The sequence below is a fragment of the Heptranchias perlo genome, chromosome 13 (genome assembly GCF_035084215.1).
Source record: "Heptranchias perlo isolate sHepPer1 chromosome 13, sHepPer1.hap1, whole genome shotgun sequence".
Taxonomy (NCBI): domain Eukaryota; kingdom Metazoa; phylum Chordata; class Chondrichthyes; order Hexanchiformes; family Hexanchidae; genus Heptranchias; species Heptranchias perlo.
Genome location: NC_090337.1, coordinates 3,769,289 through 3,893,505, shown reverse-complemented (window position 1 = coordinate 3,893,505; position 124,217 = coordinate 3,769,289). Strand labels below are relative to the sequence as shown.

Genomic DNA, 124,217 nt, shown 5'->3' with positions numbered 1-124,217 from the left:
GCATTATGCAAACAACTTTGCCTCATATTATAGTGGTGCGTTATTCCAATGGCAAACTTACTGATTGGTGTAGGTGTAGCGTTTACGTATAGAAATATAACTGTCAATGCTGTACATCTGCTCTGATGAAGGAACCACAACCGAAACATGATGCCCTGCATTTTCTAATTCTAGATGCTGAATGAGGGGCGGAGTATTTCCGACATTTCCTATACCTAATTTGGAGAACGATTTCGAATGCACTGCCTGAAAGGGCGGTAGAAGTGGTTTCAAAGAGTAACTTCCAAAAGGGCAGTGGATATATATTTAAAAAGAAAACATTTGTAGGGTTACGGGGAAAGAGCAGGGGAGTAGGTCAGATTGGATAGCTCGTTCAAAGAACCTGCACAGCCACGATTGGTCGAATGGCCTCCGTTCTCTAATTCTATAAGATAAGTATTAAACTGGACATAATAGAAGCAGTTAGAGTGAAGCTAACTGCAGCTAACAGTTTGTTAAGTTTCCATTGAATAATTTTTTATTAGTATATTATATGAAAATATAATTATTTGTTGCCTTATTTCCTTAGTGGCATCTTTTATTTCTCTAAATCAGTGTTCCAAACCGAGGTCATAAATGATTTCCATCATTGAGCAATTAAATCCTCATGCTATTAAGCATGCACGTCCATATAGCGTGTGTACATTCATAATGTTTTAGTATTATGCTGAGATCAATATTAGATTCATCTGTGGTGATACATGATTCACCCCATGTATCAGTACGTAATTCCTAATTGACTTCACTGAGACATTATGCATGATACGATACATTACCTTTCATTTTACTGTCCAACATTTGCGCTTAATTACGTACCTTGTTTTATTTACAAACTGTGGTTAAGGCCCATGGCTCATAGTGAAAGATGCCAATAAGACTGAAAAAAAGCAACAGAGACGAAAATTGGACCAAAAATGGGCATGTGACAGAATTAGGGCTAATAGCCGACCATTCCGGACCAGTGCTTCCTGTTCGTTTATTCTGCAGTGGGAACACCGAAATGGAGAATCATCGGAGAAATATCTGACAATCTAGCTCTCCCTTAATACTGTACTGAAATATCAGCCTGGATTATGTGCTTCAAATCCGTAGTGGGGATTGAAATCACAAACTTTTGACTCAGAAATAAAAACTCATTGAGGTACGCTGACACTTAAGTGTTTCTAGAAACTATAATTTGAGATAATGTTCATATTCACTTGGAAATGTATAAGTTAATTAAGAATAGATAGCACGAATTTATAAAACATAGGTCACATCTTACCAATTTAATAGAGTTCTTTGGGAAGTAATGGAAAATCAGTATAGCAAATGCAATGGATCTATTGTGTATGCGTTTTCAAAAGGCGTGTAATAGGGCACCTCATAGAGGCTTGTTGCTGTTCAAGGAAATGTAACTACATGCATAGGAAATGTTAGTGCAAGGTGCACTTAGTGATTTTAACCTGGAGGAGATCAGAGAGGCAGAGTGGGACTTGACCACTAGGCAATTTTATGGTGTAGATAATGAAGTTTCTGGGGGTAGAGGGAGCCAATGTAACTTGGCACGGAATGATGGGATTCTGAGAATTTGGGGTAGAGTTGGTATATCTTGCACCTGTTTTTCGGGTGTACAACGGGTGCAACGCAAACCAATTAAACAGTAGGGCAGCCTGTATCCAATCTGCAGCAGTTGATCCCATTGCTAAGTTGTGGGGCCCTTTGTTTAGGCATCTCAGGCGGAAGCCTAAAACAGGCATTAGGGGGGAAAACTTGGATAAGGGTCCGTTTCGGGCGGGAGTAGCGCGATGTGCTAGTACCCCATGCTCCATGGACCCTATGCAGCAGGACGCAAGTTTGGACCCACCCCAGGACTGACCTGCAATCAGCCTTCCCTTCCAGGCCTTGCACATGGAATCAATGCAATTCGCACTTTTCACCACCAGAGAGAGCTCAATCTCTTAAAGGGAGGATGTTTCTTCGAACTCTCTTAAATGTAGCTGGTACCCGTTATTTGCTGAAAATAACAGTCTACTGTCTGCACGGAGTCTGAACGGAGATTAGACATCACACACGTAAAACACAGATGCAGGTCCCATCCCTATGTTTACACACTGATGAGTTATGTTAAAACATTGAATAAAGGTTGCACACTGCTAAATCCCACATCCCACAATCTGCACGCCAGACCTAACAAATCTGCTGATCTGAGTTGGTAGCAGGCCTGCGAGAGTGCATGCACCACGGTTCTCTGCTGATGCACTAGAGACCTTGGGTGCAAGCGGTGGACAGATAGAGGGACATCCTATCTCCACAGGGGACAAGAGGCCCTCCAGACATATACTCAAAAGGCAGTGGGAGGCAGCGTGGGAAAAGTCAATGCCAGGAGCACAGCATCATGAACATGGATGCAGTGCAGGAAGAAGTTCAATGCTTTGACATGAGTGGTCAAGGTGAGTGAAGTCAACTGTCAAGTGGCGTCTCCTACCAACTGCACCACGCACTGCACCCCCCATCAACCACATACCAACAAATTATTTCCATCAGTACTCAACTCTTCCAATCAGATGCTTCCCCTCACCCTTACACATTGCCACTGTTTGATGCCACCCACCAACAACTCACAGGCCACACACACTGGCAGCTATTCAACCATGACAGGCACATCACACAGACACACGTCCCACATTCTTGCAGGAGAAGGTGCCGCATATCAAGAGGCAGCAAGTGGCAGTGGCACTTAGCCCTTCGAGCCTGTTCTACCATTCAATGAGATCATGGTGGACCTGTGACCTAACTCCATATACCTGTCTTAGCCCCATATCCGTTAATACCCTCGGTTCACAGAAATCTATCAATCTTAGATTTAACATTAACAATTGAGCTTGCATCAACTGCCATTTGCGGAAGAGAATTGCAAACATCTCCCACCATTTGTGTGGAGAAGCATTTCCTAATTTCACTCCTGCACGTCCTGGCTCTAAATGTTAGGCTATGTCCCCACGTCCTCGTATTTAAGTCTAGGAGACCTCCAAAAACAGTTACAAATGTCTCGGCAGCCAAAAGCAATAATCCAGCCACTAACCTGTAAATCATGTATGGTCCCTTTAAATAGCACTGGTGGTGGGAGGGGGTGGTGGTCCTCCAGGCACTCCAAGACATGTTCAGATGGTCGGCGTTGAGACTGTGCGTTGAGTCCTAAAATGGTGCATATCACTTTAAATCAGCATTGCACTCTGATTGAAGCCATTTTCTCCCTACTTTACATGATTCCAGCGTTATTTATCTGTGCCTGCGCAAACTCCAAAACCAAGATAGTGTCAGGCTCACGTCACGCAGGAAACGTGCATGCGCAGCCAAGGCGCCATCTTGGAACTTCAAGAGGCTGCGTAGCGCCGAAATAACAGATGCTAGAAGGCCCAATTTGTAGCACTTACTGTTGGACACGCATAGGTGGACAGTGGTTCAGCAGATGATGAACCTGAGCAGCATTGTGGCACTGTAGAGCATGGGACTAGCCAAATTGTGAGAGTCGGGTGAAGTGCAAGATTAAGAGAGTTGCAATATCGGGGAATCCTATAATCGGGTATAGCTAGCCTTTTTAGAGTCCTGATCATTAGTCACAAATGGCATGTTGCCTCCCTGCTGCCAGGGCGAACGATATAATAGAATAGCTGGAAAAATGTTGAAAAAGGGAGGGAGAGCAGCCATAAGTTATTGTCCGTGTTGTAATCAATGGCATGGATAGAATACGTTCAAGATCTTGCATAGTGAAATTAAGCAGATAGAGCGAAAAATAAAAATATGTAAGAGTGGAATTCTCTAGATTATTTCACATGCACAAATCTTTGAAGGTGACCGGACAAGTTGATAAGGGTGTTAAAAAGAATACGGGATCCTGGGCTTTATAAATAGAGGCATAGAGGACAAAAGCAAAGATGCTGTGTGAAACCTTTATTATTTCCTGTTTGGGCCTCAGCTGGAGCATTATATCCAGTTCTGGGCACCACAAGTTAAGAATGATGTTTAAGCCTTGGAAAGAGTGCAGAGGAGCTCTACTAGACTGGTACCAGGGAGGAGGGTCTTCAGTTAAGTGCAGAGACTAAAGAAGCTGGGATTATTCTCCTTAGAGCAGAGAAGATTAAAGGGAGATTTAATGGATGTGTTCAAAATTATGAGGAGGTTTGATATAGGAAATAGGGAGAAATTGTTGCAACTGACAGGAGGATCGGTAATCAGAGGACAGAGATTTAAGGTAATTGGGAACAGAACCAAAGAGGAGATGAGGAGATTTTTTTTTATATGGTAAGTTGTTATGATCTGGAACGTGCTGCCTGAAAGGGTGGCGGAAGCAGATTTAACAGTAACTTTCAAAAGGGAATTGGATATATACTTGAAAAGGATACATTTGCAGAAGAAAGAGCAGGGGAGTGTGACAAATTGAATAGCAATTTCAAAGAACAAGCACAAGCACGATGAGCCGATTGGCCTCCTACTGTGGTAGCTTTTATGACTCTATGATTCTATGATTTCCTGCTCCTGATTAAGAACAAGGGCATCAAGGATGGTAATCTTTGATTGCCTCCTTTGCAATGCAGTAGACAGGGTAAGAAAAGGAAGATTTGGAACCTCAATGTGGCTCTGCCATCGAAACATTTGCAGAAGAAAGAGCAGGGGAGTGTGAAGATTTGAATAGCAATTTCAAAGAACTAGCACAGGCAAGATGGGCCGATTGGCCTCCTACTGTGGTAGGTTTTTGACTCTATGATTCTATGATCCTGCTCCTGATTCAAAACAAGGGCGTCAAGGATGGTAATCTTTGACTGCCTCCTTTGCAATGCAGACCAAACTTTTACCAAGGAAGGTAAGGGATATCAAAGCCAATTCGAAGAACTTTAACAGTTATATTAGGAGAAAGAGCGTGGTCAGGAGCAGCTTTGGCCCCTTAAAAACTGAAAGTGGGGATATTGTCATTGACAATGGGGAAATGGCGGACATGTTGAATAATTACTTTGCATCAGTATTTACAGTAGAAAAAGAGGATAGCATGCTGGAAATCCCAAGAAAACTAATATTGAATCGGGGACAGGGACTCAATAAAATGAACACAAGTTAAACAACAGTAATAAAGAAAATAATAGCACTAAAGAGTGACAAATCCCCAGGATGAGATGCTTTCATCCCAGGGCATTACAGGAAGTAGGAGGTCACATTGCAGATGCCCTAACTATAATCTTTCAAAGTTCTCTAGATTCAGGAACCGTCCCTTTAGATTGGAAAATTGCACATGTCACTCCGCTTTTTAAGAAAGGAGAGAGAGGGAAGCAGAGGACAGAGATTTAAGGTAATTGGGAACAGAACCAAAGAGGAGATTAGGAGAATTTTTTTATATGGTAAGTTGTTATGATCTGGAACGTGCTGCCTGAAAGGGTGGCGGAAGCAGATTTAACAGTAACTTTCAAAAGGGAATTGGATATATACTTGAAAAGGATACATTTGCAGAAGAAAGAGCAGGGGAGTGTGACAAATTGAATAGCAATTTCAAAGAACAAGCACAAGCACGATGAGCCGATTGGCCTCCTACTGTGGTAGCTTTTATGACTCTATGATTCTATGATTTCCTGCTCCTGATTAAGAACAAGGGCATCAAGGATGGTAATCTTTGATTGCCTCCTTTGCAATGCAGTAGACAGGGTAAGAAAAGGAAGATTTGGAACCTCAATGTGGCTCTGCCATCGAAACATTTGCAGAAGAAAGAGCAGGGGAGTGTGAAGATTTGAATAGCAATTTCAAAGAACTAGCACAGGCAAGATGGGCCGATTGGCCTCCTACTGTGGTAGGTTTTTGACTCTATGATTCTATGATCCTGCTCCTGATTCAAAACAAGGGCGTCAAGGATGGTAATCTTTGACTGCCTCCTTTGCAATGCAGACCAAACTTTTACCAAGGAAGGTAAGGGATATCAAAGCCAATTCGAAGAACTTTAACAGTTATATTAGGAGAAAGAGCGTGGTCAGGAGCAGCGTTGGCCCCTTAAAAACTGAAAGTGGGGATATTGTCATTGACAATGGGGAAATGGCGGACATGTTGAATAATTACTTTGCATCAGTATTTACAGTAGAAAAAGAGGATAGCATGCTGGAAATCCCAAGAAAACTAATATTGAATCGGGGACAGGGACTCAATAAAATGAACACAAGTTAAACAACAGTAATAAAGAAAATAATAGCACTAAAGAGTGACAAATCCCCAGGATGAGATGCTTTCCATCCCAGGGCATTACAGGAAGTAGGAGGTCACATTGCAGATGCCCTAACTATAATCTTTCAAAGTTCTCTAGATTCAGGAACCGTCCCTTTAGATTGGAAAATTGCACATGTCACTCCGCTTTTTAAGAAAGGAGAGAGAGGGAAGCAGGGAATTATAGATCAGTTAGCCTAACATCTATTGTGGGGAAAATGCTGGAGTCCATAATTAAGGATAGGGCAACTGAACACCTCGAAAATTTTCAGTTAATCAGAGAGAGCCAGCATAGATTTGTGAAAGGTCGGTCTACCTGACAAACCTGACTGAATTTTTTGAAGAGATGACTAAAGTAGTGAACAGGGGAATGTTAATGGATGTTATTTATATGGACTTCCATAAGGCATTTGATGAAGTCCCACATAAGAGAATATTAGCTAAGATAGAAGCCCATGGAATCGAGGGAAAAGTACGGACTTGGTTAGGAAGTTGGCTGAGCGAAAGGCGACAGAGAGTAGGGATAATGGATAGGTAATCATATTGGCAGGATGTGACTAGTGGAGTCCCGCAGGGATCTGTCTTGGGGCCTCAATTATTCACAATATTTATTCACGACTTAGATGAAGACATAGAAAGGCTCATATCTAAGTTTACCAATGATGCAAAGATTGGTGGCATTGCAAGCAGTTTAGACGAAAACATAAAATTACAAAGCGGTATTGATAGGCTAGGTGAATGGGCAAAATTGTGGCAAATGGAATTCAATGTAAGCAAATGTGAGGTCATCCACTTTGGACCAAAAAAAATGATAGAACAGGGTACTTTCTAAATGGTAAAAAGTTAAAAACAGTGCATGTCCAAAGAGACTTAGGGGTTCAGGTACATAGATCATTGAAGTGTCATGAACAGGTGCAGAAAATAATCAATAAGGCGAATGGAATGCTGACCTTTATATCTAGAGGACGAGAGTATAAAGGGGCAGAAGTTATGCTGCAGCAATACAAAACCCTGGTTAGACCATACCTGGAGTACTGTGAGCAGATCTGGGCACCGCATCTTCAGAAGGACATGTTGGCCTTGGAGGGAGTGCAGCATGGGTTTACTAGAATGATACCCGGACTTCAAGGGTTAAGTTACGAGGAAAGATTACACAAATTGGGGTTGTATTCTTTAGAGATTAGGAGGTTAAGGGGTGATCTGATCGAAGTTTATAAGATATTAAGGGGAACAGATAGGGTAGATAGAGAGAAACTATTTCCACTGGTTGGGATTCTAGGAATGGGGGCACAGTCTGAAAATTAGAGCCAGACCTTTCAGGAGTGAGATTAGAAAATACTTCTACATACAAAGGGTGGAAGAAGTTTGGAACTCTCTTCTGCAAACGGCAATTGATGCTAGTTCAATTACTAATTTTAAATCTAAGATAGATAGCTTTTTGCCAACCAAAGCTATTAAGGGATATGGGCCAATGTCAGTAATATGGATTTAGATCACAGATCAGCCATGATTTTATCAAATAGCGGATCGGGCTCGAAGGGCTGAATGGCCTACTCCTGTTCCTATGATCATATCTACCGCCGCATCAGTCTACCCTCAATTATCAGCAATGTGGGGGGATTAGGCTGGGTGGCTAATTTCTCAGCTGGCACGGAAACAATGGGCCGAATGGCCTCCTTCTATGTCGTAAATTTTCTATGATTCTATGATTCTATGAGGTGATCTCATTTAAATATCAAAGGGGAATTGACAGGGTAGCGACTGAGACATTGTTTCCCCTGGCGAGAGAGTCTAGAACAAGGGGGCATATAGTTGCAGGATAACGGATCGGCCATTTGAGACTGAGATGAGGAGAAATTTCTTCACGCAGAGGGTTGTGAATCTTTGGAATTGTCCACCCAGAGGACTGTGGATGCTGAATCGTTGAATATGTTCAAGGCTGAGATGGATAGATTTATGGATTCTAGGGAATTCAAGGGAAATGGGGGCAGGGCAGGAAAGTGGATTTGACGTCGAAGATCAACCATGATCTGATTGATCGGTGGAGCAGACTCGAGAGGCCATATGGCCTACTCCTGCTCCTATTTCTTATGTTCTTATGTTAGAATCATAGAATCATAGAAGTTTACAACACGGAAACAGGCCCTTCGGCCCAACATGTCCTTATCGCCCAGTTTATACCACGAAGCGAGTCCCAATTGCCTGCACTTGGCCCATATCCCTCTATACCCATCTTACCCATGTAACTGTCCAAATGCTTTTTAAAAGACAAAATTGTACCCGCCTATACTACTGCCTCTGGCAGCTCGTTCCAGACACTCACCACCCTTTGAGTGAAAAAATTGCCCCTCTGGACCCCTTTGTATCTCTGCCCTCTCACCTTAAATCTATGCCCCCTCGTTATAGACTCCCCTACCTTTGGGAAAAGATTTTGACTATCTACCATATCGATGCCCCTCATTATTTTATAGACTTCTTTAAGATCACCCCTAAACCTCCTACTCTCCAGGGAAAAAAGTCTCAGTCCATCCAACCTCTCCCTATAAGTCAAACCATCAAGTCCCGGTAGCATCCTAGTAAATCTTTTCTGCACTCTTTCTCGTTTAATAATATCCTTTCTATAATAGGGTGACCAGAACTTTACACAATATTCCAAGTGTGGCCTTACTAATGTCTTGTACAACTTCAACAAGACATCCCAACTCCTGTATTCAATGTTCTGACCAATGAAACCAAGCATGCTGAATGCCTTCTTCACCACCCTATCCACCTGTGACTCCACTTTCAAGGATCTATGAACCTGTACTCCTCGATCTCTTTGTTCTATAACTCTCCCCAACGCCCTACCATTAATGGAGTAGGTCCTGGCCCGATTCGATCTACCAAAATGCATCACCTCACATTTATCTAAATTAAACTCCATCTGCCATTCATCGGCCCACTGGCCCAATTTATCAAGATCCCGTTGCAATCCTAGATAACCTTCTTCACTGTCCACAATGCCACCAATCTTGGTGTCATCTGCAAACTTACTAACCATGCCTCCTAAATTCTCATCCAAATCATTAATATAAATAACAAACAACAGCGGAACCAGCACCGATCCCTGAGGCACACCGCTGGTCACATGCCTCCAGTTTGAAAAACAACCCTCTACAACCACCCTCTGTCTTCTGTCGTCAATTCAATTTTGTATCCAATTGGCTACTTCACCTTGGATCCCGTGAGATTTAACCTTATATAACAACCTACCATGCGGTACCTTGTCAAAGGCTTTGCTAAAGTCCATGTAGACCACGTCGACTGCACAGCCCTCATCTATCTTCTTGGTTACCCCTTCAAAAAACTCAATCAAATTCGTGAGACATGATTTTCCTCTCACGAAACCATGCTGACTGTTCCTAATCAGTCCCTGCCTCTCCAAATGCCTGTAGACCCTGTCTCTCAGAATACCCTCCAACAACTTACCCACTACAGATGTCAGCCTCACCGGTCTGTAGTTCCCAGGCTTTTCCCTGCCGCCCTTCTTAAACAAAGGCACAACATTTGCTACCCTCCAATCTTCAGGCACCTCACCTGTAGCTATCGATGATTCAAATATCTCTGCTAGGGGACCCGCAATTTCCTCCCTAACCTCCCATAACGTCCTGGGATACATTTCATCAGGTCCCGGAGATTTACCTACCTTGATGCGCATTAAGACTTCCAGCACCTCCCTCTCTGTAATATGTACACTCCTCAAGACATCACTATTTATTTCCCCAAGTTCCCGAACATCCATGCCTTTCTCAGCCGTAAATACCGATGTGAAATATTCATTTAGGATCTCACCCATCTCTTGTGGTTCCGCACATAGATGACCTTGTTGATCCTTAAGAGGCCCTACTATCTCCCTAGTTACTCTTTTGCCCTTTATGTATTTGTAGAAGCTCTTTGGATTCTCCTTTGCCTTATCTGCCAAAGCAATCTCATGTCCCCTTTTTGCCCTCCTGATTTCTCTCTTAACTCTACTCCGGCAATCTCTATACTCTTCAAGGGATCCACTTGATCCCAGCTGCCTATGCATGTCATATGCCTCCTTCTTCTCTTTGACTAGGGCCTCAATCTCCCGAGTCATCCAAGGTTCCCTACTTCTACCAGCCTTGCCCTTCAATTTATAAGGAATGTGCTTACCCTGAACCCTGGTTAACACACTTTTGAAAACCTCCCACTTACCAGACGTCCCTTTGCCTGCCAACAGACTCTCCCAATCAACTTCTGAAAGTTCCTGTCTAATACCATCAAAATTGGCCTTTCCCCAATTTAGAATTTAAACTTTTGGGCCAGACCTATCATTCTCCATAGCTATCTTAAAACTAATGGAATTATGATCACTGGTCCCAAAGTGATCCCTCACCAACACTTCTGTCACCTGCCCTTCCTTATTTCCCAAGGGGAGGTCAAGTTTTGCCCCCTCTCTAGTCGGGCTATCCACATACTGAATGAGAAATTCCTCCTGAATACACTCAACACATTTCTCTCCATCCAAGCCCCTAATGCTATGGCTGTCCCAGTCAATGTTGGGAAAGTTAAAGTCCCCTACTATTACCACCCTATTTTTCTTGCAGCTGTCTGTAATCTCCTTACATATTTGCTCCTCAATTTCCCGTTGACTATTTGGGGGTCTGTAGTACAATCCTATCAAAGTGATCTCTCCCTTCTTATTTTTCAGTTCTACCCATACAGACTCAGTGGGCGAACCCTCTGATATATCCCCTCTCACTACTGCCGTGATGTACTCCCTAATCAAGAACGCAACTCCCCCTCCTCTCTTACCTCCTGCTCTATCTTTCCTATAGCATCTGTACACTGGAACATTGAGCTGCCATTCCTGCCCCTCACTTATGTTCACCTCATACCTCCTCCCCAAGCGAACTCCCACTTTCCTTCCTCCCGATCATCAGGGGAGGTGGTTAGATTCTCGCTTGTTGGAGATTATCATTGCCTGGCACGTGTCTGGCATGAATGTCGCTTGTCACTCGTCAGCCCAAGCCTGGATGTTGTCCCGGTCTTGCTGCATGCGGGCACGGACTGCTTCATTATCTGAGGGGTCAAGCCCAGTCGACCCTGCAAGGTCCTCCTCACTAACATCTGGGGACTTGTGCCAAAATTGGGAGAGCTGTCCCACAGACTAGTCAAGCAACAGCCTGACATAGCCATACTCACAGAATCATACCTTTCAGAAAATGTCCCAGACTCTTCCAACACCATTCCTGGGTATGTCCTGTCCCACCGGTAGGACAGACCCACCAGTGGTGGCGGTACAGTGATATACAGTCAGGAGGGAGTGGCCCTGGGAGTCCTCAACATTGACTCTGGACCCCATGAAATCTCATGGCATCAGGTCAAACATGGGCAAGGAATCCTCCTGCTGATTACCACCTACCGTCCTCCCTCAGCTGATGAATCAGTCCTCCTCCATGTTGAGCACCACTTGGAGGAAGCACTGAGGGTAGCAAGGGCACAAAATGTACTCTGGGTGGGGGACTTCAATGTCCATCACCAAGAGTGGCTCGGTAGCACCACTACTGACCGAGCTGGCCGAGTCCTGAAGGACATAGCTGCCAGACTGGGCCTGCGGCAGGTGGTGAGCGAACCAACACGAGGGAAAAACTTACTTGACCTCGTCCTCCCCAATCTACCTGTCACAAATGCATCTGTCCATGAGAGTATTGGTAGGAGTGACCACCGCACAGTCCTCGTGGAGACGAAGTCCCGTCTTCGCACTGAGGACACCATCCAACGTGTTGTGTGGCACTACCACCGTACTAAATGGGATAGATTCAGAACAGATCTGGCAGCTAAAAACTGGGCATCCATGAGGCACTGTGGGCCATCAGCAGCAGCAGAATTGTATTCCAGCACAACCAGTAACCTCATGGCCCGGCATATTCCTCACTCTACCATTACCAACAAGCCAGGGGTTCAACCCTGGTTCAATGAGGAGTGTCGAAAAGCATGCCAGGAGCAGCACCAGGCGTACCTAAAAATGAGGTGCCAAACTGGTGAAGCTACAACTCATGCATGCTAAACAGCAGAAGCAGCATGCTATGGACAGAGCTAAGCGATTCCACAACCAACGGATCAGATCAAAGCTCTGCAGTCCTGCCACATCCAGTCGTGAATGGTGGTGGACAATTAAACAACTAACGGGAGGAGGAGGCTCTGTAAACATCCCCATCCTCAACGATGGCGGAGTCCAGCACGTGAGTGCAAAAGACAAGGCTGAAGCATTTGCAACCATCTTCAGCCAGAAGTGCCGAGTGGATGATCCATCTCGGCCTCCTCCCGAAATCCCCACCATCACAGAAGCCAGTCTTCAGCCAATTCGATTCACTCCACGTGATATCAAGAAACGGCTGAGTGCACTGGATACAGCAAAGGCTATGGGCCCCGACAACATCCCAGCTGTAGTGCTGAAGACTTGTGCTCCAGAACGAGCTGCCCCTCTAGCCAAGCTGTTCCAGTACAGCAACAACACTGGCATCTAACCGACAACGTGGAAAATTGCCCAGGTATGTCCTGTCCACAAAAAGCAGGACAAATCCAATCCGGCCAATTACCACCCCATCAGTCAACTCTCAATCATCAGCAAAGTGATGGAAGGTGTCATCGACAGTGCTATCAAGCGGCACTTACTCACCAATAACCTGCTCACCGATGCTCAATTTGGGTTCCGCAAGGACCACTCGGCTCCAGACCTCATTACAGCCTTGGTCCAAACATGGACAAAAGAGCTGAATTCCAGAGGTGAGGTGAGAGTGACTGCCCTTGACATCAAGGCAGCATTTGACCGAGTGTGGCACCAAGGAGCCCTCGTAAAATTGAAATCAATGGGAATCAGGGGGAAAACTCTCCAGTGGCTGGAGTCATACCTAGCATTAAGGAAGATGGTAGTGGTTGTTGGAGGCCAATCATCGCAGCCCCTGGGCATTGCTGCAGGATTTCCTCAAGCTGTGTCCTTGGCCCAACCATCTTCAGCTGCTTCATCGATGACCTTCCCTCCATCATAAGGTCAGAAATGGGGATGTTCGCTGATGATTGCACAGTGTTCAGTTCCATTCGCAACCCCTCAGATAATGAAGCAGTCCGAGCCCGCATGCAGCAAGACCTGGACAACATCCAGGCTTGGGCTCATAAGTGGCAAGTAACATTCGCGCCAGATCAGTGCCTGGCAATGACCATCTCCAAAAAGAGAGAGTCTAACCACCTCCCCTTGACATTCAACGGCATTACCATCGCCGAATCCCCCACCATCAACATCCTGGGGGTCACTATTGACCAGGAACTGAACTGGACCAGCCATATAAATACTGTGGCTACGAGAGCAGGTCAGAGGCTGGGTATTCTGCGGCGAGTGGCTCACCCCATGACTCCCCAAAGCCTTTCCACCATCTACAAGGCACAAGTCAGGAGTGTGATGGAATACTCTCCACTTGATTGGATGAGTGCAGCTCCAACAACACTCAAGAAGCTCGACACCATCCAAGATAAAGCAGCCCGCTTGATTGGCATCCCATCCACCACCTTAAACATTCACTCCCTTCACCACCGGCGCACAGTGACTGCAGTGTGTAAAATCCACAGGATGCACTGCAGCAACTCGCCAAGGCTTCTTCGACAGCACCTCCAAAACCCGCGACCTCTACCACCTAGAAGGACAAGAGCAGCAGACACATGGGAACAACACCACCTCCACGTTCCCCTCCAAGTCACACACCATCCCGACTTGGAAATATATCGCCGTTCCTTCATCGTCGCTGGGTCACAATCCTGGAACTCCCTTCCTAACAGCAGAGTGGGAGAACCGTCACCACACGGACTGCAGCGGTTCAAGAAGGCGGCTCACCACCACCTTCTCAAGGGCAATTTGGGATGGGCAATAAATGCCGGCCTCGCCAGCGACGCCCACATCCCACGAACGAATAAAAAAAAGGTTGCGGATGGAACTGAACATTGTGCAATCATCACCGAACATCCCCATTTCTGAACTTGTGATGGAGGGAAGGTCAGTGATGAAACAGCTGAAGATGGTTGGGCCAATTGCACTGCCCTGAGGAACTCCTTCAGCAACATCCTGGGGCTGAGATGATTGGCTTCCAACAACCACTCTATCTTCCTTTGTGCTAGGTATGACTCCAGCCACTGAAGAGTTTTACCCCTGATTCCCATTGACTTCAATTTTACTCGGGCTCCTTGGTGCCACACTCGGTCAAAAGCTGCCTTGATATCAAGGACAGTCACTCTCACCTCACCTCTGGAATTCAGCACTTTGGTCCATGTTTGGACAAAGGCTGTAATGAGGTCTGGGGCCGAGTGGCCCTGGCGGAATCCAAATTGAGCAACGGTCCGCAGGTTATTGGTGAGTAAGTGCTTGATAGCACTGTCGACGACACCTTCCCCCTTTCCCCCATTTGGTCCATAGCCCTGCAGGTCACGGCTCATGAGGTGCACATCCAGGTATTTTTTTCAATGAGTTGAGGGTTTATGCCTCTACCACCCTCTCAGGCAGTGAGTTCCAGACCCCCACTACTGTCTGGGTGAAAACAAATGTCCTCATTTCGGCTTTAATCCTTCTACCAATCACTTATAATCTATGCCCCCAGGTTATTGACCCCTCTGCTAAGGGAAATCGGTCCTCCCTATCCACTCTAACTGGGCCCCTCATAATTTTGTACACCTCAGTCAAATCACCCCTCAGCCTCCTCTGTTCTAAGGAAAACAGCCCCAGCCTATCCAATCTTTCATCATAGCTAAAATTCTCCAGTACTGGCAACATCCTCGTAAATCTCCTCTGCACCTTCTCTTGAGCTATTATATCCTCATGTAATGTGGTGACCAGAACTGTCCACAGTACTCAAGCTGTGGCCTCACCAGTGTTTTATACAGTTCCAGCATAACATCCCTGCTTTTATATTCGATGCCTCGGCTAATAAAGGAAAGCATTCCATATGCCTTCTTGACCACCTTATCTACCTGTCCTGCTCCCTTCAGGGGTCTGTGGACATGCACTCCAAGGTCCCTCACTTCCTCTACACCTCGCAATATCCTCCCATTTATTGTGTATTCCCTTGCTTTGTTTGCTCTCCCCAAATGCATTACCTCACACTTCTCCGGATTGAACTCAATTTGACACTTTTCTGTCCATCTGACCAGTCCATTGATATCTTCCTGCAGTCTACAGCTTTCCTCCTCACTATCAACCGCACAGCCTATCCTTGTGTCATCCGCTAATTTTTTAATCATGCCCCTTGCGTTTAAGTCCAAATTGTTAATGTATACCACAAAAAGCAAAAGACATTGTACCGAGCCCTGTGGCACCCCACTGAAACAGCCTTCCAGTCGCAAAAACACCCATCCACCATTACCCGTTGCTTCCTGCCACTGAGCTAATATTGGATCCAATTTGCCACATTCCCTTGGATCCCATGGGCCTTTACTTTGTTGACCAATTTGCCATGTGGGACATTGTCGAAAGCCTTGCTAAAATCCATGTAGACTATATCAATTGCGCTAGCCTCATCGATCCTCCTTGTCAGCTCCTCGAAAAATTCAATCAATTAGTCAGACATGACCACCCCTTAACAAATCCGCGTTGACTGTCCTTGATTAGTCCGTGCCTTTCTAAGTGACAGTTTATCCTGTCCCTCATTTATATCCTGTCCCCATCTCTCATTCTTCTAAACTCCAGAGAGTATAGGCCCATGCTACTTAATCTCTCTTCGTAGGACAACCCTCTCATCGCAGGAATTAATTGAATGAACCTTTGTTTCACTGCCTCCAAGGCAAGTATATCTTTCCTTAGATAAGGAGACCAAAACTCTACGCAGAACTCGAGGTGAAGTCTCACTGAAGCCCTGTGCAACTGTAACACGCCTTTTCTTCGAAGATTGTTGATATGTAATCCCTGCAGACATATAATTTTAAATGAAAGATGCACATTTTATGTTACATTCGCATCACCAAATATAATTGTCTACATGCTGTTCAGTGGCACATCTTACCATTCCAAAACCAAAGGGAGCCAAAACCCTCGAAATTGCAATAGACTGAGATCATCCTGTATCTCCCACGATGATAGGTACCGATGGACACGACCCGTCCTCCCGGTTCAGTAATTTGAGGGCTGCTTTAAGGCCTTCAGAGTGCTATGACAAATGTCAAAGATCGTGTAACCTAAAGTTATGTTGGGAAGCAGACCCGGGTTCCTGTTTATTTCACCTATTGCAAAAATCATACTTTGGGCCCAGTGCAATCCTCGTTCTCGAAACCTATGGAACACTCACCGAAAAAATGTCAAACTTTTTGTGACATAGAATTACATAGAATGTACAGCACAGAAACAGGCCATTCTGCCCTACAGTTCCACGCCGGTATTTATGCTCCATACCAGCCTCCACACTCCTTACATCATCTAACCCTATCAGCGTATACTTCATGTTTTTACCTACCTTCCCTTAAATGCCTCAACTACTCCTTGTGGTAGCGAGTTCTACATTCTGACAAATCTCTGGGTAAAGAAGTTTCTCCTGAATTCTCAATTGGATTTATTAGTGACTAAATTATATTTATGGGCCTTAGTTTTGGTCTCACCCGCATGGAAACATCTTCTCTCCATCTACCCTATCAGACCCTTTGATAATCGTAAAGACCTCTATCAGGTCACGCCTCAGTCAGCTCTTTTCTATCGAAAAGTGCCCCAGCCTGCTCAAACTTTCCTGATAGGTATAACCTCTCAGTGCTTCTATCATCCTAGTAAATCTTTTTTGCACCTTCCCCAGTACCTCTATAATCCTTTTTTTATAAAATGGAGACTAGAACTGTTCACAGACCAGTGATTAAACCAGGGACCTTCCAAGTCTCTGTGCCTCAGCGCCAGCATCAGGAAGCTGAGCTTTGGAACTTTTGTGATCCAACCAAGGTTCTATATAAGTTTAAAATAAGTTATCTGCTTTTAAATTCCATCCCTATAAAAATGAACCCCAGTACTTTGCTGCTTTTTATGACCTTATTAACCTGTGTCACTACTTTTAGTGATTTGTGTATCTGTACCCCCAGATCTCTCTGCTCCTCTACCCCATTTGGACTCTTATTTTCCAAGATGTATGTAGCCCCTTTAATCTTTCCACCAAAATGTAATACCTCACACTTATTTATATTGAAATTCATTTGCTAATTGCACACCGATTCTGCAAGTTTACTAATGTCTTCATGTATTTTCTTGCAGTCCTCCTCATTGTTAACTTTGCTCGCAATGGTCTGTAAATTTTGAAATTGTACTTCCGATTCCCGAGTCCAAATTGCTTATGTAAATAGTGACCAACACTGATCCTTGTGGAACACCACTTCGCATCTTTTGCCAGTCTGAGTAACTACCTTTAACCCCTTCGTTCTGTTTTCTATTTTGCAGCCAACTTGCTGTCTATTCTACTATTTGTCTCCGACTCATAACTGATCGAGCTACTATAATGTGGTGCTGAAGCCAAGTATGTCAATTACAGTATAACCCAACCAAAGCGGGGTGATGCCTTCTTTCTCAAGCAATAGATGCCCAGAGCAGACTATTTCATGAATATACAGCGCTCCCTCTTGGCAGCTACAGTGACAGTTATAGCCAGAGCATAACACTGAGTGAAGAGCAGTGTTTGCCACTCCGCACCTGCCTCGGCACATTGAGATAATATGAAGGCACCTTTAGAAAAAAGTGAATAGATATATCAATAACAAGGCATCACCTGACTCTATCTTTACTTCCTCCTGTGAGACTACAGACTGATAATACCAAAATAAAAGGAATCTTACAACACCAGGTCAGGTGACGAAGGAGAAAGCCTCCGAAAGCTTGTGATTTTCAAATAAAACTGTTGGACTATAACTTGGTGTTGTAAGATTCCTTACATTTGTCCACCCCAGTCCATCACCGGCATCGCCACATCATCAATACCAAAATAGGCAGCACATAATCACAACAAGGGTGAAACAAACTTATCATTTAACCCTAGCCCTATTGGACTGGCTTAAGTGTGAGTTATACGTGGACGTACGTAGCAGTTACACTGAAACAGGCAACTTGACCCAACCATTCCATGTTGACGTTTAGCCTCCACACCAGCAAATAGTTCGAATCACATTTACCGGTCTTACACCCCATACCCCTTCAAACTCTTTGCCTTCATCCACCTATCCAGTCTAATCTTGAATGCTGACATCGTTTCTACCCCAGCCACTAACCCTCATGTGTTTATCTAGCTTCCCCTTAAATGTATCTGTGCTAGTCGCCTCAACTACTCCTTGTGGTAGTGAGTTTCACATTCTAACCACTCTCTGGTAAATCAGTTTCTCCTGAATTCCCTAATAGAGTTATTAGTGTCTATCTTTCTAGAGAAAAGAGCGCCAGTGTGTTCAATCTTTCCTGATAGTTATAACCTCTCAGTTCTGGTATCATCCTAGTAAATCTTTTTTGCACCTTCTGCCTCGATATCCTTTTTATAATATGGAGACCAGAACTGTTCACATTACTCCAAGTGTGGTCTAACCAAGCTCCTATTTTACCATAACTTCTCTGTTTTTCAATTCTATCCCTCTAGAAATGAATCCCAGTGTTTGGTTTGCCTTTTTATGGCCTTATTAACCTGCGTTGCTACTTTCAGTGATTTGTCTATCTGTACCCCCAGACCCCTTTGCTCCTCTATCCCATTTAGACTCTTATTATCCAAGCTACATGTGGCCCCTTTAATGTTCCTACCAAAATGTAATACCTCGCCTTTATATATATTGAAATTCATTTGCCAATTACACGCCCATTCTGCAAGTTTATTAATGTCTTCCTGTATTTTGTTGCATTCTTCCTTGGTATTAACTGCTACGGTACTGAATTGGCCCTTATCAAAGTCACAATGGCTTCCTATGTGGCTGTGATGATGGTAAACTATACCTCCTTATCCGTCTCGATCTGTCTGCAGCCGTTGACCACACCACCCTCCTCTAATGCTTCTCCTCTGTCGTCCAGCTGTATGGGACTGCACTCGCATGGTTCCATTCATATCTATTTGGTTTCAGCTAGTGAATCACCTGCAATGGCTTCTCTACCTGCTCCCGCAACATAGCCTCTGGAGTCCCCAAGGAGCTATCCTTGGAACCTTTCATTTTCTCATCTAGGCGCTGCCCTTCGGCGACATCATCCAAAAACACATCAGATTCCATATGTACGCTGACAGCACCCAGCCCTACCTCACAACCACCTCCGTCGACCCCTCCACTGTCTCTAAATTGTCATATTGCTCGTCCGACATCCAGTACTGGATCAGCAAAAATGTCCTGCAACTAAATATTGGGAAGACCGAAGCCATTGTCTTTAGTCCCTGCTGAAAACTCAGTTCCATAGCCACCGACTCCATTCCACTTCCTGGCCACTGTATGAGGCTGAACCAGACTTTTGCAACCCTGGAGTCCTAATTGACCCTGAGTTAGCTTTCGACCACATATCCACTCCATCACCAAGACCGCCTACTTCCACCTCCGTAACTTTGCTCTTCTCCGCCCCTGCCTCAGCTTATCTGCTGCTGAAACCCTCATCCTTGAATTTGTTACCTCAAGACTGGACTATTCCAATTATCTCCTTGCTCACCTCTCATCTTCCACCCTCAATAAACTTGAGCTCATCCAAAACATTGATGTCCGTATCCCAACTCGCACTAAGTCCCGTTCGCACATCACCCCTGTGCTCACTGACCTACATTGGCTCCCGGTCTGTGAACACCTCGATTTTAAAATTACAATCCTTGTTTTCAATTCCCTCCATGGCCTCAGCCCTCCCTATCTCTGTCGTCTCCTGCAGCCCTCCAACCCTCCGAGATTTCTGCACTCCTCCATTTCTGGCCCCATGTGCATCCCGGATTTTAATCGCTCCACCATTGTCGGACCTGCGTTCAGCTATCTAGGTCCTAAGCTGTGGAATTGCCTCCCTAAACTCTCCACCTCTCTATCCCTCTCCCCCTTTAAGACGGTAATTCTTAAAACCTACCTCTTTTGGCCAAGCTTTTGGTCATCTGTCTTAATACCTCCTTATGTGGCTCAATTTAAAATTTTGTGTTGTTTTTTTCGTTCATGGGAAGTGGGCGTCGCTGGCTTGGCCGGCATTTATTGCCCATCCCTACTTGCCCTTGAGAAGGTGGTGGTGAGCCGCCTTCTTGAGCCATAGGACGCTTTACTTCATTAAAGGCGCTATTTAAATGCAAGTTGTTGTTGTTTGTTGTTGTGTACTCTTCTTCATAGAGCCAGTGGGATCTTTTAAGTCTAGCTGAATCATGGAAACATCAAAAGGGACCTAATTTCAAGGCATTATCCGAAGGGTAACGCCTGCAACATTATAACACTCGACGAATATTACACTAAAAAGCAAGGCTATTCGCATTTTGCAGTTCTCGAATGAATAAAGAAAGTGTATTTACTCTGGTTAGGTACTCTGGTAAGAGAGCGAGGAAAGAAGTTAGGAGAACAATCCTTAGGCAGAGGGTTGTTGGAGTACAGAATGGTTTGCCACAAGGATTGGTTGAGGCAAATACATTTGTAAGGGAAAAAATGAATAAATTATTGGAGTAGAGGAAGATACTTGGCTGTAGGGAGAGCGAGGTAGCGAGTTTCGCTTTTGATTGGTCCAGGAAGGAACCGGCACAGACATGATAGAACGAATGAACTGTGTGGCAAACTGCAATGATTTTATGGTCTCAGGATTTTTTAAAGAATATATTAACAATCCAAATTCTTAATGCATCATTGGAAAAGAAGAACTTAAAATGGTTAATAACTGATCAGGAGGGCAAAGAAGAAAATATGATCTCAACAAATCTTTGTAACATACCTGACCGGTAAAAGAATGGTTTAACACCACGGTGAGACTCAGCACAGATTTTCCATCTCCACAGGTGCCAATATGACGAGAAAGGGGGCTCGCAAAGTCCAGCCTATCTACTGTTTTGATTGTTTGCCATGTGCTGATGGTGAGATTAACATCTGAACTGGTAGGTAACACTGATCAATTTGGCTACCAAATCTGTAAGATTCAAATTACAGTATTGCCTCATACTGAAATGGAATATATGAAATTTATGCTCAAACGTCACTGTTTTTCCACAGATTCCACAGAATATATCAAATGCCCGACAGACTATTGTTCAAATGACTGAAGAGATCAATGCATTCTGAAATAAATTCAGTTCCTTTCCTTTCAAGACAGTATGGGCATAACCCTCACGGCGATTTCACTGTTTGGAGCTTGTATCACAGCAGCTGTTGCAGCTGTTTTCTTATATTTCATAAACACTCCCAATATAAGGGCCAACAATTCGGAACTAAGTTTCCTTCTGCTAATCTCGTTAATACTGTACTTTCTGTGCTCCATTGCATTCATTGGTCAGCCATCACCATGGTCATGTATGGTGCGTCACACTGTGTTCGGAGTTAGCTTTGTTCTGTGTATTTCCTGTATTTTTATTAAAACGCTGGTAGTCCTGATGGCTTCTAAAGCAACGCTGCCGGCCAGTAATGTGATGAAATGGTTTGGATCCACACAACAAAGATCAATTATCTTTCTCTGTACATTAATCCAAATTATAATATGTGTGATCTGGTTAATGACATCTCCTCCACTCCCAGAAAAAAAAACACAAAGTATCAAAGTGCAAAGATTATCCTTGAGTGTGATGTGGGTTCCGCAGTTGCTTTCTGCTGTGTGTTAGGTTATATCGGGCTCTTAGCTTGTATGCGTTTATTTATAGCTTTCTTGGCCCGAGCAAGTTCAATGAAGCTAAATTTATCACCTTCAGCGTGCTCATCTTTTTTGCAGTTTGGGTAATTTTTATCCCCGTTTATGTGAGCACGTCTGGAAAATACACCGTCGCTGTGGAAATATTTGCAATTTTATCATCGGGTGTTGAGTTGCATCTTCGCTGCAAAATGTTATATTATCTTGTTAAGACCAGAAGAAAACACGAGAAAACAGCTGATGGGAAAAACAGACATAAATTGAATCAGTTAAAGAAGTCATGTGAATTCAGAAAGATTATTTCACGATAGAAGAAACGTTAAGATATATTTATTTGCATAGTTTCGTGCTTCACATGAGGAAATATTAATTATTGACTTTTGTAACAATCTGTTATGATCATAAAAATATAGCCAGAAGTTCATATGAAAATGTAGAAATGTCTCCTAAATGGTTTGAAATACATTTTAATGTCACCTCCACGAAATGCTTCCTCATATTAAATAGAAAGCATGGAAAGGAAATTTTAAAAAACTATATCGGCAATCTAACCCACTCTTTCATGCACAGTCTAACCTTACGAGGGCTTTACCACACTTACTTTCATTTACTGAGAGAATAATTCTTCAAAATCTTTTCATAATCCTCAAAATAATTAGGAGAAAGATGAAATTTGAGCCCAGCTCTCTAACATCCTACCTCAATTATTCAACGCAAGCCGATTAGAGCCTATGGGTGATTTTTAAGTGCCCCAGATTCATGGAAACAATAATGACTGATCACCTTTGTCAATATTTATCCGTATGGTATGCATCCTTATAACCCCCAGTCCTATTCGTAATCAGGTATTCATTCTGTCCTTTTATCTGAGTTAGACTTTCCCTTCAGGAGCCGGGCCAGGCGCTTGGATGAATTTGTTGAAAAATCGAAGAGCAGCTGCTCATGACTTACTATCCATTCACGAAAAATTATCAATAGCTTGTGCGCCATTTTACCACAAAGGCTTTCAACCCGCCAATATCTTCAGCCCAGTGCAGAGGAGAAAAATCTTCTCCATAGAATGGTGGAATCACGAAATGTTAACGCCTAGTAGGAGGACTTTGGACTCATGGGCCCTACACCGGCCCTCTGAAGGAAGTTGCTTACTTAGTCTCATTCCCCGGCCTATCTCCAGACCCTTTTATTCTTTCTTTTTCAAACATTTATCAAATTCCTTATTTAAAACTCTTATGAATTCTGCTTCTACCCTTGTTTCTGGGAAGATGTTCCATGTTCCAACAACCCTCTGAGTAAAAAAATGATTCTACCCTCTCCCTTTAATCTTTTGGTGATGATTTTACGTTGATGTCATCTATTCAGCAATTCAGCCGGCAGTAATTTTCTGGTTTGTCAAAACCTCTGATAATTTTGAACACTTCTATCAGAACATCTCTTAGACTCCCGTGTTCTAGTGAGAACAACCCCAGTTTCTCTAATCTCATCTCATCAGTTAAAGCCTCTCATCTGTAATAACAGTTCTTTAGCGTTTTTCCAAATTCTTCGACCGCTTGCATAAATTGGACGTCTGAAATTGGACATAATCGCTTGGAATATCCGCCGGGCTTATCCGATCTCTCGCCTTACTATGGTGGAAGACCGGAGGAACCCTTGTAGAAACGGCGTAAACAGCAGTGAAAATTGCACCCCGATATTCTAATACAGTGATTTGCAAAAGTTTTCCATTATTTCTTTGCATTTGTGTCTATATAACTAATACAAACCTGGAAACCTGTATTTATTTTCCCCTCTTCATCTATATTGCCTCCCACTTTTAAAGATTCGTGTTTCTGACCCCTAAGCCTCTTTGCTCTTCTACTCAATGAAATGATAACACGGGATACGTTATAGTAGATCAGAAAAAACAGAATATTATATTTTTTCTCTTTATTTGTGGGATTGTGTCCATACTCGGACACTAAACCAGTATGTATATATCTCTTGTTTGTCCGGTGGTATTGTACCGGGAAATTATAGAAAAACTACTGTCAGCCTGACATCTTGTGAGTTGATATCCACTGGGAACCCCAGTGAAATTGTGCTTGCCAATGAGCATTCCCATTTGATCTTGCTTTATTCTCCAAGTTGCCAATGTGCCACCTGCGCTAAATTCAATTAAGCCATTCAATCCTTTCATGTACTGGAGGCAATGGAAGTATTGTCTACCAGAATTAATTTAATTCGTAGATAATATAACAGAAATAAATCTGTAAGATAATTTCCTACTAATCTTTCTTTTAAATATCCCTGTCTTATGGACACAATTTATATTTTATTCTAGAGATTTGACATATCCACACCCAAATGAATGTGTACATACCCGAAATACGACACTGTAAATGGCTCTCTCCTCTGCTACTGTCCCCTCCTTTTCAAAATCGCTTTCATCAAACATCCTCAAAAACCCACCTCGACCCCGCTGTCCTTGCAAACTACTTCCCCATCTCCAACCTTCCTTTCCTCTCCAAAGTCCCTGATTGTATTGTCACCTCTCAAATTTTTTCCCATCTTTCTGAGCACTCCATGTTTGAATATCTCTAATTCGGTTTTTGCCCCTGCCACAGCGCTGAAACAGCCCTAATCAAAGTTACAAACGACATCCTCTGTGAATGAAACTGTGGCTGTGATGCACTATCGCTGCTCGTCTTTCTCGGCGTCTCTGCAACTTTTGACATGGTCAATCAGACCATAGTTCTCCAATGCTTCTCCTTCATTGTCCAGGTAAGTGGTTGGTTCCACTCTTATATCGAATGGTGGCCTGAGCATCGCCATCAATGGCTTATTTTTTCACCCCAGCACCATTACTTCTGGAATACCCTAAGGTTCTTCCCTTGGTCCCCAATTCCTCGTCTACATGCTGCCTTTGGTGACATCATCCAAAGACATGGCGTCAGGTTCCACAAGTACATTGATAACATCCAGCTCTATGTCTCCTCCACTGCTTTTGTATTGACAGACTGCTTGTTGGACATTACATCCAGGATGAGTCACAGTTTCCTCCAATTAAAAACTGGGAAGACCAAAGCCGTGATCTTTGACCCTTATAAATTTCGTACCCTTGCGACTGATTCCATCCCTTACCCTGGCCAACCTCGGCGTTCTATTTGACCCTGAGCTTCCGACCCCGTATCCTCTCCGTTACAAATACCGCCTGCTCCCATCTCCGTAATATCACCCGTCTCCAACCTGCCTCAGCCCATCTGTTGCAGAAGCATTCATTCATGCCTTTGTCACATCCAGACTCGACTATTCCAATGATTTCCTAGCCAGCTTTCCATCCTCCAAGCTTGAGAAACTTCACCGCATCCAAAAGGTACAAAATGCAGCTCCCTCCCCTTCCATTCATGTACAGCAAAATGTTATGGTTACCATAGCGCAGTGGTTATGTTATTGGACTACGATCTTATATGTCTGGACTAAAAATCCAAAGAACATGAATTCAAATCCCACTACGGCAGTTTGAGAATTTGAATTCAGTTTTAAAAAGCTGGTATCGTAAGAGTGACCATGAAGCTGTCAGATTGTGGTAAAAGCCTAAATGGTTCACTAATGTCCTTTAGGGAAGGAAACATGCCGCCCTTACCCGGTCTGAGCCGAAATGTGGCTCCAGTCCCGCATCAGCGTGGATTACTCTTAACTGCCCTTTGCAGTAGCCTATCCAGACATTTAGTTGTACGAGGGCTACCAGGAATGGCCAATAAATATGGCCTTGCCAGCGACGCCCACATCTCAAAAACGAATAAGAAGAATCAATCTAGGAAGAGAAATCAGGAGGACCAACTAAACCAACATCAGTCACCCGATCGAACCATGGCCTACCATTTTGACCTACTAAGACTACCAACCAATGCAGGTAGAAGTCCCAGCTCAACTGAAACTCAATGGCTACAACCAAACAAGTTGTCGGGAGCTTCAAATATGCATTCCCCCATTGCACGCACAGCTGTCTCAGCAAGACCAATATTTTCTACCCCAAGCCCCTTACAATCTGTATAACTACACCACAGAATGCGTGTTGATATAATGACGAGTTGAAACTAATAAATCCTGTGTTTGAAAAGTGTGCTACGCAACAAGTGCACCCGTTCATTAAAATGATGGTCATCGCTTACACGCAATTTTTTTAAAAAATCAACCGCAGCAAATGAGCGGCGTTGATTGTTCGGAAGTCCCACGTTTTGAAACCAAAGATATATCTAATCAAACCATCCTATGTGTGCTGTGTATTGCAGGTGTTATGTTTCGCAGAACAGAAAGAGACGAAAGTAGTTAATAACGCACAAGTAACTTGGCTTTGTGGTAGTCATAAAATATTTAATTTAATTAAACAATATCGTGTCATAAACATATTGCCTCAAGCATTCCAATAACGTGACGTCGGATTTTCCTTCACAACAAAATTAGTTTTGTTTACGAGGTGAAATAAACCCTCTTGCGATAATCCGATGGGACTGTGATGACTGTTAAATATCCTTGTGGCCGGGTTGCGCACGGTTAGTCTTGAGTGAATCGTCTTTCAGGCAAAGACTTGAATATTGACTTCCGTGATCTCGACAAAAAAAAATCTTCAATTTTATGATGAAACGTTATTCCATTTGCAGCATTTTGTTTCTATACTTACTCAAGACGTTGGCTTCAGCATTTCAGCCTATCTGCAAACTGCGGGAGAGGTTTAATCACGGAGTGTTTAAGGATGGAGACATTGTATTGGGTGGTTTATTCACTATACATTTAAGCGCTACCGTGCACCATGGCCCTTTTCGGTCTAAACCTCAGTCAATTCGCTGCCTGGAGTAAGTAACTATTATGATTAATATCATCAAACTTTTGAAAATATTGGGGTCTAGGTTTGGAATTCCAATGTGTCAGTGAACATGGTAAAAGTTTTATTTGTGAAATATCTTCCAAATAATTCTTAATGGTGAGAGATTAGGAACTGTGGAGGGGCAAAGGGATTTAGATAACTATGTATACAAATCACTAAAACCTAGGGCACAGATACAAAAAGTAATCAAAACGGCGAATGGAATGTCTGGCCCTTATCTCAAGGGGATTGGCAAAATTAGGAAATGATGCTTCAGTTGTACAGAGCCAACTGGAGTTCTGGGCACTGCACCTCAGGAGGGGGCTTTAGAGGGGTTACACCGCAGATTCACCAGAATGATATTGAGGCTTAAATGTTTAAATTATGAGGACAGGTTACATTTGGCTTGTATTCCCTTGAATTTAGAAGGTTGAGGGGTGATATGATCGAGGTATTTAAAATTATTAAGTGATTTGGTGGGGTAGATACGGAATAAACTATTTCCTCTCGTGGGGGAATCCAGAAAAAAGGGAGCATACTCTTAAAATTGGAGCTAAGACATTCAGGAATGAAATCAGGAAGAGCTTTTGCACACAAAGTATAGTGGAAATTTGGAACTCGCTCCCTCAAAAGGCTGTGGATGCTGGGGGTCAATTGAAATTTTCAAGACCTAGATCGATAGATTGTGTTGAGTAAGAGTATCAGGGGATATGGAGAAAAGGCGGGTAAATAGATTTGAGCTACAGATCACCCATGATCTAATTTAATGGTGGAACTGTGTCGAGTGGCTGAATGGCCTTCTCCTATTCCTATGTTCCTACGCAAATCGAGGATTATCATCTTCCATTGCCTTGCATAAAACAGCATCTGCAACGGCATGTGGGGCTTGATAGAGGCAAAGAAGCAAGGAGTTCTGACAGTGAACAAGCATGCATCCCGGTAGCTCACTTTAGAAATAAACGGGGGGAAATAGAAAATGCTGTTAATACAGGGCTATCGGCATTTGGAAGAAGAAAGGCAAGTAAGCCTTTGAAGTAGGCATTCATTCGAACCCATAAGAAAGGAAGAAAATTCCGCGGTGAAAAAAGACATCGACACCGACACCCATGCAAAATCGATGGGTAAGAAGGTTACAAGTAAAGCGGAAGGCTAATCAATCTTTGCATTTTCAGATTTTATTGTATTCCAGCATTTTCTCTGATTAATTGAAGATCTTATACAGTTGTGTACGCATGACTCTATGTATTTATTTTTACATTGTTTCCTGGTCTTTATGTTGTCAGTTGCACCTACTTATTGCGTTTATCTTTATTCTCTATTATCTCGTAATTTCGTTTTTTCTTTCATTCTTTTAATTCTGTATTTGCTCTTTCTGGGCGAATGTGTAATCGGCAGTAACTCAATACACAGATCAGAATAATTTTAAGGTTGGGTCTCACCAGTTGAATTTTAACATCACGAGTCGCCAGTTCAAATCTTCAAAATACTATAACTTCCTTTCACATGGCGCCATATGTTTCTCAGTGCTTATTGATTGGATTATTTTAAAACAAGATCTTACTCTAATCAATCAGATAGAAACATGGAAATCGTAAATCTCCAAATTTACGGAAACATAGAGGTGCTTCCAAGACAAACTAATTCACTTGTCAGCAATAAAGTCCGCCCAAGTATCAAAATGATTTTAATTTCATGGCAAGACCTGATCAATTTGTCAAGTTGAACAAACACCTATTTTAAGTAGCATCGTTAAGAATTTTGCATTTTTTATATTCAATCTCACAATGTGGGCATCACTGTCAAGGCTGGCATTTATTGGCCATCCCTTGTTGCCCTTGAGAAGGTGGTGGTGGGCCTTCTGCTTGAACCGCTGCAGTCCATGTGGTGAAGGTGCTCCCACAGTGCTGTTAGGTAGGAAGTTCCATTATTTTGACTCAGCGACGATATCAGTCCTGTCCAAATCAATATGTCGGCGTGTGTTTGCATAGGTTCAATCAAAGAGGATTGCGCTGGGCACAAACGATGGTTTTTGCAATCCGAGAAATAAATAGAAGCCCAGAGTTGCTTCCCAATATAACTCTGGGTTACAAGATGTTCGACAGCTGTGGTACGCAATCTGAAGCGCTGAAGGGAGCTCTTAAACTATTGAACCAGGACGACGAAACAGCTCCCAATTACACTTGTGCTGCATTTCCATCCGTACCTATTATTGTGGGAGTCGCTGCATCATCGCAATCCATCGCAGTTTCAAGAGTTGTGGCACCTTTCCATATTGGCATGGTAAGATTCGTCAAATAACTTGATGTAGCCAATTGTTGTCCATGTTGCACATTCTGCATGCAACCGATGCGCCATTCTTATCTCCAGGGATTAACTGTAAACATTAAGGCAAAAAATAGGCAATGACTGGATGCAGTTGCAATTCTACATAATCATCAATGGATTAGACATGTTTAAAACAGGTTGAATCATTCTATTCAATTACGAAATGCTCAACAAATCCCCCAGATGTCAAACCATTGTGCAAAGACCAAAAGAATTGATTTAACACAAAAAATTGCATTGATTATCCTAAGGGAAATTGGAGAAACATTTGAAGCAATGAGGAAAACATTGCATTTCGATAGCGTCTTTAGCGTCCTCAGGCCGCTCCAAAACGCTTAGCAGCCAATGAATTACGTTTATTTTAAGTGTAGTTGTTATCAAGTATTAAACGCGCAGTGCAAGGTCTCATAAACAGCAGTGAGATTAATGACCAGCTGATCTGTTTTTAGTGATGTTGGTTGAGGTATAAATATTGATCAGCAAATCGATAGAACTCCCTTTGGAATAGTGAGATGCGATCTTTTACATCTACCTGAACAGGCAGTCCAGAGTCTCATCTGAACCACTGTAACTACGACGATCAGCATTCCCTCAGTACTGCACTGAACTGTCAGCGTTTATGTAAGTAGGTAAGTGTGAAGCAAATAAAGATACATGGATATGGGAGAAAGTGGGGCAACGGGATTAGCTTTGAATTCGAGCAAAAGAGCAGGTGCAGACACGTTAGGCCAAATGGCCTTCTTCAATAAACTTATATGGTTCTATATAATCTCCTCATGTAGTTACCAACATGTCACGGATTATATTTCAATTAAATTGATGGTTACAATTGCCAGAATATTTTTATTCATGAATTTTATTTTCTAAAGATTTCATGAAACTCTGCTTTGTACGACTGATCCGATTACCCGAAGTGATGTCGAATTGTACAGGTTAATTATATGTTGTGGGTTCAAATTCCGCCGTGACAAATTTTAAAATTGAATTCATAAGATGCAGAACTTTGTGGACAAGCACCAGAAGAGTTACCATGAAACTTGTCGGATGGTCGTTAAAACCCAACTGGGCTATTAATGTCCTTCAGGCTGGGACCTACCTGGTCACCCCTACCTGGTCTGGTCTACATGTGACGTCAGTCCCATTCTATGTAGTTCCTTCTTAATGCTTTCTGGGTAACTAGGGATACGCAGTGAATACTCCCTTGTGAGCGGTACCCAAATCCCAAGAACACGTAAAAATTTGTATATTCGGTATTTCAATTTGTTAAACTACGTATGTTCGCTTGTATTACTTTATTCTTTTTCCAATTAAACCAATTTTTTCTAATCCATTTATCAGTTGTCAGCACTTGTGCCATCTCTATCTGCAATTTAAAATGACAGAGATGAATAGATTTAGATAAACAACACATGCAGCCAAACTGTGTAGTACAGTGATAATCCTGCCTCCCTTGATCGACAAGTGGGACAGGACAAATCATGATTTTAATATTACTTCAAAAAAAAAGACTGAAGACAGTTAAGTGTGAGTTCTTCTGCAGAAATATGTGAAAGTTGCCCTCTTGTAAATTAAGCTTTTCCGTCCTTCAGATGAGATATTAATACCAAGGTTGCGATTGCTTGTTCCAGTGGTTCTCGTGGGTGTTACCAATCTCACTGCACAATTGGAACAGAATTCTCCGGTTGTCCTGAACAACTTTCAACTAACACTAAAAACACAAACCGGTTAACAGGCCAATGGTTCCATTGGGTGATTGGATGTTGCTGGCGCTTCACGCCTGTTGCATTTTCCTGCCTAGCAATAGTCACTGCAGTTACAAAGTAACTGAGTGAAGCCTTTGAGAGGCTTGGACATGAAAAGTCGCTAATTATATGCAAATATCATTTTACTTGTTCAGACCGTGAATGTAGCTGTTAATCTTGGTGTTATACCTATCAGGTATGCTAAATTATTACCAAAACATTTTCTGTGCATTGACTTCCTTTACAGGTCAGTTACTTTTCTTCCTGCACCTGTCTGAGTGATAAACGCGAGTTCCCAACTTTCTTCAGGACAGTTCCCAGTGACGCCGTTCAAATCAAAGCGTTGGTCAGACTGGTGCGGCATTTTAAATGGATTTGGGTTGGGATTGTAGCAGAAGATAGTGACTATGGTCGATTTGGGATGTTGTCCTTTATTGAAGAAATGTCGAAGTTTGAAACATGCATCGCCTTTATTGAGTTTCTCTCCCATGCACGCACTAGAACTAAATTGCTTCAGGTTATAGACACCATTAAAAAGTCATCTGTTAAGTTGATCATAATATTTTCTGCGGAGCGCGATACGTTGTCCTTGTTAACAGAGCTCAGACTGCAGAACATTACTGACATCCAGCTGATAGCGAGTGAAGCCTGGGTCACAGCAGTTCAACTGTGGACAGCGGAAACTCGGGAAATTTTGTCTGGAACAATCTGGTTTGGAATCAGGAAAGCGGAAATTCCCGGACTGAGAGAATTTCTGGTAAAACTCCGCCCTTCAACAGCACCAGACAATCCGTTTGTAAAAGAACTTTGGGAAGACGTTTTTAACTGTAGCGTAAAAATCTCGAATCAGACGGTGAAACAAAACACATCAGCGTTTCCTTACAACCCGTGCACAGGCGCAGAGAGTTTGGAGACCATTGAGACTACATATACCGATGTGTCCCAGTTAAGAGTTTCGTACAACGTGTACAAAGCGGTGTACGCTGTAGCTCACGCCCTTCATAATTTACAATCTTGTGAAAATGGGAAAGGCCCATTTTCAAACAAAACATGTGGGCAAAAGTTCAACATTCTACCGTGGCAGGTGAGGAAACACTTTCGCCTCCAAAACACGAAATAAAAATGAATTGTGTATTTTAGGAAACAAAAATGTATTATATCAACACAATCATTCCTTGAAAACAAACTGTAGAAGCTAATTCTGCAAATATTTTTTCTCCTGATGTGAAATCTCCCCTTCCCATTGGATATGACTAATCCGAATTGCTGCTATTGTCCATTCTGTGAGATTTTTTCGAAGTTGTTTAGCATTTACTTGTTTTGTCGTGTTTAAAGCTTTTACACTACCTGAGGGAGGTACGTTTCACCAACCAGTTTGGAGAGGAAGTAAGTTTTGATAACAACGGAGATCCCATCGCTTCCTACGACCTCATAAACTGGCATAAAGGCGCTGATGGGTCGGTTGACCTTGTTAAAGTTGGTTATTATGATGCAACGTTATCGGGAGGAGATGAACTGGCGTTGGATGAAAATAGAATCGTTTGGCATGGACCCGAAAACAGGGTAATCACATTTTGTACTGATTATAACATCCGATGCTTTCTCGTCTTGTTTTTCCACAATATTTTGCCGAGTGTGTATCATAGTAGTATCATAGTACCATACAGCATAAAAAGAGGCCATTGGGCCCATCATGCCTGTGCAGGCTCTTCGAAAGAGCTATCCAATTAGAGCCACTCGCCGGCTCTTTCCCCATAGCCCAGTAAATCTTTCCCCTTCGAGTATTTATACAATTCCCTTTTGAAAGTAATTATTGAATGTGCTTCCATCACCCTTTCAGGTAGTATATTCCAGATCATAACAACTATGGGCACAATAAATGTTCCCTCTTATCGCCTCTGGTTCTTTTGGCTATCACCTTAAATCTATGCCCTCTGACTACGGACGCTTCTGCACTGGAAACAATTTATCCTTATTTACTCTATCAAAACTGTTCGTCACTTTTTACACCTCTTTCAAATCTCCTCTTAACCTTCTATGCTCTAAGGAGAACAACCCCAGATTCTCCAATCTCTCCACATAACTGAAGACCCTCATTCCTGGTACAATCCAGTAAATTTCTTCTGCACCCTGTCGAAGGCCTTGATATCCTTCCTAAAGTTTGATGCCCATAACTGAACACAATGCTCCAGCTCAGACATAACTAGTGTGTTATAAAGGTAAGGCATAACTTCCTTGCTTTTATACTCTATGCATTTATTAAAAATGCCCAGGAAACCATATGCTTTTTGTAACAGCGTCCTCATCTTGTCCTACCACCATCAAAGATTTGTGTACATACACGCCCAGGTCTCTCTGTTACTGTTCCCCTTTAAAACTGTACCATTTAGTTTATATTGTCTCTCCTCATTCTTCCTACCAAAATGTATCACTTCAAATGCATCATTTTAAAGAGGAGATGTTTGGGTACAGTCTGTGTACATTCCCACGAGGGAGAAAGGTAGGGCAATTAAAGCCATTGCTCCCTGGATGACAAAAGAGATAGACAATAAGATGAAGCGCAAAAAAGGGACGTATGACAGATGTCAGGTTGATAGCACAAGTGAGAATCAGGCTGAATATAGAAAGTTCAGAGGGGAAATGTAAAGGAAATAAGAGGGGCAAAGAGATTATGGGAATAGGCTGGCAGCCAAGGGAATCCAAAAGTCTTCTACAGGCGTATAAATAGTAAACTGGTAGTAAGAGGAGGGATGGGGCCGGTTAGGGACCAAAAAAAGAGATCTACTCATGGCGGCAGAGGGCATAGCTGAGGTACTAAATTACTACATTGCATCTGTCTTTACCAAGGAAGAAGATGCTGCCAGAGTCTCAGTAAAGAAAGATATGGTTGAGATACTGGATGGGCTAAATTAATAAAGAAGAGCTACTGCAAAGGCTAGCTGTACTTAAAGTAGATAAGTCACCCGTCCGGATGGGATGCATCCTAGGTTGCCAAGGGAAGTAAAGATGGAAATTGCAGAGGTACTGGCCATACTGTTACAAGCATCCTTAGGTATGGAGATGGTGTCAGAGGACTGGAGAACTGCAAATGTTACAACCTTGTTCAAAAAAGGGTATAAGGATAAACCCAGCAACTATAGGCCAGAGTGTTTAACTTCGGTGGTGGGGAAACTTTTAGAAACGATAATCTAGGCCAGAATTAACAGTCACTTTGACGAGTGTGGATTCATTAGGGAAAGCCAGCACGGATTTATTAAACTCATAGAGATTTTTGATGAGGTAAAGAGAGGGTAGATGAGGGCAATGCAGTTAATGTGGTGTAATATGGACTTTCAAAAGGTGTTTGATAAAGTATCGCAGCGTAGGCTTGTCATCAAGATTGCAGCCCATGGAATAAAGGGGCAGTAGCAACATGGATACAAAATTGACTAAGTGACAGGAAACAGAGTAGTGATGAGCGGTTGTTTCTCGGACTGGAGGGAGGTGGAGAGTGGTGTTCCCCACGGGTCGGTTCTGGGACCATTGCTTTTCTTGATATATATTAATGACTTGGACTTCGGTGTACAGGGCACAATTTTAAAATTTGCAGATGACACGAAACTTGGAAGGGTAGTAAACAGTGAGGAGGATAGTGATAGACTTCAAGAGGATATACTCAGGCTGGTGACATGGGCAGATTACATTTAACGTAGAAAAATGCGAAGTGATACATTTCAATAGGAAGAACGAGGAGCTGCAATATAAACTAGAGGGCACAACTCTAAAAGGGGTACAGGAACAGACAGATCTGGGGGTAAATGTGCACAAATAGTTGAAGGTGGCAGGGCAGGTTGAGAAAGCGGTTAAAAAAGCATACGAGATCCTGGGTTCTATAAATAGAGACACAGAGTACAAAAGTATGGAAGTCATGATGAACCTTTATAAAACACAGGTTCGGCCACAACTGGAGTGTTGTTTCCAATTCTGGGCACCGCACTTTGGAAAGATGTGAAGGCCTTAGAGAAGGTGCAGAAGAGATTTACTAGAATGATTCCAGGGATGAGGGACTTTAGTTACGTGGATAGACTGGAGAAGCTAGGGCTGTTCTCCTTGGAACAGAGAAGATTGCGAGGAGATTTGATAGAGGTATTCAAAATCATGAAGGCTCTGGACAGAGTAGATCGAGAGAAACTGTTCCCATTGGTGGGAGGGTCAAGAACCAGAGGGCATCGATTTAAGGTGATTGACAAAAGAACCAAAGGTGACATGAGGAAAAACTTTATTACACAGCGAGAGGTTAGGATTTGGAATGCACTGACTGAGGGGGCATGTCTTCAAAAGGGAACTGGATAAGTACTTAAAAGTAAAAAAATGTGCAGGGCTGCGGGGATGGGGCGGGGGATTGGGACTAGCTGGATTGCTCTTGCATAGAGCTGGCGTGGACTCAAATTGTCTGCCCATTTCACCAGTCTGTCTATGTCCTCCTGAAGTCTGTTACTATTCTGCACATTTTTTGCTACATTTCCGAATTTTGTTTCATCTGTAAAGTTTGAAATTATACCCTGTATACACAAGTCCTGTTCGTTAATATATATCAAAAAGATCAGTGTTCCTAATACTGACCCCTGAGGAACACCACTATATACTTCACTCCAGTCTGAAAAACAAACGTTCCCCAGTTGTCTCTGCTTCCTATCCCCGAGCCAATTTTGTATCCACGCTGCCACTGTCACTTTAATCCCATGGACTTTAATTTTGCGAACTAGTCTATTAAGTGGCACTTTATTAAAATGCCTTTTGAAAGTCCATATACATAACATCAACCGCACTACCCTCATCAACCCTTTCTGTCACTTCATCAAAGAGCTCAATCAAATTAGTCAAACTCCATTTTCCTTTAACAAATCCGTTCTGACTTTCTTTTATTAGCCCATACTTTTCCAAGTGCCAATTAATTTTGTCCCAGATTATTGTCTGTAACAGTTTCCCCACTACCAATGTTACACTGATTAAATAAGAACATAAGAAATAGGAGCAGGAGGAGGCCAATCGGCCCCTCAAGCCTGCTCCGCCATTCAATAAGATCATGGCTGATCTGATCCTAACCTCAAATCTAAATTCATGTCCAATTTCCTGCCCGCTCCCCGTAACCCCTAATTCCCTTTACTTCTAGGAAACTGTCTATTTCTGTTTTAAATTTATTTAATGATGTAGCTTCCACAGCTTCCTGGGGCAGCAAATTCCACAGACCTACTACCCTCCGAGTGCAGAAGTTTCTCCTCATCTCAGTTTTGAAACAGCAGCCCCTTATTCTAAGATTATGCCCCCTAGTTCTAGTTTCACCCATCCTTGGGAACATCCTTACTGCATCCACCCGATCAAGCCCCTTCACAATCTTATATGTTTCAATAAGATCGCCTCTCATTCTTCTGAACTCCAATGAGTTGCCGGATTTATCCTTCCTATTTTTTCAACAGGGGTGTAACATTTGCAATCCTCCAGTCTTGTGGCACTGCCCCATATCTAAGGAGGATTGGAAGATTGTGGCCAGAGCCTCCGTTATTTCTACCCTTACTTCTCTCAGTAACTTCAGATGCATCCCATCTGGACCGGGTGACTTTTCGATTTTGGGTACAACTAATGTCTTAAGCACATCCTCTTTATCTGTTTTTATCCGATCCAATATTGCTACTACCTCCTCTTTTACTGCTACATTGGCAGTATCTTCTTCTCTGGTGAAGACCGATGTGAAGTATTAATTTAGCGATACCATCTGCCTCCACGAGAATGTTTCCTTTTCTCCCTAATCGGCCTCAACTTTCCTTCGACCACCCTTTTACTATTTATAAGTTGATAAAAGACTTTTGGGTTCCGTTTTATGTTAGCCTCTAATCTATTCTCATACTTTCTTTTTGCTCCTCTTATTCCTACTTTAGATCTCCTCTGTACTTTCTGTATTTAGCTTGGTTCTCTACCATATTATGAACCTTTACACGTGTCATAAGCCTCCTTATTACGTTTCATTTTAATCTTTATATCTTTAATTATCCAGGGAGCTCTAGCTTTGGATGTCATTCCTTTGTTCCTCGTGGGAATGTGTCTACTCTGTGCCTGAATCATCTCCTCCTTCCAGACCTCCCCTTGTTCAATTCCTGTTTTGCCTACCAATTTTTGATACCAATCCACCTGGGCAAGATCCCTTTGTAACTCACTGAAATTCGCCATCCTCCAGTTAAGTATTTTCACATTTAATTATCCCTTGTCCTTTTCCATAACTATTCGAAACCTAATGATATTATGATCACTGTTCCCCAAATGTTCCTCCAATGAAACATGCTCCACTTGCCCCACTTCATTCCCCTGAGCTAGATCCACCACTGTTTCCTCCTTTGTTAGGCTCAAACACGCCGATCAAGAAAGCGCTCTTGTACAAATTTCAGGAAATCCATCCTCTCATTGCCTTTTACATTCTTACTATCCCAGTCTGTACTGGGATAAGTAAAGTCCCCCATTATCACTACTCGATAGCTCTTGCATCTTTCTGTAATTTGCCTGTAAATTTGCTCCTCTATCTCCTTCCCACTATTTGGTGGCCTGCGATACACACCCAGTAGCGAAATAGCTCCCTTATTGTTCCTTAATTCTAACCAAATGGATTCTGTCTTTGACCCCTCAACTACATCATCCCTTTCCCGTGTTATAATAGTTTGTTTGATCAATACTGCCAGCCCCCTCTCCCCTCCTTTCTACCCTTCCCTATCTTCCCTAAATACCTTGTAACCAGGGATATTAAGTACCCAACACTCCACTTCTTTGAGCCAAGTCTCTGTTATTGCCATTATATCATAGTCCCATGTGATGACTTGTGCCTTCAGTTCACCAATCTTATTTAGCATCCTATGTGCATTTGTCTCTCCCAATACTTTTGCACCTTGTTTATCTGTTCTAATGTTTCATTCTAGTGCCTGCCCTCCTGCCAAATTAGTTTAAACCCGACCAACAGCACTAGTTAACCTGCCCGTGTGGACATTAGTTCCAGTTCTGTTGAGGTGCAACCCGTCTGGCTTGTACAGCTCCCTTCTGCCCCAGAACTGGTCCCAATGCCCCAAGAATCTGAAGCCTTCCTTCCTGCGCCACTTCTCCAGACACATATTAACCTGTCTTATCCTACTATTACTATATTCACTAACGTGAGGCACTGGGAATAATCCAGGGATTACTACTTTTGAGGTCCTGCTTTTTAACTTCCTCCCCAGCTCCTGAAGCTCTGCCTGAAGGACCGCAGCCCCTTTCCTTCTATGTCATTGGTTCCCACATAGACCACGACTCCTGGTTGTTCTGCTCCCACCCCCGAAAATATTCTGCACCCTCTCACTGATACCCTTTACCCTGGCACAAGGTAGCAGCACACCATGCGGGACATAGAAACAGCAACATAGAAAATAGGAGCAGAAGTAAGCCATTCGGCCCTTCAAGCCTTCTCCACCATTCAGTATGATCATGGCTAATCCATTATCTCAGTACCAGATTCCCGTTCTCTCCCTATACCCCTTGATGACTTTTTTGTATAGATTCACGTCGACGATTGCTGAAAGGCCTGTCAATCTCCCTGGCTATCGAATCCCCGATAACAAGTATATTTCTACACCTTCTTGTACCCTCGTTGCAGCCGTATCTCCCACAGTGCCATGGATTTTCTCCTGACTGCAGTCCCTGGAGGTGTCATCACCCTCATTGGTTTCAACCTCGCGATCCTGGGATTCAAGGGTTGTCCTGTGAGGAGAGATTGAGTGCAATGGGCCTGTATTCCCTGGTGTTTAGGCGAATGAGAGGTGATTATTGAATCATAGAATCATAGAAAATTTACGACAAAGAAGGAGGCCATTCGCCCCATCGTGTCCATGCCGGCTGAGAAACGAGTCACCCAGCCTAATCCCACTTTCCCGCTTTTGGTCCGTAGCCCTGGAGGTCAAGGCTCTTCAGGTGCACATTCAGGTATTTTTTTTAATGAGTTGAAGGTTTCTGCCTCTACCACCCTCTCGGGCAATGAGTTTCAGACCCCCACCACCCTCTGGGTGAAAAAATATTTCCTCATTTCCGCTCTAATCCTTCTACCAATCACTTATAATCTATGCCTCCGGTTATTGACCCCACCGATATGGGAAAGAGGTCCTTCCTATCCACTCTATCTAGGCCCCTCATATTTTGTACACCTCAATCAAATCATCCCTCTGCCTCCTCTGTTCCAAGGAAAACAACCCCAGCCTATCCAATCTGTCATCATAGCTAAAATTCTCCAGTACTGGCAACATCCTCGTAAATCTCCTCTGCACCCTCTCTAGTTCAACTACATCCTAACATGGTGGCCAGTACTCAAGTTCTGGCCTCACTAGTGTTGTTTACAGTTCCAGCATAACATCCCTGCTTTTATATTCTAAGCCTCGGCTAATAAAGGAAAGCATTCCTTATGCCTTCTTAACCACTTTATCTACCTGTCCTGCTACCTTCAGGGATCTGTGGACATGCACTCCAAGGTCCCTCACTTCCTCGACACCTCGCAGTAACGATTTATTGTGTATTCCCTTGCTTTGTTTGCTCTCCCCAAATGCATTACCTCACACTTCTCCGGATTGAACTCCATTTGACACTTTTCTGTCCATCTGACCAGTCCATTGATATCTTCCTGCAGTCCACAGCTTTCCTCCTCACTATCAACCGCACAGCCTATCCTTGTGTCATCCGCTAATTTTTTAATCATGCCCCTTGCGTTTAAGTCCAAATTGATAATGTATACCACAAAAAGCAAAAGACATTGTACCGAGCCCTGTGGCACCCCACTGAAACAGCCTTCCAGTCGCAAAAACACCCATCGACCATTACCCGTTGCTTCCTGCCACTGAGCTAATATTGGATCCAATTTGCCACATTCCCTTGGATCCCATGGGCCTTTACTTCGTTGACCAATTTGCCATGTGGGACCTTGTCAAAAGCCTTGCTAAAATCCATTGAACTCCATTTGCCACTTTTCTGCCCACCTGGCCAGTCCATTGATATCTTCCTACAGTCTACAGCTTTCTTCCTCACTATCAACCACACGGCCAATTTTTCAGCTTTGTGTCATCCGCAAATCATCCCCCACCCACACCAACGATATTCCTTTCCATTAAAATCTTAACAGACAGGGACCGATTTTGATTTTGGGCAACTGACCGGGGGAGTGCACGAGCCGGCCGGACCTTTCCGGCCGCAAAGAGGCCGTTGCGAATTTGATGCCGGACTCATTTAAATCTGTCAGGCGAGTTGCGGGGCTCCAAACCGGGGTCCCAGTGCAGCTCGTCCGATTTTATCCTCAAAATCTGGTCGAGGCGCCTGCTGTAAGGTAATTCGTGTGGTGGGTGTGATCGCGGAGGGTGACAATCCCGAAGTGGCAGCAGCCAATATTTTTGTGGCCCTGGAGGAGCACCATAATAATGCAACACTAAACTGTGGGTGGCTCGTTCGGTGCCATCAGCCGTGGAACTGATTGGAGTCTGCAAGGCGCAGACTTGGAAGTGTGCCAGTTCGGCCCATTTGCAAACGGAACCGGCCACATCACAGCTGTTAACAGGGCGGTGTCGCTACTGACCCAATTTTGAGGCCATCACTATTAGCGCCACAGTGTTTTAAGTGGATCAACGAATTCAACACGATTTTTTTATTTCCACAGGCACCAGTATCAGTGTGTAGTGTTAGCTGTCCTCCGGGAAGAAGAAAGGGTGCTCGAAAAGGCCAGCCTATCTGCTGCTTTGATTGTTTACCATGTTCTGACGGAGAGATCAGTAATTATACAGGTATATATCCTTAATCCAATTACTTTCTGTTGTTGCACGAAGCCTGTAAGACCTAAGATGCAGCACTGCGTCATACTTTTAATCAATAGCAATAATAGTTAATTATTTCAACATGTGCTCAAATGTCCTTCCTCTTCCAAAGATTCCATAGAGTGTATCAAATGCCCTACAGACTACTGGTCCAATGATCGAGGAGATCAATGCATTCTGAAAAAAATTGAGTTCCTCTCCTTTCAAGACAGCATGGGGAAAACACTCACAGCGATTTCACTGTTTGGAGCTTGTATCACAGGAGCTGTTGCAGCTGTTTTCTTATATTTCATAAACACTCCCATTGTAAGGGCCAACAATTCGGAACTCAGTTTCCTTCTGCTAATCTCATTAATACTGTGCTTTCTGTGCTCCATCGCATTCATTGGTCAGCCATCACCATGGTCATGTATGGTGCGTCACACTGTTTTCGGAGTTAGCTTTGTTCTGTGTATTTCCTGTATTCTTAGTAAAACTCTGGTAGTCCTGATGGCATTTAAAGCAACGCCTCCGGCCAGTAATGTGATGAAATGGTTTGGACCCACACAACAAAGATCAATTGTCTTTCTCTGTACGTTGATCCAATTTATAATATGTGTGATCTGGTTGGTGACATCTCCCCCGCTCCCAGCAAAAAACACCAAGTATCAAAATGCAAAGATTATCCTTGAGTGTGATGTGGGTTCCACAGTTGCTTTCTGCTGTGTGTTAGGTTACATCGGGCTCTTAGCTTGTATGTGTTTAATTTTAGCTTTCTTGGCCCGAGCGTTACCGGACAAGTTCAATGAAGCTAAATTTATCACCTTCAGCATGTTCATCTTTTTTGCAGTTTGGGTAACATTTATCCCCGCTTATGTGAGCACTCCCGGAAAATACACGGTCGCTGTGGAAATATTTGCAATTTTAGCATCGAGCTTTGGGCTGTTGTGCTGTATCTTCGCTCCAAAATGCTACATTATCTTGTTAAAACCAGAAGAGAACTCGAGAAAACACCTGATGGGTAAAAATATGCAAACTTAACACGTGGAAGGAGATTTATACACGCGGCAATTTGACCTTGTGAGAAAGGACAGATCATGTTGAATTATTTTGTAATTGTGGCTTTCACAGAAATAGCGGTCACTGTTCATTTCCATTGCAATCTGTTCTGATAAGAACGATATGATTAAAAGTGCATTTAATAGGTGGATAAAAGTAAGAAATGTTCTTTAGTTTATATACCACTGATGACCACTAAACCTTTATCGTGAGCTTTTGAATGTTCGCCTGTTGGCAATGTTTGCATTTTGGAATATTATCAATAAATGAAGCTAAATAGTCAAATGGTTCCAATCATAAACAAAACAGAACAACATATAAGCCAAATTCATACTTTGCTCAAGTGTAGGAAGATATAATGGAAGGGTCAGTGTCCCATATTCCTGACTTTCCTTTGCTGCATTGTTTCAATCCCTCTCCTGTTCCCATACAATGTCTCCATCTTTGATTTGCTACGCTTCTCCAAAAGCAGTTAGTGTGTTGATAAATACTTCTCTTTCTCCCCTCATTGCTTTGTTTTTGGTTACTTGAGTTAAAGGAGTTTCTCTGTATATCAATAAGAACATAGCACATGAGAGATAGGAGCAAGAGTAGGCCATTCAGCCCTTCGAGCCTGCTCCACCATTCAATGAGATCATGGCTGATTTGATTCAGGCATCATATCCACTTTCCGGTCTGTTCCCCATATCCGTTGACTCCCTTGCTGATCAAAAAAATTTCGAACTCAGCCTGAGTCAATGACTCGAACTTGTGCATGAAAATGTTACAACTACAACTCATCCGCTTCATCCTGGATCACAATGTCTTCACCTTCGATAACCAGTTCTTTACCCAAACACACGGAACAGCCATGGGGACCAAATTCGCACCCCAATACGCCAACATTTTCATGCACAAGTTCGAGCAGGACTTCTTCACTGCACAAGACCTCCAACCAACACTATACACCAGATACATCGACGACATTTTCTTTCTATGGACCCACGGCAAGGAATCACTAAAGAGACTACACGATAACATCAACAAGTTCCATCCCACCATCAAGCTCACCATGGACTACTCCTCAGAATCAGTTTCTTTCTTGGACACACGAATCTCCATCAAAGACGGGCACCTCAGCACCTCACTCTACCGCAAGCCCACGGACAACCTCACGATGCTCCACTTTTCCAGCTTCCACCCTAACCACGTCAAAGAGGCCATCCCCTATGGACAGGCCCTGCGAATACACAGGGTCTGCTCAGACGAGGAGGAACGCGATGGACACCTACAGACGCTGAAAGACGCCCTAGTAAGAACGGGATATGACGCTCGACTCATCGATCGACAGTTCCGACGGGCCACAGCAAAAAATCGCATAGACCTCCTCAGGAGACTAACACAGGACGCAACCAACAGAGTACCCTTTGTCGTCCAGTACTTCCCCGGAGCGGAGAAACTATGCCATGTTCTCCGCAGCCTTCAACATGTCATCAATGAGGACAAACACCTCGCTATGGCCATCCCCACACCTCCACTACTCGCCTTTAAACAGCCACCCAACCTCAAACAGACCATCGTTCGCAGCAAATTACCTAGCTTTCAAGAGAACAGCGTCCACGACGCCACACAACCCTGCCACGGTAACCTCTGCAAGACATGCCAGATCATCGACACAGATACCACCATCACACGAGAGGACACCACCCACCAGGTGCATGGTTCATACTCCTGTGACTCGGCCAACGTTGTCTACCTCATACGTTGCAGGAAAGGATGCCCCAGAGCATGGTACATTGGCGAGACCATGCAGACGCTGCGACAACGGATGAACGGACACCGCGCAACAATCGCCAAACAGGAGGGTTCCCTCCCAGTCGGGGAACACTTCAGCAGTCATGGACATTCATCCACCGACCTTCGGGTAAGCGTACTCCAAGGCGGCCTTCGAGACACACGACAACGCAAAATCGTCGAGCAGAAATTGATAGCCAAGTTCCGCACCCATGAGGACGGCCTCAACCGGGATCTTGGGTTCATGTCACGCTACACGTTACCCCACCAGCGAACAAATGTTATCTGTTTTTAATATAATGGGTCATTTGCTGGCTCTCTCTGCCTTCCGGATGTTTCTGCCTCTCTCTGTGTTTTTTTTCTCTGTTTTTTTTCCCTGTTTGTTTTTTTGTTGAATGTGTATTCGGGGGTTCTGCAGGTGACACCTCTCTGTCTGAACACGGTGATTGCCTTGGCAACGGGCAGTTGCAGGGGCAGTCTGTAAACACCATGTATTGTTCTATATGTATAAATGCGTAGGCTTCAAGGAGCTCTTGAAACATTTGCCTGAGGAAGGAGAAAATCTCCGAAAGCTTGTGAATTTAAAATAAAATTGCTGGACTATAACTTGGTGTTGTAAAATTGTTTACAATTGTCAACCCCAGTCCATCACCGGCATCTCCACATCAAGATAAAGAATCACTGGATTGGGGGTAATATTCTGGCGTGGGTGGAGGATTGGTTATCTAACAGGAAGCAGAGAGTTGGGATAAATGGTTCATTCTCGGACTGGCAACCAGTAGCCAGTGGTGTTCCGCAGGGGTCGGTGCTGGGTCCCCAACTCTTTACAATCTATATTAACGATTTGGAGGAGGGGACTGAGTGCAACATATCAAAGTTTGCAGATGATACAAAGATGGGAGGAAAAGTTGAGAGTGAGGAGGACATAATAAACCTACAAGGGGATATAGACAGGCTGGGTGAGTGGGCGGAGATTTGGCAGATGCAATACAATATTGAAAAATGTGAGGTTATGCACTTTGGCAGGAAAAATCAGAGAGCAAGTTATTATCTTAATGGCGAGAAACTGGAAAGTACTGCAGTACAAAGGGATCTGGGGGTCCTAGTGCAAGAAAATCAAAAAGTTAGTATGCAGGTGCAGCAGGTGATCGAGAAGGCCAACGGAATGTTGGCTTTTATTGCTAGGGGGATAGAATATAAAAACAGGGAGGTATTGCTGCAGTTATATAAGGTATTGGTGAGACCACACCTGGAATACTGCATACAGTTTTGGTGTCCATACTTAAGAAAAGACATACTTGCTCTCGAGGAAGTACAAAGAAGGTTCACTCGGTTAATCCCGGGGATGAGGGGGTGCACATATGAGGAGAGGTTGAGTAGATTGGGACTCTACTCATTGGAGTTCAGAAGAATGAGAGGCGATCTTATTGAAACATATAAGATTGTGAAGGGGCTTGATCGGGTGGATGCAGTAAGGATGTTCCCAAGGATGGGTGAAACTAGAACTAGGGGGCATAATCTTAGAATAAGGGGCTGCTCTTTGAAAACTGAGATGAGGAGAATCTTCTTCACTCAGAGGGTAGTAGGTCTGTGGAATTTGCTGCACCAGGAAGCTGTGGAAGCTACATCATTAGATAAATTTAAAACAGAAATCGACAGTTTCCTAGAAGAAAAGGGAATTATGGGTTACGGGGAGCGGGCAGGAAATTGGACATGAATTTAGATTTGAGGTTAGGATCAGATCAGCCATAATCTTACTGAGTGGCGGAGCAGGCTCGAGGGGCCGATTGGCCTACTCCTGCTCCTATTTCTTATGTTCTTATGTTCTTATAACAAAGTAAGGGAGCGTTTTCGATATTGCTAGCCCAATGGAAAAAGAGCATATTAAGCAAAGATACCAGGCTATTAAAAAAATAATGGATATGGGACAAGTTCAATTAAATTATCCTTATGTCGAGTTGTACTTTAGCTTTTGTAAAGAATCATAGAATCATAGAAAGATTACAGCACGGAAAGAGGCCATTCAGCCCACCGAGTCAGCACCGGTTCGATGCAAGAGCAATCCAGCTGGTCCCACTCCCCCGCCCTATCCCTGTAACCCTGCATTTTCTTTCCTTCTAAGTACTTATCCAGTTCGCTTTTGAAGGCCATGATTGTATTTGCTTCCGCCACATCCCCGGGCAGTATATTCCAGATCGTAATCAAGTGCAGAGTAAAAACGTTTTTCCTCACTTCACCTTTGGTTCTTTTGCCAAACGCCTTAAATCTACATCCTCTGGTCCTTGAACTTCTGCCAATGGAAACAGTTTCTTTCCATCTACTCTGTCTAGACCCTTCATAATTTTGAATACCTCTATCATATCTCCTAGCAACCGTCTCTGCTCCAAAGTGTACAACCTCAGCTTCTCCAGTCTATCCCCGTAAGTAAAGCCCCTCATCCCTGGAATCATTCTAGTAAATCTCTTCTGCACTTCCTCTAAGGCCTTCATATCTTTCCTAAAGTGCAGTGCCCAGAACTGGACACAATACTCCAGTTGTGACCGAAACAGTGTTAAATAAAGGTTTATTATGACTTCCTTACTTTTGTACTCTATGCTTCTATTTATAAAGCCCAGGATCCCGTATGCTTTTTTAACTGCTTTCTCAACCTGCCCTGCCTCCTTCAACTATTTGTGTACATATACCCACAGACCTCTCTGTTCCTGTATCCGTTTTAGAATTGTGGCCCTTTAGTTTATATTGCCTCTCCTCGTTCTTCCTGCCGAAATGTATCACTTCGCATTTATCTGCGTTAAATTTCATCTGCCACGTGTCCGCCCATGCCTGTCTATATCCTTTTGAAGTCTATCACTATCCTCCTCACTGTTTTCTACCCTTCCAAGTTTTGTGTCATCTGCAAATTTTGAAATTGTGTCCTGTTCACCTAAATCCAAGTCATTAATCTATATTAAGAAAAGTAATGGTTACAGCACCGACCCGAGGAACGCCACTGTACACCTCCCTCCAATCCTGTAATGCAGAAACGTTAAGATTATCACGTAGAGTGGGTGAAAGAATTGCATAAAAAGTGGTATGTTGTACAGATATCTTGGATTCGATAAAAGTCTGAACAGCCTATATACCGAGCTCGGAACTGCCAACCTATCCATGCCAAGTACTATCTGTTGAGTGCATTTTAATTACAGTTGTATATACTGTATACTTCATAAACTATGAACATTGACCTCAACGTGTAAGAACCTTATTGATTTGAGGAGTAGCTAGAATATCTAATCATCAATATAAACATACTCTAATTTTAACACAACGGTGACTAATAATGTCAAGAAGCACATCCACTTCCTAACTGTGGAAATATGTGGGTACAAGCTCCCACAGCCAATCGGTGAAGCATTGTGGGATAGATGGCAATCATAAGATATCTTGCTTGGCATCGGCCATGAACGGGGATGTATGTACCCCTTTCCAGAGCGCTACAATTTCCAACACCTCTTTCTCTGTTGAGAACACATCAACCACCTTCCAGGAAGAAAAAGCAATGAAGATAAAAAGCCAATATCTGTGGCCTGACCCAACCCTGGGACAGAATAGTGGCTTAAGCAGCCAATATCACCAATCAAAACTGTCAGAATGCCTATGCTCCCCCCAACTCAAAGGGACGTCAACAGCCACAACAATGCAGAAGTTGTAAGAGAAAGAAACAAAACAGAAATATTTAATTTTATATTTTGCACTACCAAATCTCTGAGCAGCTTTTCCAAACACTTCACAGTCACTGGTACTTGACGTCCAGTGACTGTGAAATGTGAAGTGCATTTGGCATTTCCCAATGCGTCAGCAGATCTAAAGCACTGGATTATACCATGTGATCTACAACCAACACCTGCGTACCCACTCCATAAAAAAGATCATGGGGTAAAAGAAATTAATCTTGTGCTTAAAAAATTCATTTGGCATAAAGTGCAGTTCACACATGTTTCCATAAATGTGCTCACAAACAATCTTATCCTTGCTGTGTCGTTGATTACCGTTGACAAATGGCAGGTGCAAAGAATCCCCTGGATAAATTGTTAATTCTTGCCGGGTGAACAACCTTCATGTCAATCACACAAAATCTGATTAAGCTCAGTAATGCAGGGACAAATAGCCTCAAGCATTCGACAATAACCTCACTGATCTTTATCTCACATCACGTATGCTTAACCAAGGAGGCTGAAACCTCTGGATTATTCAGATGGGACGCTGATAACTGTTAAATGTTGCTGCCCTCCTGCTGAGCAGGTTTACCCGCGAGTATATAAATCCTCTTTCAGGCAAAGACCTCCATTATTTTCTCCAGTGATCTCGAGATAGTGGTTTGACTTTCATCATGGAGCCGTCTTCAATTTGGAGCCTTCTGTTCCTCTTCTCAATCAAGAAGTTGAGTTCCGCAATTCAACCTACATGCAAACTGCGGGAAAAGTTCAATCCCGGAGTTTCTGAAGATGGAGATATTGTCCTGGGCGGTTTATTTTCAATGCATTTCAGAACAGCTCCAGATCATAGCACATTTCGCTCTAAATCTCAACCAATTCGCTGCCTTCAGTAAGGATTGAAATACATTTATCAGTCCGTTTGAAAGTACCGCAGTCAGGATAGATATGTTTCCCTGAATGCGTTAAATGCTTAGTTTGTCAAATAACTTCCAACGCTTGAATCGGAGTAGTCATTATATATAAATTTCTATCGTTCAGTGTCTGCCGAAGTATTGTGGGGTTGGTGGGGGAAATTGTGTAAGTGGAACGGAGGTCGAGTGGGTGAACAGACGAGTCATCAGGCAGAAGACTGTCGGTATCAAAGTCAAAACAGCAAGAACGCAAAATACTAGAATTCCACCGGCTGTAATGGAAAGACAAATTAATATTTGAAGATGGATTCTACATTGCTATTCGTTTAAAAAAATGAGATTAGAGATTTTAAAAAGCCAATATGAGCCGATTCACGTAGATGTTGGATCATGACGGAATGTCGAACTATAATCCTTCTTCTTCTGTTTTTTTGCGCTGCTGTCTGAGCTGATATGTATGTTTAATATTTCTTATGTTTATTTTGGGATCTTGGAAAGCCGTGTACGCCTGATCCTATGCATTCTTGTTTTCATTGCTCCTGGTCCTTATTCTTTGCTTGTTGCATTTTCTTTCAATTTCTCTCTCTCTCTCTCTCTTTGCTTCCTTTTGCCCTTTTCATAGAATCATGGAATCATAGAATGGGTTCAGCACGGAAGGAGGCCATTCGGCCCATCGAGCCCGTGCCGGCTCTTTGTAAGAGAAATCCAGTTAGTCCCATTCCCCCCGCTCTTTCCCTGCAGCCCTGCAATTTTTTCCCTTCAAGTATGTATACAATTCCCTTTTGAATGCCACGATTGAATCTGCTTCCACCACCTGTTTATGCTGTGCAGTCCAGATCATAAATACTCGCAGCGTAAAACATTTTTTCCTCATGTCGCCTTTGGTTCTTTTGCAAATCACCTTAAATCTGTGTCCTCTGGTTCTTGACCCTTCCGTCAAAGAGAACAGTTTCTCTGTATTTACTCTGTCCAGACCCTTCTTGATTTTGAATACTATTAAATCTCCTCTGCTCCAAGGAGAATAAGCCCAGCTTCTCCAGTCTATCCACATAAATGAAGTCCCTCATCCCCTCATCTAGTAAATATTTTCTGCACCCTCTCTATGGCCTGCATATCCTTCCTAAAGCGTGGTGCCTAAAATTCGACACAATACTCCAGTTGTGGCTGAACCAGTGTTTTATGAAGGTTTAACTTAACGTTGTTGCTTTTGTACTCTATGCCTCTACTTAGGAAGTCCAGGATCCCGTATGTTTTTTTAATTGCTTTCTCAACCTGCCCTGCCACCTTCAAAGATTTCTACACATATACCCCAGGTCTCTCTGTTCCTTCACCTGCTTTAGAATTGTACCATTTAGTTTATATTGACTCTTCTTCTTTTTGCCAAAATGTATCACTTCGCACTTCTCTGTCTTAAATTTCATCTGCCATGTGTCCGTCCACCAGCCCTTCTATGTCCTCTTGAGATCTATTGCTATCCTCCTCACTGCTTATTACACCTCTGAGTCTTGTGTCTTTCGCAAATTTTGAAATTGTGCCCTGTGCACCAAAGTCCAACTCATTAATATATATTAAAAAAGCAGTGGTCCTTTATACACTTTGTTACATTATTAATTTGTTCTGCCCGGGTGAAATGTCTATTTAGAGAAACTAATTAAGCAGGTCACAATCTTTCTGAAATGAGGTAAAAATTCGTCTTGGCGGTAGCGCAAATCGGGCGGTATCTCATCGCCCGCCCGTACTACTACCCGCCCGATATTCCGTTCCATTGACTTCAATAGAATTGAATATCAAGCGAAGTCTACAATAGGAGCCGAATGCGATACAGTCCACTTTGTGCTACTGCTGATAGCAAATTGCTATAAATCTCCCTGTTGACATTCAGATCAATCATAACGCATCTTTTTCCCCGGTTGCTGCGTGAACACTTTGAAAATGAAACATATTCTGTCGCAGTTTAATTAGGGGTATCAAATAAGATTTACAGAATCGGTAAACGAATCTATACTTTTTAGCAAAACGCAGCTAACAATTTTTGTATCATCATGGCGGTGCTTTCACATTCAGTATTTCGATATGTGCTTATTAGATTCAAGCAAAGAGGGCTGCGTTGGTTACAAACGATGATCTTCGCAATAGAAGAAATAAACAGGAATCCACATCTGCTTCCTAATGTAACTCTGGGCTATAGGATCTTTGACAGCTGCCTCACACGTTCTGAATCGCTTAAAGGAGCCCTCAAATTACTGAACGAGGAGGATGGGACGGAATCCAGCTACAGGTGCGCTACACTTCCATCAGTGCCCATCATTGTGGGAGACGTCGGATCTTCACAGTCCATTGCCGCTTCACGGGTATTGGCTCCTTTCGGTATTGGCCTGGTAGGGTTTGTTAATTAACTTCACGTAAATTACGTTTTACTGAATATACCTTATACACATAATTAGTGCATTATTCAATTAAATAGTGATATCCAGGGATTGACTAGAAAAGCTTTCGGAATGAAATGTGCGGGTGGCTGGGTTTGGTTCGTGCTGTATTGCACACAGCATTATTCGGCAGCATAGAATCATAGAATCATAGAAGTTTACAACATGGAAACAGGCCCTTCGGCCCAACATGTCCATGTCGCCCAGTTTATACCACTAATCTAGTCCCAATTGCCTGCACTTGGCCCATAACCCTCTATACCCATCTTACCCATGTAACTGTCCAAATGCTTTTTAAAAGACAAAATTGTACCCGCCTCTACTACTGCCTCTGGCAACTCGTTCCAGACACTCACCACCCTTTGAGTGAAAAAATTGCCCCTCTGGACCCTTTTGTATCTCTCCCCTCTCACCTTAAATCTATGTCCCCTCGTTATAGACTCCCCTACCTTTGGGAAAAGACTTTGACTATCTACCTTATCTATGCCCCTCATTATTTTATAGACTTCTATAAGATCACCCCTAACCCTCCTAATAGAATCATTCGTCCGGCATCTTAACTGAAATCCTTCCTCTTAACGAAGCCAACATGGATCATTGCGTATAATCACAAAAGTCATAACAACGTGTGATACAAGAAACAATAGAATCATATAATCGTGAGTAACATATTAAAGGAGATTTTTCAGTTGACTCGGAACCCTTTCAAAGTTTCAGATTAACTAGAATTCTTTGTAGCTCCCTGCCCGACTTTTGTTTGGCGTAAGACGTTGTTTGATTTCGAATGAAACTCGGGAGATAATTTTGACTTTGGACCCTAGTGTAAAACGAGCGATGTTACATCAAGTAGGACCTTTCTTTAGAAAGCCATCCTGACTGGTCCTGACTAACTCATATTTCGCCAATTGTTTGGTAGCTAATGACTATTCTAGAGTTCAATAGTTTATCAGTAACATCAACAACAATAAATGCCTATAATTTCCTACTTTATTTCCCTCTTATCTCTTCTTGGAAAGAAAAGTCACATTTTCACCCTTCACTCTCTGGCACATTTGCCCTTCCCACAGAATTTTGAAACATTATACTCTATTTTTTCCCAAGCAATTCTCGGAATCCCCGGTTCTAAACCCTGGGCTCCCAGCGATTAGAGAAATATGCTGACTGTGTTATAACTAAAAATGTGCATTAACTTCCAGATCAGCTACTCTTCGTCCTGCACCTGTCTGAGTGATAAGCGCGAGTTTCCAGCTTTCTTCAGGACAGTTCCCAGTGACGCCGTTCAAATCAAAGCGTTGGTCAGACTGGTGCAGCGTTTTAAATGGATTTGGGTTGGGATTATAGCAGAAGATAGTGAATACGGCCGATTTGGGATATTGTCCTTTATCGAAGAAGTTTCTAAATTTGAAACATGCATCGCTTTTATTGAGTTTCTCCCTCCTGAACGTACCAGAGCTAAATTGCTTCAGGTTATAGAGACCATTAAAAAGTCCTCCGCTAAAGTAATCATCATATTTTCTGTTGACCACGATACAATGTCTTTGGTAACAGAACTCAGACTGCAGAACATTACTGACATCCAGCTGATAGCGAGTGAAGCCTGGGTCACGGCAATCCAACTGTGGACAGCGGAAACTCGGGAAATATTGTCTGGAACAATCGGGTTTGGAATCAGGAGAGCGGAAATTCCCGGACTGAGAGAGTTTCTAGTCAAACTCCACCCTTCAACAGCACCAGACAATCCGTTTGTGCAAGAACTCTGGCGGGAGGTTTTTGGCTGTAGCGTCAAAATCTCAAATCGGAGTCTGGAAGAAAACACATCACCGTCTCCTTACAAACGGTGCACAGGTTCAGAGAGCTTGGAGACCATTGAGACTACATATACCGATGTGTCACAATTAAGATTTTCATACAATGTGCACAAAGCGGTATACGCTGTAGCTCACGCCCTTCATAATTTAAAGTCGTGTGAAAATGGGAAAGGCCCATTTCTCAACAAAACATGTGGCCAAAAATCCAAGATTCTACCCTGGCAGGTGAGGAAAGATCCGGTCATCCCCGAAAGATAAAACAGAGTCTATATTTCTAAAAAAAAGATTCCGCAGAGGTTTCTCATCGCGATGAGAATTTTTTTTACCTGGTGTTGAAACGATTAATCAGAAATGTTGCGGACCATCGGATAATTTTAGAATTGTTTAACTTTGATTGTTTTGTCGTGTTTAAAGCTTTTACACTATCTGAAGGAGGTACGTTTCACCAACCAGTTTGGAGAGGAAATAAGCTTCGATAAGAACGGAGATCCCATCGCGTCCTATGATCTGGTAAACTGGCAGGAGCGCACTGATGGGTCAGTTGAGTTTGTTAAAGTTGGTTATTACGATGCGGCGTTACCTGCAGGGAAAGAACTCGCGTTGGATGAAAGTAGAATTGTTTGGCATGGACCCGAAAACAGGGTAAGAAGCTTTTCTAATTATGAGACAATCAGATCTTTTTAGTTGTTACTTTTTAACTATTTTCCGAACATATTCTTGTCTATTATATCCAAGTCATAGCAATCCGTTTGATCGCACCTCACCCATTAGCATAACATCCATTGCTCTGCCACTAGCGTACCATGGCTGCTGGGCGATCTACAGGTTGCACAGTTGCAACTTGTCAGGGCTTCTTCGGCAGTACCTCCCAAACCCGTGACAACCTAAAAGGAGAAGGGCAGCAGGTGCATGGGAGTGCCATCACCTTAAGTTCCTCTGCATGTCAAACACCATCCAGACTTGGACGTATATCAGCCTGGAACTCCCTACCCAACAATACTGTGGGAGCGACTTCCCCACACGGACTCCAGAGATTCAAGAAGAAGGCCCACCACCACCTGTCAAGGGCAACGAGGGATGGGCAATAAATGCCGTCCATGCCAGCGATACCCACAACTCGAGAATAAATTTTTACCACCCACACACAACACAAGCACACAAACAATAGTTTGGTTTCCATGACATGTTGTGCTGACGATTTTTTATTTGTTTGTTATCTTTTTTATATATTTATAACATTTGCACTACACAAATCCAATGAGAACCAGGTGAAAAAATGAAGTATCTTATCGATTAAATCGGGGGGACTTTATTGATAAAATAAGTCGGAGAATTGTTTTGTAGTTGAATTCACTATTTATACGATTCAATATTTTCGTTACTAGAAATAATATCGCCTACATTTTCGTGATGTGCTATCAACTCCAACCCTTTCCTCACTACTATGCTGTGCAATACCCGATTCACAATGATCAGTACTTTAGAAAATTTAGTCAGTAAAGCAAAACAAAAACTCTGAGCGCAAAAATGTTAATCAATTCATGCAATAATTCTGTCATGTTAACAGAGATTTTAAATGTAGGCTGGGGTTCAGAGCAAAGTTTTCTATCCCTACAGGTACCTGTATCAGTATGCAGTAACACCTGTCCCGTGGGTACAAGAAAGGGCGCTCGAAAAGGCCAACCTATCTGCTGCTTTGATTGTTTACCATGTTCTGACGGAGAATTCAGCAACCAAACAGGTATGTAACATTAATCAAATTAACATACGTTCAACATGCAGCACCGGCTCATGATCATAATGAATAACAATAATATTAATTTCTACAACTGATGCTAAATATATCTGTTTATTCCACAGATTCCACAGGATGTATAAAATGCCCTACAGATTACTGGTCCAATGACAGAAGAGATCAATGCATTCTAAAAGAAATTGTGTTCCTCTCCTTTCAAGACAGCATGGGGAAAATACTCACGGCGATTTCACTGTTTGGAGCTTGTATCACAGGAGCTGTTGCAGCTGTTTTCTTATATTTCATAAACACTCCCATTGTAAGGGCCAACAATTCGGAACTGAGTTTCCTTCTGCTAATCTCATTAATACTGTGCTTTCTGTGCTCCATCGCATTCATTGGACAGCCATCACCATGGTCATGTATGGTGCGTCACACTGTGTTCGGAGTTAGCTTTGTTCTTTGTATTTCCTGTATTTTTAGTAAAACTCTGGTAGTCCTGATGGCATTTAAAGCAACCCTGCCGGCCAGCAATGTGATGAAATGGTTTGGACCCACACAACAAAGATCAATTGTCTTTCTCTGTACATTGATCCAAATTATCATATGTGTGATCTGGTTGGTGACATCTCCCCCACACCCATCAAAAAACACGAAGTATCAAAGTGCAAAGATTATCCTTGAGTGTGATGTGGGTTCCACGGTTGCTTTCTGCTGTGTGTTAGGTTACATCGGGCTCTTAGCTTGTATGTGTTTAATTTTAGCTTTCTTGGCCCGAGCGTTACCGGACAAGTTCAATGAAGCTAAATTTATCACCTTCAGCATGCTTATCTTTTTTGCAGTTTGGGTAACTTTTATCCCCGCTTATGTGAGCACTCCCGGCAAATACACGGTCGCTGTGGAAATATTTGCAATTTTAGCATCGAGCTTTGGGCTATTGTGCTGTATCTTCGCTCCAAAATGCTACATTATCTTGTTAAAACCAGAAGAGAACACTAGGAAACAGCTGATGGGAAAAACGGACATAAGTTGAAACAAATAAAAACGACATTTAAATTCAGAAAGGTTATTTCACGTGAGAAGAAAGATTTGCATATATTTATTTGCATAGTTTGGTGCAGAAATTTCAATTATTGACTTTTGTAACAATCAGTTATAATTTCAACGATATAGCTAGGCATTCATATGAAGATGCATCAATGTCTCCTAAATGGTTGGAAATACATATTAATACCGCCTTCCTGAAATGCATCCTGATAATAAATAGAAAGCAAAGAAAGAAAATAAAAATAATACTATACCGGCAATCTAACCCATTCCTTCATGCACAATCTATCACAGAGAGCTTTACCCCACTTATTTCATTTACTGAGAGAACGATTCTGCAAAATCTCTTGATAAATCCTCAAGATAGTTAGGAGAAAGATGAAATTTGAGCCCAGCTCGCCAACATCCTACCTCAATTATTCAACGCAAGCTGATTAGAGCCTATGGGTGATTTTTAAATGCCCCAGCTTCATGGAAACAATAATGACTGATCACCTTTGTCAATATTTATCCCTATCATATGCATACTTATAACCGCCAGTCCTACTCGTAATCAAGTATGCATCCAATCCTTTTTACGGAGTTAGACTTTCCCTTCAGGATCGGGGCTAAGTGTTTGGCGGGTTGCATGCCTTGATTGCAAAATCGAAGATAAGCTGCTCATGATTTACTATATATTCATGAAAAATCGTCAGTAGTTGGTGCGTCATTTTCACACAAATGCTTTCCACCCCTCCAAGCTCTTCATCCCCAATGCTGTGGAGAGAAATCTTCTCCATAATATGGTCGAACCATAAAACGTTATCGCCTAGTAGGAGGACTTTAGAATCTTGGGCCTTCACCGGCCGTCTAAAAGAGATTGCCTACTTAGCCCCATTCCCCTGTCTTTCCTCAGACCCTTTTCAGTCTTTCTTTTTCAAACATTTATCCACTTCCCTTTTAAAAACTATTATGGATTCTGCTTCTACCCTTGCTTCTTGTAAGGTGTTCCACGTCCTAACAACCCTCTGATTAAAAATAACTTCTAACCTCTCCCTTTGTTCTTTTCGTGAAGATTTTAAGTTAATGCCATCTATTCAGCAATTCAGTGAGCATCAATCTTCTCGCTTATCAAAACCTCTCATAATTTTGAACACTTCCATCAGAACTTCTCTTAGACTTTCTGTTCTTGTGAAAACATTCCCAGCTTCTCTAACCTCATCTCATATATTAAAGCCTGTCATCTATGCTAACATTTTTTTAGCGTTTTTCCAAAGACACAGACCGCTTGAATAAATTGGACAGAATCGTCGGGAATATCCGCTGGGGTTCTCCCAATCTCCGGCCTAATGATGGTGGGAGTTCGGTGGAAACCCAGTAGAAATGGCATAAACTGTCGTGGAAATTGTATCCCAATATTCTAATCCAATGATTTGCATAAGTTTTGCATTTTTTTCTTTGTTTTGTGCCCTATATAACTATTACAAAACTGGAGTCCAATGTGTATTATTTACATCTTCATCAATTTGATCTGCCATTTTTAAAGTTTAGTATAACCCACCCCAAAGTCTTTGCTCTTCTACTCAATGAAGTGGAAACACGACATACTTTATAATAGATCAGAAAAATCAGAATACCATATTTTTTATCTTTATTTGAGGGATTCCGTCCATACTCAGACACTAAAACAGTATGTATGTATTTCTTGTCTGTCCGGTGGCATTGTAGCTGGAAATTAGAGAAAATCTAGTGTCAGCATGACATCTTGTAAGTTGATAGCCATTGGGAATACCAGTCACATTCTATCTTCCAATGAACATTCCCTTTTGACCTTGCTTTATTTTCCATGTTGCCAATGTGCCACCTGCGCTAAAATTCTTTTCAATCAAACCATTCAATCTTTTCAGGGATGGGTGGCAACGGAAGTATAGATAATATAGCAGAAATAAAGCTGTAAGATAATATAACAACAACTACTACTACTATTTGCATTTATAAAGCGCCTTTAACTTAGTAAAACGTCCCAAGTCGCTTCACAGGAGCGTTATTTGAAAGAATTTGACACCGAGCTACAAAAGGAGATATTACGGCAGGTGACCAAAAGCTTGGTCAAAGAGGTATGTTTTAAGGAGTGTCTTAAAGGAAGTGAGAGAGATAGAGAGGGGGAGAGGTTTAGGGAGGGAATTCCAGAGCTTAGGGCCTAGGCAGCTGATTGGCACGGCCGCCAATGGTCGAGCGGTTAAAATCGGGGATGCACAAGAGGCAAGAATTGGAGGTGTGCAGAGATCTCGGACGGTTGTAGGGCTGGAGGAGGTTACAGAGATAGAGAGGGGCGAAGCTGTGGAGGGATTTGAAAAAAACAATGAGAATTTTTAAATCGCAGCTTTCCTGGCCCGAGAGCCAATGCAGGCCACAGAGCACAGGGATGATGGGAGAACAGGACTTGCTGCGAGTTAAGATACGGACAGCAGAGTTTTGGATGGGTTCAAGTTCATGGAGGGTGGAAGATGGGGGGAGAGCATTGAAATAGTCCAGTCGGGATGTAACAAAGGCACGGATGAAAGTTTCAGCAGCAGATGAGCTGAGGAAAAGCAGCGCCAGGTGAATTTATGAAGGTGGAATTGGCATTCTTGATGATGGAGCGGCGATGTGGTCAGAAGCACATCTCAGGGTGAAATAGAATGCCTAGATTGCAAACGACCTGGTTCAGCCTCAGACAGTGGCAAGGGAGAGGGATGGAGTCGGTTGCAAGGGAGCTGAGTATGCATCAGGGAACAAAGACAATAGATCGGTCTTCCCAATATTTAGTTGGAGGAAATTTTTGCTCATCTAATACTGGATATCAGTCAAGCAATGTAACAAATGAGAGACAGAGGAGTTGAGGGAGGTGGTTGTGAGGTACAGCTGGGTGTTGTCAGCATACATGTGGAATGTAATGTTGCGTTTTTGGATGATGTCACTGAGTGGCAGCATGTAAATGAGAAATAGGAGGTGGCCAAGAATAGGTCCATGGGGCACCCCAGAGATAACGGTGCAGGAGCGGGAAGAGAAGCCATTGCAGGTGATTCTCTGGCTGCGACTGGTTAGATAAGAATGGAACCAGGTGAGCACAGTCCCACCCAGCTGAACGACGGAGGAGAGGCATTGGAGAAGGATGATGTGGTCAACCGTGTCAAAGGTTGCAGACAAGTCAAGAAGGATGAGGAGGGATAGTTTACCATCATCACAGTCACATAGGATGTCGTTTGTGACTTTGATAAGGGCAGTTTCAGTACTGTGGCAGGGGCAGAAACTGATTGGAGGGATTTAAACATGGAGAATATGCTGGAAAGATGGGCATGGATTTGGGAGGCGACAACACCTTCAAGGACTTTGGAGAGGAAAGGGACGTTGGAGGTAGGGCAGTAGTTTGCAAGGACAGAGGGGTCAAGGGTTGTTTTTTGAGGAGGGGTGCTATGATGGCAGATTTAAAGGGGAGAGGAACAGAACCTGAGGAGAGGGAACCATTAACAATATCAGCTAACACGGGGGTCAAGAAGGGAAGTAGTGTGGTCAGCAGTTTAGTGGGAAGAGGGTGGAGGGTGCAGGAGGTGGGTCTCGGAGAACTCAGAGAGGTCATGAGGGGAGATAAAAGAGAAAATAGGGAAAGATGCGAGTTCAGAGCTAGGGCAGGGGGGAACGATAGGGGAAGTTTGGCTTTGTGGGCTAGGGGAAGGGACGGAAGCAGCAGGCGCAGCTGAACAGATGGTCTCAATTTTAGTGACAAAGACATAACTTCCTGCTAAACTTTCCTAATTGTAGACCTATAGTTATTTTTTTGAATATATTCTCTTCGTCCTGCATCCCTTGCTCTTCTGGTTCTTAATATCAATCCTAAATTATGACGTCAAGAGCTAGATTTTTATTCACATTGTGTATTTATTTGGAAGTAGATTAATCTCCCAAAACTATTTTTATTTGGTGTTTTCAATGCGGTTGCATGCCGGATAAAACCCTCCTCTGTCTGTAATATATATTACACAAACAGATGATGTGAAAATGTGTTACGTCTCTGCATCAGCCAAAGCTATTCGTATTACCCTCTAACTCTTTATTTTCAATAGCTATGTCTTGTAAACATAATTTACATTTTATTCGAGCGATTTGACATATCCACACCCAAATTAATGTGCATATACCCGGTATTTGACACTGTAAATGGCTCCTTCTCCTCAGGTACTGTTCCCTTATTTTCAAAATCGCTGTCATCGACCCTCTTCCAAAACCCAGTTCGACCCCTCTGCCTTGCAAACTACTTCCCCACCTCCGACCTTCCTTTCCACTCCAAATATCTTGAACGTATTGTCAACTCTCAAATCTGTGCCCAACTTTCTCAGAACTCCATGTTTGAATATCTCCAATTGGGTTTCTGCCCGTGCCACAGCTCTGAAGCGGCCCTAATCAAAGTCACAAATGACACCCTCTGTGACCATGACTGTGATTGTGGTGAACTATCGCTGCTCCTCCTTCTCAGCGCCTCTGCAGCCTTTGACATGGTCAATAACATTATAGTTCTCCAATGCTTCTCCTCCATTGTCCAGCTCAGTGGTTGGTTCCACTTTTATATCGAACCACAGCCTGAGCGTCGCCTTCAATTACTTCTCTTTTCTCCCCAACACCGTTACCTTGGAGTCCCTCAAGAATCTATCCTTGGTCCCATACTTCCCATTGATGTTATCATCCAAAGACATGGCATCAGGTTCCACATATACGTTGACAACACCAAGCTCCTCCACCTCTCTCGACCCTCCACTGCCTCGATATTGTCAAGCTGTTTGTTAAACATTCCATCCCGAATGAGCAATTGTTTCCTCCAATGAAATACTGGGAGGACCAACCCAGGATCGCTGCTGGGACCACTGTTGTTACATAAACGATTTGGACTCGGGAATTAGAAGTACAATTTCAAAATTTGCAGAGGACACAAAATTGAGGGGTGTAGTTAATACCGAGGAATACTGCAACAAATTGCAGGAAGACATTAATAAACTTGCAGAATGGGCGTGTCATTGGCAAATGAATTTCAAAATAAATGTGAGGTATTACATTTTGGTAGGAAGAATAAAGGGGCCACATACTGCTTGCATAATAAGAGTCTAAATGAGGTAGAGAAGCATAGGGATCTGGGGGTGCAGATACACAGATCACTAAAAGTAGCGACGCAGGTTAATAAGGCCATAAAAAATCAAATCAACCACTGGGGTTCAATTCTAGAGGGATAAACTTGAAAAGCAGAGTAGTTATGTTAAACATGTACAGAACCTTGGTAAGCACACATTTGGAGTACTGTGAACAGTTCTGGTCTCCATATTATAAAAAGGATATGGAGGCACTGGAGAAGGTGCAAGAAAGATTTACTAGGATGATATAAGAACTGAGAGGTTAAACCTATCAGGAAAGATTGAACAGGCTGGGTTACTTAGAAAATAGAAGACCGAGGGATGACCTGATAGAGATCTTTAAAACTATGAAGTGGTTTGATAGGGTAGACGTAGAGAAGATGTTTCCACTTGCGGGGCAAATCAGAACGAGGGGCCATAAATATAAGATAGTCACTAATAAATCCAATAGTGAATTCAGAAGAAACTTCCTTACCCAGAAAGTGGTTAGAATGTGGAACTCGCTGCCAAAAGAAGTAGTTAAGGCGATTAGCATAGATGCATTTAAGGGGAAGCTAAATAAACACACGAGGGAGAAAGGAATAGCAAGATATGCTGATAGGGCGACATGAAGCAGGGAGTGGGCTCGTGTGGAGCATAAGCATGGGCATGGACGTGCTGGGCCGAATTTCATGTTTCTGTGCTGCACATTCTATGTAATTCTATGTAAATCCATGATTTTTTACCCGTATAATATTCATACCCTTGAGACTGATTCCAACCCTTACCCTGATCTCTGTGTCAGGCTGAACCAGACTGTTCACCACCTTGTCGTTCTAATTAACCCTGTGCTTTCTACCCCATATCTTCTCCATCGCAAAATCCACCTGCAATAAGAATAGAGAGCTTCAAAAAACACTTCCTACTCCACCAGCAGCCAGAAGCAATAATCCAGCAACTAACCTGCAACACCTGCATGGCCCCTTTAAATAGCGCTGGTGAGGGGTCCTTCAGACACTGTAAGACACGTTCAAATGGTCGGGATTAAGACTGTGCGTTGAGTTGAGCGTTAAGGTCGAAAATGAGCGTTGCACAGTTATTTTCTGCCCAATTTACATGCTTCCAGCGTTCGGTATTTGCACATACGCTAACTCCTAGACCAAGATGGCCTCTAGCGCACGTCACGCTGGAAACGCCCATCCAAGACGCCATCTTTGATGTCGGAGAGGCTATGTAGTACGAAAACAATGGGCGCTCATCGGCCCAATGTGGAGCCCATAGGGTAAAAATGCAAGAAAGTTATGTTGAACCTTCATAAAATACTGCTTCTGGGGTACAGGGAAATGGCAGAGCAATTAAACAAAATACCTTGGTTCTGTCTTCACGGAACAGGACGCAACCAACTTCCCAGAAATTCTGGGGAACCAAGGGACTAGTGAGAAGGAGGAATTAAAGGAAATTAGTATTAGTAAAAAAAAGTGCTGGAGAAATTAATGGGACTGAAAGCCAATAAATCCCCAGGACCTGATAACCTGCTTCCCAGAGAACTGAAAGAGGTAGCCATGGAAATAATGGATGCATTGGTTGGCATTTTCCAAAATTCTATAGATTATGGAACAGTTCCTGCAGATTGGAGGGTGGCAAATGCAATCCCACTACTTAAAAAAGGAGGGAGAGAGAAAACATGGATCTACAGACCAGTTAGCCTAACCTCAGTAGTAGGGTAAATGCTAGAGTCTATGATAAAGGATGTGATAACAGGGCACTTAGAAAATATCAACAGAATTAGACAAAGTCAACATGGACTGATGAAAGGGAAATCGTGTTTGGCAAATATACTGGAGTTTTTTGAGGTTGTAATTGGTAGAATAGTTAAGGGAAAACCAGTGGATGTGGTGCATTTGGATTTTCCGAAGGCCTCTGATAAAGTCCCACATAAGAGGTTCGTGTGCAAAATTAAAGCACCTGGGATTGGCAGTAATATACTGGCATGGATTGAAAATTGGTTAACAGACAGGAAATAGAGAGTACGAATAAATGGGTCTTTTTCGGTGTGGCAGACAGTGATTAGTGGGGTACCACAGGGAAAAGTGCTTGGGCCCCAGCTATTCACAATATATATCAATGATTTGGATGAGGGAACGAAATGTAATATTTCCAAGTTTCCTGACAACACAAAACTAGGTGGAATCGTGAGTTGTGAGGAGGATGCAAAGAGGCTTCAAGGCGATTTAGACAAGTTGAGTGAGTGGGCAAAGACATGGCAGATGCAGTATAATGTGGATAAATGTGAAGTTATCCACTTCGGAAGGAAAAACAGAAAGGCAGAGTATTATGTAAATGGTGATAGATTGGGAAATGTTGATGTACAAAGGGACCTGGGTGTCCTTGTACACCAGTCACTGAAAGCAAACATGCAAGTGCAGCATGCAGTTAGGAAGGCAAAGGGTATGTTGGCCTTCATTGCAAAGGGTCTTGAGTACAGCAGCAAGGATGTCTTACTGCAGTTATACAGGGCCTCGGTGAGGCCACACCTGGAGTATTGTGTGCAGTTTTGGGCTCCTTGCCGAAGAAAGGATATACTTGCCATAGAGGGAATGCAGCAAAGGTTCACCAGACTGATCCCTGGGATGGCAGGACTGTCGTATGAGGAGAGGTTGGATCAACTAGACCTGTATTCACTAGAGTTTAGAAGAATGAGAGGGGATCTCATTGAAAAGTATAAAATTCTGACAGGGCTAGACAGACTGGATGCAGGGAGGATGTTTCCCCTGGGAGGCGGGGGTCCAGAATGAGGAGTCACAGTCTTAGGATACGGGATAGGACATTTAGGACTGAGATGAGGAGAAGTTTCGTCACTCAGAGGGTGGTGAACCTGTGGAATTCTCTACCACAGAAGGCTGTGGAGGCCAAGTCACTGAATATATTTAAGAAGGAGATAGATAGATTTCCAGACACAAAAGGCATCAAGGGGTATGGGGAGAGAGCGGGAATATGGTATTGAGATAGAGGATCAGCCGTGATCATATTGAATGGCAGAGCAGGCTTGAAGGGCCGAATGGCCTACTCCTGCTCCTATTTTCTATGTTTATATGTTTACTGAATCATTTAATAGCATGGTGTGAAAATGGTTAGTTCTGCAAAGGAAAATATGTGGGCATACATGTTCCTTCTTAATTGGTAAGAATGATACAGAAACAAAGGCAGACTTGTAATTAAAGATTTCATTTGGTAAAATAGCAATTATATGGAACAAGAGTGAAAGTATTGATAAGATAACACAGTAAGGGAGCTATATCGATTTCGTTAGCCCAATGGAAGAAGAGCTCATTAAGAAAGGAAATCAAGTTATTAACCAAATTAACTGATATGGGACAAGTTCAAATAAATTATCGTTATATGGAGTTGTACAATATCTTTCGTGTAATCATGTAATGCAGAAACGTGTAGATTTTCATGAAGAGGGAGTGAGACAACATTATAAAAATGGCAGTTTGTACAGATAACTTGGATTCGATATAAGTTTGGTCAGCCTGTATACCGAGCTCAGAACTATAATCCGTTTGAGTCCCAAAAATGTACATGCCAAGCACTGTACGTTAAATGTACTTCAAGTACTAATGTATGTTCTGGATGCTCAATAAGCTATGAACACTGACTTCAACGTGTAAGAACCTTATTGATTTGAAGAGTAGATAGAACATCTAATCATAAATTTAAAAAATCCTCTAACTTTAACACAACACTGACTATTAAATGTCAAGAAGCGCATCCGCTTCCTAATTGTGGAAATATATAGATTCATTCTACCACAGCCACTCTATCAGTGAAACATTATGGGATACATGGCAATGATGTGTCTTGCTTTGCATCCACCGTGAACTGGGGATTTACGAATTGGAGTGTCCGAGCCCCTTCACTCAGCGCTGTAATTTCCAAATCCTCTTTTTCTCTCGACAACACTTAACACCTTCCAGGATGAGAATGCAGTGACGATAAATACGCCAATATAAGTGGCCTGACTCAACCCTGGGACAGAATAGTGGACAAGCAGTCGATACCATCAATCAAAACAGGCAGAATCCCTATGCTCACCCCGCCCCCCCCCCAACTCAATGGAACAACAACAGCCACAACAACGCATATGTTGTGAGAGAAAGAAACAAAACAGAAAGAGTTCTTTTTAAATTGCGCACTACCAAATCTCTGACAAGCTTTTCTAAACGCTTCACTTATTTGACGCCCAGTGACTGTTAAATAGTAAGTGCATTTGGCATTTCCCAATGCGGCGGCAGAACCAAACCACTAGATTATACCAAGTACTGTACAAGCAGCGCTAGCTAAACCAACGTCACCAGACTATCCCATGTAATCTACAATCAAAACTGTGCGTACCAAATCTAAAAATGATTATGCAGTGAAAGAAATTAATCTTCTGTTTAAAAAGTTCATTTGGCATAAAGTGCAGTTCACACGTGTTTCCATAAATGTGCTCTCAAATAATCCTATCCTTGCTGCGTCGTTGATTGCTGTTGAGAAATGGAGATACAGAGAATCCCCTCGATGAATTATTAATACTTGCCGGGTGAACAACCTTCATGTCAATCACACAAAATCTGATTAAGCTCAGAAATACAGAGACAAATAGCCTCAAGCATTCAAAAATAATCTCACTGAAAAGTATCTCACACCACGCATGCTTAACCAGGGAGGCATGAAACCTCTTTAAGTTATTTAAATGCGACAATGATATTGCTGCAGTCCCCCAGCGCAGGTTTCCTCGCGAGTACACAAATAGTCCTTCTGTCAAAGACTTCCATTATTTTCGCCAGTGATCTCGAGGAAGTGATTTGACATTGATCATCATGCAGCCGTCTTCCATTTGGAGCCTTCTGTTCCTCTTCTCAATCAAGAAGTTGAGTTCAGCAATTCAACCTACATGTAAACTGAGGGAAACGTTCAATCACGGAGTTTCTGAAGATGGAGATATTGTCCTGGGCGGCTTATTTCCAATGCATTTCAGAACAGCTCCAGTCTATAGCACATTTCACTTTAAACCTCAACCAGTTCGCTGCCTTCAGTAAGTAATAATTAAAATATATTTATCAGTCCATTTGAAAGTACCGCTTTCGTAAATAGAAATGTTTCCTTGAATATGTTAAATGCTGTTTGTCAAATAACTTCCAATATGAATCGGAGTAGGCATGATATTTAAATTGCCATCGTTCAGTGTCTGCCGAAGTATTGTGGATTTGGTGGGGGAAATTGTGTAAGTGGAATGGCGATCGAATGGGTGAACAGACGAGCCATCAGGCAGAAGACTGTCGGTATCAAAGTCAAAACAGCAAGAACGCAAAATACTAGACTTCCACCAGCTACAATAGAAAGACTAATCAATACTTGAAGATGGATTCTACACTACAATTGGTAAAAAAAAATAAGATCAGAGATTTTAAAAAAGCTCAACCGAGCTGATAGTCGTAGAAGTTGGATCCTATCCGAAGTGCCTCATTCTTTTTTTGTCTTTTAGTTGCTGTCTGGGCTGCTATGTATTTCAAACATTTCCTGTGTTTATTTTGGGTTCTTGGAAAGCTGTCTACTCCTGACTCGGCATATTGTTGTTTTCATTGATGCTGGTCCTTTTATTTGCGTGTTGCATTTTCTTTCTTTTGCTTCTTTGTTTCATTATTAATTTGTTCTGCCCGGGTCAAATCGCTAGTTAGAGGAACTCAATAAGCATGTCACAACTTCTTCGAAATTAAATAGCAATTCGTCTTGGGCAGTAGCGTAAATCAGGCTGTATCGCATCGCCTGCCCGTAATACGCTCCGCCAGATACTCAGTTCCATTCAGTTCAGTAGAATTGAATATCAAGCGAGGCCTATAGCAGGCGGCCGATGCTATACCACCCAAAACGAATTTCTATAAATCTTCCTGTTGAAATTCAGTTAAATCAACCTGGATAAATCCGGACTGAAAACGCAAGTTTTATCTCAGTTGCCGTGTAAACGCTTTGAAAATGAAATATATTAAATCACAGAAAAGCACAGAACATGGAAAGTCAGTTTAATTAGGGGGATAATCAGTTTTACAGAAACGGTAAACGAATTTATACTGTTATAGTAAAATGTGGTTTTATATGTGTCAAATACTTTCACTTTTTTGCAACGTCTTATTAAACTGGACCGCCTGCGTCCTGCAAAAGATATGGCTAACAATTTTGGGTGATTTCACTTTCAGTGTGTCGGTATGTGTTTAACAGGTTCACGCAAAGAGGGCTGCGTTGGGTGCAAACGATGATCTTCGCAATAAATGAAATAAACTGGAATCCGGAGCTGCTTCCTAATGTAACTCTGGGCTATAGGATCTTTAACAGCTGCCATACACGTTCTGAATCGATTAAAGGAGCCCTCAAATTGCTGAACGAGGAGGATGGGACTGAATCCAGCTACAGGTGCGCGGCACTTCCATCAGTGCCCATCATTGTGGGAGACGTCGGATCTTCACAGTCCATTGCCGCTTCACGGGTGTTGGCTCCTTTCGGTGTTGGCCTGGTAGGATTTGTTAATTAACTTCATGGTCTGAATTACGTTTACTGAATATCCCTTATACAAGTAACAAGTCCATTCTTCAATTAAATAGGAATAGCCAAGCATTGATTATAAACGCTTTAAAACGAAACGTGGGGATGGCTGGCTTCCCAGCGATTTGACAAATATGCTGACTGTGTTATAACTAAAAATGTGCATTAACTTCCAGGTCAGCTACTCTTCGTCCTGCACCTGTCTGAGTGATAAGCGCGAGTTCCCAACTTTCTTCAGGACAGTTCCCAGTGACGCCGTTCAAATCAAAGCGTTGGTCAGACTGGTGCAGCGTTTCAAATGGATTTGGGTTGGGATTGTAGCAGAAGATAGTGATTATGGCCGATTTGGGATATTGTCCTTTGTTGAAGACGTTTCTAAGCTTGAAACATGCATCGCTTTTATTGAGTTTCTCCCTCCTGAACGTACCAGAGCTAAATTGCTGCAGGTTACGGAGACCATTAAAAAGTCCTCTGCTAAGGTCATCATAATATTTTCTGTTGAGCGCTATGCATTGGCTTTGGTAACAGAACTCAGACTGCAAAACATTACTGACATCCAGCTGATAGCGAGCGAAGCCTGGGTCACAACAGTCCGTTTGTGGTCAGCGGAAACTCGGCAAATATTGTCTGGGACAATCGGGTTTGGAATCAGGAGAGCGGAAATTCCCGGACTGAGAGAGTTTCTAGTCAAACTCCACCCTTCAACAGCACCAGACAATCCGTTTGTAGAAGAACTCTGGCGGGAAGTTTTTGGCTGTAGCGTCAAAATCTCAAATCAGAGTCTGGAAGAAAACACATCACCTTCTCCTTACAAACCGTGCACAGGTTCAGAGAGCTTGGAGACCATTGAGACTACATATACCGATGTGTCACAGTTAAGATTTACGTACAATGTGTACAAAGCGGTATACGCTGTAGCTCACGCCCTTCATAATTTAAAGTCGTGTGAAAATGGGAAAGGCCCATTTCTCAACAAAACATGTGGCCAAAAATCAAAGATTCTACCCTGGCAGGTGAGGAAAGATCCGGTCATCCCCGAAAGGTAAAACAGAGTCGATATTTCTAAAAAAAATAGTTTTTTAAAAGGTTCCTTAAAAGTCAGAATAACATTCCACAGAGGTTTCTCATCGCGATGCGGATTTTTTTTTACCTCGTTTTGAAATAATTAATCAGAAATGTTGCGCACTGTCGGATAATTTTAGAATTGTTTAACATGTGATAGTTTTGTTGTGTTTAAAGCTCTTACACTATCTGAAGGAGGTGCGTTTCACCGACAAGTTTGGAGAGGAAATAAGCTTCGATAAGAACGGAGATCCCATCGCTTCCTATGATCTGATAAACTGGCAGGAGCGCACTGATGGGTCAGTTGAGTTTGTGAAAGTTGGTTATTACGATGCAGCGTTACCTGCAGGGAAAGAACTCGCGTTGGATGAAAAGAGAATTGTTTGGCATGGACCCGAAAACAGGGTAAGGAACATTTCTAACTGTGGTACAATCAGATCAATTCAGTCGATACTTTTTAATTTATTTCCAGAATATGTGCGTGTCTATAATATCCAAGACCTTGCAAATCCATTTGATCGCACCTCACGCATTAGCTGTACACCACCTGCCCCCCTCCCCCATCTCTAGCCTACAGTGGTTGCAGGACGTATACAGGATACAAAGCAGGAACTCGTCAACGCTTCTTCGGCAGCACCTGACAAATCCGTGAGCACCTAGTAGGACAAGGACAGGAGGTGCATGGGAACAACATCACGTCCAAATTCCTCTGCAAGTCCCATGCCATCCCGGCTGTGTCAAAATCCTGGAACTCCCGACCTCATAGCATTGTAGGAGCACCATCACTACACCGACTGCAGCGGTTCAGGAAGCAGGCCCGTCACCACTTTCTGAAGGGCAACTAGAGATTGGTAATAAATGCTGGCCTTGCGGCGATGCCCACGTTCATAGAATGAATTTAAGGAGCGTGCATTTTTAAAATTTATCTCCTGCAAAATGATTTGTTTTTCTTGTCAGGTTCTGTTGACGTTTTTTATTATTTTATCATCATTTTTATAATTTATAAAATTTTCATCACACAAAAACAATCATAAGCAGGTGAAAAACGAACGTGTATCTTATGGATTAAATCGGGAAGGAATTTAGTGATAAGATCAGAGAATTGTCTAGGTATACCATTCAATATTTTTCCGACCTTTTCATGACTCAAAATAATGCACTACATTTCGGGACGTGCCATCAACTCCAACCTTTTCAACACAAAAATGCAATCCAACAACAGTCTCATAATAATGACTAATTTTGAAAATGTAATCAGCAAAGCAACGGAAAACTCTGACAGCAAAACGTTAATGAATCCATGCAATAAATCTGGCATGTTCAAAGTGAGTGTTAAATGTAGATTGTGGTTCAGAGCAGAATGTTCTATCTCCACAGGTACCAGTATCAGTATGCAGTGACACTTGTCCTGTGGGGACAAGAAAGGGCGCTCGAAAAGGTCAGCCTATCTGCTGCTTTGATTGTTTACCATGTTCTGACGGAGCGATCAGCAACCAAACAGGTATGTAACATTGATCAAATAAACATACGTTCTAGGGTAAGAATTAACATGCAGTATTTGCTGATGATCATAACGATTACGAATAATATTGATTTCTGCAACTGATGTTCAATATACCTGTTCCCTCCAAAGATTCCACAGAATGTATCAAATGTCCTATAGATTATTGGTCCAATGACAGAAGAGATCAATGCATTCTGAAAGAAATTGAGTTCCTCTCCTTTCAAGACAGCATGGGGAAAACACTCACGGCGATTTCACTGTTTGGAGCTTGTATCACAGGAGCTGTTGCAGCTGTTTTCTTATATTTCATAAACACTCCCATTGTAAGGGCCAACAATTCGGAACTGAGTTTCCTTCTGCTAATCTCATTAATACTGTGCTTTCTGTGCTCCATCGCATTCATTGGGCAGCCATCACCATGGTCATGTATGGTACGTCACACTGTGTTCGGAGTTAGCTTTGTTCTGTGCATTTCCTGTATTCTTAGTAAAACTCTGGTAGTCCTGATGGCATTTAAAGCAACGCTGCCGGCCAGTAATGTGATGAAATGGTTTGGACCCACACAACAAAGATCAATTGTCTTTCTCTGTACATTGATCCAAATTATCATATGTGTGATCTGGTTGGTGACATCTCCCCCAGTCCCAGCAAAAAACACCAAGTATCAAAGTGCAAAAATTATCCTTGAGTGTGATGTGGGTTCCACAGTTGCTTTCTGCTGTGTGTTAGGTTACGTCGGGTTCTTAGCTTGCATGTGTTTAATTTTAGCTTTCTTGGCCCGAGCGTTACCGGACAAGTTCAATGAAGCTAAATTTATCACCTTCAGTATGTTCATCTTTTTTGCAGTTTGGGTAACTTTTATCCCCGCTTATGTGAGCACTCCCGGGAAATACACGGTCGCTGTGGAAATATTTGCAATTTTAGCATCGAGCTTTGGGCTGCTGATCTGTATTTTTGCTCCAAAATGTTATATTATCTTGTTACGACCAGATGAGAACACCAAAAAACATTTGATGGGAAAACATGTGCAACCTTAACATGTTAATGGAGACTTGTAAACTCAGGAACTTCCAGTGTCCTTAGGATAAATGGATGGACATGTTGACGTATTTTCGTAGCTTTACCCTTCACAGAAATATTTTCGTAGCAATCTGTCCTGAAAAGACTGATGTAGAAGCATAGAATCATAGAATGGTTATAGCACGGAATGAGGCCATTCGGCCCTCGAATCCGTCCGGGCTCTCTGCAAGAGCAATCTAGCTTGTCCCACTCCCCGCCCTATCCGCGTAGTCCTGCATTTTTTTTTCCTTTCGAGTAGTTATCCAATTCCCTCTTGAAAGCCACGATTGAATCTGCCTCCATCACCCCTCAGGTAATGGGTTCCAGTTCACAACCACTCGCTGTGGTTAAAAAATGCATTTAATAAGTGAATAAAAGTAAAAAATGTTCTTTATTTTTTATAAATGAGAAACGAAACCACCAACCTTTATAGTAAGCTTCTGAATGCTCGCCTGTTAGCAAATTTTGATTAATTTGGAATAATGCTTCCTGAACTACAACTTTTTGAGTAAGTTAGTTGCGTTTACATTTCTGTCTGTTTAAAATTAGCAACGTGTTCGCATTTACTGATTATTTCTTCCACTGCCGTTATAAAATTTCTGGCTTTCACAGACATTAGTATTTTAGATTGCGTTAGGGAACTGAGTGTGCAACATATTGGAAAATTATTCTTTAACTTTTGGGATCTTGGTTAAAATCCAAAGATACGCATAAAATTCTCCTCACTCGATCAGCTACCTACAACCCTAAGCACAATGAATCCAGGAAATTGTGGTCCAATATTAAAAGGGATATCACCTCAGAGCATGAAACTCCCTATCATTGGCACAATTGGCACAAATGATGCAATAAGGATATGCTGTTTAGGAAATAAAAAGTCTAGTGCAGTTTTGCTTGGGGTTTTGGCACGTTGTAAGGGGTAATGTAAAGGGAGCTCCACATTGTATCTGCTTCTGACTCAACTGACCTGCGGCTTCTTTCAAAAAAGTTCATTATTCACAGCACCATCACCGTGAACATAATTACACACTATGAGTTTAATATTTAGAATTTTTACCAGTTGGAACTGTTCTCCGTGGAGCAGAGAAGGGCCAGGGGAGATTTAATAGAGGTGTTGAAAATCATCAAGGGTTTTGATAGAGTAGATAAGAAGTAACTGTTTTCCACTGGCAGGAGGGTCGGTAACCAGAGGACACGGGATTAACGTAATTGGCAAAAGAACCAGGGGCGAGGTGAGGAGAATTTTTTTTTAGGCAGCGAGTTGTTATGATCTGGAATGCACTGCCTGAGAGGGTGCTGGAAGTACATTCAACAGTAACTTTCAAAAGGAAATTGGATAAAGACTTGAATGGGCAAAATTTGCTGGTTTATAGGGAAAGTGCAGTGGGAGTGGGACTAATTGGATAACTGTTTCAAAGCACCAGCACAGGCTCCATGGGCCAAAATACCTCCTTCTGTGCTGTATCATTCTATGATTCTATGACTATTAATAAATTCAGCTAAAAAATGAATTGGTTCCAATCATTAACAAAACAGAACTCCATTTAAGCGAAATTAATACTTTTCTCAAGGGTATAGGAAGAAATGATGGAAACGTCAGTATCTCATATTTCCAACTTTCCTGTACCACATTGTTTCAATCTCTCTTCTATTCCCATACAACGTTCTCCCCAGAGTTTAGAAAGTCATCCAGCGAACAACTCCACCGCAAGTTGAAATGTCACAGAGGAGGCCAATGCCAGGAGCTCAGCTCCCAGGATGTGGCTGCAATGTCCTCACAATGACCTCACCAGAGTTGTCAAGTTAACAATACTGTTCTCTTACTCTCTGCTCACGCATCCACCACCTGGAATAGGCGAATAACATAGATACATTTAAGGGAAAGCTGGATAAGTACATGAGGGCAAAAGGAAAAGGAGGAAATGCTGATAGGGTGGGAAGAAGTAGGGTGGGAGGAGGCTCGTGTGGTGCATAAATGCTGGCACTAACCAGTTGGGCCGAATGGTCTGTTTCTGTGCTGTAAATTCTATGTAAAAATTCTATGTAATAACGTCTCCATCGTTTGTCACACTTCTCCAACATTAGTTACAGTATTGATCATTACTTCTCTTTCTACTCTCGTTGCTTTTTTTGGTTACTCCAGTTATAGAAATTATTCTGGTATATCAAAACCATTTTTAAAAATTCGTTCATGGGATGTGGGCGTCGCTGGCAAGGCCAGCATTTATTGCCCATCCCTAATCGCCCTTGAGAAGGTGGTGTGAGCCGCATTCTTGAACTGCTGCAGTCCGTGTGGTGAAGGCTCTCCCACAGTGCTGTTAGGTAGGCAGTACCAGAATTTTGACCCAGCGAAGATGAAGGAACGGCGATATATTTCCAAGTCACGTTAGTGTGTGACTTGGAGGGGAACGTGCAGGCGTGGTGTTTCCATGTGCCTGCTGCCTTGTCCTTCAAGGTGTTAGAGGTCGCGGGCTTGGGGTGTGCTCCCGAAGAAGCCTTGGCAAGTTGCTGCTGTGCATCATGTAGATGGCACATACTGCAGCCATGGTGCACCGGTGGTGAAGGGAGCGAATGCTTAGGGTGGTGGATGGGGTGCCAATCAAGCAGGCTGCTTTGTCCTGGGTGGTGTCGAGCTTCTTGAGTGTTGTTGGAACTGCACTCATCCAGGCAAGTGGACAATATTCCATCACACTCCTGACTTGTGCCTTGTAGATGGTGGAAAGGCTTTGGGGAGTCTGGAGGTGAGTCACTCGCACAAGAATAACCAGCCTCTGACCTGCTGTTGAAGCCACAGTATTTATGTGGCTGGTCCATTTACGTTTCTGGTCAATGGTGACCGCCAAGTTGTTGATGGTGGGGATTCGGCGATGATCATGCTGTTGGATGTCTAGGGGAGGTGGTTCGACTCGATCTTTTTGGAGATGGTCATTGGATGGCACTTGTCGGGTGCGAATGGTACTTGCCACTTATCAGCCCAAGCCTGGATGTTTTCCAGGTTTTGCTGCATGCGGGCACAGAATGCTTCATTATCTGAGGGGTTGTGAATAGAACTGAACAATGTGCAATCATCAGCGAACATCCCCATTTCTGACCTTATGATGGGAGAAAGGTCATTGATGAAGCAGCTGAAGATGGTTGGGCCTAGGACACTGCCCTGAGGAACTCCTGCAGCAATGTCCTGGGGCTGAGATGATTGGCCTCCAACAAACACTACCATCTTCCTTTGTGCTAGTTATGACTCCAGCCACTGGAGAGTTTTTCCCCTGATTCCCATTGACTTCAATTTTATTAGGGCTCCTTGGTGCCATACTCGGTCAAATGCTGCCTTGATGTCAAGGGCAGTCACTCTCACCTCACCTCTGGAATTCAGCTCTTTTGTCCATGTTTGGACCAAGGCAGCAATGAGGTCTGGAGCCAAGTGGTCCTGGCGGAACCAAAACTGAGCATCGGTAAGCAGGTTATTGGTGAGTAAGTGCTGCTTGATAGCACTGTCAACGACACCTTCCATCACTTTGCTGATGATTGAGAGTAGACTGATGGGGCGGTAATTGGCCGGATTTGATTTGTCCTGATTTTTGTGGACAGGACATACCTGGGCAATTTTCCACATTGTCGGGTAGATGCCAGTGTTGTAGCTGTACTCGAAGAGCTTGGCTAAAGGCGCAGCTAGTTCTGGAGCACAATTCTTCAGCACTACAACCATTTGTATTATTACTGAGAAATTGTTTGAAAGGAATCCTTGAAAACATAGTGGCAGCAGAGCGCTGACATATAACACGTCAACATATATCAAATTAATGAAGATTAATTCTTTTTCTTTATTTGTGGAGCTGCATCAATGATCAGAAGGCAAATCGGAATGTGGAACATTCTATTATTAGGATTGGGAATTATACGTCAACAAATGTCAGCTCCTTGCTGCATATTCTTTGTCTGGCATTCCCATTTTGACCTTTAATTACTTTCCATATTACCAATGTGACACCTGCACTAAATTGTTTCTTCTGAATCAATTTCAACCTTTTCCTGGATGGATGGCGCTGTGGCTTGTCAAAATTAATTTATTGCTTGGATTACATGCCAAAAATAAACCTGCAATATTAATGTTCCTCTCCTAAATGTTCCTATATATAGTCCTAAGGCAACAATTCGAATGCTAGCGTGGCTGCTCCTGTCTGATACTACCCTGAATTCTTTCCACTCAAACTTCTTAAAGTGAATCATCAATTATGGTCTCCGTTAGTAGATTTCAAGTCACATTGTATCATTTTCTTCCTAACAGTCAAACAAGCCTGATTTAAAAGCGTTTCACGTGTTACCACGCGACAGACCACAATGGCCTCAATAGCACATTAACTGTCTAAAACTTACGTCGGTATCTAACGACTTCATCTGAACAACACGGTCATGTAAACACGATTGTCATGTTATTCTACTGATCTCTGCATAGACAGGCCTCTGTTCACATTGATCTGACTATCCCCCGTTCTAATATTGATCTTTGAAAAATCTTCTGCAGCTTACTGAGCAGGACTACCATTTTCACTGCGAACACACATCGGTTGTGTAAATCATCAAAGTTGCAAATGTAAAAAATGCTTATCCATCCTTACATCGGTTTAATCTTCTCCAACCTTCCGATTAAGCTTCCAGAGTTGAAAGGACCGATGCTTGAAATTAAATAAGTTAAAATACAAAAACTTAAAAACATTTCAAGAAAACGGATCATACAAAATATTTCTAAAATTTTATAACAACAATAACTTGCATTTATATAGCGCCTTTAAAGTTGGAAAACGTCCCACGGTGCTTCACAAAAGCGTAAATAAGCAATAATTCGGAAACACAACCAGGACCTAGGAACTGCAACATGAAGTCAACTTTATCAATGAAAACTCCATGGCCATGCACATTTAGGTGTGTGAATATTAGCTAGATTTAATTTTATTATTAATCATGTTATAGCAAGCAATGTTAATACAGAACGTTATAAGCCTCAGGACTAAACATATCGTGTTATAAACACTAAAATAAATCAGGAAATAAGAAGTCTGGGCAAAATATTGGAGCAAGGGCAAGAGTGGTGTGTACAAAAAGGGTATTGTAATGACAGTGGATGTTACATTGAAGTTTAAATACAGTTTATTTTTGCAAGGATAAAACAAATAAGGTCGTGACCTGTTTCCTTGATGCAAGAGAAGTGGGCGAATGGACTAGTGGAGGATTCGGCAACGGTTGTTTATGAGGGAATAATTAAAATAAGGAGGGAATGGTTTTTGGTTTGGGAAAATGAACTTAGACCTTTTTGTTGGATATGCTTTAAAGCTACCTGATCTGGGATATTTCTGTGGTAGCACGTTCTTGAGTATAACCCTAAGAATAAGAGTGGCTGCCTATTTGGAATTAAATCAATGGTGTTCGTTTTAGAAGTAATTTTAGCAGCTTAGGGAGTAAATTTCATTGATAAAAAAATGCTAGATTGTATATAAGTAGGGACGAAACGATGAGAATAGCTGTTAATACAGAGGACGAAATTAAGACCTGTCCAAACTAGATGTGGGAAATGGACGGATTGAACAGGAATTATGGATAAACAAAGCCTGTAGTGCAGTCAAGGATTGGACAATATTCATTAAGCAGGGAATAAATGTAAGCACAATTAATAAAGTTAAATAGGCTAAAACAAATATAATATTAAATTAAAAAACATAACTCCATATTGAACATTATTTGCAGGAAATGTTGAGTGAATTAACCGCGCAGAATGTACTCTGGGTGGGGGACTTTAATATCCGCCATCAAGAGGAGCTAAGAGTTTTACTAACAATAGCAGAATTCAACACATAAGTACAAGAAACAAGGCTGAAGTGTTTGAAATATTTTCAGCTAAAAGTGCACAGTGGAAATGGTACTTCACCTCCTCCCCACAATCGGAGAGGTCACTATTCAGTTAATTCAGTTCACTCCAGTTGATATTAAGGCAACGATTTAAGAACATAAGAACATAAGAAATAGGAGCAGGAGTAGGCCATATAAATAGGCCTGCTCCGCCATTCAGTAAGATCATGGATGATCTTCGACATCAACTCCACTTTCCCACCCTATCCCCCTATCCCTTAGAGTCCAAAAATCTATCGGTCTCAGCCTTGAATCTTCTCAACGACTCAGCACCACAGCCCTCTGCGGTAGAAAATTCCAAAGATTCACTACCCTCTGAGGGAAGAAGTTTCTCCTCATTTCAGCCCTAAATGCCGACCCCTTATTCTGAGACTACAGTCCCTAGTTCTAGACTCTCCAGCCCGGGGAAACAGCCCCTCAGCATCTACCCTGTCAAGCCCTCTCAGAATCTTATATGTTTCAATGAGATAACATATCATTCTTTTAAACTCCGAAGAGTATATGTCCATTACACTCAATCTCTCCTCATAGGGCAACCCACTCATCCCAGGAATCGATCTGGTGAACCTTCGTTGCACCGCCTTTAAAACATGTATATCCTTCCTTTGGTAAGGAGACCAAAACTGTATACAGTACTCCAGGTGCGGTCTCACCAAAGCCCTGTACAATTGCAGCCATGCTTCCTTACTCTTGTACTCCAAACTCCCTTGCAATAAAGGCCAACATACCATTTGCCTTCCTTATTGCTTGCAGTACCTGCATGTGAACTTTCTGTTTTTCGTATCTAAGGAAACCCAAATCCCTCTGAACTCCAAAATTTAAAAGTTTCGCACTATTTAAAGAATATTGCACGAGAAATCGCAGAGCCTGCGAATTAAAACAACGAATGTACTTATTGCGGGCTCTGCAGCGTCAACTTGCTTGGTTTTGAAGTTTTGTGAAATTGTGCCCTATCCATTCAACATCTCAGCAACGTATGATGATTCGCATGGAACAATATGTTGGAATGCCCACAAAATCTGTCATGAGGAGAAGTCTCGACCACAAGCAGGCAAGCACACTTCATTAATTTAAAGTTAGTATTCTGGAAGCCAATGTAGACAAAAAAATTAATTTGTTAATAAAAAGCCAAGGAAATAATTGAATTAAATTAAAGAGACAGAATGGAAAAGTAAAAGAAATATTAAATTATTCTCTTTTAATGAGCAAAAACTATTAAAGTAAGCAGTAATATGAGACTCCACATTTTCAAATTTTAATTTTTAGTTGTTTGGCAGTCAAAAAGAGTTATCCCACTTTTAAAACTTAGTTTAGACCTGCTATTTTTAAGTGAATGTTTTGGTGGTGTAATTAGTGACGTTCCAGCTCGGCAGATCAGCAAGTTTGCGATTTTTCAGTGATTTCTATGTTTGGAGAGCGTGATGGCCCTTTAATTCGCAGCTGTCAAATCACTGGCAAACCAATAGGAGCAAGTTCACGATTTCCACTTTTTAGTGCACATGTGCAAATGCGGGATGTTGGTCATTCAATTCGCCATAGAAAGCGAAGAGTGCTGTTGTGCTCTCCCTTTATTTCCGGAGCCATTTCTGCCCCATTCTGTTTCTCTATTCTTCCTACCAAAGTTAATAACCTCACATTTCCCAACATTATACTCCATCTGACACCTTCTAGCCCAGGTTAAACTGTCCACATCCCTTTGCAAACACTTGGTATCCCCCTCGCAGCTTTCTTTCCCACCAAGCATGGTATCGTCAGCAAACGTAGATACATTACACTCAGTTCCTTCATCTAAGTCATTTATATAGATTTATTCCTACTCTCTGTTTTCTGTCCGTAAACCAATCCTCTGTCCATGCTAATATATCACCCAGAACCCCATGATCCCTTATCTTGTGTAACAGCCTTTCGTTTGGCAACTTATCGGATGCTTTTTGAAAATCCAATTATACTACATTCACTAGTTCCCCTTTATCTAACCTGCTAGTTGCATCCTCAAAAAACCCTAACAGATTTGTTAAACACGATTGCCCTTTCATAAACCACGATGACCCGCCCTAACCCTATTATGATTTTCTAAGTGCCCTGTTACCACGTCCTTAATAATGGATTCCAGCATTTTCCCGACGACTGATGTCAGGTTAACTGGCCTGTAGTGCCTGTTTTCTCTCTCCCTCATTCCTTGGATATCAGTGTTACATTTTCGACCATCCAATCCACTGGGACCATTCTAGAATATAGGCAATGTTGGAAGATCACAACCAATGCATCTACTATCTCTGCAGCCACCTATTTTAGAACCCTAGGATGTAGGCCATCAAGTCCAGGGGCTTTGTCGGTTAGAATTTCATACTGAGCTCAAGAGTGACGTACTTCAGTCCGAAATTAGAGTCTTAAACTTAAACAAAACCAATTACATAGGTATTAGAGGCGAGATGGCTAAGGTTAATTGGGAAATTAGATTAAAAGATATAATGGTCGATAAGCAATGGGGAACATTTAAAGAAATATTTCATAACTCTCAACGAATATGCATTCCATTCAGGAATAAAAACTCCACGGAAAAAGTGATCCATCCGTGGCTAACTAAAGAATTAAGGATAGTATTAGATTAAACGAAGGGGCTTATAATGTTGCTAAGAAGAGTGGTAAGCCTGAGGATTGGGGAGTTTTAGAAAGCAACAAAGAATGATCCAAATATTGCCTCAGTTCTCCCAGTTCCCTGCTAAATCTGGAGGAACCCCCAGACAAAGGTCGTAAATGGCCATTTTTAGCAGTTAATCCAGTTTTCCATGGGGGACGGGGGAATTTCTCTCATATATCTTCCATAATTCTAACTTATGGGTGACATTTCCAGTGTTCAGCTTTACCTTTCTATTGTGCACTTGCTTGGCTTGCAATCATGAAGATATTGATGAAATTGTAGCTGCTTCCTGAGGCCTACCATGGATATCTAATTGGCCTCTGTGTTTCACTAAACAACAGTGCAAAATCATAGAATCATAGAATCGTTAAGCACAGAAGGAGGCGATTCGGCCCATCAAGCCTGTGCCGGCACTTTGTAACAACAATCAGTTAGTCCCATTCCCCCACTCTTAACCCAGAGCCCTGCAAAGTTTTCCCTTCAATTATTTATCCAATTCCTTTTCGAAAGCCACAATTGAATATGCTTCCACTACCCTTTCAGGCAGCGCCGTCCAGATCATAACTACTAGTTGTGGAAAAATGTTTTTCCTCATGTTGCCTTTTGTTCTCTTGCCAACCACCTTAAATCTATGTCCTTTGGTTCTCGATCCTTCCGCCAATGGGAACAGTTTCTCTTTATTTACGTTATCTAAACCTTCATGATTTTGAACACTTCTATCAAATCTCTCCTTAACCTTCTCTGCACTAAGGAGAACAGCCCCAGCATCTCCAGTCTATCCATGTAACTGAAGTCCTTCAATTCTGGCATCATTCTAGTAATCTTTTCTGCACTCTCTCTAAGTCCTTCACATCCTTCCTAAAGTGCAGTGCCCAGAATTGGATACAATACTCCAGCTGAGGCCGAACGAGTATTTTATAAAGGTTCAACATAACTTCCTTGTTTTTGTACTCTATGTCTCTATTTAATAAGCGGAGGATCCCATAAGCTTTTTTAACTGCTTTCTCAACCTGCCTTGCCACCTTCAAAAATTTGTGCACATATACCCACTGTTCTATCTGTTCCTGCACGCACTTTAAAATTGTACCACTTAGTTAATGTTCCCTCTCCTCATTCTTCCTGCCAAAATGTATCACTTCGCACTTCTCTGTGGTAAATTCCATCTGTCATGCATCCGCCCATTCCACCAGCCCGTCGATATCCTCTTGAAGTTTATTACTATCCTCCTCACTGTTTACTACAGTTACAGGTTTTGCGTCATCTTCAAATTTTGAAATTGTGCCCTGTACACCCAGGCCCAAGTCATTAATATATGTCAAAGAAAGTAATGGTCCAATGCTGGCCCCTGGGGAACACCACTGTATACCTACCTCCAGTCCAAAAAACAACCGTTCGCCACCACCCTCTGGTTCCTGTCACTTAGCCAATTTCGTACCCATACTACCACTGCCCCGTTTATTCCATGAGGTTCAATTTTACTGACAAGCCTATTATGTGGCACTTTATCAAACGCCTTTTGGAAGTCCATACACACAACATCAACCGCATTGCCCTCATCGAATCTCTCTGTCACCTCATCAAAAAACTCAATCAAGTTAGTTAAACACGATTTGTCTTCAACAAATCCGTGCTGGCTTTCCTTTATTAATTCACACTTGTCCAAGGGATTATTATTTTGACCCGGAATATGGTTTCTAAGAGCTTCCCCAACACCAAGGTTAAACGGACTGGCCTGTAGTTGTTGGGTTTATCCTTACACTGGACCAGCGAAATAAATACTGTGGCGACAAGAGCAGGTCAGAGGCTGGGTATTCTGCGGCGAGTGACTCACCTCCGGACTCCCCAAAGCTTTTCCACCATCTACAAGGCACAAGTCAGGAGTGTGATTGAATACTCTCCACTTGCCTGGATGAGTGCAGCTCCAACAACACATCCAGGACAAAGCAGCCTGCTTGATTAACACCCCATCCACCACCCTAAACATTCACTCCCTTCACCACCGGCGCACTGTGGCTGCAGTGTGCACCATCCACAGGATGCACTGCAGCAACTCGCCAAGGCTTCTTCGACAGCACATCTTAAACCCGCGACCTCTACCACCTAGAAGAACAAGAGCAGCAGGCACATGGGAACAACACCACCTGCACGTTCCCCTCCAAGTCACACACCATCCAGACTTGGAAATATATCGCCGTTCCTTCATCGTCACTGGGTCAAAATCCTGGAACTCCCTTCCTAACAGCACTGTGGGAGAACCTTCACCACACGGACTGCAGCGGTTCAAGAAAGCGGCTCACCACCACCTTCTCAAGGGCAATTAGGGATGGGCAATAAAAATGCCGGCCGCGCCATCGACACCCACATCCCATGAACGAAAAAAAAAACACATCTTTGAACAAGGGTGTAACATTTGCATTTTCCCAGTCCTTTGGCACCACCCCCATGTATATGGGGGTGGTGCCAAAGGACTGGGAAAATGCAAATTGGACATGAAGCTGAGTTCGGATCGGTCAATGCCCTGTGGGTGGCGGAGAGGGCCCAGGGGCTATGTGGCCGGGTCCTGCTCCGACTTGTGTTCTTTAGATTTGTGGTTGGGATCAGATCAGCCATGATCTTATTGAATGGCGGAGCAGGCTCGAGGGGCCGATTGGCCTACTCCTGCTCCTATTTCTTATGTTCTTATGTTCTTATATGGAGAGTTTGAAGATTATGGACAGCACCTCTGCAACTTCCACCCTTGCTTCCCTCAGCAACTTTGGATGCCTTCCATCTGGACTGGGTGAATTACCTAATTAAAGTACAGCCAGCCTTTCTAATACCTCCTTTTTATACTTCCAGAAGGCATTCGACAAGGTGCCACATAAAAGATTATTGCTCAAGATAAAGAATCACTGGAATGGGGGTAATATTCTGGCATGGGTGGAGGATTGGTTATCTAACAGGAAGCAGAGAGTTGGGATAAATGGTTCATTCTCGGACTGGCAACCAGTAGCCGGTGGTGTTCCGCAGGGGTCGGTGCTGGGTCCCCAAATCTTTACAATCTATATTAACGATTTGGAGGAGGAGACCGAGTGTAACGTATCAAAGTTTGCAAATGATACAAAGATGGGAGGGAAAGTGGAGAGTAAGGAGGACATAAAAAACCTACAAGGGGATATAGACAGGCTGGGTGAGTGGGCGGAGATTTGGCAGATGCAATGCAATATTGGAAAATGTGAGGTTATGCACTATGGCAGGAAAAATCTGAGAGCAAGTTATTATCTTAATGGTGAGAAACTTGAAAGTACTGCAGTACAAAGGGATCTGGGGGTCCTATTGCAAGAAAATCAAAAAGTTAGTATGCAGGTGCAGCAGTTGATCGAGAAGGCCAACGGAATGTTTACTTTTTATGCTAGAGGGATAGAATATAAAAACAAGGAGGTATTGCTGCAGTTATATAAGGTATTGGTGAGACCGCAGCTGGAATACTGCATACAGTTTTGGTGTCCATACTTAAGAAAAGACATACTTGCTCTCGAGGCAGTACAAAGAAGGTTCACTCGGTTAATCCCGGGGATGAGGGGGCGGACATATGAGGAGAGGTTGAGTAGATTGGGACTCTACTCATTGGAGTTCAGAAGAATGAGAGGCGATCTTATTGAAACATATAAGATTGTGAAGGGGCTTGATCGGGTGGATGCAGTAAGGATGTTCCCAAGGATGGGTGAAACTAGAACTAGGGGTTATAATCTTAGACTAAGGGGCTGCTCTTTCAAAACTGAGATGAGGAGAAACTTCTTCACTCAGAGGGTAGTAGGTCTGTGGAATTTGCTGCCCCAGGAAGCTATGGAAGCTACATCATTAAATAAATTTAAAACAGAAATAGACAGTTTCCTAGAAGTAAAGGGAATTAGGGGTTATGGGGAGCAGGCAGGAAATTGGACATGAATTTAGACTTGAGGTTAGGATCAGATCAGCCATGATCTTGTTGAATGGCGGAGCAGGCTCGGGGGGCGGATTGGCCTACTCCTGCTCCTATTTCTTATGTTCTTATGTTTATCAATTTTTAGCCCGCCCCGTAAGTCAACTACCTCCTCCTTTACTGTGATTTTGGCAGTACCTTCTTCCTTGGTAAAGACAGGTGCAAAGTACTCATTCAGTACCTCAGCCATGCCCGCTGCCCCCACGCATATATCTCCTTTTTCGTCCCTGATTGGCCCCACCCCTCCATTTACTAACCGATTACTAATTATTTGCCGAGAGAACACTTTTAGATTCCCTCTTATGTTATGGAAAATAAGTAGCATTAAAGAAATTTAAATGAAAAGAAAACTGGGCCGGTTCTTCAATGAGCAGACCATCTGCTCCCCCAGATTACCGCCGAGGCAGCAAAATTGAAAATTACCCCTATAAGGAAAGGGTTAACAAGACTGGCTTGAAGTATATAATGTTATGCTACTAGTGGTTTATCTTTATATTGTAGCAATTTTAATCTTTAGCCTTCGATTTTTCAGCATGGGGATCAATTTAAAATACCATTGGGCTTTTGGGTACCAATGGTCAGTTTCGGGATGAAGCAATAAGAGGTTTAATTAAAGACATGGCATTGCATACCGAATTATTTAATAACATTGTGTGAAAACAGTTAGCTCCGCAAAGGAAAATATCTGGGCATGCATTTTCCTTTTTAATTGGTAAGAATGATACAGAAACAAAGGCAGACTTGAAATTAAAGATTTCATTTGGTAAAATAGCAATTATATGTAACAAGGGTGAAATTATTGATAAGATATAACAGTAAGGGAGCTATATCGATTTCGTTAGCCCAATGGAAAAAGCTCATTAAGAAAGAAAACCAAGTTATTAATAAAGTAATTCATATGAGACAAGTACAATTAAATTATTCTTAAATGCAGTTGTATTTTAGCTTTTGTGTAAATATGTAATGCAGAAACGTATGGATTGTCATGAAGAGGGGATGACAGAATTGTATAAAAAATGCCAGTTTGCACAGATAACTTGGATTCGATAAAAGTTTGGTCAGCCTGTATATCAAGCTCAGAACTATAATAAGTTTGCGTCCCCAAGCTATCCGTGCCAAGCACTTTATGTTAAGTGTAAGTTAAGTACTAATGTACGTACTGTATGCTTAATAAACTATGAACACTGACTTCAACGTGTAAGAACATTATTGATTTGAGGAGAAGATAGAACATATTTTTTCATGGGATGTGGGCGTCGCTGGCGAGGCCAGCATTTATTGCCCATCCCTAATTGCCCTTGAGAAGGTGGTGGTGAGTCGCCTTCTTGAACCGCTGCAGTTTATGTGGTGAAGGTTCTCCCACAGTGCTGTTAGACAGGGAGTTCCAGGATTTTGACCCAGAAACGATGAAGGAAGGGCCATATATTTCCAAGTCGGGATGGTGTGTGACTTGGAGGGGAACGTGCAGGTGGTGTTGTTCCCATGTGCCTGCTGCCCTTGTCCTTCTAGGTGGTAGAGGTCGCGGGTTTGGGAGGTGCTGTCGAAGAAGCCTGCATCCTGTGGATGACACACAGTGCATCCACAGTGCGCCGGTGGTGAAGGGAGTGAATGTTTACTGTGGTGGATAGCGTGCCAATCATGAAGGCTGCTTTGTCCTGGATGGTGTCGAGCTTCTTGAGTGTTGTTGGAGCTGCACTCTTCCAGGCAAGTGGAAAGTAATCGTAAAAAAATCCTCTAACTTTAACACAACGGTGACTATTAAATATCAAGAAACGCATACTCCTAACTGTGGAAATATATAGATTAATTCTCCCACAGCCAACCTATAGGTGAAACTTGATGGGATACATGGCAAAGATGTGTCTTGCTTTGCATCCACCGTGAACTGGGGATTTACGAATTGGAGTGTCTGAGCCCCTTCACTCAGCGCTGTAATTTCCAAATCCTCTTTTTCTCTCGACAACACTTAACACCTTCCAGGATGAGAATGCAGTGACGATAAATACGCCAATATAAGTGGCCTGACTCAACCCTGGCACAGAATAGTGGCCAAGCAGTCGATACCACCAATCAAAACAGGCAGAATCCCTATGCTCACCCCGCCCCCAACTCAATGGAACAACAACAGCCGCAACAATGCATATGTTGTGAGAGAAAGAAACAAAACAGAAATATTTCATTTTAAATTGCGCACTACCAAATTTCTGACAAGCTTTTCTAAACGCTTCACTTATTTGACGCCGAGTGACTGTTAAATAGTAAGTGCATTTGGCATTTCCCAATGCGGCGGCAGAACCAAACCACTAGATTATACCAAGTACTGTACAAGCAGCGCTAGCTAAACCAACGCCACCAGACTATCCCATGTAATCTACAATCAAAACTATGCGTACCCACTCCAAAAATGATTACGAAGTGAAAGAAATGAATCTTCTGTTTAAAAAGTTCATTTGACATAAAGTGCAGTTCACACGTATTTCCATAAATGTGCTCTCAAACAATCCTATCCTTGCTGCGCCGTTGATTGCTGTTGAGAAATGGAGGTACAGAGAATCCCCTCGATGAATTATTAATACTTGCCGGGTGAACAACCTTCATGTCAATCACACAAAATCTGATTAAGCTCAGAAATACAGAGACAAATAGCCTCAAGCATTCAAAAATAATCTCACTGAAAAGTATCTCACACCACGCATGCTTAACCAGGGAGGCATGAAACCTCTTTAAGTTATTTAAATGCGACAATGATATTGCTGCAGTCCCCCTGCACAGGTTTCCTCGCGAGTATGTAAATAGTCCTTCAGTCAAAGACTTTCATTATTTTCGCCAGTGATCTCGAGAAAGTGATTTGACTTTTATCATCATGCAGCCGTCTTCCATTTGGAGCCTTCTGTTCCTCTTCTCAATCAAGAAGTTGAGTTCAGCTATTCAACCTACATGTAAACTGAGGGAAACGTTCAATCACGGAGTTTCTGAAGATGGAGATATTGTCCTGGGCGGCTTATTTCCAATGCATTTCAGAACAGCTCCAGTCTATAGCACATTTCACTTTAAGCCTCAACCAGTTCGCTGCCTTCAGTAAGTAATAATTAAAATATATTTATCAGTCCATTTGAAAGTACCGCATTCGTAAATAGAAATGTTTCCCTGAATATATTAAATGCTGCATTTGTCAAATAACTTCCAATATGAATCGGAGTAGGCATGATATTTAAATTGCCATCGTTCAGTGTCTGCCGAAGTATTGTGGGTTTGGTGGGGGAAATTGTGTAAGTGGAATGGCGATCGAATGGGTGAACAGCCGAGCCATCAGGCAGAAGACTGTCGGTGTAAAAGTCAAAACAGCAAGAACACAAAATACTAAAATTCCACCGGTTGCAATGGAAAGACAAATCAATACTTGAGGATGGATTCTACATTACATTTGGTTAAAAAAATAAGATCAGAGATTTGAAAAAGCCCAACCGTACTGATTCTTTTAGAAGTTGGATCCTGTCCGAAGTTCGAAACCGAATCGTTATTTTTTTTCTGTCTTTTAGTTGCTGCCTGAGCTGATGTGTATTTGTTAACATTTTCTGTGTTTATTTTGGGGCCTTTGAAAGCTGTGTATTCCTGACCGCACACATTCTTTCTTTCACTTGTCCTGGGCCTTTTACTTGCGTGTTTTATTTTCTTTCTTGTTATCTCTCTCTCTGTTTTCTTTCGTCTTTTTTTGCCACTTTGCGTCATTATTAATTTGGTCTGCCCTGGTGAAATCTTTAGTTAGAGGAACTCAATAAGCAGGTCACAACCTCTTCGAAATTAATTAGAAATTCATCTTGGGCGGTAGCGCAAAACAGGCGGGATCGCCTCGCCCATAATATTCCCCGTCCAATATTCAGTTCCATTGACTTCAATAGAATTGAATATCAAGCGGAGCCTATATCAGGCGACCGATGCGATACCGCCCAAGACGGATTTCTATAAATGTCCCTGTTGAAATTCAGATAAATCAACCCGGATCAATGTGCAAGTTTTATGTCGGTTGTTGTATAAATGCTTTGGAAATGAAAGATTTCACAGAAAAGCAGAGAACATGCAAATACAGTTTAATTGGGGGAAAATGCAGATTTACAGAATGGCTAACCGAATCTGCACTTTTATAGTAAAACGTGCTTGTATATGTGTCAAATACTTTCACTTTTGTTAGGGCGTCTTACTAAACTGCTCCGCCTGGGTCCTGCAAAAGACACGCCTAACAATTTTGGATCCTGATAGCTGTGCTTTCACATTCAGTATGTCGATATGTGCTTGATAGGTTAAAGCAAAGTGGGCTTCGTTGGGTACAAACGATGATCTTCGCAATAGGTGAAATAAACAGGAATCCGGAGCTGCTTCCGAATATAACTCTGGGCTATAGGATCTTTGACAGCTGCCATACACGTTCTGAATCGATTAAAGGAGCCCTCAAATTACTGAACGAGGAGGATGGGACTGAATCCAGCTACAGGTGCGCGGCACTTCCATCAGTGCCCATCATTGTGGGAGACGCAGGATCTTCACAGTCCATTGCCGCTTCACGAGTGTTGGCTCCTTTCGGTGTTGGCCTGGTAGGGTTTGTTCATTAACTGGTCTAAATTACGTTTACTGAATATCCCTTATACAGGTGACAAGTGCATTATTCAAATAAATAGGTACAGCCAAGGATTGATTATAAACGTTTTAGGAACGAAATGTGAGGATGGCTGGGTTTCGTTTGGTGTGAGAAATTGTTCGAGAAATTGTTCGATTTCGAATGAAACCATGGAGGTATTTTGACTTTGGACCATAGTGTAAAACAGACGATATTGGATCAAGTAGGACCTCCATTTGGAAGGCCACGCTGACTGGTCCTGACTATATTATATTTCTCCAAGTGCTTGGAAAAAAATGCCTATTGTTGCGTCTAATAGTTTAATCGTAATTCAAAAACATGGCTATAATTTTCCGGTTTATCTTTCTGTTCTTTCTGGAAAAATAGGTCATGTTTTTCACCATTCTCTCTCTGGCACAACTCCCACTCCGACAGAATTTAAACATTAAACTAAATGGTACTATTATTTTGCCAAATAATTCTCGGAATCCCCGGTTATAAACCCTGGGTTCCAGGCGATTTGAGAAACGTTCTGGTTGTGTTATAACTAAAAATGTGCATTAACTTCCAGGTCAGCTACTCTTCGTCCTGCACCTGTCTGAGTGATAAGCGCGAGTTCCCAACTTTCTTCAGGACAGTTCCCAGTGACGCCGTTCAAATCAAAGCGTTGGTCACACTGGTGCAGCGTTTTAAATGGATTTGGGTTGGGATTGTAGCTGAAGATAGTGAATATGGCCGTTTTGGGATATTGTCCTTTATCGAAGAAGTTTCTAAGTTTGAAACATGCATCGCTTTTATTGAGTTTCTCCCTCCTGAACGTACCAGAGCTAAATTGCTTCAGGTTATAGAAACCATTAAAAAGTCCTCTGCCAAGGTCATCATAATATTTTCTGTTGAGTACCATGCATTGTCTTTGGTAACAGAACTCAGACTGCAGAACATTACTGACATCCAGCTGATAGCAAGTGAGGCCTGGGTCACAACAGTTCGATTATGGACTGCGGAAACTCGAGAAATATTGTCTGGAACAATCGGGTTTGGAATCAGGAGAGCGGAAATTCCCGGACTGAGAGAGTTTCTAGTCAAACTCCACCCTTCAACAGCACCAGACAATCCGTTTGTAGAAGAACTCTGGCGGGAAGTTTTTGGCTGTAGCGTCAAAATCTCAAATCAGAGTCTGGAAGAAAACACATCACCGTCTCCTTACAAACCGTGCACAGGTTCAGAGAGCTTGGAGACCATTGAGACTACATATACCGATGTGTCACAATTAAGATTTACGTACAATGTGTACAAAGCGGTATATGTTGTAGCTCACGCCCTTCATAATTTAAAGTCGTGTGAAAACGGGAAAGGCCCATTTCTCAACAAAACATGTGGCCAAACATCAAAGATTCTACCCTGGCAGGTGAGGAAAGATCCGGTCATCCCGAAAGGTAAAACAGAGTCTGTATTTCTAAACAAAAAAATTCATTTAAAAAGCTTCCCTAAAAGTCAGAATAACATGCGCAGAGGTTTCTAATCTCAATGTTTTTTATTTACCTCGTTTTGAAATGATTAATCAGAAATGTTGCGAACTATCGGATAATTTTAGAATTGTTTAACATGTGATTGTTTTGTCGTGTTTAAAGCTTTTACACTATCTGAAGGAGGTGCGCTTCACCAACCAGTTTGGAGAGGAAATTAGCTTCGATAAGAACGGAGATCCCATCGCGTCCTATGACCTGATAAACTGGCAGAAGCGCACTGATGGGTCAGTTGAGTTTGCTAAAGTTGGTTATTACGATGCAGCGTTACCTGCAGGGAAAGAACTCGCGTTGGATGAAAAGAAAATTGTTTGGCATGGACCCGAAAACAGGGTGAGGAACATTTCTAACTATGGTACAATCAGATCATTTCAGTTGTTACTTTTACCATTTTTCCCTAATATATGCGTGTCTATTATATCCAAGACCTCATATTCCATTTGATCACACCTCACCCAGCAGACTAAACACCCCCTGCTCTCGCCCCTACCGCCTACCACTAGCCTACAGTGGCTGCAGCACGATCTGCAGGAGGCAAAGCAGGAACTCTTCAACACTTCTTCGGTAGCACCTCACAAACCCGTGACCACCTAAAAGGACAAGGACAGGAGATGGATGGGAACACCATCACGTCCAAATTCCCCTCCAAGTCACATGCCATCCTGGCTGTGTCAAAATCCTGGAACTCCCCACCTAACAGCAATGTCGGAGCACCATCACCACACCGACTGCAGCGGTTCAAGAAGCAGGCCCATCACCACTTTCTGAAGTGCAACTAGAGATGGACAATAAATGCTCGCATTGCCAGTCATGCCCAAATTCCGAGAATGAATTTAAAGAGTGTGCATTTTTAAAGTTTATCTCCTTAACAATGATTTGTTTTTCCTGACAAGTTCTGCTGACGTTTTCCATTTGCTTGTTACTTTTCTTAATTTATAAAATGTTCATCACACAAAACCAATCAGAAGCAATTGAAAAATGAAGGTGTATCTTATCGATTAAATCGGGGGGAAATTTATTGATAAAGTCAAAGAGAATTGATTTGTACATTGAATTGACTAGGTATACCATTCAATACTTTTCCGAGCTTTTCATGACTCAAAGTGACACCCAATATTTTCGGGACGTGCCATCAACTCCAACCTTTTCAACACAACAATGCAATCCAACACCTGATTCATAGTAATCACTACTTTTGAAAATGTAATCAGCAAAGGAAAGGAAAAACTTTGACCGCAAAAAAATTAATAAATCCATGCAATAAATCTGGCATGTTCAAAGAGAATGTTAAATGTAGTTTGAGGTTCAGAGCAGAATGTTCTATCTCCACAGGTACCAGTATCAGTATGCAGTGACATTTGTCCTGTGGGGACAAGAAAGGGCGCTCGAAAAGGTCAGCCTATCTGCTGCTTTGATTGTTTACCATGTTCTGACGGAGCGATCAGCAACCAAACAGGTATGTAACATTGATCAAATAAACATGCGTTCTCAGGTAAGAATGAACATGTAGTGTTGGCTGATGATCAAAACGATTACGAATAATATTGATTTCTGCAACTGATGTTCAATATACCTGTTCCCTCCAAAGGTTCCACAGAATGTATCAAATGCTCTATAGATTATTGGTCCAATGATAGAAGAGATCAATGCATTCTGAAAGAAATTGAGTTCCTCTCCTTTCAAGACAGCATGGGAATAACCCTCACGGCGATTTCATTGTTTGGAGCTTGTATCACAGGAGCTGTTGCAGCTGTTTTCTTATATTTCATAAACACTCCCATTGTAAGGGCCAACAATTCGGAACTGAGTTTCCTTCTGCTAATCTCATTAATAATGTGCTTTCTGTGCTCCATCGCATTCATTGGACAGCCATCACCGTGGTCATGTATGGTGCGTCACACTGTGTTCGGAGTTAGCTTTGTTCTGTGCATTTCCTGTATTCTTAGTAAAACTCTGGTAGTCCTGATGGCATTTAAAGCAACGCTGCCGGCCAGTAATGTGATGAAATGGTTTGGACCCACACAACAAAGATCAATTGTCTTTCTCTGTACATTGATCCAAATTATAATATGTGTGATCTGGTTGGTGACATCTCCCCCAGTCCCAGCAAAAAACACCAAGTATCAAAATGCAAAGATTATCCTTGAGTGTGATGTGGGTTCCACAGTTGCTTTCAGCTGTGTGTTAGGTTACATCGGGCTCTTAGCTTGTATGTGTTTAATTTTAGCTTTCTTGGCCCGAGCGTTACCGGACAAGTTCAATGAAGCTAAATTTATCACCTTCAGCATGCTCATCTTTTTTGCAGTTTGGGTAACTTTTATCCCCGCTTATGTGAGCACTCCCGGAAAATACACGGTCGCTGTCGAAATATTTGCAATTTTAGCATCGAGCTTTGGGCTGCTTACCTGTATTTTTGCTCCAAAGTGTTATATTATCTTGATAAAACCAGATGAGAACACCAAAAAGCACCTGATGGGTAAACATGTGCAACCTTAATACGTTAAAGGAGACTGGTAAACTCCGGAACTTCACGTGTCTTTATGTGAAATGGCTGGGCATGTTGACGTATTTTCATAGTTCGACCCTTCACAAATAATTTCGTAGCATTCTGCCCCAATAAGACTGATATGATTAAAAAAGCATTTAATAACTGAATAAAAGTAAGAAATGTTCTTTAGTTTGGATAAATGAGGAACGAGACCACGAAACCTTTACAGTAAGCTTTTGTGTGTTCGTCTGTTCGCAAATTTTGTTTATTTTGGAATATTGCTCCCTGAACTACAACATTTTGAGTAAGTCAGTTGCGTTTACAATTCTATCTATTTAAAATTAGACAACTTGTTCTCATTTACTGATTCTTTTTTCACTGCCGTTAAATAATGTCTGGCTTTCACAGACATTAGAATTTTAGATTGCGTTAGGGAACTGGGTGTGCAGCATATTGGAAAATTATTCTTTCACCTTTGGGATCTTGGTTTAAATTCAAACATACGCATAATATTCTCCCCATTCAATCAGCAGCCAACAATACTCGGTACAATGAATCTAGGAAATTGTAGCCGAATTCTTACAGGGGATGAAACTACATATCATTAGCACAATTGGCACAAAAGGGTATGCAGTTTCAGAAATAAAAAACCGAGCACAGTTTTGATTGGGGTTTCGGCACATTGTAAGGTGCAATGTAGAGGGAGCTCTGCATTGCATGTGTTTCTGACCCACCTGACCTGCGGGTGCCTTGGAAAAGGTTCATTATTCACAGTTCAGTTCATCTTCACCGTGAACATAATTGTACACAAGAGTTCAACATTTAGAATACTTGCCAGCTGGGATTGTTTTCCATGGAACAGAGAAGGGTAAGGGTAAATTTAATAGAGGTGTTCAAAATCATTAAGTGTTTTGATAGAGTAAATAAGGACAAACTGTTTTCCACAGTCAGGAGGGCCGGTAACCAAGGGACATGGGTTTAACATAGAATCATATAGAATCATAGAAGTTACAACATGGAAACAGGCCCTTCGGCCCAACATGTCCATGTCGCCCAGTTTATACCACTAAGCTAGTCCCAATTTCCTGCACTTGGCCCATATCCCTCTATACCCATCTTACCCATGTAACTGTCCAAATGCTTTTGAAAAGACAAAATTGTACCCGCCTCTACTACTGCCTCTGGCAGCTCGTTCCAGACACTCACCACCCTTTGAGTGAAAAAATTGCCCCTCTGGACCCTTTTGTATCTCTCCCCTCTCACCTTAAATCTATGCCCCCTCGTTATAGACTCCCCTACCTTTGGGAAAAGATTTTGACTATCTACCTTATCTATGCCCCTCATTATTTTATAGACTTCTATAAGATCACCCCTTAACCTCCTACTCTCCAGGGAAAAAAGTCCCAGTCTGTCTAACCTCTCCCTATAAGTCAAACCATCAAGTCCCGGTAGCATCCTAGTAAATCTTTTCTGCACTCTTTCTAGTTTAATAATATCCTTTCTATAATAGGGTGACCAGAACTGTACACAGTACTCCAAGTGTGGCCTCACCAATGCCCTGTACAACTTCAACAAGACATCCCAACTCCTGCATTCAATGTTCTGACCAATGAAACCAAGCATGCCGAATGCCTTCTTCACCACCCTATCCACCTGTGACTCCACTTTCAAGGAGCTATGAACCTGTACTCCTAGATCTCTTTGTTCTATAACTCTCCCCAACGCCCTACCATTAACGGAGTAGGTCCTGGCCCGATTCGATCTACCAAAATGCATCACCTCACATTTATCTAAATTAAACTCCATCTGCCATTCATCGGCCCACTGGCCCAATTTATCAAGATCCCGTTGCAATCCTAGATAACCTTCTTCACTGTCCACAATGCCACCAATCTTGGTGTCATCTGCAAACTTACTAACCATGCCTCCTAAATTCTCATCCAAATCATTAATATAAATAACAAATAACAGCGGAACCAGCACCGATCCCTGAGGCACACCGCTGGACACAGGCATCCAGTTTGAAAAACAACCCTCTACAACCACCCTCTGTCTTCTGTCGTCAATTCAATTTTGTATCCAATTGGCTACCTCACCTTGGATCCCGTGAGATTTAACCTTATGTAACAACCTACCATGCGGTACCTTGTCAAAGGCTTGGCTAAAGTCCATGTAGACCACGTCTACTGCACAGCCCTCATCTATCTTCTTGGTTACCCCTACAAAAAACTCAATCAAATTCGTGAGACATGATTTTCCTCTCACAAAACCATGCTGACTGTTCCTAATTAGTCCCTGCCTCTCCAAATGCCTGTAGATCCTGTCCCTCAGAATACCCTCGAACAACTTACCCACTACAGATGTCAGGCTCACCGGTCTGTAGTTCCCAGGCTTTTCCCTGCCGCCCTTCTTAAACAAAGGCACAACATTTGCTACCCTCCAATCTTCAGGCACCTCACCTGTAGCGGTGGATGATTCAAATATCTCTGCTGGGGGACCCGCAATTTCCTCCCTAACCTCCCATAACGTCCTGGGATACATTTCATCAGGTCCCGGAGATTTATCTACCTTGATGCGCGTTAAGACTTCCAGCACCTCCCTCTCTGTAATATGTACACTCCTCAAGACATCACTATTTATTTCCCCAAGTTCCCTAACATCCATGCCTTTCTCAACCGTAAATACCGATGTGAAATATTCATTCAGGATCTCACCCATCTCTTGTGGTTCCGCACATAGATGACCTTGTTGATCCTTAAGAGGCCCTACTCTCTCCCTAGTTACTCTTTTGCCCTTTATGTATTTGTAGAAGCTCTTTGGATTCTCCTTTGCCAACATAATTGGCAAAAGAACCAGGTGGGGGATGAGAAGATTTTTTTACGCAGCGATTTGTTATGATCTGAAATGCATTGCATGAAAGGATGGTGGAAGCAGATTCAACAAGAATTTTCTAAAGGGAATTTGCAGGGTTATGGGGAAAGAGAAGGGGGAGTGGGACTAATTGGATAGCTCTTTCAAAGAGCCGGCACAGGCATGATGGGCCAAAAGGCCACCTTCTATGCTGTGTCATTCTATAATTCTATGATTGTTAATAAATGCATTTGAAAAATCAATTGGTTCCAATCATCTTAAAAACAGAACTCCATATAAGCAAAAGTAATACTTTTCTCAAGGATGTAGGAAGAAATGATTGAACCGTCAGTATCCCATATTCCTGACTTTCCTATCCAAGTTGTTTGAATTCCTCTTCTATTCACGTACAATGCTCCCCCAGGGTTCAGAAAGCCATCCAGTGAACATCTCCACCGCCAATGGGAATGTCACAGAGGAGGTCAATGCCAGGAGCTCTGCTCCCAGAATGTGGCTGCAATGCCGAAACAAGTGCAATGTCCTCACCAGAGTTGTCAAGTTAAGAATACTGTTCTCTTACTCCCTGTTCACGCCTCCACCACCTCGAATATGCGAATAGCATAGATGCATTTAAGGGAAAGCTAGATAAGTAGTGAGAGTAAAAGGAAAAGAAGGAAATGCTGATAGGGTGAGAAGAAGTAGGATCGGAGGAGGCTCGTGTGGAGCATAAATGCTGGCACTAACCAGTTGGGCCGAATGGTCTGTTTCTGTGCTGTAAATTCTATGTAAAAATTCTATGTAATAACGTCTCCGTCATTTGGCACACTTCTCCAACATTAGTTACAGTATTGATCATTACTTCTCTTTCTCCTCTCATTGCTTTTTTGGTTACTCCAATTATAGGAATTACTCTGTTATATTAAAGTCAATTGTAATGAAGGGTCGCACTTTCCCTTCCCAGAAATGTGAGTTCCATTGCCCTGTGATGCATCTTCACCACTTGTATTATTATCGAGAAATAGTTTGAAAGGAATCCTTGAAAACATAATGACAGCAGAGCGTTGACATATAACACATTAAAATAGATCAAATTAATCCAAAGATTAATTCATTATTTTTAATTGTGAAGCTGCATCAATGATCAGACGGCAAACCAGAATGTGGAACATTCTATTAATTAGGATTGGGAATAAGACAGCAACAAATGTCAGCTCTTTGCTGCATATTCTCTGTCTGACATTCCCCTTTTGACCTTTAATTGCTTTCCAGATTTCCAATGTGGCACCTGCACTAAATTGTTTCTTCTGAAACAATTTCAAACTTTTCCTGGATGGATGGCGCTGTGGCTTGTCAAAATCAATTTATTTCTTGGAATACATGCCAAAAATAAACCTGCAACATTATTTTTTCCGCTCCTAAATGTTCCTATATATAGTTCCTATATATAAAGCAACACTTCGAATGCTGGCGTGACTGCCCCAGCCTGATACTGCCTTGAATTCTTTCCACTCAAACTTCTTAAAGTGAATCATCAATTACGGTTTCCGGTAGTAGATTTCACGTCACATTGTATCACTTTCTTCCTAACGGTCCGACAAGCTTTTTTTAATAGCATTTCATGTGTTATCACATAACGGAATATAAGGACCTCAGGAGCACATAAACGGTGCCTTGCATTTAAATCGGTCTGTAAAGCCTTCTTTTGAACATCCCCGTCCTGTAAGCACGATTGTCATGTTATTGTACTGATCTCTGCATAGACTGCCCTCTGTTCACATTGGTCTGACTATCCCCCGTTCTAATATTGATCTTTGAAAAATCTTCTGCAGCTTACTAAGTACGACTACCATATTCACTGCGAACACACATCGGTTGTGTAAATCATCAAAGTTGCAGATGTAAAAAATGCTCATCCATCCTTACATCGGTATAATCTTCTCCAACCTTCCAATTAGGCTTTCAGAGTTGAAAGGAAATTAAATAAGTTAAAATACTAAAACCTACAACCATTTCAAGAAAGCGGATTACACAAAATATTTCAAAAAATTTTTAACAACAATAACTTGCGCCTTTAAAATTGGAAAACGTCCCACGGTGCTTCACAAAAGCGTAAATAAGCAATAATTCGGAAACACAACCAGGACCTACGAACTGCAACATGAAGTCAACTTTATCAATGAAAACTCCATGGCCATGCACATTCAGGTGTGAGAATATTGGCTGGATTTAATTTTATTATTGATAATTTTATATCAAGCATTATCAATACAGAACGCTATCAGCCTCAGGTCTAAACATATAAGGATATAAACACTGAAATAAATCAGGAAGCAAGGAGCAGCATAGTGGAGCAAGACACGAGAGTTGTGTACAAGAAAGTTTTATAATTACAGTCGATGCTTCATTGAGGTTTAAAGTCAGTTTATTTTGTGCAAGGATGAAACAAATAAGGTCGTGACCTGTTTCCTTGGTGCAAGAGAAGTGGGCAAATGGACTAGTGGAGGATTCGGCAACGGTTGTTTATGAGGGAATAAAATAAGGAGGGAATGGTTGGTGGTGAGGAAAATGAATTTAGACATATTCCTGGATATTGAAGGTCAAAACCTTTAAAGCTACCTAATCTGGGGTATTTCTGTGGCAGTTCGTTCATAAGTATAACCCTAAGACTAAATGAATGGCTGCCTATTTGGAATCTACAAAATAGTGTTCGTTTTAGAAATAATTTTTGGCAGTTTTGGGAGTAAATCTCATTGATAAAGAAACGATAGACTGTATATAAATAGGGCAGAAACAATGAAAACAGCTATTAATACAGACGACGAGATTAAGACATGTCTAAACTAGATGTGGGAAATGAACGAATCGGAACAGCAATTATGGATAAACAAAGCCTGTAGTGCAGTCAAGATTTGGAGAACATTCATAAAGCAGGAAATAAGTGTAAGCACAATTAATAAAGTTAAATCACTTAAAAGAAAACTAACATTAAATTAAAGAACACAACATCATTTACAGGAAATGCTGAGTGAATTAACGGCACAGAATGTACTCTGGGTGGGGGACTTTATTATACGCCATCAAGAGGAGCTAACAGTTTTACTAACAATAGCAGAATTCAACACATATGTACAAGAAAAAAGTCTGAAGTGTTTGAAAGTATTTTCAGCTAAAGGTGCACAGTGGAAATGGTACTTCACCTCCTCCCCACAATCGGAGAGGTCACTATTCAGTCAACTCAGTTCACTCCAGTTGACATTAAGACAACGATTTAAGAACATAAGAAATAGGAACAGGAGTAGGCCATTTGGGACTTCAAGCCTGCTCCGCCATTTAATAAGACCATGCCTGATCTTCGACATCAACTCCACTTTCCCGCCCAATCCCCATACCCCTTAATTCCCTTCGAGTCCAAAAATCTATCAATCTCAGCCTTGAATATACTCAATGACTCAGCATCCACAGACCTCTGGGGTAGAGAATTCCAAAGATTTGAAACCCTCCGAGTGAAGAAGTTTCTCCCCATCTCAGCCCTAAATGGCCGACCACTTCTCCTGACATTATGCACCTTAGTTCTAAACTCTCCAGCCAGGGATAAAAACAGCCTCTCAGGATCTACCCTGTCAAACCCCCTCAGAATCGTATATGTTTCAATGAGCTCACATCTCATTCTTCTGAACTCTGGAGAGTATAGGCCCATTCTACTGAATCTCTCATTTTAGCAGAACCCTCTCATCACAAGAATCAATCTAGTGAACCTTCGTTGCACCACCTCTAAGGCAATTTTATCCTTCCTTAGGTAAGGAGACCAAAACTGTATATAGTACGTAGGTGTGGTGTCATCAAAACGCTGTACTCTTGTACTCTAAACCCCCTTGCAATAAAGGCCAACGTATCATTTGCCTTCCTTATTGCTTGCAGTACCTGCATGTTAACTTTATGTATTTCTTGTACAAGGACACCCAAATCCCTCTGAACTCCAACATTTAAAGTTTCTCACCATTTAAAAAATATTGCGCCAGATACCGTGCAGAGTAGTGTGGCAACTCTCTCTGCAGAACCTGCGACTTAAAGCAACGAATGAACTTACTGTGGGCTCTGCGGCTTTGACCTGCTTGATTTGGAAGTGTTGTGGAATTGTGCGCTATCAATTCAACCTCTCAGCAACATAAGATGATTCACATGGAACAGTCTGTGGGCCTGGAAGCTATGCCCACAAAATCTGTCATAAAAAGACTTCACGACCACAAGCAGGCAAGAAGGATTCATTAATTTAAAGTTAGTATTCTAGAAGCCATTGTAAACAATAATTTTTTTTTAAGTAAAAAACCAAAGAAATAATTGAATTAAAGAGAAAAAAGGGAAAAGTGGCACCCTACTAGTAACAGCCGGCTAACCCGAAAATGGCCATCAGGTACAGGGGGTTTGTTGCTGTCACAGAGACATGGTTGAGGGAGGGGCAAGACTGGCAGCTCAATATTCCGGGGTACAGAATCTTCAGGCGAGACAGAGGGGGAGGTATAAGAGGAGGGAGGGTCGCAATATTAATTAAAGAATCAATTACTGCCATAAGGAGGGATGATATATTAGCAGGTTCCTCTAATGAGGCCATATGGGTGGAGCTTAAAAACAAAAAGGGGGCAAGCACTTTGATGGGAGTGTACTATAGGCCCCCAAACAGTCAGGGGGAGATAGAGGAACAGATATGTAGGCAAATCTCAGAAAATTGTGCAAATAATAGGGTAATAATCGTGGGGGATTTCAACTTCCCCAATATTAATTGGGATACTCAGAGTGTAAAAGGCTTAGAGGGTACAAAATTCTTAACGTGCATCCAGGAGAGCTTTTTGAGCCAGCATGTAGAAAGTCCTACAAGAGAGGGGGCGGTACTGGACCTAATTCTAGGGAATGTGGCCGGCCAAGTGGAAGAAGTGCTAGTCGGTGAGCACTTTGGTGACAGTGACCATAATTCGGTGAGATTTAAGGTGGTCATGGAAAAGGACAGGGAGGGGCCGGAAATAAATGTTCTAAATTGGGGGAAGGCCGATTTTAATAGGATAAGGCAGGATCTGGCCAAAATGGACTGGGATCAGCTGCTTGTAGGAAAATCCGCATCGGAGCAATGGGAGTCTTTCAGAAGGGAGATTGAGACCATACAATGGCAACATGTTCCCGTAAAGGTCAAGGGTGGTTCCAAGAACTCCAGGGAACCTTGGATGTCAGGGGATATACGAGAATGGATTAGGAAAAAAAGGAGGGCTTTTGGCAGATACAAAAGGCTAAAGACGGAGGAAGCCCTAGAGGAGTACAAAAAGTGCAGGGGGATACTTAAAAAAGAAATTAGGAGATCAAGGAGGGGCCATGAAATAACACTGGCGAGCAAAATAAAGGAAAATCCTAAGATGTTTTATAAGTATATTAAGGGTAAGAGGATGACTAGGGAAAAAATAGGGCCCATTAGGGACAAAAATGGCAATCTGTGTGTGGAGCCGGCAGATGTAGGAGGGGTTCTAAATGAATTTTTTGCATCTGTTTTCACTATGGAGAAGGACGATGTAGACATAGAAATACGGCAGGGGGACTGTGATATACTCGAACATATTAACATCGAGCGGGAGGAGGTATTGGCGGTTTTAGCAGGCCTAAAAATGGATAAATCCCCAGGCCCGGACGAAATGTATCCCAGGCTACTGTGTGAGGCAAAGGAGGAGATTGCGGGGGCTCTGACACATATATTCAGAACCTCTCTGGCCACAGGGGATGTGCCAGAGGACTGGAGAACCGCTAATGTAATACCATTATTCAAGAAGGGGAGTAGGGAAAAACCGGGGAACTACAGGCCAGTGAGCCTAACATCAGTGGTAGGAAAATTATTGGAAAAAATTCTGAAGGACAAAATTAGTCTCCACTTGGAGAAGCAAGGATTAATCAGGGATAGTCAACATGGCTTTGTCAAGGGAAGATCATGTCTGACTAATTTGATTGAATTTTTGAGGGGGTGACTAGGCGTGTGGATGAGGGTAACGCAATGGATGTGGTATACATGGATTTCAGTAAGGCCTTCGATAAAGTCCCCCACAGGAGACTGGTCAAGAAGGTACGAGCCCATGGAATCCAGGGTGCCTTGGCACTTTGGATACAAAACTGGCTTAGTGGCAGAAGGCAGAGGGTGATGGTCGAAGGTTGTTTTTGTGACTGGAAGCCTGTGGGCAGTGGGGTACCACAGGGATCGGTGCTGGGTCCCTTGCTGTTTGTGGTCTACATTAATGACTTGGATATGAATGTAAAAGGTATGATCAGTAAGTTCGCTGATGATACAAAGATTGGTAGGGTGGTAAATAGTGAGGAGGATAGCCTCAGTCTGCAGGACGATATAGATGGGTTGGTCAGATGGGCGGAACAGTGGCAAATGGAATTTAACCCGGAAAAGTGCGAGGTGATGCACTTTGGAGGGACTAACAAGGCAAGGGAATACACAATGAATGGGAGGACCCTTGGCAAGACAGAGGGTCAGAGGGATCTTGGTGTGCAAGTTCACAGATCCCTGAAGGCGGCGGAACAGGTAGATAAGGTGGTAAAGAAGGCATATGGGATACTTGCCTTTATTAGCCGAGGCATAGAATACAAGAGCAAGGAGGTTATGATGGAGCTGTATAAAACACTGGTTAGGCCACAGCTGGAGTACTGTGTGCAGTTCTGGTCGCCACACTACAGGAAGGATGTGATCGCTTTGGAGAGGGTGCAGAGGAGATTCACCAGGATGTTACCAGGGCTGGAGCGCTTCAGCTATGAAGAGAGACTGGGAAGATTGGGTTTGTTTTCCTTGGAGCAGAGGAGGCTGAGGGGGGACATGATTGAGGTGTACAAAATTATGAGAGGCACAGATAGGATGGATACTAAGGAGCTTTTTCCCTTCGTTGAGGGTTCTATAACAAGGGGACATAGATTCAAGGTAAAAGGCGGGAGGTTTAGAGGGGATTTGAGAAAGAACTTTTTCACCCAGAGGGTGGTTGGAGTCTGGAACTCACTGCCTGAAAGGGTTGTGGAGGCAGGAACCCTCACAACATTCAAGAAGCATTTGGATGAGCACTTGAAATGCCATAGCATACAAGGCTACGGACCAAATGCTGGAATATGGGATTAGAGTAGACAGGGCTGATGGCCGGCGCGGACACGATGGGCCGAAGGGCCTCTATCCGTGCTGTATGACTCTATGACTCTATGACTCTATGACTTTTAGTCCCATTAATTTCTCCAGTGCTTTTTCTTTACTGATATTAATTACTTTAAGTTCCGCACCCTCATTAGACCCTTGGTTCCCCATTGTTTCTTTGCATCTTCTACTGTGAAGACAGATACAAATTATCTGTTTAACGTCTCTGCCTTTTCCTTATTCCTATTATAATATCTCCTGTCTCTGCCTCTAAGGGACCTACATTTACTTTCGCTACTCTCTTCCTTTTTACATACTTCTCAAAGCTCTTACAATCTATTTTCATATCTCTTCCAAGTTTACTCTCATATTCTATTTTCTCCCTCTTTATCAATTTTTGGTCATCCTTTGCTGGTTTTTAAAACTCTCCCAATCCTTAGGCTTACCACTCTTCTTGCAACATATAAGCCTCTTCTTTTAATCTAATACTATCCTAAACTTATTTAGTTAGCTACAGGTGGATAACTTTTCCCATGGAGTTTTTGGTTCTCAATGGAATGTCTAATCGTTGAGAATTATGAAATAATTCTTTAAATGTTCGCCATTGTTTATCTACCATCATACCTTTTAATCTAATTTCCCAATCAAACTTAGCCAACTCGCCCCTCATACCTCTGCAAATTGCTTTATTTAAGTTTAAGACTCTAGTTTCAGACTTAAACACCTCATTATCGAACTCAATATGAAATTCTATCATATTATGATCACTCTTCCCCAGAGGAACCCTTACTATGAGAGTACTAAATAACCCTGCCTCATTACACAAGACAAGATCTAAAATAGCCTGCTCCCTCGTTGGTTCCACGATGCATTGTTCTAAGAAACTATCTCGAATGCATTCCATGAACTCGTCCTCCAAACTACTTTTGCAATTTGATTTGTCCAGTGTATATGCAGATTAATTCCCTCGTGATTATTGCATTACCTGTGATACAAGCTCCTCTTATTTCTTGATTAATACTCTGTCCAACCGTACAACTACTGTTAGGGGGCCTATAAACTACTTCCTCCACTGTTTTATGACCCTTGTTATTTCTTATCTCCACCCAGACTGATTCAACTCCCTGATCTTACGAGCCAAGATCCTTTCTCACCACTGTCCTTATGTCATCCATTTTATCAGGGCTACCCACCACCACCACTCCCAAACCTACTACCCACCCCCATGCCTGCTCCCCTCATTTTCCAATTCGTCTGTCCTTTCGAAAAGTCAAGTACACTGGAATATTAAGTTCCCAACCTTTGTCACCTTGCAACCACGCCTCAGCAATGGCTACTAGATCAAATACATTTATCTCTATTTGTACCATTAATTCATCTATCTTGTCCCGAATGCTTCGTGCATTTAGATAAAGTGCCTTTAATTTTAGCTTTTTACTATTTTTCCCTGATTTGACCTTATTCACTGATGCACTATTACCATTAAACTCCCGGTTCCTTCCTGATGCTTATCTTTACTCAAATCGCTACACTGCTGTATGGCCTTGATTGCTCTCTTTAGAATTATAAATATACCCTTACCTGAACCCTCCCCCTGCCACCACCTGGAGGAAACTAGGGTATTTCAAATAAGGCTTACCCTTTCAGATCCCTTTACCTTCCAGCCATGTCCCGATAATAACCAGCTCTTTTGCACAAGCGAGCAGGACACTCACAGGGAGAAAGCGGGGTCAAACTTTAAATATGCATCAGGAGCCGATCTGAAATTTTAGTTCACGGCCTGAGAGGGGAACATTGGCGGTTCCCCAGCCAGGCAAACTTGTCGAGAGCCGAATCGTTGACGATAAAAGGCTCAGATGCTAAGTTTTAATGTTTTATTTTAGCTTTTCTTGTGGGCCAGGAGGAGCAGGGGTGCTTCCGCAGCCTCCCGATCTATCGCCCACTACTTGACCCTCTAGCACCCTTCCTGCCCTCCCATAAAAATCGAGGCTAAAGAAGCAACGGACTGCACCAGACACAGTAAAGAATATGGGCACTGAAAATATCCCAACAGTAGTCATAATGGCATGTGCCCCACAGCTAGCTGCCGCTTAGCAAATCTGTTCTAGTTTAGCAATGCCAATGACATCTACCCAAAAGTGTGGAATATTGCACAAATGTACCCTTTTTTTTATTCGTTCACGGGATGTGGGCGTCGCTGGCGAGGCCAGCATTTATTGCCCATCCCTAATTGCCCTCGAGAAGGTGGTGGTGAGCCGACTTCTTGAACCGCTGCAGTCCGTGTGGTGACGGTTCTCCCACAGTGCTGTTAGGAAGGGAGTTCCAGGATTTTGACCCAGCGACAATGAAGGAAGGGCGATATATTTCCAAGTCGGGATGGTGTGTGACTTGGATGGGAACGTGCAGGTGGTGTTGTTCCCATGCGCCTGCTGCTCTTGTCCTTCTAGGTGGTAGAAGGTCCACAAAAGTCGACCCGTCCCGTTAACCACGCTAACAACCTCCTCCCAATCTTCAAGAAAGTGACACAATGAACTATCAAAAGTGCCACCAATACTCTGCGCACTGATGCTTAGTTCAGGATACACCAGAACCACTCAGCTCAAGGCTTCTACACAGCCTTCATCCAGACATGCAATCAAGAGATGAATGCCAGAGGAGAAGAGAGAGTAAATGCCATTGCCATTAAGGCAGCATTCAACCTATGGCGCACTAGAGAAACTGAAGATTATAGGCGACTCCAGTGGTAAAAATAATTGCTTACATACAGGAAGATATTCGTGGTTGCCTGTGAGATTTTAATGCCCAATGTTTGATTGGACAGGGAAAGAGTAAACAGAGAAAAGGCATTAATTCCTAAAATGTGTTCTAGTCTCCTTCCTCAATCATTATGTTCTGTACCTACAAGCATTGCTAGATCTAATTATGGGTAACAAATTCGATCGTGAGCACCTCAGGATTAGTGACCATAATACGATAAGGTGTAAGGTCCAAATAACAAGGGAAATAATGCAAAAACACGAGTACCAGAATAGAATCGGGCAGGTTTTTAAAAGATGAGCTGTAGATTTTGGCTTTGTGCATAGTGTAAAACGGATGACAGCGAATCGGCAGCCCCTTTCTCATCTCTCCTGGTTATTATTTCCATTGACATCAATCGAGCGGGATGTAGTCTAGGTTGTCAATTCGCTGTCACCCGTTTTACAATATCACATAAACTCAAGATTTACCCCAAGGAGCGAGCAAGCTGGGGTGAGATGGAAGGAGACACAGGACTAGATCAACATTTAGATATTCTTAAAAAGGAGATCGCAATTGTACACAACAAATATATATCATTAAAAAGGGAGACTACTTCAAGTTCCAGGCCAGGGATAAAAAAAAGTTTGAAAAAAATCTAAAATTGAACAAGGTGGAATATGGCCTATAGGGATGATAAAAATGATAAAGTGAGAGAGAATACGAGGAAAAATGGAAAGAAATTAAGCGAGCGATGAGGAAAGCAATGAGGAAGTATGAGTTAAGAATCTCAAAAATATTAAAGAGGACAGTATTCTACAAATACATCAGTAAAAAGAGATTGTTAAATGTGAGGTGGGATCTCCGAGATGATAGTGAGTTAGTAGAGGATCAGTGGAAATTGGCAGCAGTTCTTAAAAAGTACTTCACTTTCGTGTTTACAAGACAGAAGTATATTTTTGACAGGCTAAATCCTGAATTATATAAAAGCGAGATGAAAGACATAATAAATAAAAGCAAAGTATTAAATAAGGTAAGGGAGGAAAATATGTTGGAATCTAATGGTATACATTCAAGGAACCTAAGGGAAATTCGGTAAAAAAATAATGGAGACCCGTAATTTCAGGATTCTATTCAGAGTGGATGTGTGCTGGGACTGGAGACTGGACAATGTAATTCCAAATTTCAAAAAGGGAATCAACCCTGGTAATTATGGGCCAGTTAGGCTAAAGTCAGTGGAAAACATAGAAACATCGAAAATAGGAGCAGGAGTAGGCCATTCGGCCCTTCGAGCCTGCTCCGCCATTCAATATGATCATGGCTGATCCTCTATCTCAAAAGCATATTCCCACTCTCTCCCCATACCCCTTGATGCCTTCTGTGTCTAGAAATCTATCTAGCTCCTTCTTAAACATATTCAGTGACTTGGCCTCCACAGCCTTTTGTGGTAAAGAATTCCACAGGTTCACCACCCTTTGAGGGCAGAAATTTCTCCTCATCTCAGTCCTAAATGTCCTACCCCGTATCCTGAGACTGTGACCCCTTGTTCTGGACCCCCCCCCCAACACACACACACACCCCCAGCCAGGGGAAACATCCTCTCTGCATGCAGTCTATCTAGCCCTGTCAGAATTTTATGTTTCAATGAGATTTATATGTTTCAATTATGCATGGATGGGTATATCATGGGCCGCCGATCCAATGCTGCCAGTTTTCTATCCACACTCAATTGAAAACTATGCCGTTATATCATTTTTGAAAACCAGAACAGAACGTCAAAAACACCTGATGGATGAAATAGATAGGAACAGAGTTGTTTGAAGGAGATAACATACTTTTAGAAAATGCTTTTGAAGTGACAAGAAAGCGAGGGACATGTTGAAATTTGACCGTACTTCGGGCCTTCTCAGAAACAAATGTCACTATTCACTTTTGTGGCAATCGATTGTTGCTAGACGTGAATATACCCTGTGAGTAAAAAAAAAATGAAACCAAAGACAGGATCCTTGAAGATTTATTTTATGCCATTGCAGGCTTCCCCTTTTAATAGATTGGTCCGAATTTTGCTTTGAAAACAACGGTGAGGCGAACAGCGCTCAACGATATTTATGTGGAAATTGGACAGCAAATTCCGAGGAGTGCACACGGGCAGTTAAACGCATAATCCGGAAGTTGCTGTCGAAAACGGCTGCCCCTCCATATAAGCTGCGTGAAAGCGGCATCTGGCCTTCTGACTCCCCATTCACATGTATTGGAGAGCGTGTACTGAGGTCGTGGACGCAGACTAAACTAGTCACAAAAAGTTAGGGCTTGTCCATTCCAGTTTAACTGCACTTTTAGGGGCGTGATAAGTCTTACCCACTGCGAAACAACCTCTCGCACTGAAAATTTGATTTTACAAGCGTGGAGTCTCATTCCTTCAGCTTTTAATTATTGTTGGAGATTATTACAAAAATAATTAATACATTGTTTTTAAATTTTCTTTCCGCCTCTTTTATCTCTGTCTCTTAATCCAATCGTTCTTCCCTCTCTTCATCTCACTTTCTGAACCGGATTTGACATTGAATTCACTATTCTAACTTAGACTTCCTGGTTCAGACTCTGCATTGCTCATTCCCGATTCTTCAATCTGATTGATTAAGGAAATGCACAGTTTATTGCCCTGTTTGCTTTGCCCACTTGATATATATTAAGGATTTGGACTTGGGTGTACAGGGCATAATTTCAAAATTTGCAGATGACACAAAACTTGGAAGGGTAGTAAACAGCGGGGAGGATAGTGATAGACTTCAAGAGGATATAGACAGGCTGGTGGAATGGGCGGACACGTGGCAGATGAAATTTAACACAGAAAAATGCATATAGATACATTTTGGTAGGAAGAACGAGGAGAGGCAATATAAACTAGAGGACACAACTCTAAAACGGGTACAGGGACAGAGAGATCTCGGGATATATATTCACAAATCGTTGAAGGTGGCAGGGCAGGTTGAGAAAGCAGTTAAAAAAGCATACGGGTTCCTGGGCTTTATAAATAGAGGCATAGAGTACAAAAGTATGGAAGTCATGGTTCGTATTGTGTCCAGTTCTGGGCACTGCACTTTAGGAAAGTTGTGAAGGCCTTAGAGAGGGTGCAGAAGAGATTTACTAGAATGATTCCAGAGATGAGTGACTTTAGTTACGTGGATAGACTGGAGAAGCTGGGGTCGTTCTCCTTGGGACAGAGAAGGTTGCGAGGAGATTTGATAGAGGAATTCAAAATCATGACAGAGTAGGTAGAGAGAAACTGTTCCCATTGGTGGAAGGGTCAAGAACCAGAGGACACATTGGTAAAAGAACCAAAGTTGACATGAGGAAAAACTTTTTTACACAGCGAGCGGTTAGGATCTGGAATGCACTGCCCAAGATGGTGATGGAGGCAGATTCAATCATGGCCTTCAAAAGGGAACTGGATAAGTACTAGAAAGGAAAAAAATTGCGGGGCTACGGGGATAGGGCAGGGAAGTGGGACTAGCTGGATTGCTCTTGCATGGACCTGGCCCGGACCCGATGGGCCGAATGGCCTCCTTCCATGCTGTAACCCTTCTATGATTCCATGTTCACACAGGTCCCAAATGCCCTGTAGAGCGTGGTGGGCTGTTTGGTTATTTGGCTGATGGCAACTTTTTGTGCAAACCCCTATAGAATGTTTATGGGCAAGTGCACGTCTAACGAACGGCTACCACTGTTCGTTCGCTGCTCACGGCCGAATCTGTCCCATTAGTGTTGATTTAAGTGTGGTATTTATGAAATACAACAACTGCAAATTAAAATTGTATCTATCTTTTCTTCTTATAGTTAGCAAGATATGACTTGTTAAAAGCTAAAGTTTGAAATTTCGCCAGAGATACATCGGAATTGCAAGCACATGCATGATGTAGAAGATGTGACAAACTGGCTTCAGAACCCTTAGTTTCATTTTCCACCACATTATTTGGTTGGGGAAACTTTTAGAGACAATAATCCAGGAAAAAATAATTGGCACTTGGAAAAGTATGGGCTAATAAATGAAAGTCAATACGAATTTGTTAAAAGAAAATCGTGTTTGAATAAATTGATTGAGTTCTTTGATGAAGAAAAGGAGAAGGTTGATGAGGGTAGTGTGGTTGATATGTAAACGAGCTTTCAAAAGGCATTTGATACAGTACCACATAATAGACTTGTAGGCAAAATTAAAACCTATAGGATTAAAGGGACAGTGGCAGCTTTGATACAACATTGGCTAAGGACAGAAAGCAGAGAGTAGTGATGAACGGTTGTTTTTCAGACTGGAGGGAAGTAAACAGTGGTGTTCCCCAGGAGTCGATCATAGGACCATTGCTCTATTGATATATACTAATGACCTGGACTTGGGTATGCGGGGTATAATTTCAAAGTTTGCAGATGACACGAAACTCGGGAATGCAATAAACAATGTGGAGGATAGTAACAGACTTCAGGAGGACATAGGCAGACTCGTGAAATGGGCAGAGACATGGCGTATGAAATTTAATTCAGTAAAGCGTGAGGTGATACATTTTGGTAGGAAGAATCAGGAAAGGCAATATAAACTAAATGGTACAATTTAAAGGGCTAACAGGAACAGAGAAACCTGGGAGTGTATGCACACAAGTCTTTGATGGTGGCAGGACAAGTTGGGAATGCTTTTACAAAAGCATACGGGATCCTGGGCTTTATTAATAGAGGCACAGAGTACAAAAGCAAGGATTTTATGCTAAATCTTTGTAAAACACTGGCTTGGCATCAGTTGGGGTATTGTATTCAATTCTGGACACAAAACTTTAGGAAGGATGTCAAGGCCTTAGAGATGATGCAGAAGAGATTTACTAGAATGGTACCAGGGATGAGGGACTTCAATTATGTAGAGAGACTGGATAAGCAGCGGTTGTTGTCCTTAGAGCAGAGAAGGTTAAGAGGAGATTTGACAGAGGTGTTCAAAATGATCAACTGTTTTGATAGAGTAAATAAAGAGAAATTGTTTGCAGTGGCAGAAGGGTCGTTAACTGGAGGGCATGGATTGAAGGTGATTGGCAAAAGAACCAAAGGCGACATGACAAAACATTTTTACACAGAGAATTGTTATGACTGCTCTGCCTGAAAGGCTGGTGGAAACAGATTCAATAAAGCTTTCAAAGGGGAATTGGATAGATATTTGAAGGAATTATTTACAGGGCTACGGGGAAATTGCATGGGAGTGGAACTAATTGCATAGCTCTGTCAAAGAGACACCGTAGACCGAATGACCTCCTTCAGCAGAACCCTATGCTGTTCCCAACTCAGTTTAACATCAACAGCCACGATAATGCAGGTGTTGTGAGAGAACAGAACAAAACAGAAAGAGTTCATTTTATATTGGGCTCTATCAAATCTCTGACAAGCTTTTCTGAACGCTTCACTTACTTGACGTCCATTGACTGTTAAATGTGAAGTGCATTTGGCATTTCCCAATGCGTTCACAGAACCAAACCACTGGACTACACCAGGTGCTCTACAAGCAGTGCTAGCTACCAGAATATCCCATGTGATCTACAACCAAAACCATATATACCCATTCCAAACATGACCGTGGTGTAAAATAAATGAATCAGTGCTTCCATAAATGTGCTCTCAAACAATCCTACCCTTGCTGTGTCGTTGATTACTGTTGAGAAATGGTAGGTACATGGAATCCCCACGATAAATTATTAATACATGCCGGGTGAACAACCATCATGTCAATCACACAAAATCTGATTAAGCTCAATAGTACAGGGACAAATAGCCTCAAGCATTTTACAATAATCTACCTAATCATTATTTCACATCACGCCTGTTTAACCAGGGAGGCTGAAACCTCTTTGAGTTATTCAGATGGGACCATGATAACTCGTTAAATATTGCTGCAATCCTGCCACGCAGCTTTCTCGCGAGTATATAAATAATCTTTCAGGCAAAGACTTGCAATGTATTCTTCAGTGGTCTTGAGAAAGTGATTTGGCTTTTATCATCATGCAGCCGTCTTCCATTTGGATCCTTCTGTTCCTCTTCTCAATCAAGAAGTTGAGATCAGCAATTCAACCTACATGTAAACTGAGGGAAAAGTTCAACCCTGGAGTTTCTGAAGATGGAGATATTGTCCTGGGCGGTTTATTTCCAATGCATTTCAAAACAGCTCCAGACTATAACACATTTCACTCTAAACCTCAACAAGTTCGCTGCCTTCAGTAAGTAATAATTAAAATATATTTATCGGTCAATTTAAAAGTACCACATTAGGGATAGAAATGTTTCACTAAATACGTTAATTGCTTGATTTGCCAAATAACTTGCAACACTTGAATCGGAGTAGTCGTTATACATAAATTTATATAGTTCCTTGTCTGCCGAAGTATTGTGGGGTTGGTGGGGGAAATTGTGTAAGTGGAACGGAGGTAGAGTGGGCGAACAGACGAGTCATCAGGCAGAAGACTGTCGGTATCAAAGTCAAAACAGAAAGTACACCAAATACTAGAATTCCACCAGCTACAATAGAAAGACTAATCAATACTTGAAGATGAATTCTACTTTGGTAAAAAAATAAAATGAGATTTTAAAAAGCCCAACCGAGCTGATAGTCGTAGATGGTGGATCCCGACGGAAGGTCGAAACCGAATCATTAATCTTTTTCGGTCTTTTAGTTGCTGTCTGAGCTGATGTGTATTTCTAACATTTCCTGTGTTTATTCTTGGGTCTTGGAAAACTGTGTACTCCTGATCTTATACATTCTTGTTTTCATTGTTCCTGGGCCTTTTACTTGCGTTTTGCATTTTTTTTCCTTTTTTCTCTCCTTGTTTCCTTTTCTCTTTTTTCACTTTGCTTCCTCATTAATTTGTTCTGCCTGGGCTAAATCTCTAGTTAGAGGAACTCAATAAGCAGGTCACATCTTCTTCGAAATAAGGTAAGAAATATGTTTGGCCAGCAGCGCAAAACGGGCGGTAGAACATCGCCCGCTCGTAATACTGCCCGCCCGATATTCAGTTCGATTGACTTCAATAGAATTAAATATCAAGTGGAGCCTGTAACATGCGGCCGATGCGAAACCATCCAAGACGGATTTCTATAAATCTCCCTGTTGAATTTCAAATAGATCAATCTGGATAAATCCGAAAGGATGACCCAAGGTACCTTGGTTGCTGTGTAAACTCTGGAAATGAAATATATTCAGTCAGTGAAAAGTACAGAACGTGAAAATACAGTTTAATTAGGGGAAAGGGACAGATTTACAGAATCGGTAAACTAATTTACCCTTTTATAGTAAAATGTGGTTGTATATGTGTAAAATACATTCACTTTTGTTGCAACATCCTATTAAACTGTACCGCCTGCGTCCTGCAAAGGACACGCCTAACAATTTTGTATCCTGATAGCTGTGCTTTCATAATCAGTATGTCAATGTGTGTTTAATAGATTAAAACAAAGTGGGCTGCGATATGTACAAACGATGATCTTCGCAATAGATGAAATAAACAGGAATCCGGAGCTTCTTCCTAATGTAACTCTGGGCTATAGGATCTTTGACAGCTGCCATACACTTTCTGAATCGATTAAAGGAGCCCTCAAATTACTGAACGAGGAGGATGGGACTGAATCCAGCTACAGGTGCGCTGCACTTCCATCAGTGCCCATCGTTGTGGGAGATGTAGGATCTTCACAGTCCATTGCCGCTTCACGGGTGTTGGCTCCTTTCGGTATTGGCCTGGTAGGGTTTGTTAATTAACTTCACGTAAATTACGTTTACTGAATGCCCCTTATACACCTAACAAGTGCATTCTTCAAGTAAAAAGATTTACCTAAGGATTGATTATAAAAGTTTTTTGGAACGAAATATCCGGGCGGCTGGGTTTGGTTTGTGCTGTATTACACGTAGTATTATTCGGCAAAATTTTAAGCGAAATCGTTCCTCTTACCGAAGCCGACGTGGATCATTGCGCACAATCACAAACGACATAACAACTTGTGATATAAGAAACAATAGAATCATATAATCGTGAGTAACATATCACAGGAGATTTTTCAATTGACTTGGAAAGTTTCAGTTTCAGATTAACTCGATTTCTCAGTAGCTCCCGTACTGACATTCGTTTGGTGTGAGAAATTGTTCGATTTCGAATGAAATTAAGGGGGGAATTTTGACTTTGGATAATGGATCAAATAGGACCTACCTTTAGGAATCCGTCCTGACTGATATAGACTAACTCATATTTCTCCAAGTGTTTGGTATTTAATGCCTATTAGAGAGTCTAATAGCTTATCAGAAACTTCTATAACATGCCTATAATTTCGTGGTTTTTCTTTCTGTTCTTTCTTTTTGGAAAGATAGGTCAGGTTTTACACCCTCCACTTTAGGCAAAATTCCCTCTCAGACAGAATTTGGAAACATTACAGTCAATGGTACTATTACTTTTTCCCAAGCAACCGTCGGAATTGCCGGTTGTATTTTTTTTTATTCGTTCATGGGATGTGGGAGTCGCTGGCAAGGCCAGCATTTATTGCCCGTCCTTAATTGCCCTGGAGAAGGTGGTGGTGAGCCGCCTTCGTGAACCGCTGCAGTCCGTGTGGTGAAGGTTCTCCCACAGTGCTGTTAGGTAGCGAGTTCCAGGATTTTGACCCAGCCACGATGAAGGAACGGCGATAAATTTCCAAGTCTGGATGATGTGTGACTTGGAGGGGAACGTGCAGGTGGTGTTGTTCCCATGTACCTGATGCTCTTGTCCTTCAAGACGGTAGAGGTCGCGGGTCTGGGAGGTGTTGTCAAAGAAGCCTTGGCGAGTTGCTGCAGTGCATCCTGTGGATGGTACACACTGCAGCCACGGTGCGCCGGTGGTGAAGGGAGTGAATGTTTAGGGTGGTGGATGGGGTGCCGATCAAGTGGGCTGCTTTGTCCTGGATGGTGTCGAGCTTTTTGAGTGTTGGTGGAGCTGCATTCATCCAGGCAAGTGGAGAGTATTCCATCACACTCCTGACTTGCGCCTTATAAATAGTGGAAAGCTTTGGGAGTGAGTCACTCAACATAGAATAGCCAGCCTCTGACCTGCTCTCGTTGCCACGGTATTTAAGTGGCTGGACCAGTTAGGTTTCTGGTCAATGGTGATCCCCGGGACGTTGATGGCGGGGGATTCCGCGACGGTAATGCCGTGAATCATGAGATCCCGGCGGTTTGAGAAATATTCTTGATCTTTGTAACTAAAAATGTGCATTAACTTCCAGATCAGCTACTCTTCCTCCTGCACCTGTCTGAGTGATAAACGCGAGTTCCCAACTTTCTTCAGAACAATTCCAAGCGACGCCGTTCAAATCAAAGCGTTGGTCAGACTGGTGCAGCAATTTAAATGGATTTGGGTTGGGATTGTAGCAGAAGATAGTGATTATGGCCGATTTGGGATATTGTCCTTTATCGAAGAAGTTTCTAAGTTTCAAACATGCATCGCTTTTATTGAGTTTCTCCCTCCTGAACGTACCAGAGCTAAATTGCTTCAGGTTACAGAGACCATTAAAAAGTCATCTGCTAAGGTCATTATAATATTTTCTGTTGAGCGCGATGCATTGTCTTTGGTAACAGAACTCAGACTGCAAAACATTACTGACATCCAGCTGATAGCGAGTGAGGCCTGGGTCACAACAGTCCGTTTGTGGACAGCGGAAACTCGGGATATATTGTCTGGAACAATCGGGTTTGGAATCAGGAGAGCGGAAATTCCCGGACTGAGAGAGTTTCTAGTCAAACTCCACCCTTCAACAGCACCAGACAATCCGTTTGTAGAAGAACTCTGGCGGGAAGTTTTTGGCTGCAGCGTCAAAATCTCAAATCAGAGTCTTGAAGAAAACACATCACCGTCTCCTTACAAACGGTGCACAGATTCAGAGAGCTTGGAGACCATTGAGACTACATATACCGATGTGTCCCAGTTAAGATTTTCGTACAATGTGTACAAAGCGGTATACGCTGTAGCTCACGCCCTTCATAATTTAAAGTCGTGTGAAAATGGGAAAGGCCCATTTCTCAACAAAACATGTGGCCAAAAATCAAAGATTCTACCCTGGCAGGTGAGGAAAGATCCGGTCATGCCCGAAAGGTAAAATAGAATCTATATTTCTAAACAAAAAAAGTTATTTAAAAGGGTTGTTAAAAGTCAAAATAACCATTCTGCAGAGGTTTCTAATAGCGATGTGGTTTCTTTTTGCCTGTGTCGAAATAATTCACCAGAAATGCTGCGGACCATCGGATATTTTTATGGTGATGTAACATGTGATTGTTTTGTCGTGTTTGAAGCTCTTACACTATCTGAAGGAGGTGCGTTTCACCAACTTCTTTGGAGAGGAAATAAGCTTCGATAAGAACGGAGATCCCATCGCTTCCTATGATCTGGTAAACTGGCAGGAGCGCGCTGATGGGTCAGTTGAGTTTGTTAAAGTTGGTTATTACGATGCGGCGTTACCTGCAGGGAAAGAACTCGCGTTGGATGAAAGTGGAATCGTTTGGCATGGACCCGAAAACAGGGTAAGGAGCTTTTCTAATTATGAGACAATATTTTCAGTTGGCACCTTTTGATTTTTTTCCCGAATATATTTGATCGCACATCACCCACTTGCCTAAGCATCCATCCGTCTATCACTAGCGTACCGTGGCTGCAGGACGATCTTCAAGATGCAACTGGTCAATGCTCTTTCGGCAGCACCTCCCAAACTCGGGACCACCTAGAACGACAAGGGCAACATGGGAAAACCATCTCCTCCAAGTTCCTCTCCAAGTCACACACCGCCCCGAATTAGAAATATATCGCTGTTCCTTCATCATCGCTGAGTCAAAATGCTGGAACTCCCTACCTAACAGTATTGTAGGCACCTTCGCCACACGGATTGCAGTGGTTAAAAATGAAGGCCCACCGCCACTTTTTCAACGGCAACTAGGGATGGGCAATAAAAGTCAGCTTGCCAGTGATGCCCACATCCCGAGAATGAATTTTAAAAGTTTCCCTATACAATAATTTGTTTTTCTTGACAGGTTCTACTGACGTTATTTATTGGTTTGATAGCATTTGATTAATTTATTAAATTTTCATCGCAGAAAATCCAATGAGAAATAGGTGAAAATGAAGATGTATCTTATCGAATAAATCGGGGGGAAAATTATTGATAAAGTCGGAGAATTGATTTCTACTTTGAAGTTACTCGATACGCTAGCCAATGTTTTCCGATCTTTTCCTGACTCAACATAATATCCCTAACATTTTCGTGGCGTTTTATCAACTCCACCCTTTTTATCACAACTGTACAGTCCAATACTCCATTCATAATAATCAATACATTAGAAAATGTAATCACCAAAGCAAAGGAAAAACTCTGACTGCAAAAAGGTTAAATAATCCATGCAATAAATCTGGCATGTTCAAAGTGAGTGTTAAATGTGGACTGAGCTTCAGAGCAGAATGTTCTATCTCCACAGGTACCAGTATCAGTATGCAGTGACATTTGTCCTGTGGGGACAAGAAAGGGCGCTCGAAAAGGTCAGCCTATCTGCTGCTTTGATTGTTTACCATGTTCTGACGGAGCAATCAGCAACCAAACAGGTATGTAACATTGATCAAATAAATATACGTTCCAGGGCAAGAATTAGCATGCAGTACAGGCTGATGATCAAAATAATTAAGATTAATATTGATTTCTGCAATTGATGCTCAATATACCTGCTTCTTCCACAGAATCTACAGAATGTATCAAATGCCCTATAGATTATTGGTCCAATGACAGAAGAGATCAATGCATTCTGAAAGAAATTGAGTTCCTCTCTTTTCAAGACAGCATGGGCAAAACACTCACGGCGATTTCACTGTTTGGAGCTTGTATCACAGGAGCTGTTGCAGTTGTTTTCTTATATTTCATAAACACTCCCATTGTAAGGGCCAACAATTCGGAACTGAGTTTCCTTCTGCTAATCTCATTAATACTGTGCTTTCTGTGCTCTATTGCATTCATTGGACAGCCATCACCATGGTCATGTATGGTACGTCATACTGTGTTCGGAGTTAGCTTTGTTCTGTGCATTTCCTGTATTCTTAGTAAAACTCTGGTAGTCCTGATGGCATTTAAAGCAACGCTGCCGGCCAGCAATGTGATGAAATGGTTTGGACCCACACAACAAAGATCAATTGTCTTTCTCTGTACATTGATCCAAATTATAATATGTGTGACCTGGTTGCTGTCATCTCCCCCAGTCCCAGCAAAAAACACCAAGTATCAAAGTGCAAAGATTATCCTTGAGTGTGATGTGGGTTCCACGGTTGCTTTCTGCTGTGTGTTAGGTTACATCGGGCTCTTAGCTTGTATGTGTTTAATTTTAGCTTTCTTGGCCCGAGCGTTACCGGACAAGTTCAATGAAGCTAAATTTATCACCTTCAGTATGTTCATTTTTTTTGCAGTTTGGGTAACTTTTATCCCCGCTTATGTGAGCACTCCCGGGAAATACACGGTCGCTGTGGAAATATTTGCAATTTTAGCATCGAGCTTTGGGCTGCTGATCTGTATTTTTGCTCCAAAGTGTTATATTATCTTGTTAAAACCAGAAGAGAACACCAAAAAGCACCTGATGGGTAAACATGTGCAACCTTAACTTGTTAAATGAGACTTTAAAACTCAGGAACTTCAAGGCTGACATGACTAAAAGTGTACTTAATAATTGGGTGAAAGTAACAAATGTTCTTAATTTGAATAAATGAGAAATGAGACCACAAAGTCTTTATTGTAAGCTTTAAATAATTCAGCTATTAGCAACTTTTGTGTATTTTGGAATATTGTCAATAATTGCAGCTAAAAAATCAAATGGTTCCAATTATCAACAAAACAATGGTTCCAATTATCAACACATTCACACTTTTGTTAAGGATTTAGGAAGAAATGATGGAAAGGTCAGTCTCCTATATTCCTGACATTCCTGTGCTGCATTATTTCAATCCCTCTTCCGTTTACCTAAAGCGATCTCCTCAGGGTTCAGAACGTCCTCTAGAGGACAACTCCATCGCCAGTGGGAAGAGGACACAGGCGAGGTCAATGCCAGGAGCTCATCTCCCAGGAAGTGGCTGCAATACCGAAAGAAGTTAAATGACCTCACCAGAGTTGTCAAGATAAGAATACTGTTCTCTTAGCCTCTGCTCACACCTCCACCACCTTCAGCCTCACCATTCAGAATACTTCTCCTCCTCTGCTCCCCTTCAGACTTCTACAATAATTGTACCACAGTTCATTCCGCCTCCTTCTCCACAGACTCACACACACTACTGCAATGCTCTCTTTCCCACACCTCACATCTTACACGCTGCATACCAGCTATTCCACCAGTGGTGCTACGGGAGTTAAAAGTATGAATTTAAAATTATGAAGGGTTTGATAGGATATAAGTAGAGAAGATGTTTCCACTTGTGGGGTAATCCAAAACTAGGGGACATCAATATAAAATCGTCACTAATAAATCCAATGAAGAATTCAGGAGAAAGTTCATTACCCAGAGTGTGGTTATAATGTGGAGCTTGTGACCATTTTGAGTAGTTGAGGCTAAAAGGATGGATGCATTTAAGGGGAAGCTAGGTAAGTACATGAGGGAAAATAGGAACATGTGAGCATAGGAACAGGAATAGGCCATTTAGGCACTCGTGCCTTTTCCGTCATTCAATGAGATCATAGCTGATCTGTGACCTAACTCCATATACCCGCCTTAGCCCCATATCCCTTAATACCTTTAGTTAACTTAAATCCATCAATCTCAGATTTAAAATTAACAATCGAGCTAGCGTCAACTGCCATTTTCGGAAGAGAGTTCCAAACTTTTATCACTCTTTGCGTGTAGAAGTGTTTCCTAACTTCACTCCTGAAAGTCCTGGCTCTAGTTTTTAAGACTATGTCCTCTGGTCCTAGACTTCCCAACCAGCAGAAATATTTTCTATCTATCTCCCCTATCAGTTCCCCTTAATAGCTTGAAAACTTCAATGAAATCACCCCTTAATCATCTAAATTCCAGGGAATACATCCCTAGTTTATGTAATCTCTCCTCGTAATTTAACCCTGGGAGTCCTGATATAATTCTAGCAAGTCTATGCTGCACTCTCTCTAAGGACAATATACCCTTCCTAAGGTGCGGTGCCCAGAACTGAACACAGTACACCAGGTGTGGTCTAACCAGGGCTGCAGCATAACTTCAACTCCATCTTAATCCAGTCACCTAGATATAAAGGCCAGCATTCCATTAGCCTTTTTGATTATTTACTGTACCTGTTCATGATATTTAATGATCTATGTACATGGACCCCTAAGACTCTTGGACCTCCACAGTTTTGAGCTTTTCACCATTTAGGGAGTACTCTGATTGATCCTTTTTAGGTCCAAAGTGGATGACCTCACACTTACCTCCTTTGAAATCCATTTGCCACAGTTTTGCCCATTCACTTAATCTATTAATATCTCTCTGTAATTTTATGCTCCCATCTACACTGCTTACAATACTGCCTATCTTTGTGTCATCGGCAGACTTGGAAATGTGGCTCTCTACCCCATCATCTAAGTCGGTAATGCATACAGTAAATAGTTGAGGCCCCAACACAGATCCCTGTGAGACACCACAAGTCACGTCCTGCCAAATTATCCCTATTCTCTGTCTCCTGCCGCTCAGACAATTTCCTAACCAGGTCAATAATTTGCCACCAATTCCATGAGCTTCAACTTTACCTAACAGTCTCTTATGAGGGACTTTATCGAATGCCTTCTGGAAGTCCATATAAACAGCATTCATAGTCATTCCCCTGTTCACTACTTTAGTCAATTCTTCACAGAATTCAATCAGGTTCGTCAAGCATGAACTACCGTTTACAAATTCAAGCTGGCTCTCTCTCTGATCAGCTGAAAACTATTAAGGTGTTCTGTCACTCTATCCTTAATTATAGACTCTAGTAATTTCTTGACAACAGATGTTAAGCTACCTTGTCGATAATTCCATGGTTTCCCTCTCTCACCTTTCTTAAATAGCGGAGTGACATGTGCAATTTTCCAATCTAAACGAACGGTTCCTGAATTGAGGGAACTTTGGAAGATTATAGTTAAAGCTTCCGCAATGTTCTCACCTACTTCCTTTAAAACCCTGGGATGGAAAGATGGAAACCATCTGGTCCTGTGGCTTTGTCATGCTTTACTGTCATTATTTTCTTAAAGGGTAAAAGGAACAGAAGAAAATGCTGTTAGGGTGAGATGATGCAGGGTGGAAGGAGGCTTGTGTGGAGCATAAATGCTGGCAAACACCAGTTGGGCCTAATAGCCTGTTTCTGTGCTGTACATTCTATGTAAAAAGTCTACGTAATAACGTCTCCATCCTTTGCCACGCTTTTCCAACAGCAGCTAAATTATTGATCATTACTTCTCTTTCTCCTATCATTGCTTTGTTTTGGTTACTCCATTTAAAGGAGTTTCTCTGGTATAGCAATGTCAATTCCGAAGAAAGGACGCACTTTCCCTTCTTAGAAACATGGGCTTCCAAATACCTTGTGATGCATTTTCACTAGTTGTATTATTAATGAGAAATTGTTTCAAAGCAACCCTTGAAAACATAGTGACAGCAGAGCGCTTACGTATGTTACATTAAAATCGATCAAATAAATCAAGATTACTTCTTTTTATTTGTGGAGCTGCATCACTGATCAGGCCGCAAACCAGAATGTGGATCATTCTATTATCGTGATTGGGAATCAGATGAACAACAAATATTAGCTCCTTGAGGTATATTCTCTGTCTGGCATTTCCCTTTTGACCTTTACTTACCTTCCATACTTCCAATATGACACCTGCACTTAGCTGTTTCTTCTGAAACAATTTCAACCATTTCCTGGATGGATAGGGAAATGTGGGGACATGTGAGATTAATCACTTTGGTAGGAAGAATAGAAAAACAGAATATGTTTAAATGGTGTGAAATTATTAAATGTGGATACATAGAGAGATTTGGGTGTCCTCGTACAAGAAATGCCAACTATTAGTATGCAGGTAGAGCAGGCAATTAGGAAAGCAAATGGCATGTTGGCCTTTATTGCAAGGGGATTGGCGTACAGGAGTGAGGAAGTCTTATTACAGTTGTACAGGGCTTTAGTGAGACCTCACCTGGAGTATTGCATGCAGTTTCGGTCTCCTTATCTAAGGAAGGATATACTTGCCTTCGAGGAGGTGCAACGAAGGTTCACTAGATTAATTCCTGGGATAAGAGGGTTGTCCTATGAAGAGAGGTTGAGTAGAATGGGCCTATACTCTGGAGTTTAGAAGAATGAGAGGTGAACTCATTGAAACATACAAGGTTATGAGGGGGCTTGACAGGATAGATGCTGAGAGATTGTTTCCCCTGGCTAAAGAGTCTAGAACCAGGGGGCATAATCGCAGGATAAAAGGTCGGCAATTCAAGGCTGAGATAATGAGGAATTTCTTCACGCAGAGGGTTGTGTATCTTTGGAATTCTCTACCCCAGAGGGCTGTGGATGCTGATTCATTGAATATATTCAAGGCTGAAATGGATAGATTTTTTTACTCTAGGGGAATCAAGGGAAATGGGGATCGGGTGGGAAAGTGGAGTTAAGGTCGAAGATCAGCCATGATCTGATTGCGTGGCGGGGCAAGCTCGAGGGGCCTTATGGCCTACTCTTGCTCCTATTTCTTATGTTCTTATGGATGGCGCTGTGGTTTGTCAAGTTTAATGTAATGCGTGGATTACATGCCAAAAATAACCACAAATATTAGTTTTCAGCTCCTAAATGTTCCTAATTGTTGTTATGAACTGGATAGTCAGGTGGTAAAGGATAGGATACCAGAGCTTAGTCTTCAGTTCCTTCCAAGCTTTTATTCACAGAGTTACACGTTACACCCACGCCACACCCTAGATTAGCTCTCTTATAAATGGTACAAGAGAGTTCTCAATTGATACGCAGTACGTGAATAAAATTAACATTAATTGATATAAATCACATGGATACACTTAACATTTGTAGCCCTAAGGCGACACTTCGAATGCTGGTGTGAAGTGTGACAATGGCCTGAAATCTTTCCACTTATACTCCTTCAAGTGAATGATCAATTATGGTTTCGGAAGATAGATTTCACTTCACATTGTATCATTTTCTTCCTAATGGTTCAAAAAACCTTATTTTAATAGTTTCAGATGTTACCACACGACAGACCATAATGCCGTAAAGAGCAGAAAAACTGTTCTATTTACGTCTATCTTTAACGACTTCTTCTGAACAGCCCCGTCCTGTAAACACGGTTTTCATTTTATTGAACTGATCTCTGTTCATATTGATCTGACTATTCCTGGTCCTTTCTAATATTGATCTTTGTAAAATCTTCTGCAGCATACTGAGTCGGACTAGAATAATCACTGCTAACACATTTGGTTGCGTGAATCATTAAAGTTGCAGATGTAAAAAAGCCTCATCCTCCTTAAATCGTTTTAATCTTCTCCAACCTTCCAATTAAGCGTTCAGGGTTTAAAGGACCGATGCTTGAAATTCAATAAGAAAAAACCCTGCAACCTAAATTAATTTCAAGAAATCTTATCATTCAAAATATTTTTAAAATTTTATGGTAACAACAACTTGCTTTTAACGTAGGAATGGTCCCGAGGCGCTTCACAAAAGCGTAAATACGCAATAATTGGGAAAAACAACCATGACCTAGGAACTGCAACATGAGGTTAACTTTATCAATGAAAACTCCCCACACATGAACGTTCAGGTGTGAGAATACTAGCTGGTTTGAATTTTATTACTGATAATTTTATATCAAGCAATGTTAATACACAACGTTATCAGCCTCAGAACTAAACATATAGGGTTGTAAACACTAAAATAAATCAGGAAATAAGCAACAGACGTTTACTGATGGACTCGCGTAATTCGTCAACGGTTGTCTATGAGGGAATAAATAAAATATAGGAGGAATGATCGCTGGTGTGGGGAAATGAATTTAGACATAATTCCTGGATATTGAAGGTCAAAACCTTTAAAACTACGCAATCTGGGTTATTTCTGGGGTAATACTGGGTTCGTGTGTTTAACTCTAAGGCCAAATAAGTGGCTGCCTATTTGGAATAATCTAAATGGTGTTCGTTTTAGAAGTAATTGTGGCACCTTTGGGGGGTAAATCTCATTGATAAAGAAACGATAGACTGTATATAAATAGGACAGAAACAAGGAGAATAGCTATTAATAAACAGGACGAGTTTCTGATCTGTTTAAACTAGATGTGGGAAAGGGACGGATTCGAACAGAAATTTTGGATAACCAAAATCTTTAGTGCAGCGATGGGTTGGAGAACATTCATAAATCAGAAAATAAATGTAAGCGCAATAAATAAACTTAAATAGGCTAAAGCAAAACTAATATTAAAATAAGAAACACAACTCTATGTTTGAACATCATTTGCAGGAAGTGCTGAGTGAATTAGCGGCACAAGTGTACTCTAGGCGGGGGACTTTAATTTCCACCTGAAGAATGGCTCAGAATTTTACTAATAATAGCAGAGCTCAACATGTAAGTACAAGAAACAAGGCAGAAGTGTTTGCAAGTATTTTTCAGCTAAAGGTGCACAGTGGACAATGCTCCCCAGCACCATCAGAGTTAACAATGATCAGTCAGTCCAGTTCTCTCCAGGAGACATTAAGGACCAGCCTGGCAGAAACTGAGGGCAGCTCAAATAAGGCAAGTCATTTATCCCTTCATATCCAGCTGCCAACCCGCCATACCCAGATATTAACATGCTCTTATGAACAGGAGAGCAGGACACCCGCAGGAACGACGCTGAGTCCCACTTTAAATATGCATATGGTGTCGGATAATGTCATCAGGCCTAAGAGGGGAGACAACTGTAGTGATGATGACGTGTGCCCCAGAATTTGCTGCCGCTTAGCAAATCTGTTCTAGTTTAGCAATTGCAATGACATCTACCCAACAATGTGGAATATTGCGCAAGTGTATCTACCCACAAAAGTCAGGAAAAATCGACCCTTCCCGTTAACCAAACTATCAACCTCCTCCCAATCATAAGAACATAAGAAATAGCATCAGGAGTACACCATCCGGCCCCTCGAGCCTGCTCCGCCATTCAACAAGATCATGGCTGATCTTCTACCTCAACACCATTTTCCTGCACTATCCCCATATCTCTTGATGCCTTTAATATCTGACTCCTGCAGCCACCTAATCAAGAAAGTGACAAAGTGAAGTATCACAAGTGCCACCAATACCCTGCGCACTGGTGCTTAGTTCAGGATACACAAGAACCACTCAGCTCAAAACTTCTACACAGCCTTGATCCAGATATGGAAGCAAGAGATTAATGCCAGAGGAGAAGTGAGAATGACTGCCACTGCCATTAAGGCACCATTCAACCTATGGAGCACTAGAGAAAGCTGAAGTTAATAGGGGACTCCAGTCGTTAAAATAATTGCTTACATACAGGAAGATAGTCGTGGCTGCCTGTGAGATTTCAATGCCCAATGTTCGATTGGGGCGGGAAAAAGTAAACAGAGGGAAGGAAATGGAATTCCAAAAATGTGTGCAAGACTCATTCCTCAAACATTATATTCTATAGCTACAAGTGGAGAAGCATTGCTAGATCTGCTTATGGGTAACAAATTAGATATGTAGACGAGTTAAATATATGTGAGCACTTCAGGAGAAGTGACCATTAAACGGTAAGGTCTAATGTCCCAATAGAA

At 42.2% G+C, this 124,217-nt stretch overlaps 3 protein-coding genes across 3 annotated transcripts; all 3 read left to right on the top strand.

Moving 5' to 3' along the window:
* Positions 1-28,895: 28,895 nt before the first annotated feature.
* On the top strand, positions 28,896-70,541 carry LOC137331724 (uncharacterized). The gene is made up of 15 exons (XM_067995710.1): positions 28,896-29,180; positions 31,215-32,051; positions 32,303-32,530; positions 40,653-40,776; positions 40,919-41,816; positions 50,310-50,574; positions 51,846-52,682; positions 52,872-53,099; positions 54,040-54,198; positions 63,472-63,536; positions 66,618-66,909; positions 67,115-67,951; positions 68,178-68,405; positions 69,360-69,501; positions 69,634-70,541. The coding sequence occupies exons 1-15, from the start codon at positions 28,923-28,925 to the stop codon at positions 70,539-70,541; spliced, it is 6,306 nt and encodes a 2,101-aa protein (XP_067851811.1). The 5' UTR covers positions 28,896-28,922.
* A 16,844-nt stretch (positions 70,542-87,385) lies between these two features.
* On the top strand, positions 87,386-91,697 carry LOC137331723 (extracellular calcium-sensing receptor-like). The gene is made up of 5 exons (XM_067995709.1): positions 87,386-87,652; positions 88,247-89,083; positions 89,307-89,534; positions 90,534-90,657; positions 90,790-91,697. Exons 1-5 carry the CDS (start codon positions 87,395-87,397, stop codon positions 91,695-91,697), a joined length of 2,355 nt encoding a protein of 784 aa, XP_067851810.1. The 5' UTR covers positions 87,386-87,394.
* Positions 91,698-111,914: 20,217 nt separating this feature from the next.
* On the top strand, positions 111,915-117,089 carry LOC137331722 (extracellular calcium-sensing receptor-like). Its single transcript, XM_067995708.1, has 5 exons — positions 111,915-112,181; positions 113,690-114,526; positions 114,753-114,980; positions 115,926-116,049; positions 116,182-117,089. The coding sequence occupies exons 1-5, from the start codon at positions 111,924-111,926 to the stop codon at positions 117,087-117,089; spliced, it is 2,355 nt and encodes a 784-aa protein (XP_067851809.1). The 5' UTR covers positions 111,915-111,923.
* Positions 117,090-124,217: the final 7,128 nt, after the last annotated feature.

Coding starts and splice junctions, on each gene's coding strand:
- LOC137331724 (XM_067995710.1), top strand. CDS start 28,923: ATGGTTTTTGCAATCCGAGAAATAAATAGAAGCCCAGAGTTGCTTCCC. Junction 67,952..68,177: donor CAAAGATTCTACCCTGGCAG/GTGAGGAAAGAT, acceptor TTGTGTTTAAAG/CTCTTACACTATCTGAAGGA. Junction 68,406..69,359: donor GGCATGGACCCGAAAACAGG/GTAAGGAACATT, acceptor GGTTCAGAGCAG/AATGTTCTATCTCCACAGGT.
- LOC137331723 (XM_067995709.1), top strand. CDS start 87,395: ATGATCTTCGCAATAGGTGAAATAAACAGGAATCCGGAGCTGCTTCCG. Junction 89,535..90,533: donor GGCATGGACCCGAAAACAGG/GTGAGGAACATT, acceptor CTATCTCCACAG/GTACCAGTATCAGTATGCAG. Junction 90,658..90,789: donor AGCGATCAGCAACCAAACAG/GTATGTAACATT, acceptor TTCCCTCCAAAG/GTTCCACAGAATGTATCAAA.
- LOC137331722 (XM_067995708.1), top strand. CDS start 111,924: ATGATCTTCGCAATAGATGAAATAAACAGGAATCCGGAGCTTCTTCCT. Junction 112,182..113,689: donor CTCCTTTCGGTATTGGCCTG/GTAGGGTTTGTT, acceptor ATTAACTTCCAG/ATCAGCTACTCTTCCTCCTG. Junction 114,981..115,925: donor GGCATGGACCCGAAAACAGG/GTAAGGAGCTTT, acceptor CTATCTCCACAG/GTACCAGTATCAGTATGCAG.